The sequence below is a fragment of the Semicossyphus pulcher genome, unplaced genomic scaffold, assembly GCF_022749685.1.
Source record: "Semicossyphus pulcher isolate SPU_LCO1_2020_fin unplaced genomic scaffold, fSemPul1.0.p SCAF_8, whole genome shotgun sequence".
In the NCBI taxonomy this organism is placed as follows: Eukaryota; Metazoa; Chordata; class Actinopteri; order Labriformes; family Labridae; genus Semicossyphus; species Semicossyphus pulcher.
The window spans coordinates 21,006,020-21,113,271 of NW_027211759.1; the positions used below are offsets into that span (position 1 = coordinate 21,006,020).

The following is a 107,252-nucleotide window of genomic DNA, read 5'->3' on the forward strand; positions in this document are numbered from 1 at the left end:
AGCTGAGTTATTCTCAGCTTCAGAACAACCTGCTAATGAAATAAAGGCCTCATCACCAAAAAGTTATACAGACCTACTTATTGCTTTATTTGATTTATCAATAAATGAACATTCAGATCACCAGATACACTGTCACTTTGGCAATATTAGTGGAAGGCTAGTTAAGGTAACTGACATAACTTGCTTTTACTGTTAGTGAGCCTTAATATAGCCTAAATCGGTAAGGTGTGTGAGGCCCCTCTGACCTAATAAGGTTTGGCCTACATGTATTATTCACTGTAACATCACAACAGGTGATGTCTCAACAGCCAGAGCAACAAGTGAAACTGCAACAATAAAAACATTAACAGAGTTGTAAGTAACCTATTATGACATTTGCCCTGACCCTGATGTGTTATTTTTAGATTATTTATACAGCCCAAAGCCTTTCAAAGATGGTAACAGCCATAGCCAAGGAGAGGTGTTTATGGGCAGCATGTTGCTGAAGAGTTCCAGCCATTCAAAGGAAAATGTAAGTGGGAAATAATATCAAGATTATTTTTAGAATTTTATGTTCTGTTTTCTGGGGCAGTGGTTAGCGCTGTCGCCTCACAGCCAGAAGGTTCCTGGTTTGAATTCTGGTTTGAATGTAAGGATCCTTTCTGTGTGGAGTTTGCATGTTCTCCCCGTGCATGCGTGGGGTCCCAGCTTCCTCCCGCAGTCCAAAGACATGCTCGTTAGGTTCACTGGTGACACTGGAGAGCGTGAAAGGTTGTCTGTCTCTGTGTCAGCCCTGTGATTGACTGGCGACCTGTCCAGGATGTTCCCCGCCTCTCGCCCAATGACAGCTGGAATAGGCTCCAGCTTTGTTCAGCACAGGAAGTTGCATTTGATGTACAGTATATGAATAAAGTGTTACTGATTGATTTTAGAGACAGTAAAGGTGAAAAGACACGATTGTCATGATGGTCTTTGGAATTCATTAGCTTGATCACATTATAAGAAAAAATGTCTGCACTTATGTTTCCAAACAGTAACTGTTGCAAGTATGAATAATGGACGTAGCCACTGTGACATCACTCATTGGTTTGTCCTCTGCATTTGGTTGCCGCCATGTTGGTTTTCTGAAGCCAGAATTTACCATATTTGGATGAGATTGTGGAGTTGGAGAGGAGTGAGGGGTTGACAAGTCATCAAAGTTATACAGTGTTCACGAGGCAAATTCATTAGCTGTAGAATGGGCTAGTTACCAAAGTGGTGGTTGCATACCGGAGTTGTTTATTTTATAGGCTGTGAGAGCATGTGGAACATAGCAGACTTACTGCTCACTTGCCCACGCCTCTGGTGGGAGTGCGATGGTTGAACGGCACTGCCAAGTAACTGGATATGTCGAGTTGTCTTATCACTACGGCCTCCTGTCTCCTCTGCAGGGATAGCCAGCAAAAATCCTGTTTCAACCACACAACAAACCTTTGTCTGAAATTTGCGTGAATAATTATGCAAAAGGCACCAACAACACAAACAAGGCCAAGAGGTTAAGGTAAGGTTAAGTATTAGTGGAGGTGGCACCTAGCAGACGGCTAGCAGCACCCACCTATCACTCAAGGAGGGCACAAGGGTAATCATGCGTATCTTTAAGCTTTGATATAATACAGTTGTCATGATTGAATAAAATAGCTATAGAGACCAAAACCGTTTTTGTACAGGGATTTAAACTTGTCAAATTTTGCTGTAAAGTTTGGCATTTTAATATGGAGCTAAATGTTGACTTGGTTTATTTTGGAGCCAGTCTCTAGTGGACACTCGAGGAACTGCAGTTTTTGGCAATTTGTTTGGCTTAATTTCTCAGCCACGGAGTTTGCCACTTGATCAATACACATGATGGAACATATTTTGGGCTGTTTTGGGTGTTTCTGTCCGACATTCATTGACTCAGTTTGGATAAGCTAACAAACAGTTAGCCTGCCCACAGGAAAATACTACTTCTTCTGCATAAGCTACCATAGTCGCATAAACTTCAGTAATGTAATATAACTCTCAATTAAACTAGCTAGATTTACTAAAAAAAGCCTCTATTTTTCTTAAACTCTACTTGATAGAATTCACCTCATATTGGGATTTTGTTGTATTTGATTTCCTCCTACTGAGCTGATTTTTAGATCCTGTGCTGCCCTTTATTTTGTGCTCTACCTCACACGAACGGTTGGTTTTTGTATGTTTGGCCTGAAAGTGATATTACAAATTCTGTCTTGTACATTGTACACTGTACATTGATGTCTCAGTATGGATGCTACATAATATATTTATCATGAAGCGCAATAAAATGCTGATGTATAGTTTTACACTGTTTTCATTGGGGCTTTTTTGCCCTACAGAAGTCTCTTTGTTATGGTCACCTTGCCAGAAAAACAAGCCCCCCCTTGATGCCTTTATTCATCACTTCTGTAGCATAGACTCCTGGAGGGAAACATTTTCTCACGACCCACAGATTGTGCTCATCCTGGGTTGCATTATCGAAGCCTCTCAGTTGGCACCACAGTGACTGCGGTTGGTCGACGACAATGGGCTCCCTGCCCACAGCGCACAGTAAAATCTCATTACCAAGCACATGAAGGAAGCGGTGCGGTGGGGGCACAACGAATTACCTGGGAGCCATTACACTTAATGACACCCACTGTTGACTACACTTTGGTTACAGAAGGTTTTACAGAGGCTGTTTCAAATCTAAGTACTGTCCTTTAAAGTCGTCTGATCAGTGTGTTATTAACGGTCTAACTTGTTTGTGCTGCGTTTGAGGCCCCTAAGTTCTCCCTGGGTCAGAAATGAATAAAGGTGTCTGACAGTGGAGCCATGTGGTTTTAATATTAAGGATCTAATCATGGCATTACATTCATCCCATTTCTATGGTTACAGAGTGGACACAGAGTAAACACAAGCACCTTTTTTTCCCTTAATAGTCTCACTTTATCATGGCACGAGCAGCCGTCTCTGTTAGATGTGGTGGATGGAAACTAGGCCGCCGGCTTCACAGGTAAGGACGCCTGAAGTAGCTTTAAAGCTAAGCCGACAGCAACCGATGCCAGGAGCATAAAGCCATGACGAGGTGCAGTTTAGTAACTTAATAGAGCAGGACAGTGTCAAACTGGACGCCAAATGTGCCCTCATTTATGAGCTCTAAAGACAACACTTGACTTTTTGAAGGCTAACTACTCGCTCTGCTCAGCCACTGTGTTTAAGCATAATTATCTGTCCCTAAAGAGGAGCACTCTGTACTTCTACCTCAAGGCTTTTTGTCCTTCATTACACACATGCATTAAAAGAGGAGGAGGGAAAAGATAGATGGTGATAATGACATAATATTAGGTCTATAACAGATGAAACGAGGCCACATTAGCCTGAATTTTCTGGAGGATGATATACAGCACACGTATGAGTTTGCTTTAGGATATGTGCCTATTCTTTCTGACCCTGTTTGCATGAAGCCCATTACCCCTGCATGCTTATAATCCTCATTTTGACACATCATACACGCCCATAGGTATGTCATGGCAGATTAAGTTAAATAAAGTGCCTCCAGAATTGCATTTTACATTATTGCCGCAACCCATGCGATCCCACATTCCACAGCATTCTCTTATTATACTGAAGTAATCTGCTTAGAAACATCTAACACACTTTTGGCTCGCATGCACCCACTTTAAATTGCCCCGGCCTGGCTTTGATCAAAAAGTCAGGTCAGATGCATTTACACTTTACTTTGTGTGGTACTCTAAATCTGTCTCCACAGCTGTGGCAGCCCGGGCTGCAAATGACAAAGACTTGGATTTCACGTCCCATTGAAACCCTGTTAATCCTGCAGCAGAAGGTCCATTGCAACAGCAGGGAACATAAAAGTCAAGATTAGCGCACCGTCAAAGGCAGCTATAGATAGGATGCTAGAGATACTGTATGATGAGCATGTATAAACAAATGCACATGTATGTGTGTCTGAGTGAGGCCCACACCCATACAATACCCAGCATGCAGCATGACCTCTTCCATATGTACCTCCAGAAGATTCTATACAGTCGAGGCTCGATTGCATGTAGTCACAGTATAATGCAAACCTTCTGACAATCAGGGAGTGTGGGCTTTTTCTCTGAATGTAGCTGATCCCTACACGAAAAAAAGTTTTAATAGGAAACAACTTATTTTAATAGGAAACAACTTCCAAAGTGCAGTTAAGACAAAAATATCAGCAGACTTGGGCTTTTTATGTAAATCCATGCAAAGCCAAATGCAAAATGAGCCAGTGTTTGCAAACCTCATTAAAAAATAAGTACACATATTCCTTTCCAGCATGAACTTTTTAATCAAGACTTAAAAGCTTGAACTCAGAGAACTTTTATTTAATATGAAACACTGTGGGACTCCAGCCCCCCCCACAACCCTGAACGGGACAGGCGGTATAGATAATGGATGGATGAAACATTGTCCAATAAAACAAGGGCTCTCCCCTCGAGTATACACCGATCAGCCATACCATTATGGCCATTGACAGGTTCAGTGAATAACATACAATGGTTATCTCACTACAATGGCCCTGTCAGTGGGTGGGATATGTTTGGCAGCATGTGAACATTTTGTCCTCAAAGTTGATGTGTTGGAAGCAGGAAAAATGGTGTTCAGATGTGAGCAATTTTGACAAGGGCCAAATTGTGATGGCTAGATGACTGAGTCAGAGCATCTCCAGAACTGCCGCGCCTGTGGGGTGTTCCCGGTCTGCAGCGGTCAGGACCTACCAAAAGTGGTTCCTTCAAGAAAGGAAAATCAGTGAACAGGCAACAGGCTCATTGATGCGCATGGGGAGCAAAGGCTGGCCCGTGTGGTCCGATCCAATAGAAGAGCTACTGTAGCACAAATTGTTGAAAAAGTTAAAGCTGGTTCTGACAGAAAGGTGTCAGAACACACAGTGCATCGCAGTTTGTTGCTTATGGGGCTGCGTAGCCGCAGGCCGGTCAGGGTGCCCATGCTGACCCCTGTCCACCGAGCGTACAATGGGCACGTGAGAATCAGAACTGGACCATGGAACAATGGAAGAAGGTGGCCTGGTCTGATAAATCACATTTACAACTTTTTTTTACCCATCCACATGATGTTTTTTTCTACATCATGTGGATGGCCGGGTGCGTGTGCATCACTTACCTGGGGAAGACATGGCTCCAGGTCGCACTATGGGAAGAAGGCAAGCCGGCAGTGTGATGCTTTGGGCAATGTTCTGCTGGGAAACCTTGGGTCCTGCCATTCATGTGGATGTTACTTTGACACTAACCACCTACCTAAACATTGTTGCAGACCAAGGACACCCCTTCATAGAAACAGTTTTCCTAATGGCAGAGGCCTCTTTCAGCAAGAAAATGTGCCCTGCCACACTGCAAACATGGTTCAGGAATGGTTTGAGGAACACGACAACAAGTTCAAGGTGTTGACTTGTCCTCCAAATTCCCCAGATCTCAATCCAATCGAGTGTCTGTGGGATGTGCTGGACAAACAAGTCCAAACCATGGAGGCCCCACCTCGAAACTTACAGGACTTAAAGGATCTGTTACGTCTTAGAACCAGATACCTCAGCACACCTTCAGAGGTCTAGCTGATCAGTGTAAGTTAGAGACTGACTACGTTTCATTAAGGTCACCTTCTCATTCAATATAGTGAGCAGGATCTTGTCTCATGCAGGCATCATCCAGTTGGCTCTGAAGACCATAAATCTTGTCTTGCACAATCAACTTTATAGGAAGACTGTAGGCTCAAACTGTGAGGTCTAAAACAGGCGCTTATGAGCACAGCTACAAAGCTCTGCGAAATTAAATTGCTGAAAGGGGGAAGATGGACTGGAGCTTTTAGCAGTAGCACTGGAAGCTCCATGAGTAATTGCTGACCAAGCTCCTACGGACCCACACTGGGATTTAAAAAAAAAAAAAAACTTCTAATGGAAACATCAGAAGGACACGGAAGGAGACAGAGAGGGAAAGTACGGTATGCAGAAGCGAAGAGGAGACTTTCCAGCTGCTCTGGGTTCCAGAAGGGAGTCACGAGGTCTCTGACATGAGACACAGTGTCCCACAGAACTGGCGCTCCTTAATTCATCAGACAATTTCATTTCCTTTCGTGTGTGTGTTTACCATACTGTAGCCCTTGTTGTGTGCTAGGTACTTAAGAATAGCCACGAGGGCAATGAACCAGACAAATGTCTCACACGAGAGAGTTTGTTTTTGGCGTATCACGGCAACTAGGTTTCTGTTTTGGTCATCTTTTTCCTTTGTTCCCTTCCTGTCACCGTCAGCAGGGGAGCACCAAAGTTGTGCCATCGTGGTGGAAATAATTCAGTCAGAGAATTAAAGGCAAGGAGGGAGAGTGACTTAAAAAATTGGTCTGAGTGAGGTCAGTGTGAGAGACCAGAATTGGACCCATTAAGCTTCTTTAAAGCGGAAAACAGCCCAACCAAAGCCCATTAAGAGAAACCAACGTTTTACAGCACATCACCTCAGCCCTCCAGTTCCTCCTCCTTGAGCTCTCTCTGTGTTTTGTTATTCGTTTCTATTGGTTATACAGCTCTGAAAGAGTCTCCAGACAGCAGCGAGTGATCTCAACATGTTCTTGGTGACATAAGTGGCGTTTTGTGTGCGAGGAATGGAACACTTGACAGGAGGAATTCACAGTTTTATACTGCTGAGCCTCTTAATGAGGCTTAAGGTGGAAAACAAACAGGAGGGAGATCAGGCTCATTGTGCAGGATGTCAGCATGCAGGGTGCGGACGTGCAACTCCACCCTCTCGATACTTGATCTGTGCTGTGTATTTATAGTTCATCAATTTTTGGATTGAGGTTTATGGGAGCGTTTGTTGCTCCGCACCCGTGATAACAACAGTGGATCCAAGGAGGTAGCCTTTACTGCCGTGCCATAGATGATATAGCCTTGCCTGAGGGCCTATAAAAAGGAAATACATACTACATAAATAATAACACAGCAGTGTATTAGTAAATGAAACTATGTTATTATGGCATTAAATCACAAATGATGTGAGCCATAAGAATCAAACCCAAGCTATTGTTTTGTTGCTGAACAAAAATCCATGTACCGTAAAATTCTGTGTATAAGACACACTTTTAATACTTTTTTTTCATCTAAAAAGTGGGCTGCGTCCTATATGTGTGACCAGTATATACCAGTATAAAATGCAGAGAGGTAAGTAACTGTGTTACGGCATTTTTCCCAGACAATGGCGCTATAATCTAGCTAAAGTTGTCGGTTGTTAAATGGTGACGTCACAGCTCCGCATTAAACTGTTTCCGGGTCCAAGCTGCTACAACGTCTCATATTTGCAACATGCTGCAGGAGGAAAACGTACTTCATTGTTGCTAACGCTTCGTCACGGACATGCACCGTCATAAACGCCATTGCAGTCGCCACCCTCACAACAATCAACGTTACCGTAGGTTGCCAGCTACGGTGAGCTACACTACCGGTAGCTAGCAGGATTGCAAACCCGCCATGGTGAAAACAGATGGTAGGCTCTGTTCTGAATGTGTTTTAAATGTTTGAATGTAATGTTTTAACTTGTATACACATTTAATAATAAATAAATAGCTACAGAAAACATTTGTCCCTCTGGGATACCTCCAAAAACAGACTGTGTCTCATATTCCGGTGCGACTTATATTCTGGGTTTTACGGTAAATCTGTCGACCTCTTAAAATAAACACTTAAACAAGCTGTCAATCTTCGGCTTTTGACTACGTGGGGTTTGGATTCACCATGTATGATGACGTGTCTCATATTTCTTCTTTTTCATTATGATGCTTTTATCTCTGTCTAGCAGTATTATGTAAAGCACTTTGGTATAACAGGGTTGTATTTATGCATTATCCTACCAACATATTCAGCATACAAAGACTACTTACCAACAACAAAAAAACAAGCAAAAAACATCTCAGCAACATCCTGAATCAACATCATCTGGAGAGACAAGATAAAAAAATAACATGTTTACTGCATATTGTGTTCAATGAAACTGCGTAAATAAATAAACTCAAGGAAATCTTTGTCAGCTGCATGTGTGTGTGTGTCTCCTTCAGAATGACTGACACATTGCCTCTACCCCACGAGGGCGTGTAATACTTTTAATTAGATCCCATAGCACTCACGCATTTCAAAAACTTTATAGAATTAGGTGCTTTTAACCGGGGTCCCCCAGGCCCCAAATACATTGGTATTATAGGGAGTTGTTCCCTAAAAGCACACAATGACATGAAGTTACTTGGGACAAATTGACTTCCATAGAGATAAAAAATTGGACTGATAGAATAAAGTACCTGTGAGAAATGACCAACAGTTTACCTCTGGGCACTGCTAAATGAAGTTGAACATCATATAATCAAATTATTAATATTATGCATCTCAATGTATCCTTTCAGTCTTTCATGCACCATCAGACAGCAGTAGATAAAAAAACAGTTGCTGTTTAGACCGAAGCCCTACAAGAGCGGTTACTTGTGCACAGCGGCCTCTTGTGGCTGAACTCGGAAATGCACAATGTCTGGGAAAGTGTGCAAAGGTCCTGACCACAAGACAAACCACATAGTAATGCATATGTCATGACAGCCTCAGTAAATAGGAGGTTTTGGGCGGCCGAGACCTCTGGGGTATATTGTGACAAATTGCTTGTGGTGGAGGAGAAAAGTCTGTGTACATTCTTTTTGTGCTGTTTCCCTTTTAGTGACCCCTTTAGATGTTACACCGTGCCACAAAGGCCACCCTGGAAGTCAATGTCAAAACATTTTGCAGAGCAGAATGAATTCAGTGTGAACTTAAATCTTTTAAACTGTATGTTTGACATTAGATTCAAAAGCACTGTAACATACTGCAGCCTTCGAGGTAGACGTGTCCGTCCTCTGATAGCTGCATTCACATTGTCTGGATATAAAACATAGAACAGAGAGGCTGTATGTGGTTGTGTGGGCTTGTGTGTGTATAAGAGGCAGAGGCATACAGTTTAGTCACTGCCTCAAGGTTGTACGCCTCCACCATCAAACTCAGTGTTTCCCACAGAATGTCTGTGAGGTGGGACAGAGGGTGTATGAGTATATTGAAAATATCTGACACAAATACATCCGCTAATTATCAGAGACTGCGTTTAAAAAATAAATAAACATGTAATGGAATTCCCTCCAGGTGTGCTCAGAAATTGCTCAGTGATCTTGACCTTTGACCCCCAAAATCTTATCAGTCTTAGTTGACATTTCCTCCATGTGTGCCTAAAATATCACGTTCAAAACAATGGGACTGAAGTAATAGCTAGGAATGGACGATGGAGGATGTTTTTCCAGGTTATAATGATGTCACAATGAAGTTACCTTTTAAGGTACAAAATACCATCATTTTATACTATTTGTCATTCTTGTGAAATTCTGTCATTATTAGCGTATGAAATCTTGGGTAGAGATCACAGTGACCTTGAGCTTTAGCAACAGAAGTCTTAATAATAATAATAATTCTTGTCCTCTGGGATGTTTGTGCCAAATTGAAGACATTCCCTCCGACATTTCTGCGGTATCTGAGAGCGAGTTGGACAAACAAACCCATAACATAACGCCTCCAGCCAAGACTCTCGTCAGCATTGAGGCATAAAAACGCCGGAAAATTAAACCAGACAAGAACAGAGAGAGCGACTGGAAGCTCGAATAAATTGTTAATCATTTCTGAAAAATTAAAACGCACTCTATTGAAATAATAAGCTTCGCACTTGTAATTCTTGTTGGCACTTCATTACTTTGTTAAAAGATAAAGTTAATTCTAAAAGGCCCTTTCATCTTCTCGACAGCTTCCTGGCTGTCATCCTGACCCTTTCAGAGTAAAAGCCACGATGTTGAAATGCCTGGATTAAATTAGTCAAACGTCAAAGCGATGAGCACTAATCTGATCTAATCCTCGAGTAACCAAAACCTTTAAGAAAACATATGATCTTTGATGAAAACATGTAGTTCCTAGATAGCAGCATGATTTTAAGGTGAGTGATAAATCCTCCTGACAGCTTAGGATGTGTTTCTGCCTCCCTTACAGAACTGTTTCATCATGCGCTGCTCATACTGATGTCAAACCCCCTGCTGGAGATGAAACAGGCCACAGTATGGAGCGTCGGATGTGGTGCGACTGCAGAGACATTCGACTTTAGATATATAATGCTCTGCTATAAATGCTCTTGTGTGAGTAAACGTGCAAATTCACCACGCAGATTCTCAAAGAAGTGTGAGTATATCAGATGGCATGTTTATTTTTATCAAATTTGATCACTAGTTTGACATTTGGAGCAAGGAAGGAAGTCAATAGTATTTAATAGAAGTAAAGGGAGTACTTAGGGGAAGATGCATGCTGTTGTTTATCTCCTGATTTTAATCCTTGCTCCCTCTAGAGGGAGTCAGAGTCTACGAATCTATGATGTTTCTTTCAAGCGGGACATGAGATGAATCTAAAGCAGCCTTCAAAGGCATTCAGACCAACCTGGTGTGGAAGAGACAGATTTACTTTTTCATTATAACTTCTGAAGGCCAGTCACAGAGCCGACAAAAGTATGGAGAAATAAAAGACTCCTCTGTACTGCAGCACATCGCCTTCTAGGATCACATGTAGTCCATCCCATCCCTCCAGCTCCCATCTGTTATGGAACATATCGATTTGCGATTGCAGGCGGCAAAGTGAAATCTTTCTGTCCGCAGCGAGAATCTCAGTGGGAGAGGAGCGTAAGTAGTAGGCATCAAACTGGCAATGGGCACCATAACTAATCACTCTGATCTCCTTTTATTATTTATATTCCCACAGCTGGGCGAGTGTGGCTGTTTGATCAATCCTCCACTCCCTTCTTTTATCAGCAGCAAGCCACCGCCACTACCCACTACATTAAATTATTCAATTGGGGCTGCTTTGTTGTTAATAGCAGTGATCATTCTTGCTTAAACTGCATAATGTATGCGCTGACAGCCAACAGTGATACAAACCTGTCCCGAGGGACACGAATCTATCAGTGGCAAGCGTCTACATGCCGCATTAGAGATTCCAGGCACCAGTGAAGCAGAGGCGAGAAAAATACACTCAACATCAAGGCCTATGGAAACGGCTCGCTCCACAAGGCCACCGTAGTAAATGATCAAGCCTCCGCTCTATAGCTGGCTTCCAGAGAAATAAAGCCAATATCACTGAGCCTCCTCTCTGGGATTTTAAATGATGGAAGCGCCTGTTGTACACCACTTGTACTGATTTTAGGCTCCGAAAAACAAGCAGGATGTTGATATTTATGCAGCACAGTTCAGAGAAATTCAGATTTAAAGATAAGAGGAAAGGGATTATGTTTGATTTATGCCACGCAAGGCCAAGACCAAGAAAAGATTTCCAGAACTAGAAAACTCTTTGAATCAAGTTGTACTATTCTTAAAGGAGCAACTCGCCCCTGGAAAAAAAACGCTGTCAGTCAAAGCTGGTCTCTTAAATACCAATTTAAATATCATTTGGCAGAGCGAGGGGAAACATTTATTTCCACCGTAGGAATTTTTACTCTACCTATTGCCTCTGTATGAAATTCAAACCCTCGATACTGTCAGGTTAAATCTTTGTAGTCAGTAACTAAAGGTTCACGATGAATAGAATTAGCTTAAAGGAGAAATTGGCCCCTGGAAAAAGCCACTGTCAGTCAAAGCTGGTGTTCTCTGTAATCGATAGAAGCAATAATGTTTGAAATTGACGCCATAGTTGTAGAGAAAGTTGTACAAACAGCTCGTGGTTTCACCAATTCTACATTCCTACAACATCCAGCATGCATTGCGCCCCTTCCTCTGAAAGGAAGACCCAGCGAGAGACGCTGGAGTGAAATATTACTGTTTTGCTGCAGGCAACGGCTCAGAGCGGTCCGAAATCCGACAAGAATATACCGGTGGATCGTCTAAAAAATCTTAGGTTCTTCAGTTCTACATTTCAAACCTGATGATTTTGAACAAGACATGACATGGGAGGCGGGCGTCCTAGATTGAGGAAGTGTAGTTTAGCGAGCTCCCTGGCCTCTGCCAGATGACGCATCTTACATAGTCTGGCGGAGGTTTTCCAGGGCCCATTGGAGAAGCGGATAGCGTAAAGGCATTAGCTCACCATAATAGCACGATAGGACTGAGGCGGAAAATCGCCAAACTGGCCCTTTAACACTTTATACTTCATGCAAATATGGAGTGAGATACTGAGTGAGGAGCGAGTGAGGTTTTCTGTATTTGTGTTTTACTTGCAGCGGTTTCCTGGAGTCGTTTTCCACGTGGCTCGTTTGTTGACCCTCCCCCTCCGGGGGTCCTGTCAACACTACCAGCCTCATGGGTAGGAGGAGGTCAAAATGCCAAAGGGGTCATGCTTGTGTCCGGGACTCTGACCTTTTCCTTCCATTAACCCCTGCAGCACCACGAGCAGGACTGCAGAGGAGCTGGAAAAGAGAAGAGCAGCTGTGACGAAGAGCGCAAGGGTTGAAGATTTCAGAAGAATCTATATCAACTACTACATATGGGTATATGGACGTATATGTCATATTTTGACATGTTGACATATCTATGGATAAGGATGTGAATTGCTGCTGCCTGAGTTGTCAAACTGTAAATGCATGTCCATCTTACATCAAAGAAGGCTTTGACGTGTTGGCACCAAAAGGAAGCACAAAGAAGTGCTTCTACAGTTTCCAGTCAACATGTATGTGTTGCAGTCTACACCATATGGCAAATAAATATTAATATGCCACTTCACAGGCCAGTTTGTGTGAAAATAGACCATAAATAGAGCCCTCTGGACTTAAGACTTACCCCTAGCTGTCTGATCTACAGAGCATGTGACACATGGTGCAGAGAAGAATCCGCTCATCTGGAGATTTGGCAAAAATAAATCATGCTGATTTGCACGTCCACATACATCTGTTGAAAAGAAAGTAACTGATCTTCCCCTGCTCTCTTTGTAAGCTGCTGCCATATGCCGAAGTGGCTAAATGATTAGTGGTTGCTCTAACCAACTCTTGGAGGGTGGAAATCTGGAGACGGTGGGAAAGAGTTGAGAAAGAAGATGCAGATGCATGCAAACCGCAGCACTCCTCCCTCGCACACTCAGAGGAGTCGTTCCAGTGTGATACGACGAGAGCTAGCGCTTCACGCCGTTCAGCAATTAAACCTGAAGCTGCTAAATGTTTGGCTGAAATGTTAGGAGGACACTCGACCACCATCTCTAATCTTAACTGACCGTGTGACCCTCACAAAGGCGAGGGCCGAATCATTCCACACGCATGTAAAAAAAATACACCACAGCTTTGAATGTCATGACTTTCCTATTAATGATCAGATGTTCTTAAGCTCTACCTTTAGCCAATTTAAAGGCGGACCTTGCCACGAGGCACTGAGCGCCCTGGAGTCAATAAGCCAGTTAGCAGACGGGACAGTCACAAGAATTCGGTTCTTGCCTTATTTAATAGGGGATTTGGCGTGGCAGGTCAGGGGGTGTAATCCACGAGATTGGACACTGATTCTTTAATCGAGTGGCTTCACAGTACATCTTCTTCCCGTCCCGATTTCACTCATGTACGAGGTAGCCATGTGTAGCGCTGAATTTCAATGGCTGCTTAAAAAAAAACCCTTCTTTAACTGCTGCTGCGTCGAAACCAGATGGAGACGGGGAGTACAGTGCATCAATAAGCCAAGCCTTCTGCTTTCCCTCCATGGCTGACAGAGTAATTCAGCATTCATTAAGAAAAGCTCATTCATCAGTGAATACCAACTAACCAGTCATTGCTGAAAAACCTTTAGCCTGCCTTTCAGGAAATTGGCAATAGCAGGGAAAAGGAAAGCACAGTAACTGGTGGAAATAAGGCAGCACTTTGATGGCTGCGTGCCATGCGACGGTCCCAGCGGTGCAGCCGATCGCTTCATGTAGCAACAGTTTCAGTTTGATGCTGCTCGGGCTGCTTGTTTCTGCTGGCCGCGCTCTGAGACCCTGTTTTCTGTCTAGATAACGCCGAAAAGTGTGACTGCTGCTGCCTTTAGAAACTGCTGATCCTAGAAACACCTCGGAAATAAACTGTGAAACCTCTTATATTTAACACCAGCGACGTCTGCCTCTAAGGTCCGTTTTTTGCAATTTACTCGTGATAAGGGACGAGATAAGTGCTGACACGATCACGTCTTTGTCAGCGCGTTTAAAAGAAACTGTCTTATCTGTCTCTGGAGCATTTCTTGCATGGTACGTCTTCAAGTGGAAGTTTTCTGCAGCCAAGTCCGAGCATTGTGAGTAAATAGACGCACGCGCTGGGCTTCATGAACAGATGGCCATTTCCCAGTTCTTGGATTCCAGGCAGGTATTGACAGGGCTGCGTGAATACTCACACACCACTAGAATATTAAATCAAATCAGCAGACCTCCTTCTTATTATCTGCTCCGCTCACTTCTTTTAAAGACTAATTGCATACGAGCACATGCGTGTGTCCAACGAACACTCACACCGATATGTTCGTCACACACAAACCAGGAGACGATGGATTCATCCCCATGGATCTAGCTCCATCCCCCCGAATCCCTGAGCATGAGTAATTGTCGGGCCCTGTGAAATAATCGTAGCTTTCAACGCTAATGGAAGCCCCGCACATTCATTATTCAGTCCAGGAAACAGAGTGCTGCAAAGTGTCAGGGGACCTATGAGTTATTGCTCAGCGTGAGCTAACCTTAGAGTACGAGGGAAGGGACACAAGCCCGCTGCACTTTCTCCTCCTCCATCCCCGTCCCTTTATGTCTCCTTTGCCTCTTTATGTCCATCTGCACCGGCAGACGGGCACCACACAGAGAGGCCGAGATTCTATCACAGCTGCGGCGTGGTCAGATGGCCGCCGATGTGTGCACTGCGGACAGAATGACAGACGGTCTGGTGTTCTCCAGTGTCACTGCAGCGTTTGACCACGGACAGCCATGACTGCTGGAGAAGGGCGTTCCCCGGCGTTACGGCCCTCTTGGGACCGCTGCAGGATTTACGAGGAAAGCAGAGGGAGGAATGCAGCAGGACGGATGGCGAGGGAGGGAGGAGGGGAGGGGGCTCAGAGGTTGGCTGACCTGCAGATAACACATGGCAAGAAACAGATAGGTTTGATATGAGAACATGCCCGCACTTGTGCTCAGAGGGGGAAAGGGACACCGTGAGGTACTGCAGACAGAGCCAGTAAACGAAGTTACTCCACACTCCTTAAAAGCAACACACATCAGACAGAATTCCAACAATGCACTTAAGCCTTCTTCATTTCCTACGTCTAGACCTTGCAGCTTTAAAGTGAAAGTGGAGCGGAGCAGCTAGTGCAAAGTGAAGCAGGGTTTTTACAGGGTTGTACACATAAATTCAAACCTGATATACTTGAAACATTTCTGTCTATACTTGTATTAAATTAATCTCTTTTGGAGGCTATTATTTAAGGGCTGTATCCTCCTAATCTCCCACAAAGAAAGGAAGAAATGACATTTATTAAGATTCTGCAAGCAAAATGGTTGTTAAAAGAAACTCTACAAGAACAAGACAGAGAGGCCTTGTTCGGGGGCTTGGATAAAAATATGGCTCAGTATATGTTGGTTGTAAAGATTATTATATACGCTCAAAGGCAAATTGAGTTTGTATGAAAAGAAAGAAAGATGCTGTAGAGAATGGTGACTTGGGGAATGATAGTAGTGATCCATGAAAAGAAGCGAGACTATAAATGCAAGTTTTTCAGTGGTAATACATAAATATATCAGATTATATGCACAACTCCGTTTTGTATGATTGTTTTGTTTTGTTTTTTTATCTATGTACTTTTTTGTAGTTGTCTGGGGGTGTTTAAACACCAGCTCCACTCCTGTTTTAAGACATAAAAAATGCTCTGATTGAAATAATAAATAGTGTCTGATGTGTTTTTTCTGCAAAATACGTTTAATCAAAATCCTCCCGAGGCATCTCCTGCTTCTCCTTCATTAAAAATACCCAGTCTGCATAGTCTCTGCCCACTGTGTTTCTCCTTTCCTAAAATTACAGCCGAAAACAAAACACGCCTCTGCCATCGTTTAGTGGCAACTTGTTGAAACTAGTGTTGTGATATTCGCGAACGATTCGATTCTTTTGAATGGCTCTTTTGTGTGAACGACGAGAGATCCACTCCCCTTTATGCCAAATTACCACAGGCAGCTTTTTCAACTGCAACTCTGCTACACTAGGTCACGTGCAGCAATCGTGTACCCACAACATAGTGCAGATGACGGTGAACAACATTATGACCCTCCGCCAAGGTTGTTGTTTTTTTGTTGACATAAATTATTGGCAAATCAATGACATTGATTCCTACATTATTCTGCTGTTTCTTTTTCAATTTTAAAAGCGCATAATTTTAAATATGCGTGTGTTGACACGGGAGACTATAGTGCAGGCCATAAGAAAGTTAGTAGTAGTAACATTAACGTTAGTAGTCAGTAGTGAGTTTGCAAAAATTACAATGACCGTTACAGCTCGTTCGTGCATCGCCGAAGTGGTTGCCATTGGCTGCACATAATGATATGCATAGCACCACCCCGTCCATTAACGGGATTGGCTCTTTAAGTTTGTGACGTCTCAAACCTGCCAATCTGAAAACGTGTTGTTCAGCCTGTCCTTGGTACACTGCAGTTTAAAAGCAGACAGGCCCAGCCATGGAGATGACTGCTTATGCTGTCCCTGATATGTCTTGTAGCACATGAAAAACACCACATGGAGATGTTTACAAGATTAAACACTGGATTTTCACTGGAGGGGGTCTTTAAGAAACGTTTACATGCCCTTGTTAATGTTTCTACACTTCCTTTGAGAATTAAATGTGAAAACAATCATCATAATGTAAAAAAAAAGTCTCTTCATTATCTCAAACTATCTGTGTTTCAGCTCATTTGTGAAAGCGAATGTGTTTTAAGCAGCTATTAACGCCAGATGGAAAAATCCAACCTCTGAAGGACCCCCTCTTTTGTCAACCATGTTGGAAAAACAAGCTCAGCCATGCGTCACTACACAGACCCTTCCTGGAGATTCCAGCACTTGCAAGTGCTTTTCTCTCTACTCGTGCTCAACCGGGGATTTGTTGTTCCCTCTGCACTGCCACCGCTGTCAATCTGCATTGCAGAATCAAACACAGGCTGGGAATTGAACAAATTAGAACACTGATGGCAAACAAACCAATACACCCAACTTGGCAAAACAGAAGTGAAGGGCTACGTGTGCAATATGACCGAATCAGGATCATTTCCCCAGCCCTGTCTGCAGGAAGTTGTCGCCTGTCCTGTCCTGCATGTTGTTAGCGCTGTGCATGGGTTGTGTGTACTTTAGCATGTCTCTCTTCAAGCTATAAACATGCACATATATCAGCATGAAGATAACTGTTCCAGAGCTCCAGGCGTTCAAAGCATACATTAGTGGACTTCTAGTTTACATGCTGTAATTGAGTATTCTTGTCTTTTCGACTCAGGCAATTTAGCATGGCGGGATGTTGCTGTAAAAATGACCCAATTAATTTGATTAGGGAAGTAAGGTTCAAGACACAAAGTGCGAAAACATGGAATGAATGGTAAAGAGTGCGGGGAGATGCTAATGAGGAATCATTTAATGAGAGCGATGTGTATTAAGGAGTTTGTGTGCACGCATGTTACAAAAAGCGGATGAACAAGAATGAACAAGCAGTTGACTTTGTTTCGCCCTGGGTGTGAGACGGAAAATGATCAAATATTAAGGAGCAGGAATTGAAACGGTGGTCTTTCAGAATGCAAAACAGGAGCATGACCTATTAAATACTGAAACAAGCCGTATCAAGTGTGTCAGGAGGGAGCAACCTCTATCTGTTGCTGGAGACAGTGAGTGTGGTTCAAAGCTCTGTAAACAGCCAGTAAGGGGACGTTGTGTTCAGATTTTAGATCATAGTTACATGTGAAAGCTAATTTGGACAGAACTGGAGATGTATATTTGAAAGTGGGGAGCATTTCTTTGCGCCTGTTATGTGGTATGGGAGAAACCACTGAATTGTTGCAAAGTACAAAGCTGTTATACGATGCTGTGTTCAACTCAGGTCAGTCACACTTTAGTAGCTTTGGTTCTAAAGAGCAAGAGAATCACAGAGAGAATCATGTTAATATCACTTATATACTTAAAAACAGGGGCTCATTTTATCCTAATTGCTTGTGGACTCAACTCAACAGCATTTATACTTTTCAAGTAATTGATCTTAGAAGCTTTCAGAAAATGAAAAGCAAGACAGCTGCAGGAACGGTTCATTGCGAGTGATTCATGACAGATTGACTTGATGTGTCACAATCATATCGGTTTCTATTGGCCCAAAGCTAACGTGGGTGGGAGTAATGGACACAATATGTTGTTTCATTGACGCAAATGCTCCTCATCTGTAGACATGCGGTTTTAAATGATACAGCACCATTTTATAATTTATCATCAATTTATTATAATTATTGTTTTGCGGACCCCGAGGCTATTACTGGCAACTCTGCTGCTGCCTGCAACAGCAGTCAAGATGTTTTCTAGAGATATTTATTAAGCAGGCATTTTCTATTTGTCTGCTAATGCAGCTGTTCTGTAAAGATTACGTGCAGCTCTTAATGATTACGCTAGCTAGCTAGCTAGCTGAGGAACATACGATATCATTTCATTACTGGTCAGGCGATGAACAACAAAATGTCATCTACAGGTCGCTCAGAGAGGGACAAAACCACTGTAATAATAATAATTATAATATTACTGATCTACTTCTGAAGATTAACTTTGTCCTCTGTGCGACAGTTGAATCCGGTCTCATACAGCGGGACTCTTCATGTCATAAAGGCGTGTGTATTGTGCACTTTTCTCTAAAGTTAAAGTTAGTGCAGTCGATGACTCCACAGGATCTTCCCGATGTCCCTTACATCTTTGTCAAAAGTAAAGTTACATAGAAAGTAACCGTAAAAGTTGAAAATTGTTCACCTCTTAGGACAGCTTGCATTCAAACGCGCAGATGTTGTAGGGAGACACCAACGCCGTAATGGTGGCTTGTCAACTTCCTGTTTTTCCCCGGATTCATGTATACTCAAGCATGATAACTTTTAGAAGGCACAATGACAAAAGTAAATCAAAGAGCTAAAAATGTAAAGTCTTATTTCAGTTTAAACATGGTTGCAATCTTTTCCATTTAATAAATGTCTCAGATACAGACGTCCTTTGTCCTCTACTGCAGCTATCTTCACTTCATGCTTGTTTTAGGAGCTTTTGGTTTTAAGCGTGGTTAACAGCGATACAACACATGACCAGCTGGTTAGATGTCACGTGACTTACTGGGCTAGTCACGAACAACAATCCTTTTTTGGGACATAAATGGTTTCATTGTTTGTATGTTTACTACCAAAGTTTTAATAAGTGTGTTTAAAATCGGTCCAGCTGGGAACAAACTTAAAAGGCCATGTAAAAAATGTGATCTTCATGGTGATCATAAATTAAATACAGATAAAAAGGTGGAGTAATCTTCTGCACATATTTGGGCAAACTCTCAGGCAGGCTGTCTGTGCCACACTGACAAGAATATTCCACTTGGTATACAGGCATGGAATATAATTCCTTTCAAATGGTGACTTTATTTCCAAAGTATTTCTGCACAAGGTTCCAATTATTATAATGGCTGCATTTGCCAATACCACACAATCCTCTCTCTCACACACACACACGCACACATACACGAAACGCAGCGCGGTGCACTTGCTCCTCTCCTCTCTGAACCCTCCTTCCCACGATCCGCCCACCATCTCGGGACTGGAGTCACGTGTCCCCCCGCCTAGTGTCTCTCTGCGAGCCGACGGCACCACAAATCAAACTCACCCAGCGCCCGGTGCAGAGAGAAAGGAGAGGATGAGAAACGGGGAGGTGAACACGGATAGAAAGCTGCTGTAGGACGCCAGTGGGCTATAATGGAGAACGTTTTATAGAGGATGTGCGCTGCGGTGCTCCGAAATGCTCTCCCTGTTTCCCGCAGAGGAGGGGTATGACAAGACGTCTGAGCAGGACGGGAGATGAGATTCACACTGTTTCGGAGACCCTCTTCGTCCTGTGATCTAGGATTGGAGGGTGAACGGGACACAGGGCGCACAGCTCAGACCGTGGATTAAAGACAATCTGTTCTTTCTGTCTTTTTTTGAACCTGCTGGAGATCTGTGCGTCTCCGACGGGAAGGGTGGTCTGCACCATGAGGGCTCGCTCAGCAAACTTATTCGCTCTCCTTTTCCTGTGCGCCCTTGCAAGTGTTTTCTACGTCTGGAGCGCGCTGGAGAGCCGCTTGGAGCGACACAAACGGAGGTTCTCACCGCCGGGCGGAGGGTCTCTTCCCCAAGGTCTCCCAGCGGACCTCTCCGCCAAAACTTTCCGGGTATTACTCGCCGTCCCTGCGGCACAAAGACCGCGCTTGGGGGGCAGACTTGAGGCGCACAACCTCACTGATCAAACCGTCACTGCAGGAAGTCGAGATTACCATGTGAATGGGGATAACAAGAGGTCAGCGCGGCGGGAGGGCCTGGTCAAGTTGGGCTCCCCGGTGGAGGATGGGATATTTTGGAGTGAATGGCTGGAAGATCTCCTCCCTGCAGGCTTTACGGAGGAATATGCTCAGGCTTGGAGAGAGGGAGCCAGGACACACCGGGTAGTGAAGCTAGAGCCTGGATGCGGCAGGAGATCGAACCAGCTCGCCACTTTCGCAGATGGGACCAAAGCGTGCGTGCGTTACGGGATCAACGCGGATCAGGTGCAAGGAGAAACTTTGACTTATTACCTTGCTAATTTGCTCGGCATCACAAACCTGCCTCCGCTCATACTGTCCCAGCTGAGCGGTGATAGCGAGCAATGGGAGGCTGTGAGGACGTGGATAGACGGTTTACAGTGGAGTGACGGAGCCGTGGTTTCTCTCACTAAGTGGGTCTCCAACCTGACAGGGGTGGTTACACCTGCGCCGCTCAGACAGGAGAGCAGCGGGCTGCATCCGGTGCTCCGCGAGCTCCGGAACAAGACGACGGCGGAGCTGCTCGAGCTGATGCAGTGGAGCGACCTGATTATATTCGACTACCTGACTGCGAACTTCGACAGACTGGTCAGCAATCTGTTCAGCCTGCAGTGGGACTCGCGCGTAATGGAGAGGGACACCAACAACCTGCTTAAAACACCGCGCGGTGACCTTGTGTTTATAGACAACGAGGCCGGGCTCGTGCACGGGTTTCGGGTGCTGAACATGTGGGAGAAATATCACAGCACAGTGTTGAGCTCCGTGTGCGTGTTCAGGAGAAGGACAACGCAGCGCGTGGCGGAGCTGCACAAGCGCAGAGACTCCAGGAAAAGGCTGCTGGAGCTCTACAGAGACAGCGAGCCTTTGTCTCTGGAATTGGGGTTTCTGTCAGACGAGCACGCGGGGGTTCTCCAGGACAGGATAGACAGATTATACAAACACATTTTGCATTGCAAAGGGAAGTACGGGCAGCTGTGAACGTTCAGCACGCGCAGGTGATGGATTTGTCGTCTGTGTGATATAATGAGACTGGCACACCTGTGCTGAACTGATGCGCATTACATTAAACTGTCTTGAATATCCAGCTGAACTACCTCTTGTGAATAGAATGTGTTGCCTACTTTATAAATAAGTTAATTTGACACATGTTTATAAGCTCCCTGCTGAAATATTCACTCTTTCACTCAATCTTTTTCCTGTCTTACTTCCCCCCCCACTGAGGAAGAGCCTCATAATGCACCCTTTATGTTTGGGTTATTGCCTTGTGTTCAGTTACGATAAACTCCTACGCCTTAACATAAGTTGACTCTTGAAGCTGTCTTTCTGTTGACATGTGGCTCGCTTTTTATAGAAATCTTTTGCACAGTATTGTCATAGCAGCACCTGCACTCTTGTTAAAGTGTCAGCCTTAAAGTCACAGGTGTATCACACACGTTGTACATGTAAGTATGTTGTAAATACTGTCCACCGACCTGTTTTTGAAAACTTTGGAGCTACACTTATTTAATGTGCATTGTAACATTCCAAATCTCTTGTCCTTTTTTTGATAAAAACACTGTAATTTAATTTAACCACGCTGTCCGTGTTTTATATGCAGTTTGTGCTTAACCGCCTGATTAGATCGCATCAAATATTTACCTAGTCTGTGTGAAGCGCTGGGAGTTTCCATGCCTCTCCACTTGGCCGTTACAGTGCTCTCATTGTGCTGTAGTAATATCTTGTGCTGGCTCACTGTTCCCCAGGAGCCATTCTGTCCGCCACAGGCACGCTACAACAGGAATCTCTAATCCCCTTCATAATCTCACCCAGAATGATGAGCTGAAGGAGACAAGTGACATCTTTTCAGCGGGGGTTTTGCTGTTCCCTAAATTTATCAAAACCGTCCTTTTGAGAACAAGGAGGCAGATTACAGCATATTCATCACTCTTGTAATGTAAGCGGTCAACCTGCGGCCAAGGCTGCATGCTTTATTGGTTCAATCTGTTCGCCTGAAAAGTAAGAGAACTCCTTTTGTGTGTGTGCGAGCGAGAGGCCGGCATGCAATAAACGAGCGCTTTGCTCTCAGAGGGGGAGCCTTGTTTACAGTCTTCCAGAGGTTGAGTTAGTGACTGTGAAAGAGAAAAAGTACAGGTAATGCCTGGAGGTCAGCCGTATTACTTTCCTTGGAGTCTGTGCTTTTGCTTCATACATCCGTCTTTAACCCTTGTGGAAGCATCCTCTCCTTGTTAGTTCCACTTCGAGGCCAGCTCTGAGTCTGATTTCTGATCCCAGACTTACGAGCACATCAAAGGGAAAGTCAGTGATCGAACTTTTGAGGGCTTAATTCTTTCCAGCGTCTCGCTTTTCTGCGCCACGTCTGGTTTCTTTTACAACTTTTTTTTATATATAAGGCCAACTCCAGGGCAAACCACTACTGTTTGTGCATCTCCAAAGAGTGTGTTCAAATAGAGGCACATTTTATGTCAGTATGAGTGATTTATACTTCATCCTTCTAGGTCACCATGTAGCTGCAGAGAAGCAGCAAAAGCTAAAGCAGGTGCAACTTGAGTTTTTTCTCCACACTAACTGCCGGCTGCAGCTCTAATAGGGGCTTGGGGATCAATATGTGCACTGGCTGTTGTATAGGGGGAAAGCAGGTCATGTTAATGTGCTGGATGTGTGGTTAGTATTAGTATGTGAACATGTGTGTTTCTGAGGGGGGGAGGAGGAGGGGTTGCAGGGCGCTCTGAGCATGTGTGTTAATGCAGCAGAGAGATTTACGACAGCGTGCAGACACCGGGGATTAATCCCAATGTTAAAGTGAAGTCTGCAGGTCTAAACCAGACTCGCAACCCCTCCGCCCTCCCTGCCACGCACAATATCCCTCCCTCTGTGTTTCACTCACACGCCACGTCCAGCCCTTCCTGACGCTCATCCGTCTCCTCTGTTAACATCACTGTCAACTTCATTTGTTAGCTAAATGGAAAATGAAAGTTTCATTTTCCCTAATTAGTTTTTTTTGCCCCGTGCATTCCTTCACACAATAAAGCCGTTTTTTAATCAGGGATGGTGCCAGCTGTAATCACACAAATGGTGGATATCAAAGAGGTTGTTGAATCACTCTTTTAACTGCTCACATGTGTTCCTGCCTCACTCTGTCAGCCTGGTTTATTTCAGATCGCCACACAGTCCCCCTCCCTCATTTTTTTCACCCAAAGGCAGCTAAATCCTCACCCTCATAGCTTTGTGACATGGCCTAATGAATGTTCTAGCCCGTGGTACGAGTGCAGCAGCTTGCTAGGCAGAACATGGCGGTTAGTTCCGGCCTTCTACGTGCCAGTGTTGTGTGGTTCTTACCAGATGTGTTTGCTGTCTGTGTCAGGAGGCGGAATCGCAGACTCAGACAGTCATACAGCCGGGGGCTCAAAGCAGGCCCGAGCACAGACCCCAGGTACTCGAGCGGATCTTGTCTTCTTTGTGCACATTGCAAACATTCCAGAGGAGCAGAGGGAGGATCAGCGCCATGGATACACAAACGAACACAGGAACTTCTCAGGGAGGAGAGTGGAAGGAGTCCCAGCTGTGTACATAAAGCGTTATCAGAGTTTGCTGAGATTTCATGAGTTTAAAAACTTCAGTAAAGCCAGGATTATCATTTGTTCAAATTACAAACTAAGTTTTTCAATTAACGCAGCCTTTAAGGGAACAAAAGCATTTGGAGTAATACTTTTCACTCTAACTTTTTTGCTGGGAATTAGACGAGAAGATCAATACCTCACATGTGTGTACAATGACTACAAGGCTACAGCTAGTTAGCTTAGCATGGCTTAAAGATCGAAACAGTTTGTAGTTCAAAGGTAACAAAACCATAACCACTAAAGCTACATTGTTCTATCGTGTTTGTTTAATCCAAACAAAAACAAACTTAAAGACCACCCCTTGTAGTTTCTTTGGGTAATGATCTGGATTATTTTTTAGTCAGGAGCAGTGACTTCCTGAAGTGATGACATGACTTTAGGAAGTCACTGCTCCCAGGCAGGAAATAGATTTTAGATTTAGAGTAAAACGGATTTTTTAAAACTGTTTATTTGGAGGGGGGTGTAGAAAATGAATTAAGTGAGCTTTAGTGTTGCTGGAAGGCGTGTTTTTGTTATCCTGGGACGGAGCCAGGACGATTGAAGTCTTTATGCAAAGCAAAGCAAACTGCTGGCTGTAGCTTTGTATTGATCGGACAAACGTAAGAGCGGTATCAATCCTCTAATGGAGCTCTTAAAGAAAGAAAATGAGCAGATTTCCAGAGATGTCAAATAATTCCTTTAACGCTAAAATCCTTAAACAGGAAACAGTTGCTGGATTAAACCGAACTTGCATTATTTAGACAAAAAGCGCTTGAAAAAAAGTTCAGTTAGGTGTTTTGCTGGGCACCAGGTGACTAACGGACTCAAACAGTCCCTCTCCGTGAGGGGCTGCCATGTGCGAGAGGACGGACATAACTGGCATTCTTTCATGGCTACACAGTGCAGGGAACTTCCTGTGCATGACTGAATGATTTCATTATGAAACTCAGCACACACTGGGGGGAGAGTCACTTAGTCACAGCTCAGTGGCCACGGGCCATGAAGGGTAAACTGGGGGGTCTGTGCAACGACTGGAGGGGCTTTGGCTGTGTAAAGACCGGACAGGCAGGCTGTGATGCGCCTGGAGAGCTGGCACAAAGCCTAGCTTTGTCCGAACCAGGGCTGAAAGCATAAGGTCAGGGCCTTTGGGCATTCTTTCTCAAGACAAAGTAGAAGGTAATGAGTAACAGAGGCAGGCGAGAAAAGGGCTGCGCATAGCTCAGCTAATAAGAGGAGAGAGAATGTGTTGTTAAGTGTAGTGCCCTCCTCTGTTTTCATCCCAGCATGTGGACGTCCAAATTAATTTAGGTCGTCGTCTTCTCTGTCTTTTCCTATTACTGTAGGTAGATGTTAAATTTGGGATAGTTTTCCCACCAGGCGATGATCCGTAGATGTGAGTTTTGGGTCTGCGGCATCGAGTCACATTTCATCACATGCTGCGAGTTTAACAAGTGTGTGCACCTGGAGACATCACAAGGGACACTGAGCTTCGTTAATCTCTGCCATATGGGTTTACTTTTTAGAGTCAGCTGTGATAACAAGCAGGTGTTTGATAAATTAGAGGGAATGGGATTAGAAAATGTGAAGGTGAAAGCACTGGCCAGAAGAATGCGGGTTTTTCTGAGACCATGAAGAACTGTGTGATTTCTCATTTCTCGTACAGCCAATAAATTGCATCCTTGGGTGTTGAATTGGTTTGGTCACAGCAAATAATGCACACAGAAGCATTGGAAATACATCTACCCTGCTGTTATCACTCTGATAAGCCTGCCATAGCTGTAGATTATTGAAAAGATTACATCAAACTTGTACTTTTCTGTCACAAAAGTGTTACTTTCATTGCAGTAGTTGATTTTTTCTCTCTGCCATGGCTACTTTATGTTGACAGAAATATACCAGATAACACAGACGCAACTCATTCATAAACTCCTCATATAATGTTGTCATTATTCGATTTGGAGCCATAATACAGCCGGCAGTACGTATATGTATTGTCGTAGGGATCTGCATATAATCCATTCAACTGTTTTTGAATCAAGAAATGTTTAACCTCAATTTGGATTGCCTCTATTTTCCCTTAATACGATTTGCTTCATGCCAGTCATTGCATACATAAAAATAAATCCTGATTAATTTCAGCTCTTAATTCCATCCTATTTGTTATGCTTAGTCCCTCCAGCTCTGTCTCACAAATGTCAGACCACATTCGGCTGAATGTCATGCGCCTAATTTGATTTCATGCAGACCTTCCACATTCTACGTAAGGAAAAGAATAGGTCTGCTGGCATGTTTCAGAAGGTAAACACTACGTTTTTACAGGTATGCACAGCACATTTAGATGGCTAAAATGCTGCTGTCCGTAAAAGTAGCAAATAAAACTTCAGTAAAAGAACTTAATTCTGCTTTATTCTGCCATTGTAGCACACGTCCTAAATTCCAGTTTTGTTTCTAAAATCGAGGATTACCCAGGCATGACATTAGCTCCGTTGTAAGGACTTTGTTGTGCTCAAGCGTTCTGCCCTCCTAACTCAAACTGAAACTGAAATTTGATTGACATGCTTGATGGGATTTGATGCCCCCGTGGGTGATGCTTGTTGATGCCTCGTAGCAGCCAGGGGAAGTGTTTCAAGTGCATGCCGTTCCGCTCATTTGCATCTGGCTTCATCTCTATGTAAATGTGAATTAGTATGCTTATGGAAATAGATGTTTTTTTTTTTTGTTGGAAAGAATAACTGATCGCAGTCATGGGGAGATAATCTATCATTTTGCTGTTGAATGGGTCTTTCGCATTCCCACCTGCGTCTGCGCTGAGATTGTGGCGTAATTAAGATATTTCTATGCAAATGTTTGGAGCGGAGGTTGAAGCAGCCCGAGTGCCAAACTAGGAGTTGATTGGTTGGAATGAGCTGGCTGGACTTGTGGTTACGTCTGACTTACAATAATGTAATTTCTGAAATTTCAAAAAGTTGAATCTCATACATTTTTTCTTCTAGATTCTGATTTAGCCTTTAAAGAGCAGCTCCAGTCATATTTTAAGACGTATAAAATGCTCTGCTTGAAATAATTAATTGTGTCTGATATGTTTTTTCTGCAAAATACATTTAATTACCTTGTAAAAATCCTCCCAAGGCATCTCCTCCTTCTCCCTCATTAAAAACTCTCAAATCTGCATAGTCCCCGCCCACTATGCACATTTCCAACCGCCCCCTCCGTCGAGAAAACAAAACACATCTCTGCCATCGTTTTGTGGGAACTTGTTGAAACTTAGCTTGAAATGTAGTCATTAGTAGTAGTAATGTTAACGTTAGTAGTCAGTAGTGAGTTCGCAAAAATTACGTTGACCGTTACAGCTGGCTCACGCATCGCCGAAGTGGTTGCCATAGGTTGCACATAATGATATGCATAGCGTCACCACGTCCATTTACGGGATTGGCTCCTTAGGTTTGTGACGTCTTAAACCTGTCAATCTGAAAACATGTTGTTCAGCCTGTCCTTGGTACACTGCAGTTTAAAAGCAGACAGGCCCAGCCATGGAGATGGTGTCCCTAATGTGTCCTGTAGTACATGAATACCACACGGAGATGTTTACAAGGTAAACACTTGATTTTCACTGGAGGTGGTCTTTAAAAACTTTGCTTCAGCTTAAATTATGACCATATCTGTTCATTTCGTGGACACATTTTTATCAGCGTCCTTCCATTTTGCTGTGCTGTGACTGTGTCATACCATCTTTGTCCTCTCTATGCCCAAAGTGCAAAGACAATCGATACACCGAAGGGGAAAGAGGACGTGTGAGACATGATGGCGAATACCTACAACCCTGCTGAAACAGCACATTCCGTCCTGTGCTGACCACTTGTTCTTTGAATGTTAGTGCTGGCTGGAGGCTGCAAGCTGTCGCAGATCTGCGTATGGTCACAGTAGTCGTTTTAAATTATAGCACCAATGGGCTGTGCCTGTGCTCAGTAATTTGGTCATTTCTATGTAAATTGCGCTTTGTGCCGCCATAGCAGGCTGTTGTACCACACAAATGCTGCGCCTTGCCTCGCCCTGTAATGGCACACCGTTACACTGAAATGATTAAGCTCACTGTGAGGAAAATGTCATGACAGTCAGTCAGTTAAGTAGATAGGTCGACAGGAGTAAAGATAGAAGAGGAGGGCACTCAGGCATGCGGCGATGAAGACAGGCACAAGAGGCAGGCAGTCGATTTGGGTTGCGTCCAGGTGCTGGCCCCTCTCTTCAGAGGGGGGGAGAGGGAAGAGCTCGCTGGAGACAAACATTAGGGGCTTTATGGCTGACTCTGCAGTATCGCTGTCATGATTGGGCATGAAGGTGAGATAGTGCTGCCTGGTATAGGATGCAGCAGAATGGGGCAATGTGTCAAAGTTGTGACGTGATTACGTACGTATAGGTTAATGAAGCCTGGGTGATTTCATTGTTATTCTACTTCAGGATTTTATAAACTAAGGCTTGGGCGCAAAGCTTGGCAGCGTATCGAGCCAATCTCGGCTCTGACAGACATTATTACCCCTTCTGTCCTTGACAACTATTTCCTTTGATGGTGTTGCTACCTTCAATATCCCAGGAAATTCAGTTTCCTGTGTGTTTGGACCAGCCTTTCTGAGGAAACTTTCTCTAATGTGTGGCAGTCGTGGGTTTTAATTTTTACATTTTTTTTTTTTTAAATCTTTGAATACAAATGTGTTTTTCTGTCCTGCCTGACAAACATTCTGGTGTTAGGAAATCATTATTACTATATTCAACTGTCACAACAAGCAGTCCCTCCAGGAGTCCTTCTTTGATATTGTTGAGGCATAAAATGATCGATGTTCCAGCAGCTTATTAAAATAATTGCTATTCAAGTTACTGTATTTTGAGGCTTTTTTGTGTGACTGTAAATGTCTGAGGAAAACGCTCTATTATAAAGCCATCAATTGACTTAGCATGCAGTTTGTCTTCTGACATCACTTTCTGTTGATTTCTGTGTCAAGATGCCAAATAAAATGTGTAAAAACTCGACATTGTGCATGTACATAATGCTATAATGCCATATGTGCAAAGGAGAATCTACAATTATTCATTACATTTAACTCTGTTCTACTTGTTATTTCAGGTGCTGCGCTGGTATAAAAGTATTCACAGTTTTCAGCGCTGACACCTTGATAAATAATTACTTTATTAATTTTAAGGCTTTAGTTCGAGGTTGAATTAGAAAGCTGCTGAAAGAGAGATGATTGCTGCCGATCTCGTAAGGACGCCCGAGCTGTTTGCATTGAAGCAAAAGAAAACGTGTCTAGCATGCAGGGTGCCATGGACATTAAAGATACCGTAACCGATACCCTCTGGTGTTTATATTGCAAACCAATATCAAATATCAATGACATATATTTGCTGATGCACATGTAGAAGAGAGCAGGAGAATTAGGGTGATTGGTCAAATTTTTGCAGTTCCCGCAGCCATGATCTTCACCATACATTACCAGGACTTATAATTAGCTTCCTTACGAAGATGGTGTCCATGATTTAAGAGATAAAAACAGGGTCAAGGGCACCTTGCTAGAAGAAAGCAGAAATAGTGCTTTGTAGTGCAAACACCTTTGTCAGCGGTACGTTGTAGACCACAGTGTCAAGTACAGTGGGTAATGTCCATGCAAATCAAAGCATCATGCTACACAAACGCAGGGAAGAAGAAAACTGCAAGCTCACAAATAAGCAGGTAAGAACAGTGAGAATAAAATATAAAAAAGAATGATTTATGAGGAAGGCATCTATCAAATGTGTTTGGCTTAATTAGGCTGTGTTTTAAACATTGACTGAAAGCATAACTCAGTTTGACATCAAACAAACTCCACAATCTACCTTTAAATCCATTCATTTCAGCCATTGGGTCGAATAAAGATTGCAAAGAGGCTGTGCGCAATGGCAGAAAATGAAAAACCTTTTCATCATTCTGTTTTCTTTATTCTTCTGTGACAGAGTAGACGCATAAGTCTTCATTAATCCCCGGCCAACAGGATGGCAGGCAATGACTGAGACTGTGAGAGAAAAGTGGACAAAAAAATAAGAGATGATAAAAAAACAAGAATTTTAATTAAACGTTTTTATTTACGCTTTAAAGATTTCGCCTCACTCTGAGACACTCCTTCCCTCTCACACCTGTAACCTGACTCATCTCAAATAACATGTTAGAGACGTCCAGGCCTCCCACGCCAGCAGCCACGGCAATTATACTCTGACACGACTGCAGGGAGAGGCTCAGTGTCTAGCGCTGAACCAGACACCCTTACATTACCTTCACCAAAGGGGAAACAATACGGGGTGTAGTGGTTCACTTCCTTCCACATTCAGGGCCAATTCAAGCAGCAAACCTTTGTGTTTTTAACCTTATACTTTACATAACACGCATCCTTTCGCAACTGAAGTGAAATGAACGTGGGAGGTTTCAATATCCTCTCGAAAAAGCAGAGCACTTGACCGACAAGGCGGGGTTACAGGAAATTCAGAAGGCCGTATCGTTTGGTGAATCAGCAAGGTTGAAGTCAACGAAACAAAAAGGCTCTGATTTAGCGAGCTGGCTTCTGTCCTTGTCTTGGTATATAAGGTCTCGTCTCTCTGCGTCTTTTCCTTTAATTCCCCTCCACTCTTTCTCATTCCGTTTCGCCACCTCCATTTGGCCTGTGCAAATATTGCCATTGTGAGATCCTGTGAGCATTGATTGATTGCGGGTGGGGTCTAATCATCCGGGCTAGTTACAAAGACATCTTCCACAAAATCAATGCCACTGAAAGCGAAGCTAAACCTTTTTAAGGTTCCACAAACGTTTCTACTAAAGCACTGTCGACCACGAGGGGAATATCCTGTATTTTCTCTCATTCTCTTTCACTGCTTCAATTTTTGAACCACCTAATTTATTCTTTATCATTTATCCTTTAATATAGAAAAGAGGGGGGGGTTATTGGACACTTGAGGCTTGGAATTTATCACTGAGATGAGCTATTGTATATGACTCAGTTTTAATAGCAGAATTGATGGCCTCCCATCAGGAAATAGAAAGGTAAAGAGATTGGCTGTAAGGCTGGAGGCAGACATCTACAGCGAGGGCAAAGAGAGTGCAACAAAGTGATTTATACCTTCGTGTGTTGACTTTTATGTTCCTCCTGCTCCGGCTGTTGCGTGTGGAGGGAACAGAGAGCAATGGTCATGTCATGTTCACGGCTTCATTCCAAAACCTTAAACACACACACAAAAGGGCGCCCATACTAAAACGACTGGTTGATCAATAAACATGTTGACAAACACAAAATGAATTGACAACAATTTTGATAACAGATTAATTGTGTACGTCTGTTTTTACATTACCGAAAACGTAATCCTTTTGGGATATGGACTGCTCAAGTAATTTGAAGATGTCACCCTTGGCTCTAGGAAACTGGCTAAACCCCGCCCCCCAAACAGTAATTATCCAATTATAGCTTAGCAACCATAATTAGGCATGGCAGGCCTGTCTGGCCTTATACATACACCGATCAGCCAAAACATTATGACCACCTGCCTAATATTGTGTAGATCCTCCTTATGCCACCAAAACAGCCCTGAGCCATCGAGGCATGGACTCCACTAGACCTCTGAAGGTGTGCTGAGGTATCTGGCACCAAGACGTCAGCAGCAGATCCTTTAAGTCCTGTAAGTTGCGAGGTGGGGCCTCCATGGATTGTACTTGTTTGTCCAGCACATCCTGCAGATGCTCGATTGGATTGAGATCTGGGGAATTTTGAGGCCAAGTCAACACCCTGAACTCATCGTCGTGTTCCTCAAACATTCATGAACCATGTTTGCAGTGTGGCAGGGCGCATTATCCTGCTGAAAGAGGCCACTGCCATTAGGGAATATCGTTTCCATGAAGGGGTGTACTTGGTCTGCAACACTGTTTAGGTAGGTGGTACGTGTCAAAGTAACATCCACATGAATGGCAGGACCCAAGGTTTTCCAGCAGAACATTACCTAAAGCATCACACTGCCTCCACCGGCTTGCCTTCTTCCCACAGTGCATCCTGGTGCCATGTCTTCCCCAGGTAAGCAACGCAAACACTCAGCGGTGGACAGGGGTCAGCATGGGCGCCCTGACCCATCTGCAGCTACGTAGTACCATACACAACAAACTGCGATGCAGTGTGTGTTCTGACACCTTTCTATCAGAACCAGCATGAACTTTTCCAGCAATCGGAGCTACAGTAGCTCTTCTGTTAGATCGGACCACACAGGCCAGCCTTTGCTCCCCACATGGGAGCCTCCACCGCCCATGACCCTGTCGCTGGTTCACCAGTTTTCCATCCTTGGATCACTTTTGGTAGGTCCTGAGCACTGCAGACCAGGACAAGAGCTGCAGTTGTAGAGATGCTTTGACCTGGTCGTCTAGCCGTCACAATTTGGCTTCTGTCAGAGTCACTCACAAAGTCCCTCACCCTTGCCTATTTTTCCTGCTCCCAACACATCAATATCGAGGACAAAATGTACACTTGCTGCCTAAACAGTGTGCATCAGCCCATAGCAAGAGAGTTCAAATAGTAGAGTTTTTTTGTTCGTCTTTCCAAAAACAAGCTCAAGAGCAAAAGTGGAAGGAATGAATAAAAAACTGTTCATCTTTTTTTTTTGTAAGCTGTGATCATTAGCATTTTTGGCTCACCAAATAGTAACATAGCATTACTTCAAAGGCTAAGGAGCTCATCTAGCTAGCTCAGCTGATAAACATCTGACTTTGTCATTTCAGTCAGCAAAACTGAAGGTTGCTGCAAAATATGAGAAGCCTGATTTTATATTCCTGAAATAAGCAAGATTGTTTTCCGAAGGGCTGCAAGGTGGTGCAGTGGTTAGCGCGGTCGCCTAACAGCTTAAAGGTTCCTAGTTCAAATTCCGGTTCGGACGAAGTGGGCCTTTCTGTGTGGAGTTTGCATGTTCTCCCAGTGCATGCGTGGGTTCCCTCCGGGTACTCCGACTTCCTCCCACGGTCCAAAGACAGGCTCGTTAGGTTCACTGGTGACTCTAGGTGTGAGTGTGGGTCTGAAAGGTTGTCTGTCTCTGTGTATAGGCCCTGTGATTGACTGGCAATCAGTCCAGGGGTGTACCCTGCGTCTCACCCAGTGACAGCTGGGATTTGCTCCAGCCCCGTGCGACCCTGAACAGGATGGACGGATGTTTTCCAAAGTATCCAAAAATCACCGAGCAATCTGAGTGGTGTCAAGTGACAATAAAAGCTAGAAATTGGGATGGGCCTGTTTGTTCTGTATTTCGTAGACTAAACTTTCAACTACTTAAAACATATTTAACCATGAAAACAATAGCTGCAGCTCTACACTCAACACGCTCATCTGTTTATGTGCATGACAAATGGCAGGAAGGAGACACACCTGGTAAACAGATTCTTAGCAGCCTTTGCTCTCACAGACAAACAAACAAACGGAGGGCTGTGTAGTGGCTCTGTAGGACAGGAACAGGCAGATGGGTGACTTTCAGTGTGCAGGCTTAAAGAATGTGAGCTCGCTGTGCAGGAGCGCCAGAGTCAGGCCAGGCCGCGACCCCGGCCATGTTCTGCTTTTATAACCCTCAGCCTTTCAAAAACAGCCCTGCCATCCCAAGCTCTCGGCCGCTTCTTCCCCTGTGAAGTTGCCGCTGGACTGTGTTACATGATCACATCTGGTAAAGGCAAAAAAACGTATGCTGGCATGTCGTCAGTAAGCTTGTATTCCACGCTTATTCTGTGATTCAAAGGCATATTACCCACACCAAAGATAGCTGACTACCATGACTAATCCATCAGCCTTGTTGGCTGTCAACATGTCGCCCTTCATAGGTGCCCTCACTCCTCCTCACCCCTCCCAGGTGTTCCCATAACTCACCGGGCCTCAAATCCCATGCGGGCATTCCTGAACTTCAGAGGCACATCGGCAGATGAGAGCCTGGATTTATGGCTTGCCGATACACAGTGTAAGGGGGTGGGGAGAGGAGGGAGCGGGGGTTGGGAAGGTGAGAGGGTCCTCTTCAAAGAGGAGGAAGAGTCTGTTGTTGTTCTTTCCTTTGCTCGCTGGTGCACACATTCACACAGCTCCCTCTTCCCCTCTGTGCCTCTTACAGCTGGAGTGCTCACTCTCAGGTCTACACACAGTCGCGCACACACAGCTAGTGCAGCTTTCATTTCATTTTTTTATAACTTATATAGGACGAGATATAGGCGGCTGTTTCAATCTTTTACATTTGCCTCTCTTGCTCTTCTACTTTGACAGACACACAGATTTATTAGAGAGCTGATTCTGCCCCTCGTTTTTCATAATATCAAAGGTGACCCTTCAAAGATTGCCTCCAGGCCTCTTTATTGCACCTGCAGCAAATATTCCTCTTGTTCTTGAATGCCAGCTCCTTCCGAGCCATTAGAATCTGTTTGTCTGACTTTGCATGCCACATCATAGGTCACAGACAAATGTGCCGGCGTTATGACGTGTGCATCTATTTGCATATGTGCGAGTGTGTTTGCGTTTGCAGGCTCCGTTCCTGTTCGATTGCAGGCGGGGGGGCCCGGCGTTGTGTGAGGTTGATGGATGTGTGTAGAGGTGTCGTGGCTCTAAGCCCGATGTGTAATGAGCCCCTGCTTTGCTTCTGTTGCATTTGTGCTGATTGATTGCAAACACAGGCGATTTAACATGCGGGATTGCAGCCTCTTAACAATGCAACATAGCTGCACGGATGAGATTACACATACAGCATGAGTGAAGACGCGCTGCTTTGGTCCACAGCGGGCTGCATATTAAATTAGGTACCGACCCAAGAAAGGAATAAAGCCACGTGATGATCCATGCACAATTTTCCAATCTCTTATAAAACAGACCTCATGGAAGTGTGAGTCTGCAGCTATAAAAGTCCAAATTGTCCCTTTTTTATTTCCATTTCTCCCCGCTCCACCCTTCCTTTTCTCATTTTTACACAGATTTTCCTCCGTGCTTTGCCCAACTCTAGTCATTGTTAACGTGTAAAGCTGATGTAATTTGCGGCTGTCCATCCCAGTAGCCACGGCGATCCAACCGGCTCCGGTGCTCCTGCTGCTTAATCAGACCACTGTTTGTTCGCTCTGCTTTTTCCCATGGTCTGTTCTGCCAACTAAAACCAGCCAGGCACTGATGAAAAGCAAAATCTGCACCTTCCCCTCCTCTCACATGCTAGTTTCACTTCACAAGTTTTAACTTCCAGACACACAACATCCATTCCAACATATCCTGTTCCTGTTTTGCCTCCGTGTGTGCCCTCATATTGTTTTCCACCTCTCCCCCTCGCAGGGAGCCTCTCCAACCTGCCTCATTTCCGTCATTGCAGGAGAGCTGCAAAAGCCTGATGCTTGATGTGTGTGTGTGCGTGTGTGCGCACACGTTGTGAGTGTTGTACTGGCCCTGAAGTGACACAGTGAGGGTATAAATAGAGCAGGCCCACAGATCACTGTGCCAGACAGAATGTGGCATCTGCTGTGCTGGGAGTGCAAAGTGTTTGAGAGCCTCTAAACTCCTCACCATTCCTCTTCCCTCCCCTCTCAGTCGCTCATCTTTCTTCCTTCTCTCTCTCTTTACCTTCATCTTCTTTCTCTTTCCTCCTCCCGCAATTCCCCCTCCTCTTTCTCGTCTCTTTCCTTCAGTCTCTCTATCCCTCTGCCTCGTTTTCCTTAAGCCCCCCCCTCCTCCTCTCACACACTGCCACACATCTGCTGCCATGTGTTGAGTGTTGTGGAGCAGTCCCATTTTCAATTTAGGCTATAAGATCCTATTTCTAAACACACAGCAGGAACCTGAGAGGGAGTGGGGGGGGGGGGAAGAAGAGCGATAAAAACAAAGGAAGGAAGGAAAGGATAAAGGATAGCTGGCCCTGCAGTGGCTAACATCAAAGATTTCATATTTACCATGGTTTATAAATTCCTCCGCTGCGATGCTACACATGTTCCATGTAAAAACAATTTAATCCTGTGGGATTATGCGATGTACTGGCGAGGCAGTCTTGAGTGGGACGGGCAGCTCTGTAAGTACACCAGATAAAAGCAAAGTCATTGTGATTCTCTGCAGGTTATTTCCAGACCCCAGAGCCGATTATCAATCGTACTGATTTAGCCATTCATTTCCTCGCTCTCGGTAAAGCCATTACAAAGTGACGGTAACCTCTCTGCCCCCGTGTATCTCACACAATGCAACATACAAGGAGTTTATTTTAAAGGATGCATACCTAAACAACAGAACTTTACACTACAATGCGTGCACACGCCACACAAAAGCTCGTCATTGTTCTTACTATTTTCATTCATCCAGTGTTTTTTATTTATTTCCCAGAAGCACTTTACTTAATCTCATAATCTGCTTTCACTGTGACTACAGTTGTATTCCCTCAAAGACAGGGGACAAGCACATGTGCACACACACACGCGCACTCCCAATGTCAGCCAAATTAATAAGCAGCTTAACTGTCATTAGATTTCCATTTCTAAAATGATTCATCTATTCTTTCTGCTTCCCCGAGCGTTTTCTTTTCATGCTCCATCCTTCCCCTCAGCCGCCTGCGCGCTTCCGTGACAGGTAGTCTTCCACGTTAGTTCGCTGACTCGGCACTCCGTCCGCCCTCTGGCAGTCCAGTAATTGTTTTAAGAGAAGACGTTGGACACTGACAGGAGGAGACTCGCAGAATGGAGGGAGAGTCGCGGAGAGAGAGGAAGATGGGGAAGTGTCCAACTGTCAGTCAGGGAACAGCGGCAGGTCATCTTTTCATCCTTTTGTTTGCTCGCAGGCGCCCTTCTAGCCCGGGAAGACGAAATTCAATCTCCATCCTTTCACTCACTGCTTTTTCTCTCTCCTTCATATCACCCCGCCCTTTCGCCAAAAACTATTCTCTGCTTCTATCCTCCCTCTAACCTGCTCTTCCCTTCTTCTTCTTCTTTGTCTTCTTTCTCACCGCTCCGTCAGTCAGCCGTCGCACAACACCTCGGGCGCCGTCGTTTGAGCGCACACTGTGAGAATCTTCTGCTTTTAAACTTGTAATTACCAGATGAAGTTTTACCACCCCTCCCCCCCCTTCAATTTCCACTCCTGTCAGGGAAAGGAATAAGGCTCATGTTGCCACAGGTGCAGGGATAGCTCGAGATCAATGTTTGACTCTGATCAGAGGGAGGACACAAATGAAATAGCTGAGACGGTCAGCATCAAAAATGAAAAGATAATGAGAGGTTTGTGATGTGAAAGGCTTTGCTTTAAAGACCGGCTGTCAGGTTTCTGTGGGGAAAAGTGTTTGCTATTTCTTTCCCAGACAAGAAGTGTGTGGAAACCGTTAAATCACCACCACGCTCTAAATTGTGGGCCTGATTTGGTTTGGCAGCCAAATTCTTGCCTGGTGGGAACAGCCCGATTTCTAACTATTCAAAGGTGTCTCTTTCTTTCCCTCACATCTTACCGAACACACTCACCTTAGAGCTTGTCTCTCTTTCAGCCTTTTGTAAGCTGAGTCCGGGACAATCGTTGCCTGAGCCCCGGAGGATGCCAGCGTGGGATTTTGGGAGGTTGGCACGCAGAATTTTCCAGGGCCACATCAGAGCCAGGATGCCATACGTCAGGGGGCACAGAGGAGCATTGTGACCCGGCGCCCACGTTTAGAGGCCTGCTGAGAGGGGCCACAGAGGAAAACACTGATATCATTGTTATATAGTGCCAATAGTGTGCTATTCTATGATGTCATGGCAGATAGTCCAGCTGTGGCCAAGCACGCATGACTGTTGAAAGAGGCTCTCTGAAATGTGTGAACGCTTAATTGAGTATTCTTGCACGCAAGCCACTTTGATGTTAATGTCACAGCCTGATTATAATTTAAACAAACTCTTCCCCAGTTTCAAAGTTTTGGTTGCTGCTGGTGACATAAGTGTGTAGGTGGTGTGCGTCTACTCTGCAGTGTGACTCAGAGGCGGGCACACACTCGTTTGCCACTGACGAAGCACAGATGTAGCAGTGAGTAAAGCTGAGACAGAACAAACCCAGACAAACCTCGGATTGTGCTCGACTCGCTGTTTCTCCCTCTGAGAGGAGACAGTGTAAATCTTCATCCAACAGATCTTAATAACCAGATTAAGGCTGGGCTACTTTGTGAAATAGAAGATCTTTGTTAACTCGAGACAAGTCCAGACGTATTAGACTATTTATTTAAGATCATTCCCCTGAGGCACGTTAAAGGGCCAATTCGGTGATTTTCAACCTAAGTCCTTTCATGCTATTATGTGGAGCTAAGGCCATTATGGTAGAAAAAAATGGAGGACGCTATCCGCTTCTCCAATGGGCCCTGGAAAACCTCGGCCAGACTACGTAAAATGCGCCATCTGGGGGAGGCCAGGGAGCTCGCTAAACTACACTTCCTCAATCTAGGACGCCCGCCTCCGATGTCATGTCTTGTTCAAAATTGTAGGGTGGTTCTTAACTGGTCTAGCCTCAGGACCCACCATCTTACTGACAAATAGCGACCCAAATATCTGAAATTTTACAACCACTAAATTGTATTTAATAAAAAATGGTGCAGTTTGGACCTGAGATTGAACAAAACATCACAGTATGTCAGCATCACAAAACACCCACTCAACCAAAATGACCAGCAGGTAGCAGTGTGAGGTAAATATTCTACAATTCAATCAATTAGCAGCCTTCTTTCAACTGAAATAAGCTAAAAAAGTGCAACATAAACGCAACTACTGTCGGGCTCATCCAATTTCAAGAATGTAAATGTTACTGCAGCTGGGATTATCCAATCAGTGGATACATTGAGTGTAAATAAACAACACTTCAACTGCACGCACATCATAGGAAAGCCATTTCCTTCAAAATAAAAGTGCAGCATAGACTTTTTGCCACACCTTTTTTTTCCCAGCACAATTCCACAACCCACTGAAAACAGCTCCGCGACCCACTTTTAGGTCCCGACCCACCAGTTGAGAACCATCGGTATATTCTCGTCGTATTTCGGATTTTGTGCACGCAATTGCCTGCAGCGATCAATGTCCTTGACTGGAAAACAGTCGTATTCCGCTCCAGCGTCTCTTGCATTCGTTTTAGAGGGAGGGACGCAACGCACTCTGGGTGTTGTAGGAATGTAGAATGGGGGAAACCACAAGCTGTTTGTACAACTTTCTCCACAGCTATGGCGCCAATTTCAAATACTTTTGCTTCTATCGAACAGCTTTGACTGACAGCGGCTTTTTCCAGGGGCCAATTTCTCCTTTAAGCTAATTCTATTCATCATGAACCTTTAGTTACTGAGTACAAAGATTTAACCTGACAGTATCGAGGGTTTGAATTTCATACAGAGGCAATAGGTAGAGTAAAAATTCCTAAGGTGGAAATAAATGTTTCCCCTCGCTCTGCCAAATGATATTTAAATTGGTATTTAAGAGACTCACCATGCACAGTGCAGTAATAGCAGTGTCATTAACAATCCACGAGTGCACCACATCTCCGGTCTAAACGTTCACAGTGTTTTGCATACTCTGCCTGTTTGCAAAATAAGCACCTGTGCTCTGGTCTATTTTTGTGACAGTCCGTGGAGCGCAAATAGTACATCATTACCCACATAAAAACCTGACCGACCATGACAACCGGTCCAGAAACATGAATTAAACTCTAACAGAGACATTGCCTGACTGTGGCAGTTTATTTGTGCTATCACATATTTATATTCGGACTGCCACACTCTGTCTGTATTCACACCTGTGACTGCTCGACAAGTTCCTCTTACATGCAGCTGTGTTCTCACAGTCCATTACAGAAATCTCTCTTTTGGGCAGAAATCCAACAGTAGGTTCAAGGATGGTCACTTCCTAAGATAAAAGCTTCAGTCTATACACAAATCACCTTTCCAGGCTTGCAGATTGAGTTTGCTCTCCTATCGTAAGCCGACAGACCTCTCCCACAGTGGACTGGAACACAGGGAGGTCCAAACGTCTGTTCTCAGACGCATTGCTACATGGTGTGTTGTAGGATTTAAAATAACAGTTTCATTTGAAAATTGTTAGTACAATTTACAATTTTACACTTTATACTTTTGAACATTAATTCATACAAAAATGTAATTCTCAGGTTACATATACATAACTATTCATAATAAATGTATACTTATCCATCCATTATCTATACTACTTATCTTGTTCAGGGCTGCTGGGGGCTGGAGCAATGACCAGCTGTCATTGGGCGAGAGGCGGGGTACGCCCTGGACTGATCGGCAGTCGATCACAGAGCTGACACACAGAGATTGACAACCTGTCACACTCACATTTACACCTACGAGCGATTTAGAGTCACCGATAAACCTAACGAGCATGTCTTTGGACTGTGGGAGGAAGCGGGGAACCCGGAGGGAACCCAGGCATGCACAGGGAGAACATGCAAACTCCACACAGAAAGGCCGGGAATCGAACTAGGATCCTTCTGTGAGGCAACAGCGCTAACCACGGCACCACCGTGCAGCCTATTTATACATATCTTATATCTTATTATTAAAAAATTATGTATATGAATATCTTATCTAATGAATAATTATTATTAGTAGAATGCATTCATGCATTCATACATTCTATACATATATTAAACACACTATATATTCATGTATCCTTGCATATACTCTACTCACCTAATCCATACTGTGCATGCGTGTGTGTCAGAACTTTAATCACAGCAAAATGTTATTCATTTTTTTAAATGTATTTAACCAGAAAAAGCCTCACTGAGATTAAAAATCTCTTTTACAAGAGTGTCCTGGCCGAGACAGCAGCAGCACATTTTAACAAAGTTTCAGACATACGACACATAACAAGTCTACATATTCTGGGTCACATTGCAGAGAATCATCAATCAAAGCATCTACAACCTGATGCATCTTCATCCAATGCCTTCAATCTACTTTTATACAAAGATTTAAAGAGATCAGCTCCCGCAGACCCAAATCCTCCTGCAGCAGATCCAAATCCGCAGGAGCAGCGTACCTCAATCTCGGATCCCATCGGCTACAGACTGAGACGGTATAGCCTCTGGGGACACCGGTGAACGTGCCGGGTGGGAAACGATAAACGACTTCCCGTCAAGACTTCCTGTTCCACGTGCTGCATTGTTACAGAAAGAGAAACCGTTTTCTTGTGATTTACTCGTTATTAACGGGTCTTACCTTTGCTGAAATTTCAACATCATGATGCAGATTTGTAAGAAGTAAAAATTCAAGCTTTGTCAGGTCTGTCGTCAAGAGGAGAAGAAAACTTTTAAAATGCTTATTTGTTGAACGGAGGTCGGATCGATCTGATGCATTCGAGGAAGTTGGAAACTGAATGCTGAACGGCTTTCGTGACACAGCGTCAAGGGAATTCATCTCAAGTTGAATTTTAGATCTACAACAGATTGTTAGCTGTTAGCATGCAGATGTCTGTTTATAGAGATTAATAAGAAGCTAAATCTTTGTCAGATGGCGCTGATGGGAGCAGAGATGTCATTACGGCGGATTACGTTCCGCCTGCTTTTACTCTACTCACAGACTGTTTTTCCTACATACGCTGCAGCCTGCTGATACGTGATTGCGACACAACATCCATGAGTGCTCTTTCTATATATATGTGACCAGATTGTAATGCAGCTGTAGGGGATTGCTGCAAATCAACCTTTCATACTATTCTTTTATACAAAGTTAATAATTAGCCTATCCTAACCTAAATAAATCTATTATTTTTATTGATATTATTATTGTTTAACCATCCCCCGTTTCCTCTTTGCTTATTCTGTTACTTTAGTTTATCTTCTCTTAATTGTAGGAGACAAAATACAAAAATAGGTCCTTCTAAAAGGAGAGCATAATAATGTACAGTTGTGATTTGTTGGGGCTATTTCCACCTCCCTCCTGATGCTCAAGCTAAGCTACACGTTCAAAACACATTTCAAAAAGTAATCCGTCTATACAGCCTGAAATTCTCTCCCAAGTGAAGCCAATGAATGAAAGGACCACTGATGTATGATACATTTCAATTTGCTTTAGGAATCCAAGCCCGGGCTTAATTGCTTCCACACACTGAACTGTGCAGCGAGAATTCAAAGTTATCATATTAGCCGTGCTGGATGTTTGATCCAGAACAACGTTATTAGCCTCGTCCCCCCGACTCCCTGTTTCTGCATCTTTGAGCGAGAGCGGACCGTGAACCCCCCGCAGGAAACTGCCTGTTGCACATCACTGCCCTACGACTGGTAGTGTAAGACAGTTACCGTGGTTACAGAGCATGTGTAAGAGGTAGATAAGAGCTGGGTTTAGGTGGGAGGGGGAGGGCAAAGGTTGGGCACTGTGAGGAAACGTGCAATGGTAGTAATGTTTCAAATGCTTTGTGTTATCAGTCCCATTCATGTCTGTCCATCTGAGGCTTGAAAAATACCCAAGTGTACAAGAAGGAGACATAATCAAGATACTGTAAAAACCATGATGCATCTGTGGTCAAAATTAAAGCTGTTTCACAGCTAACACACAAATTCAAAGAGTCATAATTCAATGTTTAGGTTCAGATAGCCCACTGACTTACTCTTACTCACTCCGTCCATTTGCTCCTGGTACAAAAACAGACGTGAGGCGGTGCTCTCCAGGGATTATTGATTAAATGACTTATTGATGGAAGGCTGCAGCCCTGAAGCTGGATATCGATTCCATGTTTCTAGGGAATAAAGGAGAGGGCCATAAAGAGATATGGTAACTTATTATAGCATCATAGAGGTTAAGAGGGGATCGTGAATATGTGGTTCCATCATCTGTGACACTGCTCATGTCAGAGTTTTGCTTTGTTGTACTTATGAGGGATTTTGACTCTATTAACGACCAACTACAGCTGTTTGGAGAAGCAAGGACAGGCACAAAACCTTAAATTGCTTAAAAAATGTGTAACTGTCTGCACCTCTAAGGTGTTAATTCAAAAAATGCAGGAAGTGTGAAACCACACATACGCACTGCGGTGTTTCAAATCTAAACTCAGATACACCAGACCAACATCGTGGGAAGTGTTATTGTTCTCAGCTTCCAACCTCGCTCACAAACTTGAGTATTTATGTTTTTTATGAGGGAGCACTCAAAAGTTGGGAGAGAGAGAGAGAGAGAGAGAGAGAGAGACAGAGATTACGCTACATATGGCTTTTGCAGTAGACAGTGATATGATTGTGCTTTACGTGATACATGTCATAGCACACTCTTGACATATTATGAGCGGCATTCTTCCCAAAAATGTGAAATAGAGGCTGCAGTTTGGCAATTTATAAATGGATGGTCTGGGTTGTAAACAGACATTACCGGTTTAGGTAAGGGGGGAGAAAGCAGAAACTGGAACCAACCTTTCCAGACACCTCCAAATGACCATAAATTTACTGCAATGGAGTCCTGTTCAGGGTTCCCAGCAAACCCTGGACATGCTCCAGTACATCCAAAACTCAGCTGCCAGGGTTCTCACCCGCGCCAAGCCCTGGCAGCACATCACCCTCACCCACCGCCACTGGCTCCCTGTCAAGTCCCGCATCACCTATAAAATCCTCCTCCTCACCTACAGGTCTCTCCATTCCCTCGCCCCCCCAGTACCTAAAGGACCTCCTCCATCCCTACACCCCGTCCTGGAGTCTGCGGTCCTCAGATGCGCACCTGCTCTCCATCCCTCACTCTCACCTCCGAACTGTTGGGAACTGAGCCTTCAGTGTTGCTGCCCCCACCTTCTGGAACTTTCCGCCTGCAGAGATCCGCAACGCTGCCTCCCTTCACATTAACACCCTCAAAACACATCTGTTCACCACGGCCTTTGGACTATAATTCACCACCTTCCCCTCTTTCTGCCTATTTGTGTGCTTGTTTTGTTCTGTTGTCTGTTCATTATTTACTCTGTAAAGCAGCCTTGGGTCCCTTGAAAGGCGCTATATAAGTCTAAGTTATTATTATTATTATTATACATTTCAGTTAAGCCCTCTTTTAACATCCATCTGTTACTGTACCTTTTAATCCTTCAGAGGTGCCACTCCCACCTGACATTGTTGTAGTTGTATCTGTAGTCATCGATCTTTTCTTTGTTTGTTCAGCCATAGTAGATTACTGTTTACTCGCAACACTTGCAGAGAAAGCAGCCACTTAGCTCCGCCTACCCTCTCTGGCAGACCAACCACCACAAAAGTCGCCATAGATACCCAATCCATAATAACATTATATACTGCAAATGCAAAGGCTTTTCATCAGTGGGCTATAGGTGCAATCACCATTGTTTTACCTCATTCAGCGATAGATAGTGACTTAACGGACGTTTATTTAAATGAAAATCTCCCAGATTATCAATTTAAGGCAATTTAGAGTCAGTAATTAACCTAACGTGCATGTCTTTGGATTGCAAACTCTTCACAGAAAGACCCCTGCTGTCTTGAAAACTACTCCATTATCAAGCAGCCTCCACTCTAAAAGCTTGAACACAAACATTAGCACCTTTACAGAGGAAGGATTTACTGCAGGATTGTTTTAGATTTAGTGAAAAAATGACTTCAAACATAGTTACCTGGTAATGCAGTCGACAAGCTGGTGACTGAATGTATTTTGACTGGTGGAAATTACTGTCCATATTAAGATAATGACAACAATAGTGTAACATAACTGCTTTGCAGATTGATATTTGCAAACTGACTGTGCTTCATATTTGTATTCATGGGAGAGCACCGTAAAATCAGGATTTAACAATGTCTTGGATGACATTTTGAGGAAATGCTCTGACCTTCACGTGTGCTCTTTTTTTCCCCTCCCCTCCTCACCTGTATCTCACTGCTCACTGCGTCTGATCAGAGCTGACAGCTGTCCTTCCCCTGCCTTGCCCTGCAAACACACGCACGCACAGCAAACAAGACATTACTGAGCAGCACCAGGGTCTCATCTCAGAAAGCGGGATGCGGCAACTAATTTGGCGGCTTATACCACACCTGAATTAAACTTTATAGATCTTAATTTACCTCAGTTTCAATCCAGGTTTGAAGGGGTTAAAGGTTTTATTCAGCAAAGTTTACTTATCCCGCCTCATGAGACAGGCTTCAGGACTCCACAAACAACCCTCAAAAACAGTATATTGATTCTGTTTTATGTTTCACAGCTATGACAGGTTGAGAGAGCTGTGGAAAAGTCAAACGAAGCCAGAGAATGATCCGGAGGGCAGATTAGGCTGGGAAAGAGAATAAAACATCAACAGATAAAGGAGGAGAGAGAGAGCGAGTGAGTGAGACGGCTGTTAAACTGAAGGACATTTCATCCTAAGACCAACAGCTGACCCCATGCCAATAAAACAATGTTAAAACCGAGGCATTAGGTAAGTGTTCTCCGTCTACTCTGCTTCCCTGCCAACGCTTCCCCCGTCACTCTTGGCTGGCGTTTCTGAGAGCTACATGTTCGCTGCGGTGCCAACTTCCATGCGCAGGCTTTTCTGAACTGTGGATAACACAATTTGGGTAAACAAATTTAGCTCGTATTGCTTGTGACATTGTTTTCACTCCCTCAGAGACAAAGAACAAATCAAAGTTCCCATCATTAACCACATATTGTATTTATATCGAGTGCTTATTCTAATGAACTGAAAGTCAATGAGGCTTCTAATTGTTTTTTAGTTTTATGCAGTGTGTGAGATGATGCCGCCTATTAATGCTCAGCAGAGTTTGGAGCAGTGTTATATTTTAAAAACAAGTCAGGTGACCCTTGGTGTGGTTTAAAGAGTTCATGGGTGTGTGTGATTTTGCTGTGATGTGGGTGGCAAAACAACGTGTCCTCTCAAATCCAACTACAACTGATTATGCCAGATAGATATGTTTGCGTTGACTCCTCTCTGCTTCTAGTCTCATAATAAATCTTAGCGGTGGCAGTCTTCCTATAAGAGCGTAACAGCTCAAAAACCTTGGCAAAAACAGCATCATCATCCATATCAAGTGGATGCTGGAGGCTTTCTTGGAACGTGGTTCATGGTTATTTATGGTGTGCCATTCAAATCAGAAAAACAGTTAACAATTATTTGCCAAATACCGCTTGTGTGAAGCCCGGCTCAATAGCCTCTTTAGATCTCTCTACAGAGAACAGCTTGTTTTTCCTCATCTCTCTGTCTCTCTCCAGACCTCTAATCCTGCTCCATTGTCTCTCAGTGCCGGTTTATGGAGGAGAAGGACGTGAACAGAAGGGGAAAGCGGACACCATAATTAGAAACTCCCGATTAACTCTCGTGTTGAAATTCAGAATTTGTTTACTCTTTCAGCTGAACCCTTTCCTGTATTCAGATGATAAATACATGTTTGGCCTTGTACCTGACAGTGTCTTTGTAATTTCTTATAAATTTATGCATGACCAATAACATGCACTTATAACACTATTCAAATGCTCACTGGGAAAATAGCTTTTCATTATGTGATATAAGCATATTGCTTTTGCAAATTCTGCCTAATCCCCCGAGAGCACCAGGGTTTCATCTCATCTCATCCTCAGGCCCCCGGTATTATAGCCATTATTGGTACTGCAGCTTTTGCATTGATGATTAGATTTAAATCAGAGAAATAAACAGCCTATTTTATGACAGAGGACAAATATGGAAATTCTAATCTCTCAATTTCAAACCAAGTCCAAAAACTTGATAGTAAACTGTTAGTACAAGTCTCTTAGATCTCTAAGTGCTGTAATCATCCACATGATCATTTTTTCTTAAAAGATAAAGCTAAGGGTTTTTTTTTTTTATTAAGTTATCAAGACCAGTGGTTCTCAAGGTGGGGTCCTGGGACCCCTGGGGGTCTGTAAATTAAGTACAATACATGTATAAGCAATTATAAAAGTAAGCTGTTGCATGTCTACAGATGAGGACCATTTGCCCCAGGAATACAAGCACATTGTGTCCATTACTCCCACCCACGTTGGCTTTGGGCCAAAAGAAACTGATATGATTGTGACACATCACGTCAATCTGTCATGAATCACTCAACTCACTCAGGACAAACGGTCGTTCCTGCGTCTGTCTTGCTACTGTTCATTTTCTGAAAGCTTCTAAGATCAATTACTTGAAAAGTATAAATGCTGCTGAGTTGAGTCCACAAGCAAATTGAATAAAATGACCCTCTGTTTTAAAGTCTATAAGTGAAAGGAACATGATTCAAATGGAAATGTTTTTCTGTTTATAACTGTGAGACGGATCTGAAGTATTTAGGCTGATAAGTTTACAATACAAATAGTTCCGATGGCATCTAAGAGTGCAAACAGTAAGCATATGATTAATCGGTGTACGATTATGAGAAGGTCCTTGGAAAATGTTCTCCCCTTCCCTGGCCCCAAAAAGTTTGAGAACCCCTAATCAAGACAACAATGATCATATTGCTCCCCACAGGTGTTTTATTTTTGCATTGTGTGTTTTTATTCATTTAGTTCATTATAATAACAAAATCATATTTTGTTTATGTTGATGTCATTGTATTTTAAATTGATTAATGTTAAAGAAGGGCAGAAAGGAAGAAAAAAGTAATCAAAACAATAATCTTCTATATGGGTATGTATATGTGAAGATTTTTGGAAATGTGTTCTGTCAAACAGTAGGTAATATTTTTAAGTACTTAAGTTTTGAGTTTTTGTATTGTAAATAAAGTGAAGCATTTTTCTCACATGGTGACACAGAGGAAACTGCACATGAACAGCTCGTGTGCGTCATTTGTTTTGAAATGTAGCATTAAGCTACGCTAGCGTTCACAAGAAACGGTCAAGCTAACTTAAGTTTATTTACCCTTACCCCGAACATACCTTATTTGCGCGGATGAGGGTACAGTCTAACTAAGCGTTACAAAAAGAGTCAATTGTGATATTACCGGCAAACAACATAGGTAACACTCGCTCGTGACATAATTACATAACGTTACAGCTGTGTGAATGTTTCTCTTTGTACCTGCCTCCGGTTAAGAGTCTCACTGTGTTTGCTTGTCAAACGGGTTTTCTCTCTCCAACCTCTGTGTGTCTCTGCAGCTCTCTCTCACACTGGAGACTACAAGCAGGAAGTAGAATAAAAGAAGACGCAGATGAAAATAAGGAAGTAAGTGCTGTCGGATCGAAGCTGGAGAATCCCCTATTCTGCTAAAAAGTGAAAGCAGACTTGTCGATAGCATACTAATAGATTTCAAAGCACAGCGACTGTGCTACGGAAGTTAGCCGTCAAGCTAATTCCTCCACTTTAACCCAAAACAACAGTAGACAGGAAACACAGACGAGCGAGGAAGACACAGACGAGTAAGTACACTGCAGTTAGTTTCAACCTAATAAACCCCACAGGATCATGAGGGGGGGAAAGCTTGTGTGTTTTTTTGTGAGGGGGAGGCACTGTGTGAATGTGTGAGTCAGAAAGAGAGAAATAGCACAGAGGTGTTTGGGAAGAGGGGGAGTTCTTTGTGCATTACAGCACTTTTTCTACCGGTTGTTTGTGTCAGCAGTGGAAAAGAAGAGTACACAAACAGAGCTCAGGAGAGGAAGGCTCGAGGAGAAAGAGAAAGGAGGACTAAAAAGTCTCTCTCTCAGTGGTCTCTCCTCATTCCTTTAGCTTTACTCCTGCAGAGCTGTCTGAAAGGAGGGTGGTAGTGAATACAGAAAAGAAACGCACAAGACATGAAAAGGTCAGGGCCTGATGACACGCAGAGTCGGGTGAAAGAAGGAGAGCGTGGGTGTTTGGTCATGCTGCGGGTACAGCAGTTCACACTCAGCACTTTCTGTTTGTGAGTCTGTAAACAAAGTGAGTGTGTTTGCATACAAAGATAGTTCAGTGGCTGCAGATAGGATCCTCCTGTTTATTATCCTTGAAAGTTATGGGGTTGTTTTTGCGTAGCTCGTGTGATAGTGATGCTTTGAAGGTTGTTGCCTGTGGACTTTGGCTCCCTCCATACATCATCTGTTGTGGGAATATTATATCAGAGCAGAGGGGATTAGTCCTGAGGATCTCGGACTTTCCCCTGTGCAAATTTGAGAGCTGTTCACAGAAGGTCACTGCTATTAATAACCTGTCCTCTCCTCTGTTTGTTTCCTATAAGACTTACTCGTCTTATGCACAGAATTATTATCAGCTGCCATGGACCACAAAGGGGAATCCCAGGAAGGAGCTATGGGGCTGAAACAAGAGGAGCTGCCGCAGATGGATGGGTCATGTGATGCCTGCGAGCCTGACGAGGCCCAACCAGCAACACAAGTTTGCCACACCTGCAGCTTCGCCTTCTGCCCAGTCCATGCCGACAGACATGCCACCAGCACACATCACCCGGTAATGCCTTATAACCACGAGGGGACACAAGCTAATGGCCCAAACAGAGACTCTAGAGTTGGAGATGGATCTGAGGTGGTTGCAGGTGCAGAAGGGGCGGCAGGAATGGAAATGCTCGGGGCGGCAATGGCTAATGCCAATGTTAGTGGTGATGATGCTGGGGGTAAAGGAGAAGCCCAGAATGAGCTGGGTGAGGGTGCCGAAGCAGGACAGGAAGCTGCTGGAGAGGCTGCGAAGAGGGACACTGTGACGGTAGAGAGGCTGCGCTGCAAGGAGCACGGACAGGAAGGTTCCCTTTACTGTAAACCAGATGAGAAGATAATCTGCGTGGTGTGTGCCGTGCAGGGGGAGCACCGCGGGCATGAGATCATCACGCTGCATGAGGCCTACGTGTGGCAGAAGGTGAGTTGGAACATGACAGCATTGTGTGATTTACTGTACTTTACTTTATAACACTGCTGCACAACATCTGCAGCTCTATAATGTATAACATAATGTATTCACAGCGCTGCCTATCTGGTTTGCATTTCTAATTCAGTGCTAAGTAGTATGCCAATAGCTGAAGGCCCTGTTGTCTGTTAGTCAGCTCACCAGGGCTCTGAGAGAGCTCGGAGTAATATTTTTAACCTAACAATTTCTCATTATCTCATGACATCATTAACTAATCGATTCAGGTAGATAAATACCTTAAATAAAACATTGTGATAATATTCGTTTGGCCAGTCTCCAACTATAGCTACATCCTCCCTGCATTTTCCAGATGGCTTTCTGCTCCCAGTGGATTTAATATGTCCATGGAGTCACCATGCGCTCATTGCAGCAATGCAGATGGTCCAGTAAGCTGAAGAATCACTCCACTACCATCATCACTATGTGCTCAGTTCTGCAGAGAGAGCATAGTGTTTGTGATGATTATAGCACAATTTAGAGTCTGATGTTATCAGCACACTGAGCACACTCGGACTGTGTTATTGCACAGAGGACCAATTAACAAGGTGTGATAGCATCAGAAACCAGGACTTAGCTTTGGATTAATATTTTGAACAGCCGAGAGTTTTTGTTTGTGAAAATAAACTGGAACAGGAAATATCAGCGAAACCCTCGTTCGAAAATCGTCCCCCCCAAAAAAAGTAAGCTCTATTTATTTAGCTCCAGTTGTAATGACCCTCATTGTGTGCTGGCTCCAAATTACAATCCATCCTCTCGCCCCGTGGCTGTGCATCTGAAAAACAAAAGTAGAGCGGCACGCTTCGATGGCCTACTCTTACATCACAGCCACATGTGGATTGATGGGAGACAAAAGGGGTCACACAAACGCATACACAGCCTAAGGCCACGTTACTACTCTAAACTTACACTACGCTTCATCATGCATCCTGCGTCAATGTAAGAGAACCCGTGACACATGCTCTATTTTTTGTGTTAACATTGTCTAAACGCTACACTGACATGATCTTGTTTTTATCAGTATGCCCAGTCTCGTAAAGTATGAGGTATTTTGGTGATCATAATACCCAATTTATAACTTTCTAACTGAATGTTTCTATTATCTTACTCACACAGGAAAAGTCTCTGTGTATGTGCTGTGTTTTCCTCAGTGGCTAACTCTGTTGTGTTTACCTTCTATTTGTCTGCTCCACCTGTAGAGCAGACAAGGCTATGACCTGCTGGGCTGTACACAACAGATGGCTGAGAAGATCAAGACCAAGTGGACGAACCCTGAGGTGAGAGCAAACTCCTGCATACAGAGCACTGAGTCCAATTCCTACGGTTAAACAGTGAGGACATTTTCAGAAACGTCCTCCCAAAAGATTTGCACTCAACTGTTCTCAATTAGTAATGAGCTCTAACCAACTCTTATCAAATGGAATGAGAATTGCTCTGCAGCAATGAAAGGCAGGTTTGACCTCCTTGCAAGGAATGACAGCACACCGTGTGCATATTGGATTGATGTTCATTATGTGATTGCGCCATGTGGTTTGAATTAATTTGCTGAATGTTCTGCTGCAAAGATAGCTCTCTCTAGTGCAGGGTGAAGATGTCCACATTCCCCTTTAGCATTTCAGAGACGGTAAAACACGCATAGTTAAAATATGGTGTAGTTGTAATTTAAAAGACACCTGAGAAGGCTTTGAAAAGACTTCAAAAACACAGACGTAAGTCGATCTCTTTCACATCTAAAGACATTTAGTCAAAGACAACAAGATATTGCAAGACTGTTTCTCTTGCAGGGTCCCTGTTTACAAGACTACACATACATAGATACACGGCTTCCCTTCTTTGTGCAGTTGTTTAAATTTTCCTTGGTGATTCAGGCTGTAATAGTAGCTGAGTTAGCATTGTGAGCTAGCATCGTGAGCTAGCAAGCTTCTAGCAAGGCATTTTCCTTCTCCGTACTTCACTGGTTCACTGGAGTCACACTGAAACTGTGTCCAAACGGCAAACGAGCATCCTATTATTGCATCGTATTCTGAAAGGAATACATCTGACCACACAGTGCTGTTCTGCCCTGCTGGCTCTGCTGTCTACCCGGACGCCGTTTCGCCTCTGTTACGCCTCTGTTACTACCTCCGAGGCGAAACGACTTCGCCCAACCATTCCAACTCCTCTTTACACCTCGCACACGTTTTTCCTCCGCACCTCCGAAGCGCTGTTTAAAAACACACACTGGGGCGGCTTTATGCCGGCATTGATTGGTTCAGTGTAAAATGGCGAAGGCTGCATGACGACAGAGCTTCATTACGGCGCTGAGGCGGAACTGCGGTGTAAAATGGGCTTTACATAAAAGACATAAGAACATAACAGAGGCGTGTGACCACAACCTTTGTTTTTGCAGTGGCTTTCGCTGACCCTAAGTCCTGTCCATGTTTACAATAAATGTGGTTCCTGCTTCCTGTTTGGTAATAGAGAAAATACTGGTAGCCGGTTGCTTACAATGTTTCCATCATCAAAACATTTGCATTAGCCTTAGACCAAAAATATTAGACAAGTTTAATTTTGTAAGAACCTTAAGACAGAAAAAAGTCTTACCTGTGACAGCTTGGCCCAAGATGATTTTATTCTGACATTGGAAATTTCTCTGTGACATTGAAATGGCTTTAATAGTAATTTGGTGTAAGGCCATCACAAGGAAAATGTAAGTCTTCTATCAGTCTTACAAGTTTACATATTTAGGCCAAGCTGTCCCAAGCTCTATATTATATATTTTTACAGTTCCCCGGTGCATCACTTTCCTAACACCAGTTTAGATGGCTCATAATTCATTTGAAGACCATGACGATGTTGTAATTTTTTATGACGCCTTCAGCATAATCACAAAAAAGCTAAATGAGTGTTTTTAATAAATGGGTCATGTCTCTAGGTTAATAGCATCTTGTAGATTCCTGGTGAGGTTCAAAAATAAACCTTGGTTGAACCTAGTTTTTAAGCCATGGGGATCCTTACCGGAGCAGTAAAAATGACTCATTTCTTATTCAGTGAGCGCAGCAGTAAGCACTGCAGCAGCGTAGACACTGCAGCGGTGGAAACACAGCACTCTAGACTGAGATAAAGGGGGATTAAATGGGATTATATCATAAAGACATACGGTAGTAAACATGAAAGTTAATTATTTGAATACATATATTAATCATGCAGGTCCTTTCCACAGATCTCAGATGTGGCCTGTTGGGTTTCTGCAGATATACTTGATGCGTCTGATGGCATCATTGTGTGACTACTGACTCGTAGCATTTTCAGGCTTCAGTTGAAGTCACTTTTTTGACTCAGCACTTCTGTGCCAAATCAGGGAGATTGTATTTTATTCAAAATGACTGTGATTGAGGTTTTGCCATGTATAATACAGAAAGGAATTCTGAATATAGAAAACCCCTGAGCTGCTTTTAAACCCTTGTTGAACTTAGTTAGTTGAGAGAAACCTCTTTGCATTCTATGTAGGACTTAGAGGGTGTATGTGTTATAAACAGTGTTAAAATGAGCACACATATTCAAACTGTTCAAAGCAATGTTGACCTCAGTTTTGTACTGCCGTCGGAAGAGCAGCCTTGTACCGAGTTCCACTGAGGGACGGGGAAGTGACGAGACTTGGTTTTTGCCACTCAGATTATCTCAGTCAGTCAAAAGAAACGAAGACATGAAACAGGGTTCAGTGGCTGAAATAGTAATCATAAGCTTATATTTCAACCTTTGTGTCTGACCTTCACCGGGATGCCGCCTGAAAAGCCGGGTGCCGGGTTCATTTCACACACAGTCGCCCTCGTCTTAATATCAACCAAAACAAATGCTGCAAACTGAATTTTCATGACAAGTCAACCTTGAAAACGGTGGCTGTATTTCCATTACAGATGCCAGATTGGGGGCATGTACTGCCGCTGAAAATGGAACCTGACCGCAGACGCTTACTTGTTGTGCAGCGAGAGATGTAGCAGAGTCTCAGCTCCCATTGTCAACAGCTACACCTGCTCTCTTAACCCGCCCCGTAATGCCTTTTCAGCTCATAATACTGTGTCTGAATCCATCGGAGAGCAGAGGGACACAGGAGCATTTCTCAATACCCGGAGAGATGTGACCCAAGCCCGGCAGCATAATGTAGAAGGTTAATTTGTCCGGCCTGCGAGAGGTAACACTTTTACTTGCACCCCACCTAAGTTCATGTCAATTATCATGCTGAAATATCAACGCTGCCCCAAGGACTTCCTGGACATTTAGTCTTGCGCTCTTCCCCTGCAGAGGTGCTCGCTGAAAACCACTTACCTGCTCAGTCGCGGGGCGCTGTGTTGGAGACCATTATGTGGATTTGTCAGCGTGTCCTCTCTGCACTTCTAAATGTCAGCGTTCCTTATTATGCATGACAGGCGGCCATCAGAGCGACTTTCTCCTGGTGAGGAAAGTTGTATGTGTGTGAGAGAGAGATAGAGACAGAAGTTGGAGGAGGTGAAATTGCATGCTGTTGACGTCTTAAAGGAGTTAAGGGAGGAAGAAGTGTGAGCAGCTGTCGGTGGAGGTGAAGGGTGAACGAAAGAGGTTTAACCCTTAGCCGGTGCTTGCTTATCGAGTCTGCTCTGCTTAATTATGTACTTTGCCGCAGGTGTGGGGATTTTAATCTCTCAAAGCTCATATCTCCGTTCTCTACAGGGGGATGGAATATAATGCAAAAAAACAGGATTGAGGCTGCATACTTATTAACAGAGGACCAGAGGCGAAGCGTAGCACGGGGGAGCCTGGATGGCTGCCTGTCATTCATCCAGTCTTCCCATCGCCAGAGCGCTGAGAGTTACATGTGGTGCATGTTTAGGCTTCAGACCAGGACAGCAGGAAGTCGCCATATTTACCTCGTTTCCTCTCATGTTTTATTTACTCAACTTCTGCCGCACAGGGTGTCGTCCAGGGCGCCCTGCTGCCTGTGGAGTCTCTCTCTGCAGCTACAGAGAGAGGAGTCCCATATCTGGAGGCAGCACAGCGGCATCAGCCCCAGTCACAAATGTATATGTGTGCGCCTGTGTGTGTGTGTGTGTGCAGGGGCTACATCCATTTTCCTTGCTTCATAAAATCTACAAGAGCAGCAGCAGACACATTAAAGCTGCCTTATAGGGAGCCGGGGCTGAGGAACAGACGGGAGAGGCATGAAAAGACTTGGCTGCTGCTGTTAGGTGTATTCATCTTGCTTTTTTCTCCTCCTGCTCTACCTCATCCTTTATCGTCCCTTTTCTCTCTCCACCCCTCCCTCTCCCAGTGCTCTTTAAGGCTGCCATTCCCTTTCTTTCTCCACTCACGGCATTTTAATTGAATTACTCGCTATCATTCCCCAGAAAGTTGCTTGGCTGACATTGCCTGTCTCAAAACCAATAAAAAGGTGCTGCTTATTGAAACTCTGCTCTTATAAAACTAAAAGCCTTCTGTCTCATTTTCCCAATTCCTCTTTTAAATTCTCTTACTTCCCCTCTTTATGTTACTTTATAGCGCTTCTCAAGAGCTGCTGTTTTCCCAAATTAACTTCCTGTGAATTGTAGTTGTTGTTTCAGAGGCTAAATTGGAGGATCTAATTTCTGGAGGAGATAAAAGAGAGTGTCAGAGAGAGAGTGGGAGAGACTAGTTTTCACTTGGAACCAGGCCACTATAGCCAAGGGCAAGGGCAGTTCAAATCCATTTGCTCCTAATGTTGTATTAATGCTTTCTAGTCCTTTAAAAAAAACTGTATCACACAAGAGATCTGTACATATCAGCAGAGCAGCTCTCATGTGCTGCTAAGAACATTCAAAGAAATCTAAGCATTTGAACTCCAGCGCTCTCGTAATTTCCCTTAAGAAGCGTCAAAGTTAGATTAAACATTTTCGCTTCCTATGCTGATTCCAAAAAATATATTCTGCTTCTGAATATTTCATCACTTCACTGGAGCAGGATGCTTGAAATTAGGAAGCGATGCAGAGGTTAGTGCTGTCGCCTCACATCTAAAAGGTCCCTGGTTCAAATCCCAGTTCAGACTTAAGGGCCCTGGGTCTGTGTGGAGTTTGCATGGTCTTCCCATGCATGCATGGGTTCTCTATCCAGGTACTCCAGCTTCCTAACACACTCTAAAAACATGCTCGTTAGGTTAACTGGTGACTCTAATGCCCCTTTCCCAACAAAATTAGTGCGTTGACGCAGGTTTTTCAGACCCGCTAATAAATGCAGTGGAGTATACTCCTGTCTGTCTCTTTTCTGCTGCGTCACCGTCTGAAGTCACAAACGTGCTGGAAACAGGGTTAATAAACAAAACTACACACAAAGAACTTGCGTTATACTCTTTGGTAAGCAGCGCGGAGGCCAGTGATGTTACAGTGGTTAGGTCTTTATTGTATCTATTACTCATTCAGTCTCTTTATCAAACTCGGCGCCGACAAATTTGGAACCATTTTCGAGCGCTGCTTTGCTGAATTTGTAGCTGAAATGACAAGGAGTCGTCATAGCATCGTGCCGGAAAGGGGGCGGGGGTGTCGACCCAGTTTTTGTGTTACCGTTATTGTCGACCGGAGCCGAGGCGATAATTACCCGGGTTTACTGCAGAGTTATTGGACCCGGGTCTGAAGGCCGATTGTAACCTTTCCCACTAAGCAAAAAAGCAAGTTGTTAGCGGATGTAAGCAGGTTTTTTGACCAGTGGGAAAGCGGCTTAAAATTGCCTATAGGAGTGAATGTGAGCATGAAAGGTTGCCTGTCTATGTGTCAGCCCTGTGATTGACTGGCGATCTGTCCACGGTGTACCCCGCCTCTTGCCCAATGACAGCTGGGATAGGCTCCACCCCCCTCACATCTCCTCACATGATAAGAAGTAATGGATGGATGTTTCAACCAGTAAAACTGTAGATGTCTGGGTATCTTACTAACATGTGATTCTGAACAACACACCGGGTGTCTTAAGTTTTTTAGAAATGAAAATGCTTTAGTAATAAAGGACCCACTTTGTGTCTGTGTAGTTGAAGGTTAAGATAAAAGCTAAGGCTACTTTGATATCCGGCTGAGGAGTTTTCTAGTCTTCTTTTGTCTCACCTAATTTACACGACACACTGTTATTTTGTCGCTGTTGTCTTTTACACAGATTTATTTTCATTCCCGAGGGCTTTGGCTGTTTGTCTGGAGTTTTATTTCATTAGCACTAATGAGTAGCGCAACCTTTTTTGTAGCCAGTCACACAGTAACATAGTGTGTGAAGTTAATTCTATTTGAGTGTCTCTTGCTTTGTTTTAATCACGTAAAGTGTTCGAGTAATGTGTGAGAAATCTTCTGTTTTAAGGAAGCCACTGTCTTTTTGGGAAGAATTGTTTTCCATCACAAGGAGTCGTTTTCTTTCCTGTGGTACCTTTAACATCTCACATATACTGCTCAAAAAGTCATAAAGAAAGTAAGCTTATTCTGAGTTAAAATTACAATTTTTCAGAATCAAGGCTTTACTGCAGCTTACATGTGACGTATGAGCTTGCATCACCATTATTCCTTAGTTTGGCAGATAAGAACAGTACTGAAACAAAGCATGTTAAAAACATGACTGAAAATTAATTTGGCTTTCGTAATCTGCTTTCCGATTGTCCTACATGTGCAGGAAAAAGAAATAAGCTGTCTTAATCTGCCGACAAGAAGTCTTACCTCTTCCTGTACTCTCTCTTTCACACATCCACCGCCCTCTCTCTATCTCTGCCCTTGTAAGCAGTGTGCTGCTTTCTCTCCCGAGGCCTCATTCTGTGGCCTCAGCTTGCAGCAATGCAAATGAAGATTAGCACACATGAATGCTCCTTCCTTGCTCGTTGGACAAATTCTCAGAGAAACTCTGTCGCTGAGTGAAAGGACTAAGGGGGGAGAGGGCTCCTGCTCCTCAAACACACAGAGCACCGAGCCAGGATCACGGCTCCCTTCTGCTACAAAGGCTGCTGGGACACGATGAGAGGGCAGGGGGTTCGAAGGAGGTCCTGGATGTTGGGACATGTAGTGATGGAATGTGTTAGATTGATCACATATAAGCTTTCAAAGATGACAATTTTTTATGTTAAAATTCAGCCTGTACTATTGATGTTGTAGCTTTGTTCTTGGGGAACATTTTATTCATGAGTTATGCGAACTGCTTTCTCTCCATTGTCTGAAACCTGCTGCGACAACAAAAGATCAAAACATGCAAATACAGATTTTATTCTAACTTAAAGAGGGGGTATTATGCTGTTTCACATTTTAAGCCGCATATATAATGTTGCAATGTTGGATGTCCAGACTAAAAGTGGGTGAAGTTTCAAATCTGTAGGTAAAAGTATGTTGGTATCACAGAGTGAAATATGAAGCTTGAAATTAGCATTAATACATCTGGAGGAAAATATTTCTTTGTGAATGCTAAAACAATACAACGCAAATGAAATGAAACCAGAGACATCAATGAGTGTTAATAAATTGTCAAAAAAGGCATTTATTTAAAGCAGCGATTGTCAACTGGCGGCCCGCAGGCCACATCCGGCCCTCAAAAGCTTCCCATACGGCCCGCAAAATATTAATACCTGGGTTTCCGTTATCCGGTAATTGCCGGCAGAGTGCCCCAGCTTGGTGTACTCCTGGCTGTAACGTTACGTCAGGCTTAGAGCTGAAGGTTACTACAGACTTTAAATTACGCCCTCTGGTGTACTGTACTTGTAGAGTGATGGCTGTGTCCTGCACGACTCCTCCACAGGTTGAAAGTGCAACATAAAGCGTATCATATACATTTTTGGACAAAATTATTGTAGGGACAATTGACTAATTTCCATACCCAATTCTACGCCCTTGATGTAGCCTGCCTATCAAGTGTTTTTAAGCTAAATAAATGCAGATAATATTTGATGTAATTTCACCCATTTGTCCAGAACATTGAAAGCTTCCAGGACACATGGGCCGGCACAGAATGCAAACCCTGCTAATTAGGCCTAAATATATATTTATATTTTTTGAAAGTCTGGCCCCCACAGTGTCTGCTTACAAAAAATCTGGCCCTTGGACAACTCTAGTTGATGACCCCTGATTTAAAGTTAGCATAATTATTGTTTTCTGACCATTGATGTGGTCAATAACAGGATTATGATTAATGTTAATATCAAATGTAACAGCAGCACAAGTGGAGAAGAAACGGTCAGTAAAGTGTCTCAGTATAGTCAATAACACTGTAATATACAGTAGATGTTACTTTAGCTAACATTAGAAAACATGGTGTAACAGTAGCTACTGTTAGCCACATTAGCTAATTCGAAGAGGAAAGTTTTATAGTTACACACTTACACCGCTTTCCCACCTAAATTTTGCCTGTTGCCGCAGGTTTTTCAGGCCCGGGAAGACCCGCTAATGAATGCTGATCGGTGCTGACAAAGCGCTGCTTGGACGGAGACGGGTTGTATTTGTAGCTGAGATGACAAGGAGTCGCAGAAGTTACAGACAGGGCGTAGCATCGCGCTGGAAAGGGGTAGGAGATTAGCCCGTCGACACGGGTTTTGTGTTCCCATCAATGCCGATCGGAGGCGATAATTACCCGGGTCTACTGCAGAGTCATTTGACCCGGGTCTGAATGCCGATTGTAACCTTTGCCATTAAGCAAAAAAGCTGGGTGTTAGTGGGTTTTTGACCAGTGGGAAAACGGCTTAAGTCTTGGTTTAAGTCATTGACAGATTAGCAATTCAAAATACATTGCTAAAAGTTAGCTAACTCTTCCTCAGTATTCATGATATCAGCTGCATGCTAAAGTTAGCGTAACAGTGCAAGGCAAGGCAGCTTAATTGTACAGAACATTTCATACACTGAGGCAATTCAAAGTGCTTTACAGAGTAATAAAACACTATTATTGTGTAATTATGAACCCTTCATTAAAGTAGCAAAAGTTCAGGGCATGAGCTGAGTAGCTAGTAGTTAGTGTTTCTACTGTAGGTGAAGTCAGAGATATATAGTTTGATAATTTCACAGACATGTCCTTTTTGGCTATCAACAAATAAAACTTCAATGTTTCATTTGTTGATCCATGATGGTGTCCATGACATACAAAGTGCTACCTGTTCGAGACAACAAAACACGAGCCACAGCCTAAGCATTAAATTTTTGTTTCAGTACAATATAAAATAGTGAAGCCCTTTTCAATTCTTTATGTGTTTTTTTAAAGTGCTCACCACTTACATTTAAAATGACGACTCTTGTAGAAGATTAAATCAGCTTACATTGTAATTTAGTGGGATTTATTTTATTTGAGCACTTCCCTCTAATGCTCTGTGTGTTAAGGTATAAGAACTTTCAGAGGCATGGAAAAAAGGATGCTTCATCCTCTCCGATCCTCTGCATACACAGATACATCTCACTTATGTATCTGCACAAGGAGTGGAGCATTTTTTAGTTTTAGTCTGTTGTTCTTAATCCATTAGACTTGCATTTAGAGCATTGATTTTAGTGAAGAAAAAAAAATCCAATTAGATGTTTCTAATTTATTTCTGTTTCAGAATGAGCCGTGATTTTTCTTTTTCTCTGCTTACACTAAGAGAGAAAATTAGAAATGTTACTTTTTGCACTCGCTTTAATGGGCAATTTGGAGAATCGGATCTCTTTTGCAGAAATGGAAAGTACATGATAAAACCTTGTGCCCCTGAGGGCCGTGTCTCTGCCAACCTCAGTAAAGACTGATGATTCCTGCTTCACCGGAGAGAGGGAAGCTGAGGGATACAAGATAAAAAAGACAGGAAATAAGAGAGTGAAGATCTGCTCAAGGGAAGAGGAGTGACCGAGCAGCTGATGTTCAGAGATTGAAGCGATTATAACATATTCAGGAGATCCTGACGTGGGACTTTGGGGTATTTCACCCTCACGACAGCATCTGCGTCGGAGGTGGAGCCACCTCGGTGGGAAAGATTTGGGAGGTGTCTGTTTATTGAGGTGTTTTAAGGTAATGAGTCATATCTAAAGAGAGCCTCATCGGGGAAGAGGGGAATGGATTAAAAAGCTATCTGAGTGAGCAGTTCAGCTGCCTTGAAAGCCAAACAGATGGCTTGCCGTGGTAGAAGGAGCCTCTGAGGTCTCTATCTACAGATGGGATGCACAGAGTTTGCCTCCAGGGGATGTTCTTCATGCTATCAATTAGATACTGCACGATAGAGACCAGTGCACTTATTAAAATAATATCCACATGTCAAAGAGACAGAAGCTTCTCTCCTGTCCCTATACTGTGGTCCTTACATGTACATATCTCTGTATCCCCTCTGGATGTTCAAATCATCGTCCTCCTGTTTTATTGTCAGCTCATCTCTATTTTTACTTACTTGTTTTTCAGTTTGTTGTGTATCTCTGGCTTCTCTGTTTTACAAGTGCACCTAAATGATTCATACTTGCACAGAAGTAGTCATTTTATGTTAATTTGAAATGGCAGCACAGTATCTCTTACCATCTTGGGAGCGTTTCAGCATCCCTCATGCTCTGTCCCTCTCCGTCTCCTTTGCCTAATCTCCGTGTCTTCAGATGTCTACAGACGAGCTGGAGGACTATGTGAACAGGCAGTTCGATGAGCTCCGCAGATTAGTGCGTCTGGAGGAGAAGCGGACCCTTCACCTGGTCGACCTCAAAGAGGCGTTCCTGACGGCGTCGGCTGCTGAGAAAATCGCAGAGATCAGCGTGGAAACCGAGCGCCTGCAGGAGGAGATGGCCAACATCACACACCAGCTGTGCCTGCTGGAAGAGGCTGAGGGGCAGGGACTCAATCCTGTGTTGGCAGCACAGGCCCTCCGCGCAGGGCCTCCACCAGTCCGCAGAGTGCAGGTGAGAAAAAAAGCTTCCTACTCATTATCCTCCTTCTGCGTCTTGTACTGCTCACTTACTGCGCGGTAAATCGCAGGAAGAAAGTTAAGCGAGTTGATAAGGTCACGGAGGCCCAGTGTGAGTCATATTCAGGATGCTGTGATTTATTTAGTGTGGTATTTTAAGCTTGGAGGCTTCGGCTATAGACCATTTCTCCTTCACATCTTCATACAAGCTTTACAGACTCGTGCAGTTCACTTCACAAGTCTAATGTTCTTTAGTCGAAGGTGCTGACCTTGCTTAAATCCGGCCTTCTGAATCCAGGGTGATTTCTTTGTTGAATTAATTAATGGGAATTTTCATCCCAATTACACTCTATGATTAGAGTAGGCTTTCTAAACCTTCCCTTTTCTACTTTTGTGAAGTGGTTACATGACCAATTATACAGCATTCTTGTGTGAAATTGGTTTTAAACTGGGCAGCTAATAACTTTTTGGACACACAAGTCCTAGCTTATCGTGAGACTTTGAAAAAAACTGCCAGAAAGATAGCAATCCTCTGCATTGGATCTGTATTTGAGCCAAGCTTGCAGCCTAAATAACAGCACCACATCACATCACAAGGTCTGCTGAGAGCACAAACAGGGTCAATGATTAATTAAACTAAACTTTAAACCGAGAGGTCCAGTGCCAGCGTTGTTACTGAGGGCAGCCTTGTAAAACCAGACACTATGTGCTTGTCAATAAACAATTACAAACACTTTGCTGGCCAGCACAAAGCTGTTTGTTGCTGATCATGTGGATCTTCCTTTACAGTGCATTCTGCACATTGGTTAGAGAATGTAAGATATAAGATAGCAAGCAGTGGAACCCAGCCTGTATGGGTTTCTCTTGAAATGGAGAGACGTTCAAAGAAACCGCAAAGCCTTGATCCCAGGTCTTTATACTAAAAGATTATCTATTTAATGTTGACAGCACCTCCTGTATAGTCATTATACAGTAAATATGGTAAACAGGTGCCACCATACACATCTTTGTTCCAAATGAAAGAAGAGACAGTTTGTATTTATCCAGGCATACATTATGCTCGTGTAAAGAAATACAGTTTCTCTTGTAAGTATGATACAGGGTTTTAGATGCAAATAAATCCTGAGCTGTTAGCTGATGAAGCACAAGTGTCACAATGTTTTAACTCTTCAGTTTACTAAGTTCATCAGTTCTGAACACTAGGGGTGGGACAAAATACGGCTATATATCCTTATCCTGACTCGTGCAATACAATTATCGTTAGGCTGGTGCCAATAATCGCTATTTTTATTTACAAATATATGATGCTCTAGACAGATTTCCCTGCCATTTTGACTCACCACGTCACTACTTCATGACTCCTTGTGGTCACACTTATGTCACACGTATCGTATCGCGTATTGTGTCGTGTGTTTTATCGCGTATTGTATCGCATCTCGTGCGTTAACCTTGCAGAATCACTGTATCGTGACATATCACATATCAAATCATATCGCGTATCGTATCATATCGTATTGCATATGGTGTTGCATATGGTGTCGCATATCATACCGCATATCGTACCACAAATCGTACCGCATATCGCATCGCATATCGCACCGCATATCGCATCGCATATCGCACCGCATATCGCACCGCATATCATACCGCATAATGTATCGCATATCGAACCGCAAATCGTACCGCAAATCGTATTGCGTATCGTATCATTAACCAGCGATTCCCACCCCTAATGAACACAGCAGCTGTTCCTTCTTTTTTTACATACCAGCCCCTTAGTCAAAGCAAGGCAATCATGTCAGATATCTGAGAGTATGTGTACAGTTACGGTACATAATGTATACATTTACACGTAGGGCAAACAGTGTCAATGCATCACTTTAGAATCTGCAGCACCTCACACTATTATCTCTCTTTTGAACATTGAAGAGGAGGCTTTTACTACCGATAGCTCCCGCGTTATAACACCCAATCGCTCCATTTGTCAATCTCTATACTTTATTCAGCACCACGTAAGTAAAGTCGGCTCGAGTGTTCCCTGGTGATGCTCTGCAGGACCAGGGAGGCTGCAGTAATAGTGGGGGTTGATATGCAGATTGTTTTTCTAGCTGAGAAAATAATCAACGCTGGGCCAAGTTCATTAAGGCCCTAATTGAATGCCGATGGTTACCCTGTTTGTTCTCATGTGTTAGTTATTGCTGAAGTAAGTAATGGGCAGTGTTATTTGGGAATGTGTGGTCACAGGAGATGTGCGAGTGTAGGAGTAGAGAGGAGGCTCATTCAGTGATTTACTCATCCAGAAATGATGTAGCTTAATGCGTGCGTGTGGAGACACACAATGCAATATGAGTCGGACTGATCTGTTGTTTGTGTTGTCTGAGATTTGAAGTGAGTGAATCTGAGGAGTTGAATCAGGTCCACATGAACCCAACACCTGCAGCAGTTTTAGTCTTCCACGCAACCTTTCAGATGATTGAAGCCTTGTGGATCCAGAGAAACAACAGCTCAAACATAAATTGTCCTACTTGCTCACGCACTCCTCCACTGTCAGTCTGCCTGCATTATAGTGGCAGCGGCAGATGGCACATTGAACCACAATCATTCACTTGCCTTTTTACTGCAGTTGTGTTTAACTGTAAAGGACACGCCTTGTCTTTGATACCAGGGTTACAACAATACCTTTTTTATTAATCTGCCAACATTTCCTTCTATTAATTAGTAACAGTGACTGTTTAAATTGTCAAAAATGACACATTTTGGGACGCCTGTTTAGCGCAGCGTACAGAGGCTTAGTCCTTAATGCAGCAGCTGTCCTATCAAATATAGGCATAGGCCAAAAACATAATGTTTAAAAAATAAATAAATTATTAAAAAAATAAACAAAAAATACACATTTCAAATTGCCAGAGCGAACAGTGGTATTTTATTTTTGGCAACAGTCAGGAAAAAAAAAAAGAAGAAAAACAACCATTAATCACACTTCAATCAGGAGAGACTTTGAAGAAACTAAGAATGATTTATTTACAAGTTTGGAAAGATGAGAAATGACTTTAGCGATTAGACTCGAAGGGGTAGTGAGGCCGAGAGCAGGATAGGACACTCCCGATGGAGTCTAGACACTGGTGGTGGCGGTGATGAAGAAAGGATGCAGGATGAGCTGAGGAGCTGGGCTTGGACACTGATGAGATGGATTGGAGGTGACTGGGGTGGAGGAGGGTCGCGATGATTGAACTGAAACGACAAACTGACAGCAGCAGGATGATTGGTCAACAGAAGACGAGGCTACATCTGGTTGGTTTAGTACTTAAAATAGTGAACGCCCATAATCAGCTGATCACTGGACAGGAAGGACAGAGAGGGGGAGAGAGGGAGAATGTGACATGAATGAATGATGAATGAATGAATGAATGAATGAATAAGTATGAAACAGTCTTCCTGTTTGAACTTACACTTACACTTTTTCAGACCTGGGAAGACCCGCTTATAGATGCCGATTGTCTCTTTTCCCATTGCCAGTGGAGTAGACTCCTGTCGGTCTCTTTTTTTCTCCTGCGTCACAAACGCGCCAGAAACAGGGTTAGTCAACAGTGAAGATGTTTCGGTGGTTAGGTCTTTATTGTGTCTGTTGCTCATTCAGTCTGTGCATCAAGCTCGGCGCCGACAAAATTGGAACGATGTTCGAGCGCTGCTCGGACGGAGACGGGCAGAATTTGTAACTGAGATGACAAGGAGTCACAGAAGTTACCGACGGAGCATAGCATCACGCCGGAAAGGGGGTGTAGATTAGCGTGTCGGCGCAGGTTTTGTGTTCCCATCATTTGCCTTTCACATTAAGCAAAAAAGCCGGGTGTTGGCTGGTTTTTTGACCAGTGGGAAAGTGGCTTATGCTACATTTGTTAAAGCTTGCATTTTGTGTCAATGTACTCAGCACAGTTGATCTGTTGTTTCAGCATTATAGCCCACAAACAGCAAAACCTTTGGTGGTGTATATTGTCACTCATGTTGCATAAGACCTGTAGTGTTGTGTAGTAGTTTTTGGTATTTGAAAACCACAAGTGAAACCAAAGTATAAGACAAGAAGAATATTAGATTGCACTGAAACAAAGCCATTATTTTTAGCTTTGTTTTGTTTGTTATTTGAATACGACGACCCTGTTTAGTTTTTGTTTATTTCTCATCATGCAAAGCACAATCTAATCCTGTTTGCCAGAGAGCTTCAGTTATAGCCTCCAGCACTTTTTACAAGTTCCAACTTTTTACCAAAAAAAAAAAGAGAGACTGGCAGCTTCAGAGCCGAGTCAGAAAGGGATTGCTCCTTTTGTAAAAACATCACATACAGCAGCAGTGTAACAGCAAGCCTGGAATAGAGCAACTATGGTGTAAAATATTTCTCACCTGCATAAAAACTCATCCTTCAAAAAACGGCTCCCCACAGAAAAGACTGCATAATTGAGGTGAGTCTTTTTTTTTGCTTAAGGTCAAACAAACAAATTACCACTGGTTCTCTTAATAATCTCACGTCTTTCTTTTAATTCAGGCACAGGAACACAGATGTGAAACAACCACACACATATTCACACTCTGTAATGAGGGGCTGCAGGGAAGAAAAAAGCTGTCTGAAAATTGACCATCAGTGGGAGCCAGGGGGAGAATATATTAAGAGACTTTGTCTTGGTGTGAGTCCGTTTATTATCAAAATTCTCAGGCTCCACATTTTCATTAAAAAGTGCCAGTAGGTACTCATTTGTACAACCACGCAGTGTGTTTACTGCAACATTCCCTGATGATTCTACTGTAATTAAAAAAGCTGTGCTGTGTCACTGGGCAAGCAGTGATCTCTCTACCTTAGTGGTACAAACACAGAAAGATTTTTTGTTTAAGACAAATGAAACAGGTACATGTACACACTGAAAAAGGGAATTTGTGCTCAGGTACGTGCACAGAACAAACAAGAGCTGTTCCGCTACTTATAGGATTCTTATACCTACACCTGAGTATTGGCTAAATTCGATTACACCTTTGCTTGCTAATTCTACATAAATATGTAGGACTTAAGTATGAGAAGTGTTCTGGTTTCCAATTGTAGTACGTTTGTACATTGACCAATCACGTATCAGCGGGTTTCGGTGTATGCGTGAAAAACTGTCCATGTCGCGAGCAAAAGCCGGCTCCCATCGGCGGTCATCTGACAATGATTAATTTATCTCTATAAACGGACATGTGATGCAAGTTCAGCTAACAATCAGTGTTTAGATTTTCCAACTTCCTTGAATGCATCAGAAATGATCGATCCGACCTCCGTTCAAAAAACGAGCATTTTAAAAGTACTTTCCTTCTCCTCTTCAGCTTCTTTGGCCAGGTATGTACACATGAGAGGAATGTGACTCCGGTTTAACTTTGCTGTCTATGTACAAGCATAGAACATTGAATATTAAACTAAAAACTACAAGCCTACATTAAACATTAGATATTAAATATTAAACTAATGCTACGAGAAACAATAGTGCAATGATGAGGAGTGCAAAGGACAGACCTGACAAAGCTTCATTTTTACTTTTTACAAATCTGCATCTTGATGTCATTTCGGCAAATTTAAGACCCAAGTAAATCACAAACGAATTGGTTTATACCACTGATGTAAGTCAGAGTGAAGCCTCTGTGTAACTTACTGTTTACAGTGAAACTGAGACTCACCAGAAACAGATGAACGGGCGCTCCTCCGGGGGATTTAATGAACCAAGAAATGACTGCATTTACTTTGCTGACGCATCTTGAGGGACGAATTTAGCTTCACTGTTGATCTGAACACGCGGTCGCTTGTCAAGTTGCTAATTGGATTGTAAACATTGTAGCGCACGGAAGAAAAGGAAGTCTTGGCTGGAAGTCGTATATCGCTAACCGCTAGCTACACAGGAAGTTTGCCATCGTTCCCAGAGGCATATACTGTCAGAAGATAGCCATTGGGTTCCGAATTTGCTAATGCCATAAAAAATATAAATAATGTTGGTGGAAAAACACTGTTTGCACACTATTGTTTTGTATTATTCTTACACGCTAATTTACCTTAAACAAGTTGATTCTTTTGACAGACATACTCTCCAGTACCTGATACTAAGGCAGGATCGGGGCGTCGATTTCAATACTGGTAACTCTACAATAAACGGCAAAAGATAGAAACTATACAGTAATTAATAATTACACTGATATGTATAATTATTCTACTTATGCTCCTATTCATACACAAGTACATTATAGAAAAAGATTGTAGAAAAATAAAGTAAAAGTAAAATCCCCTTATGTGTTCCTCTAAGCTAGTATTTGTGCACATGTGCCTGTGTACATGCCGAGCCCCCTTGTCTCCTCCTCGGCCACTTTATTGTGGAGCTGCGTTCTTCCACGCTTTCACATGTCTGACTGAACAAGCTCTATAACGCCGCCTCACTCTGTGATACTGTTTAGAGCAGCGGAAGCAGGGGCTCCACTCTGTTTAGGTGATAAAAGACTCCTAGCATGAAAACAAAGCCAAGATGCCTCATTAGCCAGGCATTGGGAGTCTGCACCAGTGACCTGACCCTGGCTCAGCCGTGACCCAGGTCGCAATGAGCTGCCCGCAGGCTGGAACAACACAGTCTTTTTTTAGGGTCCACCTTTTTGAATAAGCAGCAGCTCTGTGTTTCCGACCAAGCTGTTTGTTTCACATTTGTTTATTTTTGATACAGAATTTATGCAGGGGAATAGTTTGTGTACACATTCTCCATCATGTACAACTGAAATGCCAAATTAAATCCATATTTCATTGTAGATGCAGGAATTCCTTATAGATTATTGCAGTGCATACTATAAACAGATTAACTCAGGCTTATTATGGATACTAATTACCCTGATTTAATTCTGAACAGCAGTTTTCAATTGCGCTCTTTAGGCTGAGTAGTAAACAGCATCGCTCAGCTCTCACTCAAACAGTTCAAGCATTCCCTGAACATTGTTTTTAATTTACAACTGGAGCAGCTTTTGCATCTTCTGTTGACAGACATGCGAGTCATGGTTGTTCTTTGCATTGAGAGACCATTTTTAATGTGCGCACGTATTGATTGAGCTGCCAACGGCAATGTGAATGATTTAAGAAATGTTGAATCTTGTATTTTTCAACCCTGGAGGTATTGATTTTCCTCCTTTTTACAGTTGCAAAGGTAACTGTGGTAATTACAGTCGGAACAAAGCTTTATAGCCCGCAGCTTCTTTCTGACAACATATTTCTTTCAATTTTCTGGGCAATGGCGCTAAAGAAGTCTTTTAATTGGACCAAATGAAAACAAAGCACACAACTGGGACTATAACAACATCACATTTTATTGCAGTGATCCAACTCAGTCAAAGACATACAGTAGTAGTAGCTCTGATTATACCACTCTCTGTGGTCACCAGGAATGTCTGCCCTGAAGGTATCAGGTGGTACTTGTTTGTGGGATAACTTTATTGATGTTTTTTTTCTCTTCAGGGAAATAGTTGATATAAATTAAACAATAATATAATGTAGGTGTTTCACTTTATAGTGCACATATTTCTTAAAGTTTTGCCCTTACTCCCTTATGAATAGTATGATTAATGATATGCCACGTCCGCAGTGCCTTTATTGGCTCACTGGAGAAGGTTGGAAGACTAAAATGACTAAAATAAATGAAACAACAAGAATATTTGTACCCAGCAACATAATGGGCCCTATTTACACGGCAGACAGCGCACAGTCTAAAGGGCATGACGCTTAGTGACTTTGTGTGTGTCCGACCCACTTTTGCGAGTTACACAGCGCACAACCTGGGCGAAAACCGAGGCGCAAGGCACAAAGCGGTTGGCTTAAATCCCTTGATATTTCATGCGTGTTTTCCGCATTTCTCACCAGATGCGTCACAAACCAAAAGCAGTATCGTGATTTAAAGAGACGAGGGAAACAGAAGCTTGCCATCTCAAAGTCTTCAAAGTTTGTTCACTGTATCTGCAATCACACTGCTTTTTCCTTTCGAGTAGAAGCGCTGCTGTGCGTCCCAGTGTGTGTTACAAGCAGAGACTCGTGTTGTGAACTCTCCGATGTACACTACCAGTCAAAAGTTTGGACACATTTTCTCATACAAGTGAATGGGAAAGTGTGTCCAAACTTTAGACTGGTAGTGTATGTCCATAATGCGCCCTTTAAATAGCAAACACAGACTGCGCCACAGACTTCAGACTTTAGACTTCAGACCAGGTTTTTGTTGGTCTTTAGCGCGGTCGCTTTCTGCATCCTCAAGACAGCAACACGCCACCTGTTTGCCTCAACACCTCATTTTTCGACCAACACACCCGTGGATTAGCAAAGATCATTTGCTAATTACACTACGTGGGCGCTGGCCGTGATAATTATGACTGCATCTGGTGAAAAATAGCAATGACACTGCTCTGCACATTGTGCCGGGTGTACGATAGGGCCCCATTACTTTTTAATACGAATGTGGCACCTTACGTGGTCAGTGGCTGTGGGTGAGAGGTAGAGTCGGCCATCTGCCAATCGGCGGGTTTGTGTTCGATCCCCACCTCCTCCAATCTACCTGGCGAAGTGTCCTTGGCCAAATTGAACCCCAAATTATCCTGAAGGCATAGCCATCGGGTCAGTTGTGTGTGAATAATTACTTGATCAGTTAATCATGACACAAGAGGTTTATGAATGTGTGAAAGCACTGTGACTGGTCATAAAACTGAAAAGGTGCTATATAAGTGCAGTTCGTTTACCATTTACCATGTATTTAAGTGTTTTTATTGCAGAAAATCAAAGCTAACTTAATTAAAAGCAGACTTAGGCATGGACATTGTCATAATGTCTTCTTCCATTTAGGTGTTTAACATCTTGCGGCTGTTAGCTATCACCTATTGACAGGTTATTTACGTAACCAAGAAACATAGCGATAGAAAGAAGTTTGCCTGTGTGAACGGTTTCTACAGGCAGCCTCACTGTAACCACTCAAGAGCTTCTTTAGTCAATGTCAGTTTTGCACTCTGATTTCACAAATTGACTTTTGAGTCTGCTGAAGTGCCTGACAAGGTAAACCAAGAAAAATCTCACTGTGTTCCAATATTTGAAACTTCGTATTTGTCCAGATTTGAAGCTAATTAAATTTAGAGCCAAATCTTAGTCAGTGAGGCAGACAGCCAGTCAGCGCTCCGCAGCCTCCACTCATCAGCTCTCCTCTCGTCTGCTGTGCTGCCAAAGAGCCACTGCCTCCTCAAGACGCCATTAGTTACACGGTGTCAAAATCCCTTTCTGGCGCAGCCATCTTAGCGCTGCTAGTCAGGGTCCATGCGCTACAGTCCAAATCGTGCTGGGCAGAATATTAAAGTTTGCAAAAAAAAATCAGACTTTAGCTCAAGTTTCTCTTGAGGGAAATGTAGCAATTAAGATTAGAGTGCTTCTGCTGTCGTACATGACAGTAATGTGTGTGGTGCTCGCATGTTGATCGGCATGCTAAATACCGAGCATGCTCGTGTAGATTCGATTTAATAATTTAAACGTTAGTGGAGGCCTTGTGAAATCATTCATTAACACCTTCTTGAAATTGACTGAATATGATAGTGATTACATTTTTCATTTGGCTCATGAATAAACCAATGTTTGTGTAGCTGTGTCACACTGCCAGTGAACGCATCACGTCCATCATTTTGACATTGAAACGGAAACACCAGCATGTGAATGATGTTTCTGCGGCTCGCGTTGCACTTTGTTCCACACTGCTCCTTTAAAGAGCTCATGAATAAACATGAGCACAAGTGGAGGATGAAAGTGAAAATTAATGGATCACATTTAGAGCCACACCAGCTGTGGACCAAGTTGATGTTAATGATGTTGTTTACCTTTTATTTGTTCTCCACAACACCTGTGCAAAGATTACATTTTTATCTCTCTCTCTCTCTCTCTCTTTCAGAACGACATTGAGGCCAGACCAAGGTAAGACCGCCACTGTGATTCACAATGACCTTTTCATAACTAAGGACACTTCAAAATCCCTCCTCGCTCAGGTCCGTGTGCCGCCAGCCACCGCAAGACTGACGAGTATTTATCTGCCGTTATAACACACTCGTTCAAACACACGCCTTCAAACTCGGAGTCGCCCATGCACGTAAACCCTACCGCGCCTCCGAACCTTTTTTTCCGATCGCATGCGAGTCACGTCGGCGCCCCAGCAAGGCAATTAGTAGCTCTCATCTGTGTGTGCCGGCTGGAATCAGAAGAGGTGACAATCTGCCGGGTCCAATAAGAGGGCTGCGGACAGAGGCTGACAGGAGGTGGAGGTGTGTGTGTGTTTGTATGCATGCAAACCTTATGTGTGTGCTTGTGTTAAGACAAGCTGTTTGGTCATTAGGGGGGTCGAGTCGTGCTCTCTGATACAGCGTTGCATTAACATTTTTACACCCTGAAGCTTATTATGTGTTTCTGCAGACGTGTACTTTTCTGGATGGATGCAGACGTAATATATTTCTGCATCCAAATGTTTGGGTCTTTTTTTTCGCCTAGATTACATATTTCTGCCTTATATCTGCCCGTGTCGGACAATCTGGAATGGACTGTCCTCTCCATGAGTCAGACTTATTGATCTGTTGACATGAAAACCAGCATGCCTCCTTGAGGAGCGCTCCTAGCACCACCTGCTGTCTCTGCCTGTCCGCCTGCATGCCTGTCTGGGCTTTCATCTTGAAGCACTCCTCCCCTCTGCAGGCACTTAGACACACACTTATACACACACACGGACTCAAGACACCTTCAAAACCTCAGACAAAAGAACCTTATTTTCTTCTGCGACTTAATTTAAAATGATTCTGACTACAGAGCGTAGTCCTTTGTGCTAGAAAATGCACATTTGATGGACAACATGTTTGTTTTCTGCTAACAGAAATTACATTTTAATTCCACGCTTTTATTGTTGTTGTGCTGCCTGCATGCAACTTAATTTCCTGTAATGTAGAAGTACCAACTGTAATGTCCTCGGCTTTTAATAAGCAAAGAAAGTCATGACCATGGCTGCAAAACTAAGCCAACATGGAATATGTTATTGATCGGTCAGCCAGTATTATGACCCCTAAGCTCCAGAGCAGATGGCAGCGAGCTCAGGCCCAAGGGTGAGATGAAGCTAATAGTTTGCCCTTGGTCAAGGTTAACCGCTACATCTCTGCAGACTCACAGACACTCTGTGATATAATTACTCCCAAAGTCCCTGCGTTGTCCTAAAATGCAGTAGGGTAGCATCTACAGTGGCAAGTGGAAAATGACACACAATTTGGAGAGTAATACAACAGGGGAGGGACGTCGTGAAGAGCAGAAAGAACGTGATAAAAGTGACAGCTTCAAGTGTCGGTTTGGCACAGTGGTTGAGCGATACAGATTGGACTTTGTAACGTTTGATGATAAAACAAAGGAAGGGCAAACAGGGGAAAAAGTGAAATTGGTGGGGGGCGGCGGGGAGAAGGGGAGGGAGATTTTGCAGGATCAAGCGACGAATGGATGTTGAGGGTTACGTGCAACGGGATCCAGACAGCAAATTGATTATGGAGCACAAACACTAATCCGCTGTCTGAGCCCCATATCGCTGCCGTAGACAGAGCATCCCCACAGGAGCGCAATCCTGCACCCACACGCATCTTTCCCGGACTTCCTCATCAATACAGCCCCCGCCTGTCTCCCCCAAGCCTCTTAACATAGGTACTCCATGCCTGCCAAGATTGGTCCTCCTCTGAATATAAATCTTGCTTCACTCCCTTCAGCCCAACCCTCTCGCTGCTATCTCATCTCTAATGTGATGCATTGCAAATTTCGCCGGGCTTAACCCCCTCACCTCCCTTTCATCCTCCGTCTCTGACTTGCACCTTTTATATATGTGATCGTGCATATGTTTCTCTTGAGTGCATGTGTAGAGTGTACCTCTATTTGCATGTATTCATATGTATTTGCAGGTATGAAATACATGTTTGATTACATTTCTCTCACTTGGAAGCCCTGCCACACTAATCATTGGCTTTCACATAGTCGGAGCTGTCAGTGATGACATTCTCACGTGGTACAAATGAAGTCACCGTACCACTGATCAATAGAGGAGGAGAGCATATCTCACACGCACACACACACACATAAACACACAATAAGAACGATGGAGAGACAGGGCTTATTGCTTCAGTAGCACTTTAATTCCAGAAAGACACTTTCATGTCGTCTCCTGAGACATGCGCTAAAGAGAGGAGTAGATACAAAGACAGTGAGACAGTCAACGAGAGAAGGAAGGCGTACACGGAGGAATTTCACTCGTTAGACTTAAATTTGCGGGTCTGTTGGGACTTTGGAGAATTTATTTTTAGTAGACGCGTCAAAGTTTTTCCACGACTTCTACCTTCTATAACTTTACATTTGTAACTTGGAAGATTTTGATGTCTAGCTGAAGGAGGAGTCATTCGGGCACTCCTTAAAGAAGCTGAAACGTATGATTGTCACAATAAGGCAATGATTTTTTGTTTAATGTCAGTTATTGTTCCCCAAGTAAGCCAATACTGAACACCTCAGACTGACTTTGAAGCGACATTTTTGTACAAACATTAAAACTAAAAAGTTCCTCCATGTCTGCAAACACGTCCCTAGCATAGGCTATGAATTTCCCTCGCTTATTTCGAATGCAATGTTCAACAAGGCTCTAACAGTTAAGCCAATTTGTTCACATGCTAACCGCTTGGAAAGAGGTGTGCTTGCCGAACAAATGTTTGATATATACACCACATACAGCAGGCCGTAGAAACTGTAGAAAGACTTTCCCTCCCTGTTGATAGCCACAAACACAAACATAGTGTGTGATGTTAGCTAGACTGAGTTAACGTGTGTACAGTTGGCGCATTGGATGTTTGTTTGAGGCACTGCTTTTAAAAAGAAAGTAGACTGCTGCAGAAATGACAAATTACCTCTCATTAGCGAGCTCACAGAAGCTCATTTGTGATGAGGGTGTAGTTACAGTGTAGCATTCTTTGCTAACTGTTGCTAATGTTTTTAGTTAGCTACATTTATTTAGACCAGTGTTGTGACCATGTCATCTTTGCTAAAGTCCTAAGTAAGTCTCAAGTCATCTGGTCCAAGTCTCAAGCAAGTCTCCAGTCATTTTTTTCTTGCACAAGTAAAGTAAAGTCGAGTCCTTAGTTAAGGCAAGTCAAGTCCCAAGTCAAGTCACTTTTTTACCACCCAAGATCCAGCCCTCTTACCTGTAGTATCCGGTCTTTATAAAGAGAAAAAACAAGGTGTTAGTAGCTCGTCTAATAATGATATTATTTGCCAATGTATATAACCTGTTCAAAAAGGTTGACAATGAATTGTATCTGTATTATCTTGGCACAGACACAGCCATGATGATGGTCTGCTCTGAGACCATATTGAGTAGTAACGAGTACGACTGATGAGGCTTCTCTTTGGGGAAAAAACATCAGGCAGCGGGGGCCTTTGATGTTGCGTGTTGCCATAGCGACGAGTTTGACTGAAAGCCAGTCATCAATCATGACAATCACAAACGGGGAGCTTTTTGAGTCGTCCAATCATGACTCCCAGTTTGCGCTGCATACATACCTGATAGTTAGAAACTTTACAACATTTAATTTTATCATTTTACATTTAACAGCTAACATTTAATGTTATGAACACACGCAAGTCATTCGAGTCATCATGCCTCAAGTCAAGTCGAGTCTAAAGTCAGGTCACAAGTCATCAAAACAGTGACTCGAGTCGACTGGAGTCCAAGTCACCAAGTCGAAAGTCCACATCTCTGATTTAGACCCTTCACATCAGCACATCAAATACGCCATGTTTACTTGTTGTATAACGTATTACACAGTTGTAAGACAGATAAAAATGTAACTAACTAACTTGCTTCAACACAAATGAAAGCATGTGGAAGTATTAGCCTTCTAGGCAAAGCTAAATTTGGGGCACAGCTGCCTGCTTGTGGGAGCCGCATTTCTGAAGTATAGCTGTGAAAGTGAGTGTTCAGTTTCATAGGAACAGACGAAACATTAAACCCTGACTGACACCACAGGAGGGATTTGGATTACTTATACAAACGCAGGTAACGTTCAGCATTGGTATAGCTTTACATACAGCAATAAATAGCAGTCATTCTAGGTATTTTTGGAAGACGTGTCAACTTAAAGTTGGGTGTTGTTGAAATGCAACTTTTCATTACCTCCCACAGCGAGGCTTCCCTTGTCTTTCCACATCCCGCCGTTCTGAGCATATAAAGGAAACTGTAGCAAAAAAAATGAGGCCTTAAAAAAAGAAGTTGATGAGACTCTCTCCTGTACCTCATGCTTTCCTTGCACTCATTAGCACTCTGTCTTGTCTCCTATATTTGAAGAAGTTTAATGCATATCATATTATATATGTATGGTGTTTAGAAAGCTCTTTATGGCAGGCAATCCACACAGCATCTCAACTGCTGTATACAGCAAATGCACGATACAGAGAAAGAAACAATGACTGAAGTGGAGCACATTGAAGCACGTGTCACATTTGATAACTTTGCAGACAAATCCTGGTAAATATTCTTTTGAAAATCTGCCCGTTTATCTGTATGAAGCGTCTTTTGTTTGCAGATAGAAATAATTTAAACAGTAGAGGGAAGAAAAAGAAGTAAAACTCTGAGGAAACCCCAGGGCTTACTGTATAAAAACATGTCACCCTGAAGGAAGAAAGAGAAAATGGTACAAGGGTGCATGTACATAACAAATAAAGGAAATAAAACAGGCAGAAATAAGCGATGTGAGGAAAGTGGAGGCTTTGGCAGCAGCTGTATCTGATCTCCTGAACATAAAAGAGGGAAACACCAGCGAGTTCAATAACTTAAGCTGATAACGTGGTTTGTTTTGGAGCTCAGCTTCAGTCAAATCCTCCTCTGGAAGAAGAATAAGCATTGAAATGACAAAAAGTTCAAGCTTTGCAACATGTGGCAAGTTTGCTTATGAGGGAGCGATGGAGGCTCTCTGAGCATATAAATCACACAGTGTAATCACAGTAAAATGGTAAAGCCCGCAGGGGAGCGCAGCACTTCTAATTGCAATGCGAGGTCCCCCCATTCATTGCTCCAATCACTCACGTCTCCTCTGTATCTCAGGAGCCCATGTCCCCTGCTCCGCTCACTTTATCATGCATGCATGCATGGCCCTGAACGCACACAGACACACAGCCGGAGAGTGTCTCTTTATATTCTGTCTCTTAATTTCCTCCCCGATTCTTCCCCGAGTCTCAGTTTTGCACATTCCCTCTAACACAACCACACGTTTACTTTGAGTGGCATATATTCATACATAAATAACACTTTCCTCACTTCTTCACTGGCTTTGAAGACCCTCTCTGACTCACATGGTTGCATAATTTTGTTTTATGTAACAATCCTTTTATTCTGTAAATGAACAGTTATTTATAAAAGTATACAAACATTAACAAAACAGAAGTAACATTGTAGAATTTAGAACTAAGGATGTAATCAAAGATACTTAATTGCAAATGAGAAATTACTATTTTTATGAATGCACTTGAATGCACAAAAAACAAAGTATTAGTGAAAGTTAATTGTTACAGAGAACAACAAACCAACAGCAAGTTTAAATTTGATATAGGCTATAGGCTGCATCTCACGGCATCACCTGCGTCATGAGTGGACATTTGTAGTGTCTCAGTGATGTTACGCAAAGTACGCGTCCTGCGTCCCTGAATTAAAATCTGAAAAGATGCAGTAAACTCAATGTCCCTTCATCTTTCCCATACAGAACGATACATTGTGAACAACCATCTAATTAGCGCAGATGAGAGCCCATAGCTGTGTCACAATCAAGGGGCTTGCGATTGCGTCACAGCGGTGAGTAGAAGGCTGTCCCAATTCGAAAGGTCATTCAGATGCGGCCGACTAATACGTCCTCCTTTTCACGGGCCATGAAGGATCCATCGGGTGCATCCTTCGCGGCCCAACGTCTCCTGAGATTCATCGCGCACCACTTCAAAAGATGGCAAACTCTTACACGGCCGAGGAATACACTTTAAAATGTTAATTTTTTTCGGTTTCAACTCAATCGAATAGCTGTGTTACACGTTTAAAAAAACGACAGGGCCTTTGAAACAAATTATCTTTAAAATAATAGGTTATTGTTAGTTATGATAACTAGTTAGATCGCTAGCTACCTGTTGCTAGGCCACAGGAGGGGCGTTTGGTGACGCAGCGGTAAGGGCGGGAACAGCTTGTGACGTAAACAGGAAATCCTCCATAGACCAGACAGTCTCATTTCAGTTCGGCTTTAGCTGTTTACACAGGCTACGGATGGCGCATCCTCTGTAGACAGCCTCCTTCGACGGCTACAGCCCCTGGATGGGGACACAGCTCGTATATACAGTCTCGCAACATGCTAGTTTAGCCACTACAACGACAACTAGCCAGTCAGCACGGATTTCGTTTTCACAATTAAGGATACAAAGTGGTTAATAAACCCACGTTTTCACCCCTCATGCTGTGTTCATGCATGTCGATGATGTTTTACCGTCTAGGGGGATGTGCTAAGCGTACTCACAGTGGCTGTGAAAAAATACTTTCCAACGGCGGCCGCTATTTTCGGCCAGTTTTTTCCAGATTAAGCAGTGAAAGGAAATTTTGTATTAGTACGTCATGCAAATGTGACTGTTGTTTTCTAATAAACTCTTCAGATTTTATTCCTTTATTTTCTTATATTTTGAACATACATGAATATATCTGTTAATTATAACCGTATCATAGCAACATCAAACACGAGTTTAACACTCCAAGTTAATTGGGGGCCCATTTAAATCACCACCCGTGGGTTCAGGGACTACATTGAAAACCTTTCAGCATAACTGGTGTCCATCACCCAGAATCCTCCACTGCAGTCACAGCAGTGGAAATAAGGACCAGCAGTCATAAATAGCACATATTGCAAACTTTTTTACTTCCCCTGCCTGGGGGGGCAGAAGAAGTTTTGAGATGTGGTTTCCATTCCCAGTGCTTACAGCAAACTTCTCTAAAATATGCAATAGATCTGTTTTTAAATGAGTTGTGTACATTTCCTGTCCTATATCCTCCGTTTATAAACCCCCTGCTTTCAATCCGCCATCGCCGCAAGCTCGCTGCCAGACCGGGAGCAGTGGTGCAAATCGCTCACTGTGTCTCGCTGAGTGACGGCTGTAGACCACCCTCAATCACGGCGTGCTTTCACACGCACACACAAGCCAGAGGAGAAGAGGCTGACAGGGAAACGATGCGGGCACTTTGGGACGCAGCTTATCAGTCTGTCTGAGCCGCTCGCCCTTCGCTGGGTCAAATGGATGGGCTGAGTGAGGCGGGGAGGTGTCAGGGGAGCGTGCCCAGAGGACACAGGACAGAGCCCAGAGATGAGGACACAGAGGGAGGGAGCTGCTTCTCCTCTAATTAAATATTTACAGCTTCTCCTACAAGAGGAGCACTACAGGCCTTTTTGCCTTTATACTGTTGTGTGTGTGTGTGTGCGTGCGCGCATGTGTGTGTGTGCGTGTGTCAACATGCCCTCGTTTAATAATTTAAAAAGCAGCCTGATGCAGCTGAATCTGTTTTCCTGTGTGTGTAAGGCCCAGCTGCTAGTTATGGCGGTACTAAAACTTTATATCACCATACTCTCTCTCTTTCTCTCTCTGTCTGTCTGTCTCTCTCTTTCTCTTGTCTGTGTCTGCCTCCTTCTCTTCTCTTCTCTCTCTCTCTCTGGGCCATTATCACTCCACTGGGTGTATCTAAGGTCCCAAATGAATGCAAGGCACACATAAACCAAACTGACAAATACAGAGACATGCATTTAGATGACAAGAGGCTATAAGCATGCATAATTCATGCCACATGAGCAATGTTCCTCCAGTGTTTAATGTCTTCCGCTTGTGTGTGTGAATTTGCATGTGTAGGCACTTGTGCACGTCTGTTCGTGGCTCAACATCAAACACTTTTTTGTAGGGAGAGGTTTGTGTGGGAGAAACTAAGTAGATAAGTATATGCGCGCGTATGTGTGTCTTTCTGTTTGCTTTGTCTTTTGTGATGACTAATGGCAGTTATTTGTTTCTCCTGAAACTTTTCCTGAATCCTAATAAGGTAATTTACCTACCAAAGGCGCCTCCGTGTTCGACTCGCGCTCGCTTTAGCTCCACCCGTCTATTTCAATTGCGTGCGAGAGCATCCAGATTCCATCCAAACCCCGCAGCGTGTAATATGATGGTTCAAAGAGCAAGTTTGGGAGATTTGGAAGCTGTCTAATTGAATATCCTGTTAAAGTGACGGGTGTGAATCGCGGCTGTGTAGGCGCCTGTCAAAATGCAGAACAGAGCAGACAGTTGGGACAGGCAACAGACATGACAGGTATGGCAATAGTTCCAAATTTTCCAGCCGTTTTTGCCGATTTCGATACAGATATATTTGCCATGTTTTTTCCCCACCTAATTGCAGAGAACATCAAGTCTCCCCTGTAGTGAAATTGATATCATGCCTACTCTTATTGTAGCGGCCCACTGGCAGATGCAGAAATAACACAATCAGTGCTTTTTCAAATGTACACACTCACTGGGTAATTTTAAGGGGAATCTACACCGACACTGAAGCGTCAGACAAACGTGCGTGACACGTAAGCGTCACGGCAGAATCTTTTTTGCAATCTACACCGGCTACGACAACAGCAAAGGTAAGTCCCAACTTTAGCCAATGGTAGTTGCGATTCCTGGCCATGAATAGGGGCGGCAGTGAGCCCAAAAAGTGTGCAGTCTGCCGGTTATTTCTTAATTGTGCTTAAATTCTGTAGAATGTAGAAGTCTAATAAGAATTAATTAATAGGATTGGTATACCCAGATGTTGAGGAAATGTCCATATTCATTGCTCTTTCTAATTAATCTTGCCCGCTCCTCTAGCCGATCAATAATCTCTATTTACAGATTCCACATAGAAATGTAGAATCTGTAGGCAGGGACGTAGAGTTCAGGGATGGCAAGTGATCTGGTTTCTGTTTGTTCTACACTTGGTAGTCCGAGTAATATTGACCAATCACGTATCAGCAGGCTGCTGCGTTTGCAGGAAAAACAGTCTCCCATCAGCGGCTGTCTGACGATGATTTAGCTTCTTATTAATCTCTATAAACAGACATCTGCATGCTAACAGCTAACAATCTGTTCTGGATCTAAAATTCACCTTGAGATAAATTCTCTTGACACTGTGTCAACGTTGAAAAATGACATATCTGCTGTTGCCGATGTGTCATATTCAAGCCATTGCTGATAATATTGTCCATCTCTAACAGAAACTGCAGTTTGGATCGCCGACTGATAAGTTTGATGTGCGTACCCGGACCCGTAGTGGAGCTGCTGTTGGATTTATTAGATGTTCTTTTCCTACTATATAGGCCTTGGAGCAGCAGGGACACAGTGTATAGAGTTTGACCAGAGCTTTAAGAGTGCTTCTAGTATTGATCTGCTGTGTAGATAGATACCAGAGTTGTAGTCTGTGATCCCAGAGAGCACAGAGCCGGCTGTAAGTGTCTGCGATGCATCCGAGTCTAGAGTACAGTGTGGCAGAATCGGGTTACCGCCGTGTTTGTGCTGATGCTCCGAGCCTGTACTCGCGATGAATAATGGATTGTTAATCCATGTGTGTAAAATACATCTCTCTCTCTCTCTCTCACGCACATACCTTTCCTCGCCTTTTTCCAACGCCGCTCTTGTTGTGCAAAGGTGTGTTTGCACTCACACTCCCTTTGTCTGTGTGCGCGTTGAAGTGCCTCTCTTCAGAGATCAGTGTCAGCAGCGAGAAAAAAGGGACTGATTGTCAGTTTTATTCTGCTGACATTGAAAAGCTGGTACGAGAGAGTGATTTAACAATTTAACAAGGAGTTCCACAGGACGCTTTAAATATTCAGCTGTGTTGAACTTTGCCTTAAAGTATAAAGAGAGCCAGATTTAACACAAAGTAATGGCTTGAGAACATTTGCAATTCATATTTTACACATCAGGCTGCTGCTCTCATCCAGAGGGACGGTGTGCGAGCGAGAATAGAAGATATTTGTGTGTTAACATCGTTACGGGCCGCCTAGTGATAAAAAACGGTGCAGAAAAAGAGCGTGATTTGGAAGGGTAAGTGTTTGGAGTGGTGGATTTTGGGAGTGAAATTGAACACAGGTATGGTGCAACCAGGCTGAGACGGGTGGGCGCGTGGAGTTTTTCAAATCCACCGAGGAAGATGTGGGGTGACTGCTGAGGAGGAAAGAGAGAGGGAGGAGGAAAGGGGGGTGAAAACAGCAACATTTCGGTAAGCTATCCGAGCAGGGTGGTAATACAGACAGGAAAGGCGTGAAGAATGAAAGAGAGCGTGGAAAATAATATTTCAGACGGCTCCAGCAACAATAGTCTCTTTATCTCATTATCTCTTCCAGCGGTCTATATTTCATTACATGTACCCCAGCCGATACCCTCCCTGATACCCTCTCTAGCGTGTATCTCCGTGTTGAACACCACACCGTCTTTGTTCAGGTCTTGCCTTCTTTTACCGTGTCTGCAGCTGTAAATTGAGGCGGTACCTGTCAGGTTTATGTCACGTCGTAAAATGTGTTGATGTGTTATTATCCACTTCATCATTTATGAGTACAGAAAAGTGTTCCAACGTGCTGAGCGCCTTTTCTCGCAGCCCGTGTTGTTAATTCCATTTCTCTGCACCTGCTCATTAGATTACTGATGCAGACTTCTCTGGCTGTCCCGTCTAATAATCACGCCGCGAAGGAGACCTCTGCGGTTTGTGTGTTGAAAGGAAACTGTAAGAAATAAAATATAAATCCAAATGTGTTAATTACCGCCTACTTTCCCTTTCCCAAAACAGATATTTCCGGTGCAACTGTGTGTGCGTCTTGTGCGGGTGTCGATGTGTGTTTATGCGCATATGCAGTAATTTGAGGAGAAGAAAGTGACAAGAAAAAAAGGAGTGCGAGGAAAGTGAAAGAGGAAGTGCAGTGAGGAAGAAAGTTGGCAGACGGCAGGAGATGGATTGCTACACTGAAGCTGCAGATGTTGTGATTTTGTGTGTTTATTTATCTCCACCAAATATCACGGCACATCTGGCGAGATGCAGCTGTGATGAAGTGACCTTCAAGCTCTGAATTATGAGCAGTCACATTAAATGTCAGCAGGATTTTGCTGTCAGGTTGTAAAGCCTGTGTGTTACTAGTAAATGCTTTATTAGGATTGACAAGCAGCCATTCTAGCAGCTCGGTAAGCTGTACGCAGGCAGAGCAGTGTAGCTAAATGCTAACATTTGAATGCTAACATACTCACACTGGCTATTTTGAAGAAACTGATGTTTAGCAGGTCTATGTTTGACATTTTAATCATGTGTGAGCTAACATTTGGTTATAAGCGTCAAACACAGTACATTTAAGACTGATGGGGAAGTCATTCCAGCAGTCATCCATCAGTTCGAAGTACTTGGGAAGAGAGTCAGCACCTCCAAGTCTGAGGCCGTGGTTCTCTGCCGGATAAAGGTGGATTGCTCCCTTTGGGTGGGAAGAGAGGTTCTGCCCCAAGCGAAGGAGTTCAAGTATCTCGGGGTCATGTTAACGAGTGTGGATCGTGAGATTGAGGGACTGGTTGGTGCAGCATCAGCAGTAATGCAGGTATTGTACCGGACCATTGTGGTGAAGACGGATCTGACCTGTAAGGTTGATCTACGTTCCAACCCACCAATGGTCAATTGGGTAGTAACCAAAAGAATGAGATTGCGGATGCAAGCGGCCAAAATGAGTTTCCTCCGCAGGGTGTCCAGAGGGAGCTCGGAGTAGAGCCGCAACTCTTTTGTATTGAAAGGAGCCAGGTGAGGTGGTTCAGTCATTTGATTAGGATGCCTCCTGGGCGCCTCCCTTTGTAGGTTGTCTGGGCACATCCAAGTGGGAGGAGTACCCCGGGGTACACCCAGAGCCCGCTGGAGGGATTATATATCCCACCTGGCCTGGGAATGCCTCGGGATTCCCCAGGAGGAGCTGGAAAATGTTGCTAGGGAGACGGACGTCTGGGCTAGGTTGCTTAGCCTGCTGCTATCTAAACCCAACCCCGAATAAGCAGAAGGAAATGGATGGATGGATGGAGGGGATGTAATAACTTTTCCGATATTTTTCATAAAACAATGATTGGCAAAACCATCATTTCAATTGTCAGTCATGACAATTCATCATAAGTGGTATGTACCAGATTGCTTTCCAATAAATCTTTTGGTTATAGAAACATTGCATTCAAAAGGACAAAGGTCAACCTCATGGTGGCACTACAGGGGAATGTCAAGGTCATTAGAGGACATGAATGCCTGTACATGAAAATGAATTCAATGGTTGTTATAATATTTCAGTTTAGACCAACATTGTGGTCAGACAGCTAAAAGTAGAATCCCTTTTTGCACGGAGATTCTGCAACAGTGCCATAACGAAGCTCTGCCATTAGAGCGTCTTTATATTTTTACACTGAAGCACACAACGCCATGCACGATGTGTAAACATAGGGCGCAGTTCCCTCCTGCCGGCTCCAGCATTTACACAGAGGCCATTTCTCTTCAGTTGTGTCCCCGGTACTACCTCCGATGCCGGCTCAGAGGAGGAATAACTTCGACCTTCAACCCACCAACCATTCTGTCTCCATGACGATTGCAGACGGCAAGGTGCAACAGTCCAATCTTGAACAGGCTGTCTAAAACGAGCTAGTGAAGCTAGCATTTTTGTGCCTAGCAGACATCTAGGCTGCATTCTCAGTTCATTCTTTACTGTCAGTTGCAAACTTTTAATGGTTGCTCTTGACTAGCTTACCCGATCTGAACCTCATAAAAGCTGGACTGTAATGATCAGCAAATGTCAGTGTTGTCAAGCAAAAACACAACCTCAGGAAACTGCCAATCAGACGGTTGCTAATTGGTCTGATGGGCATGCTGCCTGCGGTAGCTGTAGGCGATCTGAGGGTGCTTGCGAGATGTGATTTGCATTGGAGAATAACGTCCCTTTAAAGAGACTGAAGAGGAGGTAGACAAAGCAGTTCCTCTTCTCCTGTCTTGTATCTTGTCAGCGAATTATTACATTCACAAACAGGACAAATACGTTCTCTGGAAACACACACTGTCTCCCTCTCTCTCTATCACACACACATCCTCTCTCAGTGCTCTATCCACGAGGCAGATTGTCATCCCCAATCTGCAGAGACTTTTCCTTCCGCCCTATCATGCATGCAACGCTCACGCACACGCAAGTAAAAGCACTCAAAAGATGTCACACTGTGTATAAACATTCATTATTCATTTTTAAAACCGCACATAAACAGGACTCACACACGCGCACGCCCGCACACACACTCGCACTGTTAGGGTAATTAGTGGAAAGTTGGAAGGAACAACTGTCTCACTACACGGCGAGGAGGATGCTGCCACACACAGATGCTTTCCTCACACTGTCTCACCTACTACGTCCCCTAAAACCAAACACACACACACACACACACACAAACATGCACATGGCGGTGTGTTGGCCTTCGGGTGGAATTACAGGTCGGATTTCAGCTTGGTGGAGATGTAGGAGCACGATAGTGGCAGGCTGAACCGAGGGGCAATGAATCAGTGCCTTATCAGACCTCTGGCCCCAGGTATGAACTGTCAACACACACACACACACACACACCATTGGCGAACATCTTAGTTCCACAGTCGGACACAGTAACAACGTCGCAGCACGTGTCTCGCGTGGCTCAGTGGGACAGTTGTCGGGCCACTCTTCCTCTCCTCCAGTCCGCAGTCTGTCCCCCCTGCTCAGTTATTCTCCCGGCGCCAGGGAGGAGGAGTGAGAGGAGGTTGCCATGTTTAATTCAGCAGCTTCACAACAGGGCCCCGTCACCGTGTAGATTTATAGTTCTGCTGAGAGAAGAATGAGGAGATAGTTGGGATTTAACTACCTCGGGATGCTAATGGGAGATTTAGCTCGCACTTTAGAAAATCACCTTAATCCAGCGTTGTTCCGCAAAAGGGAGGGATGGGAGCGGAATACGAGAGGCTTTTTCTTAGAGTTTTGTGAATTTAGTCCACAGATGGGGAGACATTAGCATTTTTTCAATAGGAATTATGCCTCGTATTCACATGTGATTACGGATAAAGATCCAGTTCTCAAGGATGCTTGATTTAAAAACATGAAATAGCTTCCAGTTTCCTGATGATGAAATATCTGATGGGGCACGTCACCTTCAGGAGAAAACAGGCCTTCAACGCTGATGTTTTACAGGATGCATTAGTGCACATAAAAGTTTATTAGTCAGGCAGCACTGGGGAGCCGTCAGGCCCCATGACTGTATTTCACCAGGCTGCAGAGCTGCGTCTAAATGCTGTGTCTGCAGGAACAAAACAACAAATTTCACAGACTAATAAAGCCCAAACTAGTCTCAGGTTGAGCAGCACCGCCTGTGAAGTCTGATCACCAAATTTACATTTATAACTTTTTTTATGGTCGAGTTCGTAAGTGTTCATCTTTGTTGCGAGAGGAAGATGTTTGTGCTGCACCCTGAGGAAGGCCCTCTTATTCCACAGTGTGTTTAACATTCTGCAGAGGAAGAAGCGGGGAGGGATGGATGAGGCATGTGAGACTTTTATCAGGCGAGATGAGAGTTGTGACAGTCTGGAGCTCAGGTTTTCTGGGCTGTCTGTCTGGGTGTCCTTCACACTGAGGGCTTGGATGATGAGGCTTTGGTGCACGGGAGGGGGAGTTTTCATGTGACAGAAGGCTTTGCCTAATAGCCAGTCTGTTCGCCAACTCTGTCTGTTTTTCCCTGTCACATACGCCACTCTTTTTTCTCACATTCTTCCCCTCCTCCTCCTCTTCTCCGGCCATATGCGCCTGTGACATCCCTTCATCTGTGATCGAGGAGAGCGCAGGCAGAGGAGGAGACGCTATCATCTCTCCGAGTGTGGAGTAAACAGGCTTTTAATTTCCAAATCTCTCCGCAGCAATCTAGACTCGGGGACGGCTCGTCCAGGCACCTGGGCAGCGGGCTGATTAAGGTGGCGCCGGCGTTCTGCTGTTAGAGAAGGGGGGTTGTTTGAAAGAGGCAACAGGGGGCAGCTCTGCCAGCCTGCCAAGTGTGTGGGCGCTGCTGTGACCAGTCAGTCTTCATAATGGCTGTCTGGCTCTGGGACAAAGCCAGCTCAGTGGTCACATGACTGACTGAGTGCAGAGCAGGCTAGGAGGGGCTCTCTTCGGTTACCCTGGATCAATGGGTGTCTATGGAGACGGCAAAGGGCAAAGAGGGGAAGGCATGACCGGCGTGGGCGAGTGAAAGATGGGGAGAGAGAAGAAAACAAGTTGTAAGTAAATCCAGGATATAAAGGAGAACAGAAACAGGAACAAGGCAGAAAATTACAGCCAACTTACAGTCAGAAAAGAGTGAATAGAAACAGCGGAATATAAGAAGCCTAAAGTAAGCACAGGTGCTCGCTATTCATTACCTTTAAGCGGATGCTGTGTGCTTTCTGAAGGACAGATAAAAGTTTATCTCTCCGATGTGTATTTCTTTCCCTTTCTCACTTCTTTGGACTGAGATTTAAACTTCAAAGGAGTATTAGATACCACAGAAATTTCAATTTAAGCCAAAGTCAGAGTCTGCATTTAAATTGTGTGTGCGCATTTTAAAAAAGCATGCAGGAAAAAGAAGTTAGCTCTTGGAAAGTATGAGATATCTGCAGACCGTGGACCTGTATAATGAATAAAGATCCACCTGGCTGTGCCTGAGATCCGTGGCCTCAGTCGGTTTAATATTGGTGGTTTTATATAACTGGTCTGACAAAGCAGGTTATCAGCTTTAATCAGAGATGTTCTGATCTGGGTATGAGCATTTACACTTTTCAAAGGTGGGAATTAAAGTCTAATTACGTGCAACAGGAACAGATTTAGACTGGGATTAGGAGAGAAGATTACTCTGCATGGGGAAATGGTATTTTCAACAGCAAAAATAACTTTACAGAACAGTCTGGGGCATACCTATGATACAAACAGGTAATTAAAGAGAGAGGATATTAGTAGAGGGATTCTTGAACATTTTAACCAAGAACTAAACATCTACAATCACACTAGCATCCTTGTTAGGATGTGACGCTCTTAACGCACCGGAATAAGAATTTGTTGCCTGGAGGAAACATGCAGAGAAAACTTTGGAGGAAAGGCCATGATGTTACCTGCCGATAGGTGTAACCCTTGGTAAACATGAAAAGAGTTATTGCAGTCCGTCCATTATCTACACCACTTATCCTGTTCAGGGTCGCAGGGGGCTGAAGCCAATCCCAGCTGTCACTGGGCGAGAGGAGAGGTAAACCCACGACTGATTGCCAGTCCATCACAGGGCTGACACATAGAGACAGACAATCTGTCACGCTCACATTCACACCTACGGTCGATCTAAAGTAACCTAACGAGCATGTCTTTGGACTGTGGGAGGAAGTCGGAGAACCCGGAGAGAACCCAAGCATGCACGGGGAGAACATGCAAAGGCCCACTTTGTCCGAACCAGGATTAGAACCAGGAACCTTCTAGCTGTGAGGCGACTGCACTAACCACTGCAGTTTTTACTGGTGGAAATATAATCATAACCACCTATGAGATTTTTAATTATTGTGCAACAGTGTCAAAATCCCACTTTAGTAATGCAAATACTTTCCTGACATTTTGGCTGTAATGACAATGGAATCACTCTAAAGCAGGGGTGGCCAGCCCAGGTCCTGGAGAGCCACCTTCCTGCATGTTTTAGGTTTCTCCGTACTCTGACACCTGATTTGAATGATCTGCTCGTTATCAACCAACTGAAGCTTTTCAGGGGACTGATAATGAGCAAAACATTCAAATCAGGTGTGTTAGAGTATGGAGAAACCTAAAACATGCAGGAAGGTAGCTCTCCAAGAGCAGGGTTGGCCACCCCTGCTCTAAAGATACTGTAATGCACACAGCGAGACTAATGGCTACAATACAGCACAGTTTATTAGTTTAGTTTAGTTTATTAGTTTATTTGACAGGGGCCGTGCACAACACAACTGTTGGGCCAGAGTTAGCTATATAGCTCATTTACATCTGAGGTCCCTGGACAGGAAGATCTAAAAAACACACATCACAATACAAACAAACAATAAAAATGAACAATTCTAAAATAAAGTATATGACATAAAAACAACATACATTGCAAAGCTACCTGTCCTTCTCTTGATGTTGGAGGACAGTTCCATACAAAGGTTAAAATCAGTGATCACATGGCTGGTTTGCCTTAAAGGTATAATAAGGAGGATTTTTCCTGCATTTTGTCATCAACACATTCAAACTGGGCCCCTCCTCCTGGGCTCCTGGTGATTGGCTCAGGGAACCACAACAGTACCCCTCCTGAAAACGTCCCGTGCAAAGCAAAACAACAGAATAGCGGCAGAGGGAAGGGTCTCACAAGGGTCTGCACACACACTCACCAACACACATGTATAGAGGCCCATAAGTGGGGATTTTTATTATATTATATTTGTAAATATCTATATTTTATTTTTCTAGGAAAATCCTACTTATTCTACCTTTAAGCCATGTTTTAAGTTTTGTTTTAACAAATACTTAAGCTGTGCAGTCTCTGATATGTGTGGGAATTGAATTCCACCTTTCTGTCGCTCTTACTGAACATGCTGATTGAGCAAAAGCAGTTTTCTGAAATGTAGCTGAACAGTCCCCGATATAAAACATGAGAAAAACCTCCACCTACAGTGCAACATGTTGGGACAGCGCAACATGTGACATAGTGTGTGTGCATGTATGTGTTATCTGTGTCTGTGGATGGATGTATGTGCTGGGATCAATAGTTTCCCTGTCTGGTTCTGCTTGCTTTTAGTTTGCTTGAGCTGTGACTTTTGTGTAACTCTAGCTGTAACTGCAGCTGGACGGAGTCCAGAATAAAATTACCCAAGGGGACAATAATGTATATCTTATTGTTAACCTCTGACATTTTGTAAGTATGCACAATACATAAAAATTACAGTCTTACAGTGTTGTGCAGACATCTGTACTGATACATTTTGTAATGAAGCACACAGCCTCTCTTGATGGCATTTTTCTGTGTACTTCATCTCAGCGTCCTGTAAAAACAGAGAGCCCATTTTTTCAGGCGTTGCCTTACAGCCTGTCAAGTAAACTATGTAACAAACTGCAGCGTACCGTGCTGCTGAACAAAGCCTAAATATACAGAAGTGGTCCTTCCACATCACTGATGGGCACGCGGCCAGAGGTGCAGCAGCTAATTGAGTTTTTGATTACGCTCTTCTGATTTTTATTTTTTGGTTTTAAGCTTTGGTACTTTGAGGTCTGTTTCAGCCAAGGTATTATCAGAGCAGACCTAATGGCAGCCAGTATTTTGACACGCCATCCTTTTAAACATTCAGAAGCCTGTTATTAACTCTGTTTGTCATCAGTCATCATGTCCCTCTCACAGCAGAACACCTAACGGCTACATTCACTTTGTATCACCGGAGTAGACAATGGGCAGCACACCGCAGCGAGCCATTCATCCTGTTTCACAAACAGCCTTTGGGTTTCTTTATGACTCTGGCTTTTACTGCGTTTTGTGAGCGCGTCGAATGAATAATAGCGAGTAGTGACGCAGTCTAACCTCCTGAAGATCAAACCTCTTGTTAGCAGACTCCATCCAACACGTCTCCCCTCTCTCTCTCTCTTTAGCGATACAGTTGGGGACCATTAAGGTGATTCCATTATCGCCTCCTCGCTCTCCTCTAAGGGATCTTCTTAACGTCATTCATTGCCATTTAATTTGTGACCGAGAGTATAATGGCCCGGCGAAATTGGACGGCGCAGTCCTGTTCCTGCACAGGAGGGTGCTATTATGGATAATTGTTGATTGTCAGATTGCATCTCATTGGAGAGGGGCTATAAAGGACGCTTTATGCTGTGTTCTCCACTGAAGTCATGCGCCCAAAGCAAGTGAGGACAGGGAGCCGTTGCCTTCCTGCTGCGGTCAGTTTTAATTGCACGTTCATGCTAATGAGCGGTTCTGTTTTTGCGGGGCTACATGGGTGGGGTTCTCCTCAATTAATCCCTCAATTGCCCCTGTGGCCACAGGAAATGTAAAATCACTAAATGAGCCAGTGTAAGATAGAGTCTTCACTGCAGTTTAATGCTCTTATCGGAGCAGCTCCGCGTTAATTCCTCTGTATGATTAACGGCGGGTACCTGTGTCAAAGTGAGCGAGAAATTAGTTCACGGAGGGATAACGGTGTTCATCCGGCTCCTCGCACCTGCTGCTGCAACAGACAAAAAACCTGTGTGATTATTCTCATCGGCTGAGCTTTTTATTCTGCTCCACTGACCTTTCCGCCTCGGCGTTCGCAGGAGACGGCATCCTCAGCCTAATACATGCATCATGTTGCGAGTCGGCTGCACGCAATCCCGTGTTGGAGTGGTGCGGGCCGGGTGTACATTGTAACATGATGGCGTGCATGAGCATGAGTTTGAATGGGGTCTTCTTGAGGCGATGCATCTGCTGGATGATGAGATGGATTTATCCTCGCGCTTTCCTCTCCCATGTTTTGCGTTGATGAATAAGCCGCGGCGCACGCAGAGGGTCACATTAAACAGCCCCCAGCTCTCTATCCTCCGTGCTATGATGCACTGCCTGTTGTCTCTTCACTTCCTCCATGAACTGATTAAGTCTTTGGAACAGCATGGAAACACCACAGGGTGGTGCATTGTTTTCCAGGAGGAAGACAGTGAGCAGTATGAGGAGAGCAGCGACTCTGAAAGATGCAGACTGTCACCGTTTGGAGCATTTCAGGACTCGTTTCGTACGATGCGAGCCTCTCTCTCTTTGGTCAGGCAGTTTGTTTCCCTCTCTCACACAGATCTTCAGGATTCAGTCAATAATTCATTCATATCCAATGCTGGCAGGAATTGTACATTTGTGCATATCTGACGAGTTTCATCCCAAAGTGAAGTGTAATTACAGAAAGACTCATGCCTGCTTCATATTTAATAAGATAAAGGAGTGCTCTTTTCTCGTCCTGATCAGGCTGTCACTGTAGATATTAAATTATAACAGTCTGGATATAGTGAGTGTGGACAGTTATATCTCCTGGAGAAAAAGAATCACTTCAGCCCAATAAATCACCATGTAAACAAAGCCAATACTGCTGCGACTGTAGCTCAATAGGGTTTGCTGCCCAGATGCAGGCTGTAAAGGCATTTTTCAGATTTATCATGAAGCGCCCGGGGAGCTTTGACACCCCGTGGATAATTCTTTCATCTCGTGGAGGAAGAACAGCATCGTTGTTTTTTTGTTTGTCTAAAGGCGAGTCACTAACATCATAAATCCCTGCATGTCGGCTTTGCAGAGTTTGTGTTTGTGTGTAAGGCTACACCGGGGAATATGAGACCTGGAATGGACATTATCAAGGTGCAAGGGCAGTGTCCTCCTTTGAGCTCTTACATCATGTCCCCTTTTTTGGGTCATTGTGTCAATCAATAAGCTCCAAATCACAACAAAAGTTACCTTTTCGAGCAGAACCAGACTTATGGTGAACAGCCGTCTGCCACGACCGGATTTGAGAGAGAGAGAGAGAGAGTGACGGACGAGGGATGTACAGACGTTTCTCGCAACTGCCACGTGCGATGTCGCGATGTCACGGCGCAGGACGTGCGAGATTGGGGCGAATTAACTGCAACACGTCAAGCTGCTACTTTATTGTTGCTTTGTGCAAAAGGAGTACTCGCCATTTGTCTCATTTTCCATCACTAATCTGCAACAAAAGTCCATCTAACATTACATCAGTGCAGCTCTTCATCAGAGCACAGAGTGAAGCGACCGCTGAGCTGCAGAGTCTGTGTGTCGCCTGCCCGTAAACTGTAAACATGCACGCGATGCTGCTGCCGTCACAGATAATGTTAGCAGGATGATCGAGGCAGGCTTTTAAGTAGTGGACGGTGAGCTTTCGTTTCCAAATGTTCCCATCACAGGGCCGGTTACGCTGATAAAACATACGTTTGAACCTCGTTAGAAATGGAAGATAACATACCGTATCAGTAGGGCAACTGCAGCTCACGAGTCTGTTTGTATTTAAAAAAGGAACTCTCTACTTTTTCATATAATATATAATATATAACTTTTATTTATATAGCACTTTAAAAACAAGGGTTTACAAAGTGCTTTGACAAGGAAGCAAAGCAAAACAGAAAAACAAGCAAGTCATAAAACCAGCAGATCACAAAAACAAGCAAAGCACAGAAACCAACAACAGGAGAACCCACACGACATGGCCAGGCACGAGACCGAGGGCACAAAGCAGGAAGAAGTAGAAACAATACATAGATATAAAATAGCTGGACAAGATAAAAGAGAGGAAATGAAGCAAAAAGAGAAATAAAAGCTGTAAAAGCAACAATTAAATAAATACATAAATAAATAAATAAAACCAGCAAGGGCTGTAAAACAATAAAAGATTTAAAAGCAATACAAGCAATGTAAGAGAAAAAAGCAATAAAGGGGTTAAAGGCAATATAAGCAATAAAGGAGATTAGGGCAATAAAACCATAAAAGGACATAAAAGAACTAAAACAATAAAAAGATGAAAAAGAGAGTAAAGTGAAATAAAAATTTCTAAAAGATAGATAAAAGCCAAGAAGAAGACGACATCACGTAAAAGCAAGTCTATAAAAGTGAGTTTTAAGAAGAGATTTAAAAGATGTCACTGATTTTGTGAGCCTTATCTCCTCAGGCAGGTTGTTCCAAAGCCGAGGGGCATCTTTGGTTTTAAGCCTCGACTTTGGAATGACCAGAAGCCCCCCACCTGAGGATCTAAGGCTGCGGGCTGGCTCATATGGTGTTAACAGCTCTGTAACTTCGCTTACAGCCAGACCCAAAGTGATCAGTAAAATCTTAAAATCAATCAAGCCAGGACTAGAGTGATGTGATGTCGTCTGTTAAAACCAGCAAGAAGCCTAGCTGCTGCTTTCTGGACTAGTTGGAGGCGAGAGAGAGATTTCTGATTGATTCCGGAGAGGAGGGGGTTACAGTAGTACGATTATTTTTTCAAGGTCCTGTTGGGTAATTATTGCTTTAGTTTTTGAGATGGTGCGTAAATGGTGGAAGCAGGATTGTACAATTTTCTGTGTTTTTCGAAGGTAAGGTCACAGTCCAATCGGTCGCTGAAGCAAGTGTGTTAAAAGTATGAGAGTAGTTTTGTTAGAGGAAAATAGACTTAAAAGTCCCAAATAATAAACAGTTTGATTGTTAATTGTTTATATGGAAACACACTGTTCATCTGGTATAATTTCCTGTAGTTTTTAATATCGCATTAATATCGCAAAACAACCAACCAATATCGTGCAGCCCTACAACAAATATAATATATGATAGAAAGTTATTGTTGCAATGCCAGATATGAACAAAAACACAGGAGGCCAGCAGGTCCACTGAAGTAGGCGGTCCGCAACAATTATCACATAGTATCAGATCAGCCGACTGTGTTTGTTGTTTTTGTCTGCTCCTGTGTAATGATTTAATCAACCAAGCTGCCAATATACATCCTATGTGTCAGTGGTTTTAAAGCTGAACAGAGAACAGTCATAAAACCCAAGCTGTGAGCCATCTTTTCTGCCATCCACCTGCAGCACCTGCAGAGCCAGCAGCACCTGTGCCGACGCAGCAGCCGCTCACTGTGGAATCTTAATGGACTTTCTCTCCTGGCTGCTGTCAGACTCGCTGACGTTTTCCCTGTTTGCCGTGACAGGATAAAAAGGTCATCAGAGGTAGACGGTGTGCGAAACACAAGATGTTTTCTAATATGAATAAAGTGGACTCTGTGCAACTCATATGTAATCCTAAGGTCTGTGATGTACCATGGAGCAGACTCATTGAAAGTAATCACATTTAAAAATAGTCAATTCTAAAAATAGACGGAGACGAGCGAGAGAGGATTCAGGGCAAAGTGTGTTGTTGCTTTTAAGCTGTTAAAACCCGAGCAGCTGCGTTCTGAATGACCAGGAGGCATGCGAGATATATTTAATATTTTACAAGAATAGAGAATAAAGAGCATCTGCAGTCCACACAAGCAAAGTGCCAGTATGAATGACACAATGTTTTTTAAGTGGAGGACACCTTAAAGTAAACAATGCTGCAATGTAGAATGAAGAATGAACACTTTGAAACTTGAATGTGATGTTACATTCGAGTCATGAGATGTGTAAAGATCGTAAGTACGTGTACTTTTTCACCATGACAACATGTCCTGATAGCTAAACAAATAAACCATAACTAATATTATGACAATGGCCCCTGGCAGTGGGTGGGATATGTTAGGCAGCAAGTGAACATTTTGTCCTCAAAGTTGCTGTGTTGGAAGCAGGAAAAATGGGCAAGCGTGAGGATGTTAGCGACTTTGACAAGGGCCAAATTATGATTGGCAAGACGACCGGGTCAGAGCATCTCCAAAGCTGCAGCTACTGTGGGGTAATGTGCAGGGCAATGTGGAAAAGTGGTTCAGGAATGGTTTAAGGTACACGACAACGAGTTCAAGGTGTTGACTTGGCCTCCAAATTCCCCAGATCTCATTCCAATCGAGCGTGCGATGTGCTGGACAAACAAGTGCAATCCATGGAGGCCCCACCTCGCAACTTACAGGACTTAAAGGATCTGCTGCTGACGTCTTGGTGCCAGAAACAGCAGCACACCTTCAGAGTCTAGTCTAGAGGTCTAATAGAGTACATGCCTGGACGTGTCAGGGCTGTTTTGTAATGTTATGTCTGATCAGTGTATATGACTATTGGAGAGTACAAGTAACAGGCGTACACAACGAACACTTGCTCTAGAGCTGAATGTGAGTTCAAGCCATTAGGCAACAAGTTGTCACATTTTTATCAAGTTAATTGAATTATTTAAATATATATTAAGAGCATCAGAAAATAGTTGGAGTTCCAGAGCTGAGAAATAATGTTATTAGCACTGTGTTTCATAACTGTGTGAGAGAATAAAGATCTTTAGGTGTAGCAGCAATCGCTTCAGGGAGTTGGATCAGAACACTTTTTTGATGCTCAGGTGTGAGTGTTGAATAAAAGATGAAGAGTCCAGAGCTGATGTTTAGGCTGTTTATCCAAAATCCCAAGGCAGGTTCACAATTACAGCTTGTGAGGTTGTTTACATAGTTGTAAATTTGGCATTTTTGTGTGTGTTTGTGTTGTTATGTTCACGGTCGCACACGTGATAAAAAAAGAGTCCATGAACGATCACTGATGTCTCCGTGGTAGGTGCAGTAAACAAGCCCGGGCAGGTCTCTGTCACTGCCGTGTTTTGGGGAGATGCACTGAGTCATGCTGTGTTCAGATGCGCTCAGAAACGTGAGTGATCAGACACATGACTTTTTTTGCAATTACATGTATATATGAAAAAAGAACATAATCAAAAATGCACATTTTACAAGTGCATACACAAAGCGAGCTGGACAATGCTACCACTAAAGCTTCTGAATGTGTCAAAGCAACCAGCAAGAAGACTGAACATTGTGTTAATTTATTTCATAACAGTATTAACAATAACTAATAACTAACAATAACTAACCCCCGCCTTCGTCAACTTCTCGCAGCACACAGATGTTAGTATGATCAATCAGACCTACTTTAACCTTTCCAGCTTCGCTCCTCAGAGCCGTAGCTTTGAGACCTCTGGTTTATTTTCAGCTGATTCATTTAGCTTTTGCAGCCTGGACAAACTCAGCTGCTGAGGATGGTGTTGAGATGTCATGTTAAGGGTGCATTAAACATAGGGATGTCGCGGTGAAGGAACTTCCCCTGCGGTGATTTAGGATTGCTCAACCGTGCGGTATGCGATATTACCGGCATGTATTTTTTTGTTTTTACAAATTACTTGACAACTGATTTTAGCGATGTATAAATAAGCTTCATTGTTAGGTTATTATTAAGTAGCATATATTGTTGCTTTTTAAGTGACGCAGATTACACAGTTTTAAAACAAATAAATACTTGTTTAGTGCTAAATGCAAAACGCCTCCTCGCATCCCGACCAGCCTTTATACCGTCTTTCTCAGACATCGGTTCAGTTTTACTTTTTCTCTATTGAGAAGTGTCTCACTGCTGCTTCTTCTGATTTTTCTTCTGCAAACTTGACACCTGACAGCATTCAGGTCCTACTGTGTACTTCATGCTGCCACAGCGACCTGCAGGATGTGACGTGTGGCGTTTGAGTGATGGGGGGAAAAAAACAGTGCTTCACTGCTAATATTGGATAGTATTTATTTTTAGAAAGCTTTCACATTTTATTTAATTTTCAGTTGATTTATTGAACATGGGGTTTTAAGTAGGCAAGCTTCGATATTAAAAAGAATAAATAAATGAATAAAATTGCGGTGGTGATGGTAATGGGGTCCACCCCGCGGTTGACGTCACATCAACGTGGTATTGCGGTCACCGCAACGGCCCGAATAAAACAGCTGCTCTATTCACTCAATTCAGCAAACCGAATACACAGCCACTTTATTTGACCTTGTCTGAAAACTTTCTGCTGACTACTTTAACAAGGCCAGGTAAAGGTGAAGGCTTGGCCGGCAGCTCTATAGCCAGGTCATATTGAACCAGACTTGAGATGAAATCTCACTAACGGAGTTTGAGTCCTTTTTTCCACTGCCAGTAACCGACCATTGAAAACTTGCTCAACTCAGGCTCTTCTCATAAACCTGCGACCTACATTTTCTGCATCAAAGCCACAATCACTCCATTACTTCCACTTGAAGTCTTGAAGATCAAATTAAAACCACTTAAAGCTCTCAAAGAGGAACAGACCCAGCATTTACGCTGATCATGAGGGAAAGCTTCGTCAGCTTATTAAAATGTTGACCATGTTCTCGTATCATTTGCTAAATAAGTTAATTATCATCTCGGGCGGAGTGTGAGCTCTGTGTATAATTAACCCCAATTGAAACTTTAATGTTTGGGAAATTCAGGTCTCATTACCCACTGTTTTCTTTTATTTCCTTCCAGAATCTGCGCCGTTGTTTGTGCAAATATATGCACAAAGGAAATGGATTTTGGAATTGATGTATTTTTCATACAGTGTGATTTACACGCTTGTGGTTGCTGGTGACAGCTCTGCATCGTCTTCTTTGTCACCGTAAAAACAGACACCTAATTTTAGACACTTAGGACCATTTGTGAGAAGATGGTTGATGGTTTTTTTTTCACTTGCACCGCTCACGAATGCTTCTTCTTTGTTAGAGCAAAATAAACTTTTATTTAAAATCTCCTGAAAAATGCATCAGCTTCGCCTCTCGCTTTCTTTGTTTTTAATCCTCGGCAACAAGCCCCGATCAGGATGCTGTCACGTCCCGCCAACACTGTGGCTCCCCTCCCTTTGTTCTCTGATCTTCACCTTATTAAAGCATTATAAACCGTCTTTTCCCTCTCTAAGAGCCCGTCCATCTCGCTGTATCTCTCCTTTACATTTCTCCTCTTTGGGAAACCGGCAGAATTACAACGTTGCAAAAGATTGCAGGGGGGCTGTAAATGAAAGGTGTGTGCTCGGGCTATTTCAATATTACACACCCCTGTATGGAGGGCTGTCAGATGTAAGGAGAGAACATAATCCATATGGAGGAAGAAGGGAAGTTGGCAGGAGAAAGGGAAGGATGCAAACCTTTCCAGGACAAAGGCCAATTAGATCCAGCAGAGCGTTAGCGCAAGAAGCTAAATCAGTTTGTCCTCCTTTTTTTGCTCCGTAACATGACGACCTACAACATCCCCTCCTTTCTTCCCCCCCCTTTGCACTCCTTTATTTGATCTATTATTCCATATCACAGTCATCTCTTGTCTCCGAGCTGTTTGTAGTGTTAAATCATCCCGCGGAAGCGACAAGATTTACTTCATTAAGTCGAGGCAGAGAGCGCCGCTTCGCTGGAGAGTAAGGGTAAGAGTCTGTCCTCATGGGCTCTATCAATAACCATTAAGGATCCTCTCTCATTAGACCAAACCTCATAGGCCTCCGGGGCTTGAGAAATGCTCCCGCCGCGTCATGTGATGGAGTAGATGGCATCACGGCTGTTTGGAAATGCAAATTGTAATAGTTATTTCCTCCTGATGTTTACCACCAGTGAAATGTACACAGCCGTATTCTCACTCAACCTTTCTGCTTAATCAAGAAGAACCTCAGCGCTCCTCTATCAGTTCGCTCCTCCTCTGATCGCCTTCTTTTTTTATAAACCCATTCGGCATATCCAAGCGGCCGCCGCATGATTATTCATACAAAAACGAGGCTGGCAGGGCCCCCGCGTTGTGATGGGAGCATTTCCGGATGATGACTTAGGAGTCCTGCTGCTTCTCTGCCAAGAGCAGGGACTTCAAACGTAATCAGGGCGAGGACCCCTCCTTCGTCTACTTCCACAGGGAGCTCCGCAGGGTCGAGGCCAGAACGAGCGAGGGAAGAGTCAAAGTGTAGGCGATGTCATGCGCGCTCGCCGTCCTCGCGTGGAGCCTGAGGTTTTCTCTCATGAGCGATGGGTTCATTTTGGGGCTACTGGAGAAACTTTCACTCCGAGAGGACACATTAGTAAGATTAGCTTTGCTCCAGTCTATCAGCCCCATCGAAACTCTTATCTCTCTCACACACTCACACATTGTTCCCGAATTTTCACACCCAGGCTGCCGTCCATCCATCACCAAGCCTCGCCAGCGTGCTAACGCTGGAACCCGAGCCAGACAGTGAGCTCTGCAGCGCTCGGCCGCCCAGCCCTCGGCTGTCCGCGGGCCATGGTCACACCAAGGGGAGGAGGCAGTGATCGGACCTGATCAATAATACATCGGCAGCATTAAAGCTTATGAATAAGTCATGGACGGAAAGGAGGAAGTCGTCACACACACACACACAGCAGAGTGATCTTTTACTCAGGCCAGGGAAGATGAGCAGACAAAAAAGGGAACAAAGCTGGGGCTTAAACTTGTAGGGAATTTATCACCCACCCGCTGACATTTTGTTACACGCCAAAGCTCCACTCTGTCTTCCCGTCCCGTTCGCAGCCGTCCTGTCTCTCTTGTTCTCAAGTAATGGCCTTTTTCCTGCGGGCGGAATAAATAAGTTATTACATCCATGTGTCCTTCGGCTTAGCAAGGACCGTTTGAATATAAATAGTTCATTTGCCACCATAGTGGAGGCCTCGCTTTGTGCTGTATAAATATATTTGTAATTACTTTTTTCTGTCCTTTTTTTGAGGATCCCAAAGAGCAGGGAGACTGTTTTGGTTGACTGCAGATGCAAGATGGAATTGCCTTGCACAAATAAGTCTGCCAACGTTGCACCCCAAACACCAGCTCAGGCAGGAGCTGTGCGAGCGCGGTAGGCTCAGCTCGACGCACGGTGTGCCGTGCCGACAAGGAAGAGCGAACGATGTGTGATGCTGAAGATTCTCAGTCAAGCTGGTGTGGGAGAGAAGGTACAAGCGGCGAGTTTGTCGAGAGTTTGAATGGGAACAGCACTTTTAAATATTAATGTCCTGGATGGATTCTTTAGAGAGTTGGTGTAACTATACAGCAGCTAACCCTGAATATGTGTGTGTTTGTGTGTGTGTGTTTACACAGTCCAACATCATCAGTTCTTTTGGCAGTCAGTGAGTTGGCACTTGATGCCAGGCTGAGTGTGTGTCTGTATGCATAATGCAGCAGCTTTACTAAAAACCTGTGTGTGTTGTTTATGACTTGACCACTAAGCATTTTGGAGTTTATGCATTCTGTCTTAAAGGGCCAGCAGGTTATCTGAAATGTCGTCTTAAATGTCTAACAGGCGTTCCTGCATGCGCACAGATTTGTGCTTGCATCCGTGGCCTGATGTGTGCGCGTTATGATGATGTTGCTCCTGGAGGACGTGCGGGGAAGGGAAAAGGAAGCAGCTCTTTGTTTCTGCCAACAGAAGTATGTCAGACAGGAATACTCCGGGAACAGCGCTCGGAAAGATATCGCTGCCTATTAACCACAGTGTTTTCTCAAACATTGTTCTGCATGCAGCACGGGCAGGGAAACGGAGGCGGCGGAGGTGGAAGCAAGTGAGGAGAGAAGCAAAGATGTGTGGGGATAGAGAACACCAATTTTATGAGAAACAATTCAGATATGGCATGATGGATTACCAAATTAAAAGCTTCTCTGGGCTCAGATTTAGTTTTTTTTTTAATTATTCTGTTTAGCCAAACCAGCTTTCTATTTACATACTTAATGAAGGAGGTTTAAAGCCTCCATGGATCGATTTATTCTGAACTGCTTCATCCACTACTGCATCAAAGAAAACATTTTCTCACATCTCTATGGGGTCCCTGACTTGAAGCTAACCACACTCATATATTATTTAACTTATGTTCTTGATATGAGCAGGGACGATGTAAAGAACATTGACCTTATATAAAACAGCAACAAAAAGACGTGTTGCACCGTTTTAGCTAATTGCTGTTATCCGCCTGTAGTCTCTGGACAATAATAAGAAAAAGTAAGAAAACATAGACATAAAAAAAAATACAGTAAATGTATGTCTTCTAATAATCTTTGAGTTGACTACTACTGATACAAAAGATAAATATAACATCCAATATCAATTTGTTGTCCATTTAAAACCAAAGAATATACAAAGTCCTGTTAAAAATAAATCAAGAACACAAGTCCAACATTCCTTCTCTTCAAATGCAAGCTCTGCTTACGAATCTTTTCTTCGCAGCATTCAGGGTGACATGCTTCCAGCCTTTAGAAGTTTTAGGACACAATAGTGTTGCATCGGCCGCTGACATTTTGCTGTTATGTTTACCTGTCGCTTCCCGGTCGCTGTTTAGCATGCGCATCTCTCAGCACAGACAGCAAGGATGTGAGATGGCTCACTCCTCAGCAACTCGGCTCCGGAAAATGGTAAATGGACTGTAATTATATAGCGCTTTTCTAGTCTTGCAACCACTCAAAGCTGCTCTTACACTACATGTCACCCATTCACACTCACATTCACACATGGAAGAGGCTGCTACGTAAAGTGGCCAACTGTCAATCAGTCATCACTTTCACACATCGAATCTACCACTGAGCCACAGCCGCCCCGAAAACCCTGTTATATCCGCTCACAGCATGACAAACATTCGCGATGACATCACCGACTAATTATCATCAATTACATTTGCTGTCAACAAATTTTGTCGTGGATTTAATTGTTGCACACTTATTAATAAGTACACAATACATTCCCAAGCCACCACAGCCACTCCCCATCACTATTAATGTAGGCAAGTTTGCTGTCTGAGTATCGAGTGTTTTGACAGATGGAAGAAGGTTTGAGAGTTTGTAGATGTTATTGTTTAGAACACAGGCCTTTGTCTTATTGGACGACAACTATTTGTTAAAAATACTGGATTTATTTATTGATTATACTGCAATCGTATACCTTTGCTTTTACCCCTCAATTTTTGTATTTAGTGATGACAGAAAGATCACAAAGAGAAGCTTTGGACACCACACCTTCATTCAGAGATGTGGACTTGGACTCGAGTAGTCTCGAGTCACTGTTTTGATGACTTGTGACTCGACTTGACAAAAAAGGCATGATGACTTGCGTGTGTTCATAAGTTTGAATGTCAGCTGTTGAATATAAAATAATATAATTCAGTGTTGTCAAGTCTTAACTAATATGCATGTTAAGTCAAGTATGTATGCAGCGCAAACTGGTAATCATGCTCAAGCTCCCCGGTATGTGATTGTCATGATTGGATGACTGGCTGTCAGTCAAACTCTTCGCTATGGCAACACGCAACATCAAAGCCCACAGCTTCCTGATGTTTTTTCCCCAAGAGAAGCCTCATCAGTCGTCCTCGTTACGACTCAATACGGTCTCAGAGCAGACCATCATCATGGCTGCGTCTGTGCCAAGATAATACAGATACGATTCATTGTCAACCTTTTGATCATTATTAAACGGGCTACTAACACCTTGTCTTTTCTCTTTATAAAGACCGGATACGACAGGTTACTGTGCTGTGTCTTGGGTGGAAAAAAAGTGACTTGACTCGGGGCTTGACTTGCCTTAACTAAGGACTTGACTTGACTTGCCCAAGAAAAAATGACTCGAGACTTACTTGAGACTTGAGCAAAGATGACTTGGTCACAACACTACCTTCATTTAATTAAACCTGAAAAATGCTCAATCATTATGACGAACTGTCTCATCTTCTTGCTGTAAATTCTTTTAACGTTTTAACGTTTGTCTGTTGTTTTGCATCTCAGTGATAATATCAGCGCCGTCCTTGAACTTGAAGTGTCTCTTATATCAGATTTAACCTAAAACAGTGCAGTCGGTTAATCTGCCATAGAAGCTTCATTCACATCGTGATTTATACATCTATATATAAGTACGACCTCAGAGATTTCAGAGGAATAATCTCTTCTTTGCTCTGATTCTAATTCACAAATCTAAATGCAAACTCTCTGCCAAAGGTCACAGGAAGCGATTGTTTTAAAAGAAACATTTGAGCGGTGAAATTAGATGGCACAGCTCTGAAGTGCATCGAATCTCGTTGAATTAAACAGCTTTCCCATCCAGAAAAAAAAGACAAACATGCTGACGTAAAGTGTTCTGAAAATAGATGTAAAAGGAAGAATCACAATAAAAAGGATGGAGGGAGGAATGTGACACGTTTGTAGAAGAGTCCTGAGCCGTGCTGTGTCACCCTCACCACTCCGTCCAATTAGAGCATATGATGAGCGCAGGCCGTCTCCAGTGGAATTGAATCCATCAGCCAGGCTCCGATTGCTACAGGTCCCTGCGATTCAGCTTTCACTTTGTCTCTGTCAGCTCAGAGCTGCTAATATAAAACCGACAGAATGGATGATTTCTACTTAAGGCGCAGCTTGATTGAAGCTGATTGCATTTCACAAAGGTTTATTATATTTCCATAATGCGTGTGCATGAGGGAGGGTGCTTTTTGTGTAAGTGCGTGCGGGTGTTGGTAAAATAGAGGAAAAGAGGGCTCATTTATCTCTGTTGTGTTTTTGCAGGCTGCCAGAGCCGAGAGCAGCACCCATGGACCCCCGGGACTTTGAGGACAATGATTCTGGACCGTCCATGGACCACGCCCCCTGATAGCCGCACACCAGACTCCTACTCCATCCACCTGTCCTTTAAAGTCTGCTTCAGCCAGCCGTCAGCCCTGCAGAGCTGTCAGGCTGGTCCTCTCTCTGTCAGCCCTCTCCTCTCCCCTCCCTCCTCCTCTCAGTGCCTGCTGGCAGTGAACTGACCTTGAAGAAAGGCTGCCGTGACAAATATGGATGGCCCCCATCTTTTTTTTTTAAATTCCTCCCTGGCTACTAACTTTCTTTAATTGAAGCAAGTAAGTTATGTGCAATCAATTACCATCAGGCTCAATTTCCACAGCCAGTCACATCCTTGGCTTACCAGCGAGCCTGGCTGACTGAGAGACGAGCGCGCCTCCGCAGCCGAGCGGAGCATCTGTTAAGCCCAACAGATGTCAGAAATGGGGAATTTCTGTGACACGGTGCGCTTCACACTTCATTTACTCGCAATATCATTTTGCTTCTGTCAGTCTCACAAACATTTAGGACCGCCTCTGACACAGAAAGGGAGCGTTTGTCAGACACCACAATGCCTTACGTCGTCAGGAGAATATATCACGAAAGCATCCTGAGTGTATTTTTATTGTAAATAATAATTTTTTAGCTTTTGATCTATAAAGTCGTCTCTTATATTTCCATCATCATTGCTGCCTCCCTCCCCCCTCCCTTCCCCCTTCCCTTCCTGCTCATTCTTTATGCTTGTAGATCTGAGCGCACTTCCTGGTGCACTTGTCAGATCTATTATCAGAAGCGGGGGGCATTTTGACACCTATCGATTTCGCGAGCGCTGCTGAATCTTTGTTAGGTGAGAAATCGAAGTGTAATTTAACTGTGCAAAATAGCGCTCCTGCAGTATCAGCTCTCTATGTACTGTAATGTAAAGGCTCATTACTCCTGACCAATCTGCAGCGTGTGACGGATTACAGCTCAGACGAGCGTGTGCGCACTTCCTACCTTGACCCGTGCAGCCGTATCTCTCACTCACGTCCGCCTGTATCAGCAGTTTGTCTTTAATGTGATTGATTCTGTTGCCTTAAATTCAAATTTGAAAGCAGCGTCACCCGTAATATGCGGGACGTGTTTGACAGCAGCGTGACTTCACTGCTGTGTCGCTGCACTAAGATGCACTGAGAGTTGTCTCCCCACCCAAGGGAGATGTTGGAGTGTCAACAGCCTATTGAAATAACTCCCAGCAGCTCGTTCTTTATTCTAGAGAAACAAAAGACGAGAGTGTGGCTGTGTGATGTTCCCTCTTGTTTGTATTTGTCTATTTTTGTCTTAAATCTATAAATAAAAACGCTTTCTCAGATTGGTTGTTGACGACGACATTCTAATTTCCACTTTAGGAACACTTCCTGCTTTTTTTTTGTCTCCTGCAAAACATCAGTCATCCATGACACAATTACACGACAACCCTACAGTTAATGAAGAGGGATGAAGTGCTGCAAGGCACGATTTTGAGTGTCCCCTCATCAGAATTCAAAGCAGCAACCCCGTCCCCGATAGGACTGGGAATTGGAGGTTTGGGAACAAAGGGAGCAGCGGAGCTCTTTAGGGTCTCTCCTGCTCCACAGATGCATTTAAATGCACACTGGTTTCATGCCTACAGACACCAGACAAGCCAGAACCTGCTTTCATCAAGTCAAAGCCTCAATCCCACAGCCTGCGCCTCTCCGCTGCTCATTTTTCTTTCACACTTTACCTCTCCTGCCTCCTCAGGATCACACCACTCAGCCCGCACTGGCTTCACACCTGCTGTCTACAGGAGCCACTTCATCAAGCCCAGAACGCTTCCTCAGCATCTCTCCACATTGAGATATCGACTCGTAGAAACTCATTTAGACGCTGCCGCCGCCGCCACTGCCTTCTGGGTGGTAACACGTGTGGTGGGTTTGCATTCTCTCGTGAGTTTCCCTTTACAGAAATAATGGGGCTTAATGATTTACCGCATGAGGCAATTGATCCTCAGCATCCACTAAGCCACTGCTGACTGACCGAGCACCAGAGCACTCAGACCCTTTTAGAGATTTCTTTTTTCCTTGTGTGTGTTTTAGTGTGGCTGTGGCTTAATTGATTTAGCCTGGAGGAAGTAGCTAAGCTAGGTCAGTGCTATCACAAGGAGGCTGGTTTTTAGAGAGTAATCATTACCCCGTCATCTGTGGTGGAGTCCAGCCTGATCAAAGGAATTATAACAAAGTAGAAGGGGACAATGTGCCTGTTATCTGGGGAGGAAATGGAGAGGAAAGAATTGTCTGATCTAATTTAGCCAGGGACGCCACAAGGTTCCCTTTTTTCCACACCCAATTACACCTGCTCCTCCAGGTTCACTCCACCGAGCGTGCTCACACAGACACAAAGACGCTAAAATAAGCACCAGCACCGCCGCAAGACCTCCGCTTACGGGAAAGAAGAGACTATTTGCGTATTTGTATTGACATGAATTAATTGCTTCATGGCTTGTGAGATTGAATTAGCTACGTGACACGCTTGCTAGTGGTGATGCGGCTTTGATTGCTGTCTTTAATTGAGCCTATTTCTCTCTGCCATCATTTAAAAGACAGTGCGAGTCTGTGCGGAGCAGCTCCGCCGCCCACCAACCCGCTAAGACTTAATGATTCTGTTTATTAGCATGCAAGAGTGGGAAGGGAAAGAGGAAATATCTCTAATAACAGACCACAAGTTTCCCAGAGATGTGTGTGTGCGCGTGTGTTTGTAGGTATCTGTGAGGATGTGTGCATTCGCCTGTGAAAAATGACAGTTTATTTGCAGAGACTTGCACCTCTTGTACCATTCAAGAGAATGTATTGCTTGTCTCACAGTAAATGCACTATCTTATTCATCTTTCCCCTTGGCCTCTTTACACACACGCAAACACACAAAAACAAGGAAATAGGCATCAGCCAGGGGGATGCTAACCCAGATTTTTTACATTTTCCACTGTTTGGTTTGCTTACAACTACTCAGGGAAACAGAAGGTGACTCTTACAGCAGTCTGAGATAGCGTCATCTTTCAGTTTAGCATATTTGTATGCCTTGTGGGGGCTTATGTGTGTTTTTAATGCATTTTGATACAAAACAGCAGGTGGAGAGCAGACAACAGTAACTGTCTAACAGTAACTAAAAAAATGATGTCCCTAAGATGCACATATCCACATGTTCTCTCTTAGGCTGGAGATGTACTTACCTTTTAACCTTGCGTTCATGTACACAGCCGTCTGCGTCATGAACTTAATTGTTCACATACTTGGCTTAGACTACGCCTGTTACTGGA

General features: G+C 43.6%; 2 protein-coding genes across 2 annotated transcripts; both read left to right on the forward strand.

Annotated features, from left to right (window-relative positions):
- The first annotated feature begins 19,923 nt into the window (after positions 1-19,923).
- On the forward strand, positions 19,924-22,139 carry fjx1 (four-jointed box kinase 1). The gene has a single exon (XM_069686829.1). The coding sequence runs from the start codon at positions 20,269-20,271 to the stop codon at positions 21,550-21,552; it is 1,284 nt and encodes a 427-aa protein (XP_069542930.1). The 5' UTR covers positions 19,924-20,268; the 3' UTR covers positions 21,553-22,139.
- A 26,151-nt stretch (positions 22,140-48,290) lies between these two features.
- On the forward strand, positions 48,291-105,332 carry trim44 (tripartite motif containing 44). Its single transcript, XM_069686626.1, has 6 exons — positions 48,291-48,479; positions 49,271-49,899; positions 51,144-51,221; positions 61,467-61,763; positions 71,719-71,741; positions 103,907-105,332. The coding sequence occupies exons 2-6, from the start codon at positions 49,309-49,311 to the stop codon at positions 103,989-103,991; spliced, it is 1,074 nt and encodes a 357-aa protein (XP_069542727.1). The 5' UTR covers positions 48,291-48,479; positions 49,271-49,308; the 3' UTR covers positions 103,992-105,332.
- The last annotated feature ends 1,920 nt before the right edge of the window (positions 105,333-107,252 follow it).

What these genes read in the sequence shown, in the direction of transcription:
- fjx1 (XM_069686829.1), top strand. Translation starts at nt 20,269, where the DNA reads ATGAGGGCTCGCTCAGCAAACTTATTCGCTCTCCTTTTCCTGTGCGCC.
- trim44 (XM_069686626.1), top strand. Translation starts at nt 49,309, where the DNA reads ATGGACCACAAAGGGGAATCCCAGGAAGGAGCTATGGGGCTGAAACAA. An exon ending in AGGCCTACGTGTGGCAGAAG is followed by an intron (nt 49,900 to 51,143) that starts GTGAGTTGGAAC and finishes CTCCACCTGTAG; the next exon opens with AGCAGACAAGGCTATGACCT. An exon ending in CCAAGTGGACGAACCCTGAG is followed by an intron (nt 51,222 to 61,466) that starts GTGAGAGCAAAC and finishes CCGTGTCTTCAG; the next exon opens with ATGTCTACAGACGAGCTGGA.